This window comes from Jatropha curcas, chromosome 2 (assembly GCF_041381405.1).
Source record: "Jatropha curcas cultivar XTBG-Jc1 chromosome 2, XTBG_Jcur_1.0, whole genome shotgun sequence".
NCBI lineage: Eukaryota > Viridiplantae > Streptophyta > Magnoliopsida > Malpighiales > Euphorbiaceae > Jatropha > Jatropha curcas.
The window spans coordinates 25084627-25210593 of record NC_143152.1 but is presented as its reverse complement, the minus strand read 5'-3'; the positions used below and the strand labels follow the sequence as shown (position 1 = coordinate 25210593).

Below are 125967 nucleotides of genomic sequence, written 5' to 3'. Positions count from 1 at the left end.
AACATTAGCGATAATAAAGCTCGAAAACAACAAACTAATCATCGTTGAAGATTAAGATTAGGAATTAGCGTACGGTAATGGTCAACGAAAGTCTCTGTGCTGTTTATTAAAAAAACAAAAAGAGAGAAGGCCAAAATTCCGGCGCACAGTAGCAAAAGAAAGCGCCATCGTGAAAAGGGAAGGAGGACCAAGTTTTTTCGTAATCTGAGGCGAAATTATTTTCCAGTTTTCATTTTTAATTATTTTGATTAGAATTAATATTTGAATTTCTTTTTCGGTTCACAATCTGGGTGCCTCTGGTCACTGTTTGTTCTTTTTTCGCTTTGATGCAAAACTGTGCGGACGTGACTAGAGATCAACTGATTAGAGACATAGTAAAGAGTTACAGTGTAATAATGACACACCATCCCACTTAACATCTAACCGTCCATCGAAAAGATGATGAACTAGTGATGCTAGACGAGCCCATTCGATGAGTCCCAAGAAAATTCTGATTCGGATTACGTCACGGGATGGATGATAGTGGAATGGGACAGTGTTTTGTGCTCTGAGGAAAGGGTACACGGAAATAGGATGGGGAAGAGGGTAGGAGATAGAAGAGGATCTTTTGGTATGATTAGGAAAGGGAATGGGGATGCCACGTGGAAGAGAGGTGGGACCGAAGGGTGAGGCGGAGGGGACTGTAGTCCGGGTTTCGCGGCACAAGGAGACGAGAGTGATAGAGACGGGACGTTCTGGTACAGTCAGAGGGCGCGAGCAGGCTGTCAGTGATACGTTACGTCGGTTTTTTCCCCTCAGCTCTCTCTTTCTTCCTTGCGTCTGGTTGTACATTCGGTGAAGGAGGGTGGGCCATTTTTCTCTGTCTTTTTTGGAAAAAAAAAAAAAAATTCTGGGTTTTAACAGTACCAAAATACTACAATTCACACCAATCAGACCAGCCAGTTGGCTACAACCATTCTCCTGTTTTGGGTTTTACCCCTGCAACTGCAAGACTTAATTTTGTTATCGCTCCGCCTTTCTAGTTATATTTCTCTGGTCATAGGCCTTTAAACGAGTTAAAAGAGTCTGAGAAGAGTTCAATTCGAGTTTTTCTTTAAATAAACTTACAATTTTTTTTTTTTTAAAAAAAGGTTGAATTTACACCCTCAATTTAGATTAAATATACAAAAAATCTATAAACGCTTTTTGGATCAAAAAATTCATAAACTTGGCATTTTATTATCACTTAGCTTAATTTTTCACCAAGAGTTAATGCATGCCATGAACAAAAAAGAAATAAATCAATTAAATTTTTTTTTTCTCTAGTAAATAGCAACAGTTACTATTTCACTTAGCCCAATCTCCTTGGCCAAAATTCCCAACTTTAAACTAATATCCCTAAATCTATCATCTGTTAAACGAAATTTACCAAGTTGGAGAAGGAAAGCCACAAGAGAAAGAAAATGAGTTATGGTACTGCGATGATGTACCTTGACAAAAAAAAAACGAAAATACTATTAATAACCAAAAAATACTTTCTTCAATCAATGCACAAAATCATATATTAATTTTTAAAATAAAAAAGTCCAATTTTAGTAGACAAAATCAATCCAACAGTAGTGATTATGCAATATTTAAAATAAAAAAAAAATCCAATTTTACTGGTGACTTACCTTGATTACTATAATCCTGCATTGAACCAGTCTTTAAATTTTTTCCAGTATCGTACAAACTTGCAATTAACTGCTAGTTATAGATGGTTAAACTAGACTTTTAGGTGGAAAATTTATTATATTTTTCCTCTCAAAATCAAGCAAAGAGACTATGTATATTCTCTAAACTCGTAAGCACCTTCTTTCAAGTCATAAAATTAGCTTTTAATGGCTTAAGTTTAAATTTGCTTTCCACGGGCATTGACCTGGGAAAATTGAGCTAAGTGAAAATAAAATACCGCTCGTGAATTTTTTGACCTAAAAGTTCATTTATAAGTTTTTTGTTCTTTTAGTTAAGTTGAGAGTACAAATCGAACCTTTTTCCTTTTTTTTTTTTTAATATATATAAATTGTAATCCAATGAAACTCAAGCTAATTAACAATTTAAATAAGTTAAATCTGAATCAAGCTTAATCTTAAATATACTTTTAATAAGCAACTTGCTCAACTCATTTATAATTTTATAAATTTTTTGCATATATATTTATAAAAAATTATCCTTTCTAATTACGATGTAATAGAAAATAAAAATATATATAAAAATAAACTTCTAAATGATTTTTGAACTGAAATTTTTAAAAAATAAGAAAGTCTTCGTTAAAAAAAAAAGAAGAAAAAAAGCAGAGTGCAAAAATAAATACTCCATTTGTCTCATTTTGTTTGCTTGTCATTTTCTTTTTGATGTCCTAAAATGTTTGCAAGATTTTTAAATTTAGACATGTAAATAATTATTTTTTCTATAATAACATTTATAATTGCTCATTGAATAAATAACTTTTTGTATCTTAATGAGTTATTAGGAGTAAAAAATAGCAAAATAATTTTTATTGACTAAATTTTTAATATGCGTATTTTGTCAAACTATGCAAATAAAACTCGGAGCGAGTATAATTTAAAAAATGTAAAATCTGTTATCCTAATAAACTAAATTAAGATAAATGAATTTGGTTGGCAAGTGAGTTTCTCAACTTCATTAAATCTTGTAGTCAATTCCTAAATGATTTTTTTATTTTTTTCAATCTAGACCGGAGATGGTTCACTTTTACACCCACATTATCAACTTACCACTAATTGTTTTTAAAGAAAAACAAAATCTTTACAAGTTTTTTTCTTTACGTTCCAATTTGCATCTATCTTTTATGCTATAATTACATTAGCAAAGATATGTATGTTTTAATTTCATTTCCGGTTATACCGATTTGATTTCTTTTTTGGTAAAACCTATTTGATTTCTTTATCAAATAGAAGATCATACTACCTACCTATGTTCTATTGCTTTTTTTTTTTAAAAGGCTAATAATAAAAGTGGAGATAAAAGGTTTTCCGCCGAATATATAAATTTAACTCTGAACTTTATTAATTTAACCTCTTGACACCCTAAACTTTTATTTTAATCTATCAAACACTTCAATTTTCAAGTTTATTTTATTGAACACTTCAATTTGCAAAATTAGATCAATTAAACATTTATTAAAAAGTTAAAATTTATGAAAATTATTGTTCTAAAAGCTAAAAATCATAAAAATTATTAATATTAATATCGAAAAGTGTGTAATATTACAAAAATTTACAAATTCAAATATACGATAGGTTATTCGCAAAGTTTAGGATGTCACAAAGTTAAAGTTACAAAATTCAAAGATGAATTTATATATTCAGCCAAAGGTTTTCGGTTCACATCTTTCATATTATAATTAATTTATCATTATTTTGGTGAATGTTAGAATAGATAGCTACGTAAACAACTATGTCATCCACTGTGTTCTTATATTTAACAGCCTCTCTAAAAAAATAAAAATAAAAATATTATTAGAAACACTTTCGAACAAAAAAACCAAGCATATAACAATTAAAAATAAAAAATAAAAGGATATTATTATGAAAACTATCAATTTCTCAAAAAATTCGTCGGTTTTAACGTAAAAGACAATATAATCCATCTTATTATGTTTAAGTTAATTGGATTTAAAAAATTCTTTTAATTTTCTTACTCATTATTATCAATAATTTAGCACAAAAAGAAAAAGGATCCACGTATGTGTTCATTGACCTAAAGAAAGCTTAGGATAGAATGCTGATGAAAGCACTTTACTAGATATTAGAGAATAAGGGAATTCATAACAAGTACACAAACACCATAAGAGATATGTATGAAAATGCAGTCACCAGCATGAGAATAGCTGGAGGAGGAATAGAGGAGTTCATCGTAACAGAGTTGGGTTACATCAAAGCATTTGCTTTGAATCACGTGGGGGTGTGAGTCCAGCATCCCTACCTATGGTGCCACACCATGGCAACTCTATAGATGAAGTAAGACTATTGGAGGCAAGAATAGCATATTGGATGGTATATGGACCGAGAATATGAGAGGGAAGACCCAGCGTAATGCTCTCCGTCGTCCCGGGGCCAGTATGCGGGACCAAGCCCTAGTGAGCTAGGATGTGGATATCATGTTCTATCAAGAGGAACTGATGTCTCCATAGAGAAGGAGCTCTATGGACACTGTAGAACTGATGGCCTATAGTGCGCATCTCTCCTGTAGTGAAGGTTTCGGTATAAGCAGGACTATGCTGTCCGAGATGCCCGAAGACATTGAGCCCATATACAGTTGTGCGAGATCCTTATATATGCATTACAAGATGAGTCCTACAGTCGAATAGGATGCAAAGATCCTTCGAATATGCATGGCTGGCCTAGGTTATGAGCTAAATCTAAGCGCCACACGCGTGCTAAAAGCTCCAACGTTCTGGCACTGTGACAAATCCATACTTAAAGAGGATGTTCTTTTTGCATGTTATTTGTGATGACATTGTCATAATCGATGAAACTAGTGAGGGATTAAACTAAAAGTTAAAACCATGGAGGAGAACTCTTAAAGATGAAAGTTCTAAGCTAAGCAAGAGTAAGACGGAATACATGCACTGCGAATTTGGTTTAAGGAAGAAGTAGGAAGGTGATGCTAGATTAGATGGTACGACGGTGTCCAAATACAATCAATTTAAATATCTAGGCTCTATGTTTGAAGTAGGAAAGTGATGCTTTACAATGGTGTCCAAATACAACCAATTTAAATATCTAGGCTCTATGTTTCAAAAGCTGTCTCATAGATCAAGATGTCTAATGACGTGAAAGGTAAATTCTATAGGGTATTGATGAGACAAACAATGCCATATAGCTCCTCACCACTCCGTGTAGATGGATTTAGCAGAAATCAAATCTGAAAGCTCTTTCCACATGTTCAGCCTGCATTGTCAACTGAGTCACAACCCGTATGTGAAGAGTTTATGTTCTTCAAATATTAACGAGGATATAACTATGAATAGAATAGAATGAAGATAAAAGATCCATATAGCAGACTTAGTCAGTTGGTATTTAGTTAGTTGATATATCTTATGCTTTATTCTATGTGTGAATATATCATGTGATTTTAAAACTATTCTTTCAAAAATCATTTGCTACAAAAAGTATTTCAAGATTTTTTTTCATCTTATACTTTACTGTATATTACAATTAATTTGATTAAAACAGATATTAAAAATAAATTATTTATATAGCCGACCCCAGTTAATTTGGGACTAAATTTTAGTTGTGGTTGTTGTTATTATGAACGATTTAAAGAGTATTATTATTAGAAGAAATAAATTTAAACATTCTGAGGTATTTCTTAATAAAATTTTTGTTTATATCAATTTCAAATACAATTACTTTTTATTTATATATATCTCAGAGAGTGATATAATATATAACACAAGTGAGTGCACTTATTATAATTTCTTCTTGTTAATTTAATTCTGATTGAGATTCAAATTTGCAACCTCATAATCTTTAAGTATAGTTCTAATATTATTATACAAAACTCATTTTTTAGTGCATTCTTTAAACTCAACACCCTTTAGAAGAATACATCTTCTTAAGATTGTTGAAAGTTGAAATTTAATTTAGTTCGAGAGTATCTTCGAATGTAAGTACGCAAAAAATTACTATAAAAAATAATTTGTGAAGTTTAAATTGATTTAGGTGTCAACATTGCTAAAATTGATTTGTGAAGTTTAAATTTGAATCAAGTATCATAACTAATAGCTGACTTGTAAAAAAATCAATTGAATTATTAAAAAAAAATTAATGAAGTGATTTTCCAATAAACCAAAATAAAATGATGTGTTAGTTAATTATATTTTGGTTGGTGTCCTTAGTTTTTGTAGGATCGTAATTAATAAGAGAATCCAAATTTAAATCTCTCAAATTAGAGAATTTTTTATCAATTTGGTGATAGTTATTATAAGAAAAGAGTTTTCCTCTTAGTTATATAATCTACGACGTGCTCATGCCCTTTGTTTGGAAAGGAGAGGAAGGAAAATATTACTGGAAGGAAAACAATACCTTAACATGTTAGAATACTCCAAACTTTACGAGTTTTTGCAATTTCACCATATTTTAACTTTTCCATCAATTTTAATCTAATTTCCACATTTTGTAACAATGGCACTTTTAATTGAGATTAAGGGTGGAAGTGCAAATAAAAAATTATTGATATAAATTTTTAGACATCATGTCACATTGAAAAAATTTAAAAATTAAAATTAGAAAAAAAAATTACTCTACCCAATTGATACTACACAATTAATAATTTTTGAAATAAAAAGTTGCTAATTAATAATTTAATATTTTGTAACTTATTAAAAAAAATCCCAAAGCATTAGATAAATATTAAAGTAATAAAATCTCATTTTTTTAATTATGTATTTAGTTTTCATATTATGTATATGTTAAGAATAAAAACTCCTAATTGCTGTAATTTTTTGGATTGATAATATAGCCAAATTATATTTCATTGATTCTCTGTTTGTTTCCGTAAAATAATTTACATGAAAATATCTTACCGAAAAATATTTTCCATGAAAAATATTTCTTTAAAAAATATTTTTCAAATGACTTATTTTCAATTATTTGGTGATAATATTGAAACTTAGTTAAAAATATTAAAGTCTTTATCTATTAAGACTATAAAAATATTAATAATAGAAATTTTATAATTTAAAATTTTATTATTAAATATGAGAATAATGCAAAAAAAAATGTTAATTATGAAAAAGCTGCCCGTGGCCGATGGTGGTGGCAGATAGTGGTAGCCGGTAGTGGTGATTGGTGATAACTGGTGACTGGTAGTAGTGACTATGATGATTAATAAATTAAAAAAATATCAATTTATAAGGTTTGTCAATGTCCGAAAAATTTTTATTCTCTCAAAAATGAGAAGTTATTTTTCTTAAAAAATGACTTAATTTTCCTTTGGTCAGGCGTTGACTTATTTTCCTAAGCGCCCTAAACAACAGAAAATTATGGAAAATATTTTCCTGTAAATTATTTTACAAAAACAAGCATTAACAATAAATAACTTCTTAATTATTTTAATTGATCATTTCAAATATCATATTTCTAATTCAATAAACGTGTCACTTACTATATGTGAATATAATTTGATATTCGAAGTACATTTAAAATTTTATTTTCATTATTAATTTTTTTGCTTGTTCAAATAACAAGGTAATATACTTGAAAAAAGGATGAAGTTACTTTTTCATTTGCAATATTCATTGTTGATTGTAATCGAGTGCGATATTGCTAAAAAATGTCATAATTGAGGTAAAATTGGCAGAAATATCAGAATAAAGTGAAATTATAACAATTTACAAAATTTGGAGTATTTTGATACATTAGGTTGAAATAATAGAGCAAAATAATGAGAAATGATCAATTTTTTACCATAATTATTTTCCATCATTGTGTCCGGATAATGAGAGAAAATAAATTTATTTTCCTTCATTTGAAAGGACAAATTTTAGAGGAAAGAAAATATTATTATTAAAAATTAACAATTATATCATCACTTAAATAATAAGTTATTTAAGAAAGTGTCAAAGTTTTTTAACTAATTTGTAGTTGGATAATTTAATAAAAATGAGTAAAATTCACATTTTCTTCCGTTATTTTCTATTCAAATTAGAGAAGTTCAAAACATATAGGCTTAATCAAACATAAATGAAATATTATTTCTTTCAATATTGTATTCTTTTTTTCAAACAAGAAAAAATAATTTTCTTTGGATATTTTCCATAGTTATTTTCATTTCTTAAAAAAAACACTTTCATCCAAGCAAATGGTTATCGAGTGAAAAACTGAAAATAACATGAATTATCACAAAATAAAAGTGCAATAGCATAAATTTTATATTTTTTATTAAAATAGAAATAAAAAGAATAATTTAACACCCTATTTAGATTTCATATTTCATAAAAAAATTTTATAGAATTTATTTGCAACCCAAAATCTGTGAATTGATTGGAGTATTCCAATCCTAAGTAATCTTGGTATTAAAAAACATTACTTGTATAACTTCGATAAAGCATGATGTAATAAATTGATCATAGAGCCGAGACAAAGTGACCTTGTCTTTTTCTTTTTTCTTTTTTTTAACAAGACAAAAAAAGAATACCAGATATATTGGTCATTGTTTTGTGGATTTGGATTGACAATCAGGTATTGATATTCCGATTTCAAATATCATATAGTGTGCATCAATCTTCAAGCACTGATCGGAGATATTATCCCTTTTCTGCGGGATCGTAGCATAAAAGTAACTCCTCAACAGGAGAATCAAAATTTAAATATCATGCACATAAAATGCTATCGCGGAGGATCAAATTTAGAGAAAGCAGGAAGATAGTAAACGCCTTTATCACCGGGTGACCACCGCGGGCTGTAAAGTGAACTTGTTTGGATGGTTAATTAATACAACGATTATATTGTTTTTATTTTTCCCCTAAAGAAAATCAACTTTCCCTTTGGTTAGGTCACAAGAAGCAAATTGCTATCTGGAAAGGACGAATGGTGGGTAATATTGGAATAAAGAAAAAGATGATTTGACATGTCAAGCCTATTGTAAAATTGAGGGAGATCCTCCCATCCTCCCTAATATCTAGTCTCTAAGTGGCTTTGTGTGAGCCCCACCACACTCTGTAAAAGCCAAAACCTTTATTTATTTAAAAATTTTCTTTCTACTGAGGACAATTCAACTGCGGACAATTCAACTGCGGCTGCACAATAATCAACAGTCTAGGAAGTACATCCTGCTTCTATAATTCACCGTTCGTTCCCATCACAACCATTCAAAAGAATTGTTTTTATATATGCCTACGGACTACGGTAAATCACGGTTGTAGCACAGTAAATCATGGTTCACCTAAGTACACCGTAGTTTCGTTGGGTAATGGAATATGGAGAGAGAAAGTGAAATATATATATATAAATAAATATATAATATAAAAAATAAAAGGAAAGCCTGCAGATCGTATAGGGATCGGCGACGGTGGTTGGGTTAAAAATAGTTCCCGAGTTTTTAACCTCGCTGGTCTGTCCACCTGTAAGTCTCTCGCTCAACAAAGGGAAACACAACATCCCTCTTGAGTAATTATCATTATTATTATTATTATTATCATCGCTCTTTCCGCTCAATTTAGATAGAAAAAATTTATATTTAATTACCTTGTTCAGTAATTTTGAGAATAATGACAACTTGAAAAGACTATTTTACCTATTTAGTTTCTAAAAAAGCTTCAATAGAGGAGAATAACAAGATATTAGTAAATAAAAAATTGAAAGTGCATTTAACGAGATTATTTTACTAAAAATCATCTCTTGATGAATAAATGCTGACGTTTTTAAAAAACGAGCACTGAAATGAATGGGATAACAATTGTGAGCAAAAAATAATAAATTTGCTCCCGGCGTACAAGAAGCTCATAGTGACAAGAAAAGAATTAACCCAAGGCTGAATTTACGAACACATTTTCATTTTTTTTTTCTCATTTATTTTTTATGCACGTTTGTTTTTTTGAAACCATTAACCTAAAAAAAAAAGCAAACAAATATACATAAATGGAGGTCAAATTTAAATCAATTGATTACTTTCACAAAATTTGGAAATATCTTTATATCAACGGTGGATAAATGGGACTATAATCATAAAAATATAGACATATATTAATAGGAAGCACAGAATAATAAAATATGTGAACATTTGTACAATGAAGCACATAAATGTATTCATAATGTATGGAACAATCAACCAAAGTGTTAATATATTCTAAGAAAACTGAGGCATTAAACATCAATTTGTGAATGAATTTACAATTTGATGCTACAATATTACTGCTCCTTTAACAATTTCAGAGTTTACTTCAATTACTATAAGCAAATTCTCTCGTCTGATTAATATTATTGGACATGTCAGAATCACTCCTCGAATGATGTAATCTGAAATTAATATATCAATTTTCTCCCTCATCTATGTATGGCGTTACATAGAAATATGGGTAGGAGTTAATATTATGGTGGAAGAAAAAAGCCAAAAATTATAGCCACATTAATCCTTGTGCAAATTCAACTTTTTTCTATCTAAGTAGATCAGAGAAAGTATTGTAGAATTGTACATATATAGTTATAATGAATTTTAGATAAATGATGATATAAATTGAACTGAAGTGTGTGTATGTTGTTTTATTAATTAACCGTTATATTCAAATTGATCTCATATGAAATTTTGTTTTGATATAACAAAAATTATAATCAATATTTAGTATTAAAAAATAAAAAATGAGTATAAATAACAAGCAAAAGTAAGTAATGACATACTCTTTAAACGAATACGAATAATGAGTATAGTTAACGTGCAAAGCACTCATAAAAATACTAATATATGTAAAGTACGAATGTAGAATATTGGATTCCTAAAATGTCTCTTTTAAGTTTATGGATTGACAAAAATATCATTGTTGACTTTCATTTTATTAGTTGAATAGTTTAATTTTGATTGGTTATGTTAATTTCCTATTTAAATCTAAATTCTATTAGAAAGTTTAATCTAATTTTAAGTAGAAAATCTTTAACATATGTCTTCACATCTTGATTTTAGTTCCATATAAAAGACAATTAAATACAATGACTAAGAAAATAAACTATAAAAAAAATTGATAACAAGATATAATATTTACCTTAAAATTAACTAATATTTTCTTTCAAAAATATTTATTCTTTTCTTGGTTTTAGATAGCTCCATTGAAAGACAATCAAATATAAGTATTCTCCTATAGAAAATTGTATATTGTTCATAAAACTGAAATTGAGAATTTAAATTAATTGAAAAATACGAGCAATAATCAAATAAAAAAATTATGATTTGAATAAGAGAATATAAAACCAATTATACAGTATAAACTTGTTTATTCATTGAAATAAATTTATAATTCATCTAAACGTCCTCCCTCAAAATTCTCAAATCCATTTTACACAATTTTTTAAGTAGCCAAATTAACAAAGAAAAATTTTATATTCACATTTCACTCAAAAGCAATGTTAATACTGTTGATTAGCCAAGTAAAAAAAAAAAAAAAAAATTGATTAAAAGAAAATTTACCTAGTGAATATGGGGCTATTTTTTCTTTAGTTATAAAAGATTTTGTAGTGGTAATATGCAAGTTCTTCTCCACCAAATAATCATATATGTATACATAGATTTCAATAAAAAAAATTCCTAATTAGAGTGAGATTAAACTGAGCAATTATCTATTTAGAATTATATTAAATTTTCTAGTAGAATTTAAATTCAAAAAGAAAATTAACATAACTAATTAAAATTAAGCTGTTTTTATTTTTCAATCAATAGAATTAAAGTTTTCAATGATATTTTTGTCAATCCATAAATTTAATAGGAATGTTTTTATTTAGTATAGAAATATTTATTTTTTCAACCAATAAAATAAAATCTTAAATTTTATTTTTGTTGATCCATAATTTAGCAGAGGCATTTTAGGAATCCAATAGTCTCTATTCGTATTTTATTTTAGTGGATAATTTATTGTCTAATCAATTTAATTTATTCTCGACATACTTTTCATGTTTTCCATGTTGAGGATCCAATAGTATACAAGCAACTATGCTAATCATTGCTATTTTTTCATCTTATTCACAAAAAAAAAAAAAAAAAAAAAAGAGCTTTACTAATCAAAGCCACATTTAATTTATATGTCGTTTATGATTGATATTTATGTTATTTTAAATTTAAAATCACATTAACCAATTTAATTACAATATTGTGTAGCTACTCTAATTTTATGTTATTTTAAGTTTAAAATCAAATTAACCAATTTAATTGCATATTCCGTAGGTACTGTAATTAGGAAATTTAATATAAGTAGAAATTTTATTAGATTTACTTCTTCATTATAGTAGTGTTTGCAAATTTTTATAAACTGAAAAAATAGTATATTAGAAAATTTAATTAGTATAAAAATATTTAATTGTCCAACCAATAACTTTAAGGCCTTAAAATTGATAATTTTCTATTTAAAATTAGATTAAACTTAATAGAAAATTAATATAGCCAATCAAAATTAAACTATCTTCATTTTTCAACCAATGAAATTAAAGGTCTTAATAATATTTTTGTAAATTCATAAACCTAGCAGGAGCATCATAGGAATCCAATGTTCCCCAATTTGTATTTCAGATATATTATAGATTTTCATCCTAGATATTCATTAATTAACTTTATATTAATTTATGTAATATGTACTACTGTTAATTAATATATCGCATGAAAATAGTAGAAATTATTATATAAAATAAAAAATAAAATAAAATGAAAATTTATATTTAAGAAAAAAAACATAATGAGAAATAGCTAAATTTAAACTAAATGCAAAAGAATCAATTAATAATGATTAAATCAAATTAATGACTAAATCAGATTTAGGTTTTACGAAATTGGATCCAACTCGACCTGCTAATTAATAATTGTATTTTATTGCACATGATTTTGAGGGTTGATTAATTGATTGTTTGTTATTTTAGATACTCTCTCATACACAAATATGCAAAAGCTGAAGACTTCAAAAAACCTCCCAAACAGTAATCGAATCTATAAATCTAAACATAAACAAGGAGATTGAAGGGATTACTAAATTATAAAAAATATAAATAAAAATTATTCTATTAATTTGTAAACAGAAAGAGTTAATATTATACTTACTGCAAGAAGAAGACATGATTGGAAACTCAATAATACCAAATTAGTAAAAACTTGATGTAATAATTCTAGATAGTCAAAGGCAATAAATTTTTGATAGCAAAAAGGAATTAAAACTAAACATATATATAGTTATATGATAAGACAAATTTCTAATTAGAATGGTATTAAAGGACAAATTCCTAATTAGAACGAGATTAAATTTATAATATTAATATCATAAAAATAATAAATTGATATCCAAATTAGAATAGGATTAGATTAAAACTGTAATAATAATTATCATACTATAATTAATAAGGTAATTAAATTGAATAATTATCATATTAAATTCAAATTGTATATTATAATTTATGGAATCCCAACGTTAGCTAGGGTTCAACAAATTTAACTGCATAATTCAATATTTATTAAATTATATATTAAAACTTTCTCAATTAGAATAGAATTAAATTATTCTTATTGATTGTTTTAATCAACCAATAAAATATCAATAAAATTAAAAGTTTACTAATTATAATAGGATTAAATTATATTTATTGTCAATAAAATATCAATAAATTTAAAATTTTTCTAATTACAACAAGACTAAATTATTCTTAATAATATTTTTAATCAATTGGAGTATGTAGGGACATTTTAGAAACCCAATGTCCCCCGTTTGTACTTTCATATATACTAGTTTTCTTATGACGTGCATTGCACATTGACTTTACTCATTATATACTCGTTTAATTTTATTATTTATATAGTATTAAAGTATAAATTCTTATTTAGATTAAAATAAATACAATGATTAATTAATATTGCACTTATATATACAGTGAATTTTTTTAACATGTCTTGTATTGTAACATCTAATTGAAAAAAAAAAATGATGTTTCTGCTTCTCCATTTAATAAAAAAATAATTTTATTTTTAATTAATTACATAAAATCACTAGAAATTTGCATTTACCATACTACAAAATATTCTAAAATTTGACGATGCTAATAAGTTAAGCTTTACTTTGTATAGTCACAATATAAGATATGACTTTGATTTCCACATCAATTATTTTTGTCAGATGAAGTTAAGCTGAAATTTTATCAATTGCATATAATATTTGGACCATGTCCTTGTACAAAATCAAAAAATAAATTGCTCCACATAGGAATCAATATATAAAATTGTAAATAACAATATTGATAATGAAATATACTCGAGTTTAAAGAAAATATAAATGAGATTAACAAAAATTACAAAGTCATATATAAAAAATATTTGAAAAAACATTAAAATTTGAAAGGTCTAATTTTCTTTATATCTATTTAAAAATAGTTTAAAAAACATATCCAATTAATTCATAGAAAAATTAAATAAAATTTCAACAAGAAAAGAATAAAATATTGAATAAAAAAGAGCTCTTGAGTTTTCTCTTTATTGCATTTTTAATGTAGAAAAGCTAAAAGTAAAAATGATAACAAATTCAAACGTTGATAGCCTATTTTTTCAAAAAGATTTCATTAGACTAAAAAAGAAAAAACTCTCTTTTTTTATATTAGTCAAATACTATAATTTCATACTTCTGTTGCTTTTGTTAAATTTAAAAAATTTTAAAATATAATAATATGTAAATGATTCAAATAAGTATACACCATCCTCTTTAAAAAACAATCAAAGAGAAATAATATATTTAAAAAATTATTTTACTTTCATTGAAATTAACTAATAAAGTCTAATAATAAAGTGTTCAATCATATTTTAAAAAATTCAGAACATAATAAATTAAAAGAATTTAAATCTTATTTTTAATAGTTGAATTAAGGTTTTTTATTTACCTTCTAAAAAATAATATAACATGAGAACATATGATTAAAAAATTATTAATTACAAAAATTGATGGACAATAATATTATAAGTCATACAACTTGCGTTACCTTCACGGCTTCACCTACAGCATATTCATAAATTAGAAGAAAAATAATAAGAGGAAAAAGCATGGAAGAGAGAACCACTAACATTATCATATTGTCGCTGAAACTCATGAAAAGCTTGGATTCAAAAACAATAATGCGATGCCGCTACAGATGATCAAAGAGGGGAACATCCATCGAGGTCGGCCAGATAAGAAATTAAGGAAGTGCGTGATAAGATGTTTATTGAGGAGTAGGCTTCCCGTCGAGGATCTCCTCCGAAGAAAAATGAAAGATCAAATAGAGAACATATATATATATATATATATATATATATATATATATATTCGAATTAAAATGCATAAAAAATCTAATTAAAAGGATATTCAAAATGATAATTAGAATATTTTTTTCGATTAAAATGCATTAAAAATACAACTAAAAAGGATCTTCAAAGGATAAATAGACTTATTTTCTCCAATTAAAATGCATAAAAAATAATTAAAATGATATATTAGGAATTTCAAATTAAACTAAGGTTATTTTAAGAAATCGCATAATTCCCTCATCTATTTCTACATTTATGTAGATTATAGATTATAAATTTATTTTATTATCTTCTACATATATATAAAAAAACAGCAGTTTGCGTTATATGGAAATTAAGTGTAAGCCTCTGAAATTGCTAAGTATGAGGAGGACAACAATTATTTAGCACAGTTATAAGAAAATAAGGTATAATGACAGCAATTGTAAGAAGATAAATTATTTTATATTTTTTAATAATGTCTTATCATGATAATATTTATTAGTTACATCTCATCAAGATAATGCATTATATTAAATTAAAATTTAATTAAAATATAAATAACCCAAGCCATAAAATAAGAAATATTTAATTTCTTATTTTAATGATTACTTTGGTGTATGAGATTGTATTATATACCAGGAGTTAGGTTGCACAGATACGGGACACGAAATACAAAACATACGGAATATATAATAATAAATAAATAATCATTTATAATAAATAAAAAATATAAAATAAAATATGCTTAATTTTTTTATTTTAATATAATTAGTTTAAATTAAAATTAAATTAATTTACATATAACCCAAACTATAAAATAAAAAAATATTTAATTTCTTATTTTAATGATTACCTTAACGTATATGGTAGTCTTATATACCAGAAACTAGTTTGCATGGATACTGAAGACAAGATACAGAAACGTACAGGATATGATAATAACTAAACAAGCATTTATAATAAATAATAAACATAAAATAAAAAAATACTTAATTTCTTATTTCAATATAATTAGTTAAATTCTCAAAATTATTATCACTATTGAAAAATATATATCTCTATATATAACATATAAAAGCAAGGTAGTTTGCTTTATATGGAAGCCAAGTGTAAATAATACAATTTGCCACTTGACATTATTTTGGATTATAGAATGACGGACGTTATAATTCACGCAATTTAGCATAATTGTAAAAATTGTAAAAAGATTGGTTGTTTTATATTTTCAGATAATCCCTCTATCAAGATAATATCTATAAAAAATTATCTCTAGCAGTTAATATATTAATATAAATTTTTTTTCTTATTAAAAAATAATTAATAAGTAATCCACACACTTAAAAAGAGTGTGAATAAACAATACATTATTATTAAATAAACAATATATAAGCAATTTAAAAAATATAAATTGAAACGTACAATATACGATAATTTTGAAAAAAGGTAAGACATTTATTCGCTTAAAACACACCACACTAAATAAGTAATACATTAATATTTCAAATAAATAAACAATCATTTATAATAAATATAAAATATAAAATATTAAATTTCTTATTTTAATGACACAAAAGCAAATTAAAAAAACACTTCATTTTTATTCGTTATTAAAAAAATCTTAGTTGATTAGCTTGGTGTATGGAGTTGTCTCATATACTAGGAACTAGGTTGTACAAACACAGGACACGAGATACAAGAACATACGTGATGCGATAATTTTTAAAAAATGTAAGACATCCACACGCTTAGAATACAGTACATTAAATAAGTAATACATTAATATTTCAAATAAATAAACAATCATTTATAATAAATTATAAAGATAGAAAAAAAAACTTAATTTCTTATTTCCATGACACAAAAACAAATTAAGAAAAAACACTTCATTTTTTATTGGCAATAAAAAACCTTGGTTGATTAACTTGGTGTATAGAGTAGTCTTATGTACCATGAGCTATGTTGTATGGAAACGTGATACGACAATTTTTAAAAAAGGTAAGATATCCACACGCTTAATAAACATTACACTAAATAAGTAATACATTAATATTTCAAATAAATAAACAATCATTTATAATAAATCATAAACATTAAATAAAAAAATTAATTTCTTATTTCAATACACAAAAGCAAATTAAAAAAAAACACTTCTTTTTTATTGGTAATAAAAAAAAAAGGCTGATCAGCTTGGTGTAAGGAGTAGTCTCATATACCAGGAGCTAGATTGCATAGACACGGGACATGAGATACGAAAATGTACGGATATGATAATTTTTAAGAAGTAGAACATCCATATGCTTAGGGCACACTACATTAAATAAGTAATACATTAATATTTCAAATAAATAAACAATCATTTATAATAAATAATAAACATAAAATAAAAAATACTTAATTTCTTATTTCAATATAATTAGTTAAATTCTCAAAATTATTATCACTATTGAAAAATATATTAATAGTGTGTATGCATTTTTTTTATATAAGTCATACCATGCATGACTTTTATTATTGCATACCTTATGAAAAGTTTCGCATGATACTTAAGAAAACATATCTTAGCATCGCAACTTTTCAGCATATCTCAATAGGATGCAATTTATCATTTTATTATATAATTTTACTATTTTTGAATTATGTTATAAAGTATTATTTCATCTTTTAATATTACCCTGCGCATTGTGCGTATTATAAGGAAAAATAAGCAATTATATTTTCAGATAATATTACATAGGAGAAAAAAAAACTAAATTAATATTAATAAGCAAAAACTATTCTATTTGAAAATAAGAAAGGAATATAAGGGAAAAGAATTCCGATAATTTTCTCTTCAAATTAAAAGAAAAATAAAAAACTATAAAAATAAATTTGTGAGAAAAATTAATTTTGATTTTTCTTTTATATCCAAAAAAAAAAATTAACAAAAGTTTTTCCGAATAAAAATTTAGTCCCCTTTTATTTTTTCTAACTATTCATTAATAGAAAAAGATACAAAAATAAATTTAAAAAATACTTCATCACGCGATATGACAATTTTTAAAAAAGTAGGAGATCCACATGTTTATGACACACTAAACTAAATAATTATAATACATTAATATTTTAAATAAATAAACAATCATTTATAATAAATTATAAACATAAAATAAAAAATACATAATTTCTTATTTCAATACAATTACTTAAATTCTCAAAATTATTATAACTATTAAAAAATATATTAATAGTGCGTATGCATTTTTTGATGCAGGTCATATTAGGGGTGTCAAAATATGTCATAACACGTGAGCACGATTCGCCTAACACTCGAAATAAATGGGTTAGGAGGGTTAGGATTGAGGTTAAACGAGTTCATGCCATAAACGAGTCACCCATTTATGTTACGAATATAAACATGATGTGTCGCGGGTTGACATACGAGTTAGGCAAGTGTTCCGTTTATTTAAGAGTACAAAGGTAATTTTAGTGTTAGATATAAATACTCTAACTAAAACCTATTTAAGTTTTATTGCTGCATTATTTTTTTATTTTAATTATGAACCTTGAAGAATTTATGCATTTTACGTGTGAAAATTTATTTTTAAATTTGATTGAGTTAAAGAGGCTAAAAGTTAAAAATACTGTAAGCAGATTAAGCGGGTCGTATATAAGTCAACGCATCTACTTAACTTATTTATGATATTAAGCATGTTACACGAGTTAATTATATATAGGTCAACACGACTCATTTAACCTGCTTATGATATTAAACGGGTTAAATGTGTCGTGTTCGTGTCAACTGTCTAATTTTCATGTTATGTTTGTGTCGAAGTTATAAAAAATTATTTTATCTTTTAATATTGCTCCGCGCATCGTGTGGGTTCTAAGGCTAGTTAAGTTAAAGAGAGAAAAATAATTATAATAAATATATGAAATACGTAATATGTGTTTATGTCACGACCCATTTCCATGGACCGGACCGGCACTAGGACCTGGGTGGGCTTAAGGCCCCCGAAGCCCGTAGTAAGCCTATATTATGCAATTCTCATTTACTATTCATAACTGTGGATACAGGCCCAATAATCTATTTCAATTATGTATCACTAGTACAGTTCATCTACAACCCACTAGAATACAATTGCGGAACTCTACCTGTATATTTACATCATCATTTATTTATTGTTTACAGTCTTCTATACTTATGTCTCAACTCCATAGGATTTTTCTTTCTTCTATTACCTGGAAAAAAAATAGGCAGGCAGGAGTGAGCGCCAAACTCAATGAGTAGGGTTAGATAACCCTCTCACCCCACACAATCATACAAATGCTAAAATATTTTTATTTGTTTATCGATTAAATTTATGATCATGCAGTGTCACACAAATGACAATACAACAGCAACCACAATTATTATCACCTTCATATAATCACATCACGTGGAAATTAGTCAGTGGAGTCACCGAACCCCCGATGAGCCGTCCTCCCACATGGCCCATCCTCTCACGTGTGCACCAGGGAGCCGATCCCCCATACTGGCCGACCGGTCTAATCCTCACTTGACCAGCCCTCTCATTGTTTTTCCATTCTCTCTTTTCTTTTTCATACCAACAGGAGGTAACCCGGGCGTCTCCATCAAATCTAGATCATCAGGCGCTCACAACAGGAGGCCACCCTGCGGGCTGCGATCAGATCTAGATTATCAGGTGCGCCCAATAAAGAAACCAACCTGTGGTTTTCCATATCACACAGATCATAGCAGCAGGTGCACACGGGGGCGCCGATCTCCCATTTACCCGGCCAAATTTCATATCATATTCAGGATCCATATCACATATACCATTCTCACAAACCCATGGTGACCCACTTCATCCCAATTCCACATAAACAAAGCACAGCAATATCACATCACAGCGAATCAAGCAATACAAATAGTGCAGCACGATATGGCAATTCAACAAAATAATGCATGATAACATTTAGCCGTGAATGCATGAATGCAGGTGGATGATACTAGTTATCTAACACTACTCACAGTTCTTTATTGTCCTTTAAAGGACTGTCTTTATAGCCACATGCTTCCAGCTTTTGTTCTCGCATTTTGGTATTCCATAAACCTTTAAAATAAACAAGAAAATTCTAAATAAGAATTTTAATCCAAAAACTTATATTTCACATTCATTTATTTATTTCGGTTACCGGTCATTTAATTCACTTGTTATATATGCATATATATATCTGGGTCTTCTCCTAAATTTTTTTTTTTTTACGTAATCTACTCTCGATATTAATTTCAATTTTTATTTTTCTACCGAACTCTATTTTACTTTCTACCGAAATTTATTTTATTTTTCTACCGAAATTTCGGCGGCATCTCCCCTAAAAATTGGACTATCCACCTGTTAAGATATCAACAGTTCATCAAATATTTCAAACCACACAGCCCATCCATCGGGCAATCAAACAAGTCAATTTCTCCCATCCTCCATATTTTCCATATCAACATAAATTTATAAATGTTTCTTTAATTCTATATATCATCATTCCTAACAATTTATTTATTACACGAATTTAATTTTAATTATTCAAGTAATTTTTATTAATCAATGGATCAACACTAAATTAAATTAATTTAGTAGATCTAACCAAATTAAATTCATTTAACTAATCAAAATTGCTAAATCAAATTAATTAATCAAGATTACTAAAATCGATTTAATTCACTAAAATTACTAAAATCAAATTAATCAACTAAATTATTAAAATTAAACTAACTAACATGACTAAATTTAATTAACTACCATGAATAAAATTAAATTAATTAACGAAAATGCATTTAAATTAATTTATACCCCAAATATAATTTTTTTGTAGAATTTCTGCTAGATCGGAAATTTCCACGCGTGCCGGATCGGAGAGCAGTGGCTGTTGGTGGTCGGAGGCGCGCTGGAGCAGCGACTAGGCGGTGGCGATGGCGCGACGTTTTCTCGAACGAAGACAGAGGGAGGTTGGGTCTGCTCGTGCCGCGCGATCTGACCCAGGAAGCTGGTGGAGGCGCTGCGACGTGGAGCGGCTGGACGTGGCGCCGGAGCTGCGTGCGGTGGCGCTCGGTGGTCGATCGCCTCTGCTGGAGCGGCTGGAACACAACGCCGACGCAGATCCAAGGAAGAAGAAAGGAAAAGGAAAGAAAGAAGAGAAAGAAGAAGAAGAAAAAGAAGAAGAAGAAGGAGGAGGAGGAGGAGGAGGAGGAGCGGCGCTGCTCCTTGCATGTGCGAAGAAGAAGAGAGAAAAAAAATAAAAAGAAAGGGAGTGTTTCTAGAGGTTTCAAGGCCATTCCGGTTCGATTCGAACCGGTTTGGTCCAACTCAATGATTTAGCTCGATTTTTATTTGATTTGTAGGTTTTTCACTTGGTTTTCAGATTATCCGTGTGGTTTTCAAAAAAATCGCTTTGATTCCCGAGTTTGGTTTGATTTAATTTTTATTATTCAGTTAGGTTAGAAAACATTCCCTTCATTTACTCAATAAAAATAGTAACAGTAATAATATTTGATTTTAGTTTATATACCAATTACATACATAATCATATATTTAAAATCAATTAATAACTTGTATCCTATTTTACTTCATCAACATTTTAAGCATTGTCCAATCGAAAATCCCGAATAATCCGTTTTGGGCTTGGGCCCAATTCAAATTTGGACTCAAAGTTAGAATTGCTCGATCGTAACAACCCATATTATCAAAAATTCAGATTTTTGATTTAATAAAAATTCCAAAGTTTAGAAAATAAAAATTCGGGGTATTTCAGTTTAGCTCTAACATTTAATTCTAAATCGAATAAAACTAAAAACAGATATAATAAAGAAAGAAATTTTTAATTTTCATGTATAGCCTTATTATATAACATTTAAATAATTAAAAATAAAATATATTTATTAATATATAGTTAACAGTAATTATCTATTAAGTATAATATTTAAAATAAAATTTTAATTGGTATATAGTTAACATTAATTATCAATTAAGAATAATATTTAAAATAAAATTTAATTGGTCATTAATAATATTATTTTAGAATATTTTAAATTTCACTAAGATATTATTGTAACGTTAATTATCTATTAAGTATAATATTTAAAATAAAATTTAATTGGTCATTAATAAGGTTATTTTAGAACATTTAAAATTTTATTAAGGATATTATAGGTAATCTCATTATTTCTCTTCATTCTCACTTTTATATATCGTATAGATATGAATATAGATATAGACAGATAAAAGTATAGATAGATTATAGATTATAGATTTTAAATACAAAATTAAGATTTTATAATTTTAAATATAAATTTAATATTTTATATATTGATTCATTTGTTATGGTACATCAGAAAATGATTCATCTGCTAAAAAAATATAAAGCCAAGTTATATACTTTGGTTTTATAATGTTGATTCGTTTGTTATAGTACATCGGAAAATACAGTTTCTAGCTAATACTATTATTACTTATTTAAATACTAGCTCATACCCCTTATAATGTATATTAAAAGACAATATTAGTTAATATTTATTAATTAATCAAAAGAATTATTAATAAAAAGTAAAAGATACTTGCCCGCATTGTGAGTTATAATCAGTAGTTATATATTTATTAATTAATCATTTTAATATTAATCAAAATATTTATATATTAAAAATAAAGAATATTTATACAATTAGTTATATAAATATAATAATATCAAGTATATATAATGATTATCTATATATATTTAATCTTTTAATTACAATCCATTAGATTGAATTATGAGCATGAAACGTGTTAACGGTTAGACAAGTTAATTATTTAATATTTTTTATTTTATTTTATAAATCTAGAGTTTTTTTTTTTTTACAAACCCGAATAGATTGCTAACTAGAAACTTCTCCATTATTATGAAATCAAAATTGGAGAATGGCATCAGTAGGAAATGTCTTGACAGAGAGAACTGTCCAAAACATAAATGCTGATAGATTTTCAGCGTTTGATTTTCATGTCTATTCATTTTAGTTTGCCTATCTTCTGAGATTGGAGTTTTGATATCTCATCAACTGTTACTGGATTACTTAAAATCTAGCCCAAAAAGGCAGCGTAAATGTCATGATAAACCTTGTTGATTGTAGAATCCTATTTACTATCAACAACGACAAACTAAGGAGGATTGTTATTTCACAAGGTGGAATCAAAAATCTTTTGGCATATCTTAATAATCCATTGCTTCAAGAATTTGGAATTGGAACATTGAGAAATTTGGTTAACTCAGTTTCTATGGAAATATGGTGTCACACTTAGTTTTCTTCCTGGTTTGGCTTATGTCCTTAAATTTGGATCACTGGGTGCACAAAAAGCTTCAACTGAATCGATCGTCATTGCATACAGGACCTTCCAAATTAGGCAGTCAATTTCTTAGCTCACAATTGCCATGGGCAAATATGCATTCGTTTCCATAACTACATCCCGACTTAAAACTTTTCACATCTAATCATAGAATTGTTTATTGTCATAGGCATGCTTGTACTTGGAACGATGATTTTACAAATTTTTTGAATTTCTTGCAAATTGGGTTTCTATTTTTAGGAACTCGGCTGCACGTTCTACTCCTGCATGTTCAGAGTAAAATCAACACAATTTGCTTGGAAGTTAATGAGGCAAGTAAGCAAAGACGTTATTACACAAAGGAAAACAACAGATGTTAAATAAAAATAAGGAAAAAAATAAAAACACATCCCTGTATTAGACTGAAAATAACACATACCTCCTTTTACGTTTAGACACTAACTGAAGTCTTCTAAATTAATATTCTGCTAATGGCCTTCCTCCATCCAAAATGATCGTTATTTCCGTTAAATGGCTAAGGAAATGACTATACTAGTCCTTTGTCATAAATAAAATTACTATTAGTTTCTGGGCAGTTGATTAATAATAATTAAAAAACTAAAATAAATAAAAAGTGAAAAAAAGGAGCCTGCCATGGCTCTTTCAGCTTCACACAAGACACACACATGGAAACAATAGAAAACAAAAGTCCCAACACAGCAACCCATCAAATAGAAAAAAATAATCCATCCTTCCTCTCATCTGCATTCTCTTTAACTGGGTTTGTATATTAACTTGACCGGTCTCTCAAATGGACATATTCTCTCTCACAGTTCGGATGGGAAGCTAACTGGTGTTTTTTCCCTGACAGATATGGAAACCCCTTTTTTTTTTCGATCAATCGCTTAAAGTCTATTCCCAAACAAATTCAGCTTCAAAGTTCCTTTTTTTTTTTTTTTTTTTTGAGCAAACTTTGTATTTTGTTTGCTGCTCCCATTGCTACGTGAGTGCACTTCAAAAATAAAGTGGACATTTATTGAGGAAGGCAATTCATGGTAATATGATTTTAAGTGGTTTAAAGCCAGATTGCCATTTATTGGTCTCTTTAATTAGTTTTTATGTAAAATCTGGGAGCTTTGTGTATGCACGTTAGGTGTTTGATAATATGTCTGAACAAGAGGTTGTGGCATGCTCTACTCTAATTGCAGGATGTGTGAGTGAAAGGTATGGAATTGATGGCACTAGTCTTCTCTGTGAAATGAGAAATGAAAATATAATGACCAATGAGTTTGCCTTGGCTAAGTTACTTCATCTGATGCAATCATGAGATGTGCAAGAGTTAAATCTAATCAATTTAGCCTTGGCAGTATTGTTAGTGCTGCTACAAATATGGGTGTTGCGCTTTGGTCGAAGTATTCATCTGGTATTTGCAAGTATGGGCTGGAATCTTAGAACTCAGTTGGCAATGGACCGAGTATGATGTACATGAAAGCGGACGTGTGCAAGATGGTGCCCAAGTGTTTTAGAGAATGACCAATTAGGATTCAGTTTCATGGAATGTCCTTTTATCTTAAGTTCTCAGCTCAATTCATAAGTTATCAACAAGGGAATTTTTGTCTTTTACATATGTATATCTCTCCTCTCACCTCAATTTAGTATAAAACTTAACGGTAATTTTGATTATTTTTGACGGCACGAGGTACTTATATAACAGAATATTAATTTAGGATGTTTAAGTTAGTGTCTCAACCGTAGGAGTCACGTGTTATTTTGACTAAAATTTAGAGATTTATTTTTATTTTTCCCTAAAACTAATCTATATATCTATATATGAGTGGACCGGTTGTGTCGAGATCGTCGAAAACAAGTAGAGGCGCTGCTGCGTCAATCGCTAAGGAGAGATTGTAGCTCGTCCGCCTGCTGCATTCATCGGAGAAGGAGACAGAGAGATATCGATGGCGCGACGACGAAGAGGAGGCGGCACAAAGAAACTTCGTCGAACTTATCTCTGGTGATCGGTAAAAACAAGAGAAAGAGAGAGAAGGAGGGCGGCGACGAGTCTGTCGCTTGACCAGGAAAGAAGAAAGAAAAAGAAGAGAAGAGAAAAAGAAAGTTTCTAGCACATCCTAGGGTAGTCCTGCTCGATTTCAACCGAAATGGTCCAACTTAATAGTTTAATTTGGTTTTCAACTGATTTACAGGTTTTTTAATTGAGTTTGACAACTTAAATTTGGTTTTCGGATTGGCATCAGCAATAATAAAATATTTTATTGCACAATCTCATTGGTTGATTTTAAATATTTTATTGCACAATCTCATTGGTTGATTTTAAAATTTAATGTTTAAATAAGAAATCTATGAAAACTAATTTTTGGGTTATTTTAATATTTTATTCGAATTTTTTCTTTATTTTTTTGTATTTCACGGTTGGATTATATTTATATAGATGATAATATTATAGACGTGTTATTATTATTTTTTTCTATTGCTTTTATTCTCAGCTTGTTCTATTATTAATTTAATTGCTTACTTTTTATTTTTCAGTAAATGCATTGCACTAATTTATTATTTCTCGTTCCTATTTTTTAAAATTTTTTTTTAAAAGTTTGCATATATACATACCGCCTGGGAAGCGCAAAATAACGACTAGTATATATTTAATCTGAAGCAAAAAATAAGTTCAAGATACACTCTACATCCAGCATTCCTATTTATCTTTTTTCACAAAATTTAGAATTTTCTTTCAAATTTTACCTCATTTTACTATAATTTGATTGGATATTAATATTAAATAATTATAAAATCATCTTTACACATTTATCTACAACAAAACAATGTATTCAATTTTACAATTAAGAGATTATCTTTAGATGCAGAAATCTACCTGATCTTTTTCTTCTCTATATCGATAGACTCTCTTTTTCCTTGAAGTATCTCTCTTTATGATCTCCCGTTTTACTGCTACTATTGTTATGCTTATCACTATCATTTTTTATCTAATTGAATGTTTATATTTTTATTATATTTTGATTTATAACGTATATTTATATTTTCATGGAAATATGTATATTGGTAATCTCAAATTGACTTTGAAAATGGTTATTGAATTATATTATTTTGTTTTTTGAAAAGGAATTGAATAATATTATTTGATTCGATATTACATTACATAATATATTATATATAAAGCTTTGGCATTTGTGTATAGATTCTAATGAACAAGAAAAATGTTCAAACAGTTATGATTTTTTTCTAAACTGAAAAAATATTGCTGGAAATGTGTCATATTCACTAGCATTCTTATGTATATTATTGATTATGGCGTGGTTTTAAAAATTTATGATGTGGTTTGAGAGTTAAATAGAGTTATTTCAAGAGAAAAGGTGGAATACAGTGGCAATAAAATGAAGCATTTTCATTAAATAGGCGATTTTCGTCAGGAAAAACTAAATTCTATTTTCTAGGCAACCAAACAACTTGTATTATTGCCTTTCTAAGTCACATATTGTATTTGAATATGAAACCCCACTTCTCATTTGAAGCTCCTTAAGAAATTGCTTTGATTTTACTAACTCATAAAGGTATGTTTTAGCTTATTCCCATATATATGGCTGCACTTGAATTTGTCTATGAATTAGTAAAACATAATTTATATGCTTCTCATCTCTTTATTTTTAAGTTTTCTATGACTATATTTTATTATTTAATTTAAATTTCTCACCCCTTATTGCTAATTAAAGAGAAAAAAAAGTTTTGTTCTCAATTTCAGTTTTTGGCTTATTTTCTATGGTTTAACTTAATTTGATTTTTGTTTTGTTTATCGTTAAATTAACATATTAAAGCTAAAAAATTTCATGAACATATGCCAAACTAAAGTTTTTTTTCTGATTTTTAAAAAATTTTTAATTCTTTTATTTTGTTGTGTTTTGTCTCAGGTTTAATAAGTAGATGAATGATTTAATAACCAAATCAATATTCACAAGCTATATTGATCTAAAGAGAGAAGTAATGAAAGATCTTGAAGATAGACCTCACCCATGGATAACGCATCAAACATACAAACATCATAATGCCTCGAACATACAAACATCACGTATGTGGATCTTGGTTTATTCCTTGAAAAAACTAAGTTTATCAAAAAAGAAACAAGACTAATCTGTAAATATCTAGAAAATCTTAAAAAGACAACGACTATCAAATCTTAACTAGAAGAAATGAACAAGGGCTAATAAAACTAATAAGCGCTTATCCGGATTTATAAAAATAATCTCAAATTATAGGAGTAGAATTGTAATTACCAATATAATTTATTGTTTAATAATAATAATTATTACTCCAATTCGTGCAATGTGCGAGCTTTTCTGTACCTAAACAAAAAAGGAGTAGAATTGTAATTACCAATATAATTTATTGTTTAATAATAATAATTATTACTCCAATTCGTGCAATGTGCGAGCTTTTCTGTACCTAAACAAAAAAAATGATAAATTATTTTTAAAAACTGGAAATTCAGGGAATCGATCCTCGTACCTCTCGCGTACTAAGCGAGCGCTCTACCATCTGAGCTACATCCCATTCCATGTTTTTTTCACTTGAAATACATATTAAAGGAAATAAAATTCTGGTAAATAACCAATACAAAACAAAACTATTTATAATTGAAAACTAGAGATGCAAGGTATCAATACCCGTGCCTGTGCCTGTGAAAGCTCTACCATCTAAGGTACAACCCTTTTGTATGATAATATAAAGTAATAAATTATTGTCATTATAAATTGAAGGTTTTTTTTATTAAACTTTTTATCCTTTTTCATAAATGCTTATTATTTTTATTTATATTACAAAATAATGTTGTTTGATTTTAATTTTAAATCAAAAAGAAAATGGAATTGAAAGTTTTAAAATTACTTTCAAGATTAAAAACAACGACGATTGTGAAACTATAGTCATACCTAACAATATGAGCATAAATTAATTTAACTCTAAATTTTTATCAAGTGGAATTTGCATTTTATCAAGTAGAAAGAAGGAAAAGAGTGTATCCAAAAATGGTATACAATTCAACCTCCTCATAGTGTGTAGCTAAGTTAAGGCTGCGCTCTTAAATTTGGCACATTTAAAAGAAACTTATCTTCTCCATAAAAATCTAGGCAGTAAACAACATTCCAACATTTTAGGAACATTTCTAGATGCTATATATATATAAATCGAAGGAATGATCATTGGGAAATATCCTCCAACCAAACTATTTGGGTGTCTAATTGAGTTGATACTAATTTTATGTTCCATTTTATTTGGTTTGCAGGACACATAGTCGTAAGGTACGAAATTAAAACTAGACAATATAGACAAAAATGTCTACGACCACAGAAACAATCTAAGACCTCTTCTCCACTCTCTTTTTCTAAGCCCACCAATAACTTTCAAGCAATCACTTTCATCCACAAGATGTTTAGTTTAGATATAGAAAAAATATCAAAAAATAAGAAATTTGATTGCTTAGTTTGAAAATTTATGAAAAGGAAAGGAAAAAGAAAAGAATTGAAATGAATTTGACTTTGAATTTGATGAATTTTTCTTTCATTGTTTGCAAAAATCTCCTGTTTATTTTATTTTATTTTTGGTTTTAAATCATAGGTGTCAGTTTTCTCCATCCACAAGGATAAAACTCCAGTTTTGTTAGTTAGTGTTATATGTGCGAATTCAAAAGATTTAAGTTGAGAAGTTATGTTTTCTTTCATCTCCATGCATTTTGAAGGGAAATGCTATTTTTCCCTCAAAACAAATTAAGCAGAAGGGATGGAAGGAGCTCAAAATAGCTATTGCAGGCAAAGGGGTACTTCTGAAAGCTGTAGCCCAAAATTGATACTTCCATTCCAGCAATAGTGAAATTATTTCATGTTCCTGGTGATTCTGCTTTGTGCATCTATGGTGGGAAGCTTGGAAGACAGGAAGAACACAGAGGAAATGTATCTCAGCCGATTAGTCAGTCCAGTGACTGGAGAGGTTGATAAAGGCATGGTAAGATATCACCCATTATTCTTTTTTTTTGCTTTTATTTAACGCTCGATATATATACAAATCGCAGTATCATCAAACACATATAAAGTTTGAAATAATTTTATTATTGCATATGCTTCCAGATAAATTTAATTGAGCAAACTGCAGGTGTCAATTTAAGATTATTCTATATCTGTTTAAAGTTTAAATTGGACTAATGGCTTGGTGAAATTATTTAATTACAGGCAGAGCTATTATGGATCACTTGCAGGCTAGATTTGATTTGTTTGAAGGAAGCTAATGAAGATGTCAACTTCTGTTTTCCTATGGCTGGAAAAAGTGATTCACAGGCTATGTCAATAGTAAGAGAACAAATCTGGAGTATAATTATTAAAGTCCAACATCCCAAATTGAAGCAAAATCTTGTAGATTGTATCAGAAAGAATAGTATTTTGTTCCAAGTTTCTGGAAAAGGCCACTCTAATATTCAACATACCAAGCATCATGATTCCTTTATCTTTAAACCTGCTATTCCAAAAAGGAATTTGCTTCAACCCAATGTACATTCACCACCTCCTCATTTGGCTACTCCTTCAAGTCCTCAAATTTCTACTCAACAAGATTCTCTGCGAAAGAAAGGAGGTGATAGATCACCGCGTCTAATTTTAGAAGAAGAATCTGAATATGAAGAAATGGAGGAAAGTCACAAGAAAATAATTCTTATCGCAGTAGTTTCGACTGCTACATTGACATTTGTCTTTGCAGGGGCGATATTTTTCATTTGGTTCAAGTTTTTTAGAAAGAGGTCTGGAAACGCTGATGAAAGTCCCGAAATTAGTGCGAGCTTGAGAGATTATTGTAGTTCTGGTACGTACTCCTTCAAATGTTGTTATGTCAGTCTACTTTTTGTTTGATACAGTTCTAATATTGTTTCCAAATTGGATCTTTTAGGTTCTTCTTATAAATCTTATAGTATAGGAAATTCTATTAAGGAAGCTGAGAAGCCGAGTGGCCCAACAAGGGAAATAAAGAAAAGATTTGATAAGAAAGGTTCAACATTGCAAAGCATCACAACTAGTATTGTCCATTCACCAATGCAAGAAATTGTATCCTATGGAACTGCTGTTGAAACTGATAAAGTCTCTGTTGAACCGAATGAAAAATCTAGCAATGATACTGGAGTACTGTTACCTCCTCCTCCTGGAAAGATGAATACAATGCCTTCTTTGAAGCCTCCTCCTCCTCTACCGCCTCCTTCTGTTAACCCACAACCTCCTCCTCCTCCCACAAACGCTGGTCCCCCTCCTCCTAAAGCACCACCACCTCCTCCTCCTCCTGGAAAAGCTTCTGGTAATGTGGCTCCTCGGCCACCTGGACCACCTCCTCCTGGACCACCTACTCCTGGACCCCCACCTCCTCCAGGACCACCTCCTATGGCTAGTGGTTCCAAACCTGGTCCTGCTCCACCACCACCTCCACCTGGAAAAGGTGGTGCAGGCCCTCGACCACCGCCGCCATTGCCTGGAGGGGGTCCAAAGGCTCCTCGTGCTCCTATGGGACCAAAGCCTCCATCTAAATCTAGCCAAGCAGAGGGCGCTGAGAGTTATGCCACTAATCAAGCCAAATTGAAGCCTTTTTTCTGGGATAAAGTTAATGCCAATACTGATAACGCAATGGTTTGGAGTCAAATTAAAGCAGGATCGTTTCAGTACGTCTCAAATTAAAATTTTCTTCTTGTGGTAGTTTTTTTTTTGTTGGGGTTATACACAAACTATTAATTAACAATTATTGAATTAAAATTATAGGTTCAATGAGGAGATGATAGAATCGTTGTTCGGGTATTCAGCTCCAGACAAAAGACTTGATAAAAGGAAAGATTCTTCGTCCAAAGATACGATCCAACATATCCAAATCATCGACGGCAAAAAGTCGCAAAATTTATCTATTCTTCTGCGAGCACTGAATGTTACTATAGAAGAGGTCTCTGATGCACTTCGTGAAGGTGATTCCTTTTGCTTCATCTCAACTTTTACTTGCACAAAATGAGTTTTAAATTTTTGTATTGAACCTTCCCAAAGCTTGCAAAAGGCGGGATGCTTCTAAGTCAGCCTTTTAGGCGTAGTCTAATCTGTCATAATTAAAAATCAGGAAATGAACTTCCTATAGAGCTCCTTCAAACTTTGTTGAAGATGGCACCTACAGCAGATGAAGAGTTGAAGCTTAGGCTATTTACTGGTGAACTTTCTCAACTCGGCTCTGCCGAACGGTTCCTGAAAGTACTGGTTGACATTCCATTTGCTTATAAACGACTTGAAGCACTGCTTTTCATGTGCACTATGCAGGAAGACGTCACCACAACTAAGGAGTCCTTTCAAACTTTAGAGGTATATATGATTTTTGTGTTAGATGGTTTCAATTTTCATCAAGAAAGACAAATTTTATCATAACCCTGAAAAGAAAATTTGGAATTGCAGGTGGCTTGTAATGAACTAAAAAGCAGTCGATTGTTCCTCAAGCTTCTAGAAGCTGTTCTAAAAACTGGGAATCGCATGAATGATGGAACATTTCGTGGGGGTGCACAAGCATTCAAACTCGACACACTTTTGAAATTATCTGATGTGAAAGGAGTAGATGGTAAAACGACACTGTTACACTTTGTCGTACAGGAAATAATCCGTTACGAAGGAGTGAGAGCTGTCCGTGTAGCGAGAGAGAGCCGAACATTTTCCAACTTGAGTATATCAAGTGAAGATCTCCTTGAGGATATTTCTCCTGATACAGACGATGATTATCGCAGCATTGGTCTTCGAGTAGTTTCTAACCTAAGCAATGAACTAGAACATGTTAAAAAAGCAGCAGTTGTAGATGCTGATAGCTTAACAGGAACTGTTGCCAGACTTGGGTATTCATTATTAAAAGCCCAAGATTTAGTAACAAAGGACTTGAAGAGTTTAGAGGAAGAGAGTCAATTCCATGAAACATTGAAAAATTTTGTGAAAAATGCAGAGGTGGATATAATGTCATTATTAGCAGAAGAGAAGAAAATTATGGCTTTAGTGAAAACCACCTGTGATTACTTCCATGGAAGTGCAGCGAAAGATGAAGGGTTACGGTTGTTTGTAATAGTGCGAGACTTTTTGGTTATTCTAGATAAGGTATGTAAACAGGTTGCAGATGCTCAGAAAGCGTTAGAAAAAACATTGAAAAAAGAGTCATCTACTGCATCATCAGCTAACAACTCTTCCCGCCGCTCTTCGATAAAAGTTCAAGAACCAAAAAAGAATGACTCTAGTTCTAGTTCGGATGATGACAGTGACTAAGTTTCATTGATTTCTTAATGGACTTCTCGTTTTATTGCCTAACATACATGTGCATTATTAGTTAGATACACTTGTACTACTGTTTTCCAAATTGTTTACTGTAAATTGGAGAAATTAGCAAATAGCTCTCAAAATTCTTTGAATTTATCTTTTCTTTTTTTGAGATTTTTTGTATAGTTTCTGTCCTACGAAAAGCGATGAAAGATGGATAATTAAGAACATATTTTTATCATTTTATATTTTTGTTTCTTATTTTTTTAAAAAAATAAAAACAGCCTTTGCAATTGCAAGTGCAGAGGTTGGATATGTGGAAAAATAATTCTCATGAGAGAGAGAGAGAGAGAGAGAGAGAGAGTCATGAAAAAAATCTAATACTGAGAAAAAAGCTACTTGCAGGATTGAACAATTTTTGTAGTGATAATAATTTTTGAAGGCAAAATTAGAGACAAATATGAGCTAAATAATAAGATATATTATTATCAACCAAATATAGTAATATTTGAAATAATATTTACACGTTAGGCGCGAAACAAAAAAAAAAAATCAAGCTAGATAAATATTTTTATTATTTTTATTTTACTTATTGGCATAAAGAAATATTTTAAATATAAATACAAAATTGAAAGATTGTAAATCAATATAAGTTTAGAGATTTCATTTGTCATTGACATGCATACAAAAATATGAAAATTGTTCTATTAAATTATTAATAATCGTTATATAATTCGTTTATTTTAGTTTTGTAACTTCTTATTATCATAAATATTAATAGGAAGAAAAGTTAAAAGATAAATTAATTAAATTTATATTTCAAATCAGATTATCCAACCTATTTAATATTGTAGTATTTTGACTTTCAAATATTCATATATTTAAATAATCGACTTAATAGATTTTAAATATTATGTAATTCTTGGCTTTTCTATAAAGGGGTTATAACTGAACAGGTCCATTTATCCATATTATATTATTATATTATATTACCACAGCCTAGCTGATAGCCAACTCTTATCCCTCTCGCTAGTGGTGGGGCAAACCTCACGTGAGTCGGGGGTGGATGTGAAGCACATAAGAATGCGAGTTTTAGAATACCAAAATGCTTTTTGGGCCATTGGGTTGGTTCTAGTCTAAGAATAAACCTGCATATGCTTGAGTGATTAAATGATTGAAGTTTTAAATTAGAAGTGTTTTGTATTCACAAGTTTTAGTTAAGTCCAGTATTTAGGGGAAAACTCTTACAGTTTTTCTATAGAATTTCTCAAAATAATTTTCTAAGTTAAAATTTAGGATTTACTAGACTTATGAATTATTAATCACTTTTAATTCATATATTAGTTTTAGGTTTGATCTGTTAGTTAGAATGGTGTCTTCGGCATCAAATGTAGCGTCCGTCTTCTAAATCCTCCGGGATCAAGTGGCGAGTTTCATAGCTCAAATCTCAAATAATCGATGGAAAGATAATTTTATTTAGCAAAGACAAACTAAAAAAATAAAATAATATAATTTTTGAAATATAAAGACAATGGCAGAACCAGGATTTAAACTTAAAAGGGAGGCGAAGATATATTCAATGAGAGATGAAACTACGATCATAAAAAAATAAATAACATGCTTTAATCTTTTAACTATAAGTTATTTTTAAATGCATTTCTAAGGAAATAAAACTTAAAATTTTCTAAATGAATCATGACAATTGTTTTATGAAGAAAATAAACTCCAATAAATTTTTTACAAATTGGGCTTACTATAGTTAAAGGTTAAATCATTGAATTAAATGAGACTTTTAATTTGTCTTAAATTAAATACTACTGATGAGTAATAAAAAGTTTGATCAATATATGATTAATCTAAACAATAATAACAAAATAAAGAAATTCAAATATTAATAATAGACATTGACTTATTTAAATAACAGATTATGTGTCAATTTTTATTTTTATAGCAACAATAAATAGAAAGTATCTATACATAAATTTATTAATCATCACACTTTAAACTTATTTTGATTTTGGTATTTCTATAAATAATTATATTAATACAATTTTTAGAATTTATTTTTGTATTTTTTATTAAATAAACAAATAAGTAAATAACTAATTTTGAATTATAAAACAATTATTAATTTATTTTTTATATTGTTTGATTAAATAAACAAATAAGTAAATAACTAATTTTGAATTATAAAATAATTATTTTGTAAGTATGTGATTTTATGTTTCTAGTTATTGTAAGTTTAAAAATATTAAAAGAAAAAAATATTAATTATGTTTTACCAAGATTCAAGCCTTGGGATACAAAACAATCAATAAGTTTTATATTTAAGGTTTTTGTAAAAGTATTAAGGAAACAATTAATTCTCTTAAATTTTAACTAATTTAAAAATAATTTGACCAAATTATTTTTAATCTCAAAATCAAAGGCTGCTTATGAAAATATTCACAGTATCTAATACAAATAAAAATAATAATGAAAAACATCATCTTATCACGTACTCTTTAAAACACCGGAAACAATTTATTTTCACTGTTGGCCACGGTACACGGTAGTGAATTATATCAAAGCATCGGAATAAAATCATATTTTTCCCTTAAAAAAATGAATTGCAATTTTGCCACCCGGCCCGCCCCTTTCTTGTTGACCTCGGGCGACAAAGTTGTCAGTTGTCACCGTGAAACAACAAATTCACCTCCAATGAATTGCTCAAAGTGATTCTTTTTTTTTTTTCTTTCTTTTTCTTCTTGTAATATTTTCTTCCAATTTTTAAGCAAGAAAAAGAATTTCTTGGAACTAGGTCGCTCCTTTCTTTGTTTGATTTTTTTTTTTTTTCGAAATTGCTAGAGAGGAAGTGAGGTGTCTGTTCGGATGGGACTTTCCGTTAGCAGCGGAATCAGTGCATATACTCCTAATACAGGTACCCAGTTCTTCTTTTATGTTGGTATGTACTTATGATCGTGTTTTTTCACAATTAGCTGTTATTGGTTTTTGCTTGATTGAGATTGAAATCAGTCACCTTCTTAATTCTTACTATATGGATGCTTGAGCTGTTACTAGTCACTCTAAATGTTTGCTGTCACTGCGGCTTTCATGAATATATTTAAGGCTTTCCAGTTCTTGACAGGAAATGTAAATTTTTCAGACACTTTCACTTGGTGCAAATTTCAAGATAAAATTTTTATGGAATGTATTTCTTTCGTTGGTTATTTGATAACTTCCATTGGATTCAATCTGTAGTTTTAATAATTTGTTGGCCTCTAGGGATGTTTTAGAGTTTTGTGTTTGAGATTCTTTGAGTATATCATATTGATATTGTGCTTTTAAGGACTAATTTGACAGCAATTTATCATTCCAGGATAAGGATTAGTAATTGGGCATGATAAAGAATAATATTTTTGAGTTTTTCAGCGAATAATTTTTATTTCATTAATGTATTTATCATGTAGGCATCGGCGGCATGAGAGGGCTGGCAGGGGCCATTACCCCTAGCCCAGTCAGCCTGTCCAAATATTGTTAATATGATAACTCAGGTGGTGGTTATAACTAATTGATAGTAAAATAGCAGCTATATAAGATGGTGAACAGGTATTCATCCATAATATGCAATCAGATTGTCTCTCTAGAATTCTCTTTTCCTCATCTTTTGCATGCTTAATATCTTTGTGTCCTCAATTTCTCTCTCTAAGAATTCTTTTCAGTTGCCGAGCAAGAGTTAAAAACTGAATATCCAATGTATGAACTATTATTGAATAGAATGATATTTCTTATTAAGTAGGTATTGCACAACTAAAGCAACGCAAATTTTTAGGGATAAATAACACTCATCTTGTAAAATCAATTCTATCGGTGAAGGCGCTTATCGTTGATATACTTGATGGGGTGAATATTCCATTCAGCGGTGGTGGCACAAGAGAAATTTTATTTATGATATTGTACTATTCCTTCCCCAATTCTTCCTCCTGCAAATAATGATTCATTTCACATCATTGATATGCAAGGGCTACAGTCATTCTAGAATTGTAACAAAAAACATTAACATAATATTTGGATTAAATCCATGTGGAATTCATCTCATTTGCGAGTGAATTTCAGTGAAAACATTTATTTGTAAAATGAGTTTTCATGTTTGGGTTAATTAAAGAATTCGTTTGAAATATCGTCTTACTAGCTTGTATTCTCAATTGAGTAGCTTTTTTTGATTTGTACTCTTGCTATGTTGAGTGTCCATTTACAAATTCTTTTGTTAACACCGATGGCTGTTCCCCTCTTTTTGTTATGTAGTTTTGTCTTGCAACTCTTACCAAGTTTTTTCACTTCACATGCCACAACTAGGATGGGAATTACATCCTGCTTGTTGGGTTTAGTTTTGGTGTGTCCATTTTAAGTTTTTCCTGGTTTAATTATCAATGAGGAAAAGAATACAAGATCTTCACCCCCCTTCCCACCCCACTTTTATTCTGGTTCTGCCACTGTAGGAGTGAATTCAAGAAGTGTCAGCAGAAATGGGAAAAATCCTAGTACTTCGAGTGAGGGTGAGATATTGCAGTCGCGGGATTTAAAGAAGTTTGATTTCAATGAGCTCAAGATTGCCACCAGAAACTTCCGACAGGATAGTGTTATTGGACAAGGTGCCTTTGGGAAAGTTTTCAAAGGGTGGATTGATGAGCATTTGCTTACACCTATCAAGTCCAGTTCTGGAGTGGCGATTGCTGTGAAGAGGCTTGAGCAAGAAAGTGCTCGGGGTCACAAGGAATGGCTGGTCAGTTATATGATTTCGATTCTTAATTGTTTTTGCCATTTATTGATGATCAATTTTTTGACTTTTCAATTTAGGGACCTATTTTATTTGGTTGAGGTCCTTAATTAGAGGGAGTTTGCATAATTTTCTCTCAATAAGGAGAAGCTTGGGAATGCAAGATATATATGAAATGTGAATCCAATTCTTCTTGTGTACTTTAAAAGCATTATTATGTTTACACTGATATGAGTGCTTAATCCATGGAAACAGACATTCAGAATTTAGGATGTCCAAGAAGTTTATAATATTTAATATTAATGAAATGATTACATTTTAGATTCCTTTTCAGAGTGTTTAAAAGATTGAAATGAGCTAAATAGCTGATTTTTTGTTGTTATTTGGACATACAGACAGAGGTCATATATCTAGGAAAATTGCGGCATCCTAATCTTGTTAAGTTGATTGGTTACTGCTGTGAGGATGACCATCGGCTTTTGGTTTATGAGTTTATGTCTCGTGGCAGCCTGAACAATCATTTATTTAGGAGTGAGTTCCATGTTATTTGTATTAACTCAAGTGCTGCTTTCGGCTTTGCCTCTACATATATATATATATATATATATATATATATATATATATATATAATTATAAATTTAATGTCTCAAATTTTGTTAATTTTTCTATTAAATTTCTCAACTTTATTTTTTATTTGGCCGGAATTCCCTGCTGGAATATTAAATGAACTATTTTACCCAATTCATTTACTTTATTTGTTTATCTAGATTGTTAGGTTTTTTTTTTTCTCTTTTTTTTTTTTTTTTTTTTTTTTTTGAGTTTTTTGAATGGAAAAAGTTATGAAGAAATATGATAAAAACTAAAAAATAAATGAATAAAAAAAGAGATGAATTGGATTAATGTTCGTGTTTGCTATTATTCATTGAATAAAGTTATCTATTTTAATTATTCGGCAAAATAATCCAGCCAAAATGCACTTCATCAGAAAAATTTGTCCCTTCAAACAGTTAATTGTTAAAAATAAAATTTAAACACTAAAGTAGAAAAACTGGAACAATTTAAATACCAATTATATAATTGTCATATATGTGTTTGTGTGTGTGCATGCACCTTCATGTGCGTGCACTTTTTGATCAAAAACAGGAGGGTTTGAGCCACTTTCCTGGGACATTCGCATGAAGGTTGCCCTTGGCGCTGCAAAGGGGCTTGCATTTCTTCATAGTGTTGATGTGAATGTCATATATCGGAACTTTAATACTTCTGATGTATTACTTGATTCGGTATGCAACTTATCTAACATTACTTAATCACTTCTTTCAAATTTATCTTAATTTGGAAGTAACAATTAATTGAGTATATTTTTTAGTATATCCGTATTTGTTAACCTGCCCTGCTCCGTTTTGCTCCATTTTTTCCAGAACTACAATCCAAAGCTTTCTGATTTTGGTTTAGTCAGAGGCGGGCCAACTGATGATAAGAGTCATGTCTCTACTGCGGTTAGGGGGACTTCCGGATGGCATCTTGCACCAGAGTATGTAGTGACAGGTACCATTTTTACATGTTTCTTGTAGCTCTAAACTGTTTTGATTGAATGTTTTTATTGTTATCATTTTCTTTATGCACTCCAAGGGCTATGTTTAAGCAATTTAGTCTTCACTTGTTTGATCATTAGAAGTACTAAACAGATCCCTAATCCTTGCAAATATCGCATGAAATTGTGTCTAGGGAGGGGTATTGGGGAGAATGAGAGTGAGTGGAAGCTACCATTGATAGAGAGAAATTGTGAGTAAAAACTGCCATATCGTTGATTCTTTTTACAATTGAAATATTTGCAAGGTTGGGAGGTCGAAATTGGTCTAAACATTTGTAGGTTATACTTATAGTGCAAAGGATAGTCCTCCCTATCTTGTAACTCTCACCACATTAGCAAAATTGCCACCGCTCTCGCTTGTTAAGGAAAACCAACATTTAATAATATATTTCTATTACTCAATCTGTAAGTCTCATTAGAGAGAGTTCAAAATGTTATCTCCATAATAGTTTGGTTGTTGTTAACCCAATCTACTGGGTTACTTTATTGTGGATTATGATTGACTAATCGAATGTTGATATTGAACAGGCCACTTGAGTGTAAAGAGCGATGTATACAGCTTTGGTGTTGTACTTCTGGAAATGGTATCTGGCCGACGAGCTATGGACAATAACCGGCCACCTGGGCAAGAGAATCTAGTGGAGTGGGCAAAGCTTTACCTAACAAACAAACGTAGATTTTTAAGCTTTTTGGATCCTCGTCTTGATGGCCAGCACTTCCTTAGAACAGCCCAAAAGTTGGTTAACCTTGCACTTCATTGCTTAAATAGTGAACCGAAGTTCAGACCGGACATGGACGATGTGGTAATGATATTAGAAAGGCTTCAAGAATCAAATTAGAAAGAGACAACCTACATGTAGAAGAATGTGTTTATTGGAGCAATGTGCAGTTTCTGTTTTGTATCCTGCATGTTGTATTATGCATCTATGCTAGAATCTCCAGTGGAATTGTAAATAATTCTTTTTTCTTTCATTTATTTATACTAGGCAAGCTTTTAATCTCAATTTTGTATTTCTTCGAGCGCAATCATGGAATAAAGAGAAGGTGTTAGACATTAGTTAGGTTGGAGTGTTTGATAATTGGTACATTAAAACTTAAAAGAAAATAAATAATAAAATAATTACATTAAATTCAACAATATCAAATGCAAATGCAATGAAACAGATAGGAGTCATTAAAAATATTTTTTAAATTTGAAAGTAACATATAAAAATGCAAAGAACAAATTAACAGAATTTTCACTAAAAAAACGTTCCTTTACTATGGCTGAATTTCATACAAACACATAAAAATATTAATTTAATTACTTTTCATTTTGGAAAGAACAATAATTAATTCTTTTTTTAAAGAATTAATTCTTTATTTAGTAGCAATTTTAGCATTTAGTTTTTTAATTAAAAATTAATTTCACAACCTAAAAAGCTCTTTTTTTTCACGGATAGCCACCGATGAGCTTGATCACTCCTTTTCCTTTTTTGTTTATATTTTTTTTAAAATAATCACCATATTTGTATCATTTAATACAATTTTGAGTTATTGTTGTTATCATTATGATAATTTTATTTAAAATATCTTGTTATTTGGATAATTATGCAGAAAAAAGTAAAGAAGTACATATGTTCTCTCTAACAGAAGGAAATAATTTACAGATAATCAAATCAGACTTATAGAAGACTATATAGTCGAATAATGGCCATAAATAATTAATAAGTGAAGCAATATATCGTCTATAGTACAAATATTATACTATATCAACTCAATTAGATACTTAAAATTCAAGATTGATTTTTTTTATTCTTTGTAATAATTTACTATTAGAATTTATATAACAAAAATATATTGCTCTAATGAAATTTTTAATTTAATTTAAAAAAAAGGAAAAAAAAAAAAAAAAAAAAAAAAAAAACAAGAGAGAAGTAAGCAATTTTTGTTTAATAATTCATTCAGTTGTTTCAAGGAAATCAAACACAGCGTAGACTGAAATGATTACATATTATACTACAATATCCCTAAAAGCATATTATAATATATAATTATTATTACTGTATAATATGTGACTAATCATTGACTGCAGGAATATAATCATGACATTGAATATTAAATTAAACATAGATAAATCCAAAATGGTTTAACATCAGATTACGTGTTTTGTACTAAAACAAGACAAACAATAAAATAACAATATAAGTATTACGTGTTTGTATTTGCATATCTAAATACATACTGTCCAGATAATCTGTAAGTGTTGTCTTCACATTTATATAAAGAAATAACATATTTCTGATTTTCCTTCCTTCTTGCTTCTTCCGTTCAAAAAAACAGTTTATTTTTAAAGAAATTAAAAAATAATAATTATCGTGATTAAAAAGTTAATCAAACAGTTAACAGTTAAATTCTAAACGGAGCTCGATAAATCAGTACCTAAATAAATTTTCAAAGGAAGCCATGAAAGAATTATCCAAGAGCTCTGTTAAACCCATAGGTTAATAGCGAAAAAAGCAACCTGAATGTGTTGCAGAACAGATTCCATAAAAATTAAGCAACAAAATGGTTACGAGAAAATAAAATATGTTGTAAAATAATGAATTATTTTATTATTTCAGAGTGAAAATTTATACATATTAGCAGAAATTAAATTGTAAAAAAAGAGATTAAAAAAAAAAAAACATATTGCACTCATGGCAAATGAATATCTTGTAGTGTCACTTGAGGGACTTAATCATGAACTTCTAGAATGTTACTTGAGCAACTCAATCATGAACTTTACATATGTTAAAATAATTCACTTTTTACTAATGGGGTTGTCTGAGTTTAAACAACTCAAATCCTTTAGTTAGATGGATTAAGGATGGCTGTGGTACAAACCTTAAAAAGTTCTTTTTTTCTTTTCAATTATTTTAAATTATAATTTTATTTCTTATTATAGAAGAGAATAATCTTTTACAATTTCCTATTTTAATATTATTTAATATATATCTGTCTATTTAATTGTACAAAAATTAAGGCACAAAAGCTTATGCGGCACAATTCTAAAGTATTAAAATATTTATATGGCAAATGTTAATCTATTGAGTTGAAAATAATTTTTATATTTTTAAAAATTATTTTAAATATAATTAATAGAGAACTTAATTAGTATCATTAATAATATTTTCAGCTTTTAAATAATTAATTAAACTAATAATGTCATTAGTATTTTAAAAATTTTTCACTTTTTTTCTAAAATAATTAACAATATCATTAATATTTATTCTATTCATTTTCTTTTTTCCATTGTTACGGAATTTATATAGACATCTATTTCAATATAAATGAAATCTTAAAAAAAATCAATCATACTTTCAATAAAAAGAAATGAGTTCTTTGTAAACAACATAAGAGTATTTTCATGGCATTTTATTGAGGTGAGCTTGATCAATGTGGTGATGTTGATGGAATTACATATTGTATTCAGTTTCCAATTATCAACTAAGATATATTTTTGTGATTTGTAATAAATTATTCCATAACTATTAGAGTATCTAATACATATAAAAAGATTTTATTTATTATTTTTATAACTAAGTGTTTATTTTTATTCAGCACAATGCCACCTAAATCATAGAATTTATTTTTCACAGTGTTTTTTTTATGAAATTAAAATTAAAATTCATTTTCTAATTCATTATCTAGGAAAATAGAGAAATATTTAATGATAAAATTAATGTTTATGTTTTATTTTGTAAAGGGAGATGACAATACTTCTCAACCTATTCTAAATCAGGGCAAACTTCGATGAATTTTTTTAAAATTTTTTAATATTTATTGGATTTATGCCCGAATTCTAAATTATTTATTCAAAATGAATTTAATAATTGGTATTTAAAAATATTATTTTAAATGTATTACAACATTTATAAACATTGAAAATTTTAAGCTTAATTATAAACTTTGATTTATGTGTGCATGTGTCAATATATTGATCATTTTGCAAGAATTTGGGAAAAAAATTATTTTAATTTTATTTTTTTGTATATTAGTAAGTATAATATATTGGATATTTGGATTCTTCAAAACAATTATTAATTATAATAAAAAGAACATTTTTATTTTTAAACATTATATAACATTCGCACACGAATTGTGAGAATAGGACTGGTTTTTATTAATAAATTAGTCTTTTTTATAACGTGTCTTGCACATTAACTATATTTATTCTTTTTCACATAATATTAAAGCATAAGTTTTTGTTTAGATTAAAATTCATACAATTGTTTAATTTGTATTGGACTTTATCGTGCAAGCTACTTTATTTCATATGTACTTAATTCTTTTTTTTTTTTTTATAATAAAGCCTAGAACTAATCTTTCGGTTCCTAATTTATAAATGCATATTCTTAAAATCTTGATAAGTGGCCAAAAAGAGAATTAAGTCATCATTCAATCTTTGACCTTCTGCCCTCAACTTCAAATCAATATTTATATACAATTATAATGAAAAATAATAACAAATTATTTTTTACTGTTGGAAAAAAATGAGCCGGTAATTTGAATTGTTAATAGTAATTACTTTTACTATAATAACAGTATTACTTACTTAGTGCATTAAAGAAATAAATATATAAAAAAGAAACATATTAAGAAAATATCATTAATGAATAATAAAATAAAAAATGACTATAATAATGAAAAAGAAATGAATATAATAACAGTAATGAAAAAGAAAATAAAAAATTATTATTAAGAATAGAATTTTTTTTTTCGGAACTCAATATATAATAAGAAACAAATTATATTAAAAAATTTACCAATTTGAATTTCAAAAATCAGTCCATTCTTTAATTAGAAATGTTATAATTTAATGAAATTTGATATTGATAGACAAATATATATATATATATATATATATATATATATATATATCCAAGTCAATAAATTAAAATCACAAAAGCAAATAATGCTAGATCTAATTTTGTTTTTATATTTTTCTGAGTTGTAAATTTAAAATAAATAAATAAGTTAATTAATTAATAAAAAAGATTACATAAAATAAATGTTAACTATATATATAAAGAATAGTATACTTTTTTTCTTTTTATTATCTATATATATTTATTTTAAAAAATAATATCTAGAAATTATATTCAATCAAATAATAAACTGTAATAAGTAAAGTGTTTCCAGCGAGTATTTACTCCATTCATGAGAATTGAATTCTCAACCTTACTTAAGGAAAAAGAGTGTCAAACCGCTCATCCAAATATTCATTAGTATAAGATGTAATTTTCAAATTGGCTACAACTAAAGCTATTCTAAGATATTCCAAATTTCATTAAGATAATATTGAAAATCTCGTTATTCCCTCCCTTCTTATTTCCCCATTTATATATAGGATAAATATACTACTACAATTAATCTAATCTTCAATATAAATTTCTCTAAAAAATCTTGAATTTAAATAATTAATTAAAATATGAATTTTTTGTATTCATACGTAATGAAAAAATTAAGGATAAGTAGTATAAAATTTTTTTTGTGCCATTTTTAAGGGAAAAGCATTCTCAATAGTTCCATCCATAAAAGATAGAAAGAATGCTGAAATTCTTATTTAAAAAACCTGTGTTATTTCCGCTCTATATTAATTCCCATCTTGTGGAATATTTTATCCGTTAGTTGATGTTTGTTTGTTTTGTTGTTGGAAGAAAGAAAGAAAGAGCGGAAACGAAAAAAAAAAAAAAAGGGCAAAGCGAGTCAACCATCTACGGTTGGCGAAGGTCCAAAAAGGCCACTCGAAAAGAGGACCTAATTGGCAAAGACTTCTTTTTTCTTTCTTCCTTGCGATCTTCTCATCTCTCAAATCCAAAAGCAAAAAGAACCCACAAAAAGAAAAAGAAAAAGAAAAAGAAAAAAAATCTTCCATGGTTTCTGTAACTATATAAATTAGCTAATAAGTTGCTCAAAGTGATTTTCTTTTTTTCTTTTCCTCTTTTTCTTTGTGGTAATATTTGCTTCCCATTTTTAAGTAAAAGGATTTCTTGGAACAAGATCTACTCTGGGTTTTTGTTTGGTTTTAATTTTTTGGTTTTGGAGTTGCTATAGTGAGGAGCTCAGGTGTCTGATCCGATGGGACTTTGTCTTAGCAATCGAATCAAGGCTTATACTCCTTCTAATACAGGTAGGTATCCATTTCTTATTTTAGGTTGGCGGGTGTTGAGATTTTGTATGTTTTCACAATTAGCTGAGTTGATTTCACTCACTTTCTGCTTAATTTTTCATCTATGGAGTCTATAGCTGTTCTTTTTGTCCTTTCATCTTTATGGTCATTGTAGATGTTTGTTATTGATATGGCTTCTGCAAAAACATTTTAGGTTCTTGGCAGTTGGCAGGAACTTTAAAGTTTTAGCTATAAGGTTACTTTTTGCAATTCTCAAGATAAATTCTCATTGCATGTGTTTCTTTAGTTGATTATTTGATAAATTTCCTTGGTTTCTATCAGTTTGTAACTATTTTTCCGTCTTTGAAGATGTGTTGAGTCTTGGAGTTTTGGTTTGTGAAAAAGTAAGGTATATCATAGTTGTTCTCTTGAGGACTTATTTGACAACGATCTATCATTCTAGATAAGAGAAAAACATCGTTAGAGTTTTTTTGCGAATAATTTGATTTCATTAATTTATGTGTTGTGCAGGATTGAATTCAAAAAGTGCCAGCAGAGATGGGAAGAATCTTAGTAGTGTGAGTAGCAAGGTCTCTTCGGCTTCCATACCCCAAACTCCACGGAGCGAGGGTGAGATCTTACAGTCGCCGAATTTAAAGAACTTTAGCTTCAGTGAGCTGAGGACTTCCACTAGAAACTTCAGACCAGATAGTGTACTGGGAGAAGGTGGTTTTGGATCAGTTTTCAAAGGGTGGATTGATGAGCATTCTCTTTCAGCTACCAAGCCTGATTCTGGCATGGTGATTGCTGTGAAGAGGCTTAATCAAGAAGGGTTCCAGGGTCACAAGGAATGGCTGGTCAGTTATATGATTTACAACTTTTGTTATTGCTTTTGCTAGTCATTCCTGATTAATTTTGAACTTTTCAATTGAGGGTCATGTCTCTTTATGCCTTTATTATTACCCGTTTTGTTTTGTTGGAATGCTTAATCAGAGAGAATTTGTTTACTTCTCTCAATTAGAGGAACTTGGCAATACAGTCTATCTATTAAGTGTGAAACATGTTTTTCTTGTTTTGGAATGCTTTAATGTGGCTACACAAGTTTGAGTGGTTGATCCCATGGAAATAGCCTTTAGGATATGCAAAATATTTACAGTACTAGTTAAGTATCTGTGAAATTTCATTGTAGATGCCTTTTTCATTGCCAGATTATTTGATAGATTATTACGAGTTACGTAGTTGATTTTGTGTTGTTCTTTTGGACTTACAGGCAGAGATCAACTATCTTGGGCAATTGGAGCATCCTAATCTTGTTAAGTTGATTGGTTACTGCTTTGAGGATGACCATCGCCTTTTGGTCTATGAGTTTATGCCCCGTGGCAGCATGGAGAATCATTTATTTAGGAGTGAGTTGCTCCTGTTATTTCTGTTAACTGCTACTTCAGCTTTCGCCTGTATGGAGAGTTGCATACCATATTGAGTGCACCTGATTTATATTTTTAACTCAAACATTAAACAAATTCTGGAACAGGAGGCTCTCATTTCCAGCCACTTTCTTGGAACATTCGTATGAAAGTTGCTCTTGGTGCTGCAAAAGGGCTTGCATTTCTTCATAGTGCTGATGCAAAAGTCATATATCGGGACTTCAAGACTTCTAATATACTGCTTGATACAGTATGTAATTTATCTGTCATTACTTGATCACTCTTTTTCACAATATGCATCTGAATAGTAGATTAAAAGGCTTGAGTTGACTTTGAGTATATCTGCATTTGTTGACATACCCTACTGCTCTACATATTTGCAGAACTACAATGCAAAGCTTTCTGATTTTGGTTTAGCCAGGGATGGGCCAACTGGTGATAAGAGCCATGTGTCCACAAGGGTCATGGGAACTTATGGATATGCTGCACCAGAGTATTTAGCCACAGGTACAATTTTTATGTTGTTTCTCATAACTGGACAGATATTAACCTGTTTGGCATGCTTCAGTTTTCTTATTCAATGTACTTGTTTTGCCGTTTTCTCTATGCACTAGGGTCATGGTTCAGTAATTTAGTTTTCACTTGTTTTGACCATTAGAAATGTGAAACAGCTGCCTAGTCTTAGGAAATTGTGTGCAAACATATCCATTTTGACATGAGATTGCGGGGAGAACAAGATTGAATAAAACCGGTAGAGATTGTGAAATAAAAATCACGATACCAGTAATGCCATTAAAAGGCGTGCAACGGGTGCCTTCTTTTTTAGGTTTATAAGGAGACCAAATAGGCATAAAATTGTGGGTTAAACAATGGACTTCCTCTCATAACTCAACAATATTAATGCAGCACCCCACTGTAATGATGGATATGAGACTTGAGTCCAGGATTTCCCACTTTCCATATTATTAAAGAGCATGAGGACACCAACAAAGCATAACTAGCCTGATTGGCAAAGGAAGCCAATCTCCAAGTCTCATAGCATAATTCAAAAATTAAATCTCCTTACTAATTTGGTGGTTGTTAATGCAACCTATTAGATTCCTGCTGTACTTTGTCCATGAGTTTGTATACAGCAATAAAGTTGCAAGTTATCATGGGTTCTGATAATTAATTTGAATTTGGTTTTGAGCAGGCCATTTGACTGCTAAGAGCGATGTATACAGCTTTGGAGTTGTACTTCTAGAAATTTTATCTGGTCGACGAGCTGTAGACAAAAATCGACCATCTGGGCAACATAACCTGGTGGAGTGGGCAAAGCCTTACCTGACAAACAAAAAAAGAGTTTTCCGCATTTTGGACACACGTCTTGATGGTCAGTACTCCCTTACCCGGGCTCAAAAGGTGGCTAACCTTGCACTTAATTGCTTAGATGTAGAACCAAAGTTCAGACCAAACATGGAGGAAGTGGTAAAGGCATTAGAGGAAGTTCAAGAATCAAATAAAAAGGAGGAGAATCTAACTACTCATGGAAACACCAAAACCGGAAAAATTGCTTATCCACGGCCATCTGCATCCCTTCTTTCTGCCTAGGCAAGGCTCAAGTAAGATTTTTTGTGGTGTGTTAATATAATGGAGTCCTGGGATGTGTAACTGTGTTCCAGGAGTTTGAGCATGTTGTAGAAGCATGTCTTTATTGGAGCAGTGTACAGTTTTTTGTTTGCTCTTTGCATGTAGTATTTATGCCTCCATTTTTGTATGTTTTCTGTTCCTCATCAGAATGAGGGAGGACAGATGTGTATGGGGATGATGTTGATGCTGTAATGTTTTGTACTTGAAAACAGCCACAGATATGCAAAGGTTTCTATTTTAATGTATAATTGAGCTTTTTTCTTCACTTCCTTTTGAGCATATGCCTTTCTTCTAGAATTTGATGTTACCACGCTTGTAGAGATTGGACGGATAAACATTTCTTCCTTGCTATTTTAGGTTTGATAAACCATCTCCGTTGATATTAGCTTATTGTATTAGGGAAAAAAAAATCCAAAAACATACTCGTAACTTTACGCTTTTTATTTTGTTTTTATTTATATTTTTTGGAGATCAAAACCTGGATTTTATTGATGAACAAGAAGCAGGAACTACATTAGCTGACAAAAATCCTTCAAGCTCAGGAGGAACTTCATCCATCTAATTAGTTCACCACCAGAATCGAATAATTAAATGGTCATTTAACTCTGTTAGTAAGGTACTGCCGTTCATCTGGACAACTTTTAAATGCAGAAACTGTAACTTAAGTAAAATATCTCCATCTATCCTACACAAATCAACCAAATTGCATAAGATTCAACTCTATCCTTCAAACATGTTCTATCAATTCAATTCTTCAACTAAAAATATGAAGTATAACTACAGACACACCCCTCATCCATTGCATTGGTTTAACAGTAAATATAACAAAAGAAGGTTACATAAACTACAAGATCCCATGGAAAATGCAAAAATGAGAATGAGAAAAAACAATTGCTGAACAAAAAATCCTCAGGTGACTCATCGCCCAAACAAAGCAACGCGATCCTTTTGTATTACTTGTGTTAAGTTGATGTCAAAGAGCTCACATCGTATGGGCATCTCCATTTCATAAAATGGGTTCTTTAAGACATAATCTGTGTATAATTCATATATAACTTTCAAGAGACCCTCCATGTTCGGTGTTCCAGGTTCACATACTACAAAGAACTTTGTCCCTGAAAGGGGGAAAAACATGGAACCAATCTGATTTAGAACAATGTGTAGAATCTGCAATTAATTAGATTTCAGTTTGCTGTTGCTGATTGAGTATTAAACCCATTAATATAATTTCTCTATTGAAAGTAAATTTATGATTAGAATGCTTTCATGCATTGAACTCATAGACAATTTCAGTTTTCTAATTAGAAGTACAGGCTTCATACTTTCATTCATTTCCCAAAATAATTAGAGGTCTCACATTAAAGTGCTAAAAGGAGTATGCTGAAACGGGACAGCTTGGGAAAACTTGAAGTTTTAGGAGATTAGGGATAGGGTTTATAGAAATCAAGAAGTAAGACTTGAATATCAGTGTTGCAGATGTTAATTTCTTTAGAAAATAAGAAAAATTAAGCAAAGGAAAAAAAAAACTACTAGCATCACACTAATAGGATCTAGGACTCACTCCTACCAAGAGAGAATCAGACTTGCTAGGGTTAGAATTGCATCATACAAACTCAAAGATAAAAGCATAATCTGCTGTAATTTTATTGACCGAAGAACTTTTACTTCTACAAGCATAGGTATCCATAGACCCAAATCACTCCTGAACTTTTACTTCGTAGAACTTCAAAACTAGTCCTCATCCTTCAATTATTTGAACTCCCAAAATAAACTAAAAAGGAATACCATTATCCTAAACCAATGAAGACTAAAATATTCCAAAATCGATAAGGACAGGTTTCCAGCAAAGATGAAATTACAGAATTGCTCCATTAGACTTAAAGTTCTTGATAAGCAACTTATATATTAATATAGACATATAAATATAACTCCAAAAGAACTAGAAATATAATGTAACATCTAATATAAATCCTGGATAAAATCTAGACCATATTTCTAAAGTTCTTGGACCTTTGCGGTTTGCTTGTCTGCACCACATGCACTTCTGACCAAAACATTAATTCGATATATCACTCAGAGAAACTGGAAAGTCTCCCATGCTAAGTCAAGGTTTGACCATGCAACCAGCATGAGTGATGGCAACTTAGCAGCAAAAATATGCAGTATTCCCCACACAGATGAAAGCATACAAGACCAATGAGAATTGCATGTAAACTTTCACAAAATCAGTTTGAAGAACATAACTTAGTATCTGCTATTATAAAGTCAAAACTCACACTTAAAACATTTACTCTCTATATAATCATTTAGTGATATAAATTGGCTGCCGATAAAACTCTTTTGTTTCTTGGTCTACTTTCAAATGATTGAGGCTTTTTTACCAAATTATAAATATTTGAGTTTTTCTTGACTAAGCTGCTGTATCAAATTTAAAATAAAAGCTACATTAGAAAGCAGAAATCAAAGATGTGAATATATTGCATTAACTGCATTTTATGTATCAAAATCTCTGATTAGCACTTACAGCCATAAAAATTAGTAAAATTGAGAGCGTCCAGGTATGGAATCCAGAGCAATAAAGAAAATTTGATTCTTATCATTTACTGCATAGTATTTTCATTCAATTTATATAGTAACCAAACTATGAGAGCACAAGTAAAATTTAAGTTTTTGCATACCAGTAAGGGATTGGAAACAATGGAGATCAAATTTATCAGCTTCAAGGAGTTCAATGCCCGAACAACCAACAGTCGGTGATAATTGCTGAGATATTGCATGCATTGAATGCCATAAACTAGCCACACGTAAGCTATCATTTGTATCCATACGTCCAGCAGATCCATAATCCTAATTTTCTCATAATAAAATAAACAAGAAGATCATCAAAAAGCCTGATATGCTGCAGCAGACAACAAGAACTGCAACAGTTCCCATCAAATATTAATAATTTGGTGAAATTACATAAAGAGTAAGTTTACGCTACACTAAATGTTTTTCCCATTAAAAAAAAGTTCCATCTACCCCATTCTAGAAAATAAAACTTCATATATTTTCCCACATTTTCTCTTTTGCTCTTTTATGCTTGGTGTAATTTTAACACGTTCCCAGTCTCTCCCTGTTTTTTGGTTAAAAGAAAGAAAAAGAAAAGAAAAGAAAGAAAACTCCTTTAGCTTTCATTGCATAAAAGAAAAGTCCTAATACCTGTAGGGAGAATAAAAGTTCATTTACAAGTACATTTGGCCTTATTTTTTATCATTTTTTCACCTCTTCCATCTTTCAATGATCAAAAACACAAAGGGAGTCTGTATATTCTATTAATTTCCCCTTTTTTTCCTTCGAATTACTTCATTATTGCCAAGAGACTATGTAACATTAGAAGTCAATTTCTGTATTAGACCATATGTTTGCAGAACGCATCCCCAGTTGATTGGGGAGAAAATAAGAAAACTGTTGAAACTGCTCTTATCAGTACATAAGCTTTCAAAAGGTGAGGATTTCAACAATTTGTTTGTTCAGTCAATGGTTCCGCCTTACTTCTTATCTTAGATTTACAGCTCAGATGACAATTTTAAATAATTCCCAATAAAACATTAGCCTTTCTGTTCCTTAAAAAGAATTCCAGATTTTCCCAGGAACCAAACAACCCTAATAGTTAAATTCACATTTATTGAGGTTTTATGATTGCTTTATTCAAATATCATATTCTGGCTCACTCACCAAATGCCAGTAAAATCTGTAGCTTCTAATATTTGCTTACCCATCTATCTATTAAAATTTACAAGTAAACTAAATTTTTTTTTTTAAAAAAAATTGTAAGTCTCCAAAAAACTAAGTGATCAAATCTGCAGAATAAATAAAAAATTGAAAAAGAAAAACTATCGGAAAGCAGTTCCGGAGGAAACGAAGGCATAAAAACTGAAGCAGCAAGCATACCTTGTAGAAGATCAAACCACCTGATTTGTTTATAATGTATAGACTGTAAATCGCTGCCATTTTCCAAACTCTTTCTCTGAATCCAAACAAGGAGAGGAAAATGAAAGAAAAAAGATAGAAAAATCTAACAACGAGATCACCAAAGCAGTACAAATACAATCAACTCAAATTGCCGATCTTTACCGTAGGTTTTGTGGGATCCACACTGTCAATATAATGGACGGATATTATTGTGCCACGTTTAACTAATATTCCCGTCAACCCCAAGCGGGCCACGTAGCAAGTATTTTCCAAATTTCTATTTTCTTTTTCCTGTATTTGAAGTGTTAGGTGAGAGAGGGAGAGTACTTAGAAGCTGAGAAATTAAACTCTTGAACAGAGTTTCTCAATCTTGAACATTGTTAGAAATGGCAGTCGTGGAGCTTCAAGGACCAACAATAGAGATCAGCGGTCTCAAGTTCACGTATCCAGGAATCGACGGATATCCACCGCCTGGATCCAAACCTTTGATCGATGATTTCTCTCTCACACTCAAGTCTGGTGATCGCTGCCTTCTCGTTGGATCCAATGGCGCCGGTCCGTATAATCTTTCTTATACTTGCTTATACATAGTGAAGAAGATGTTAGCTTTGGTTATAAGAATTGAGTTCAATTTGATTTTTTTTTTTTATATGAAAAATCGATTAGGGAAAACAACGATATTGAAGATATTGGGAGGGAAGCATATGGTAGAACCGCAGATGGTTCGTGTTTTGGGAGGGTCTGCTTTTCACGACACTGCTTTGACGACGTCTGGTGATCTCTGTTATCTTGGAGGAGAGGTTTGTTTTTTTCTTCATTACACGGGCATATGTGTAGGTGTAGCTATTGCAGTTAAGATTTGGTTATTTTGAATCTTCGGAAAAGGCAGGGTTTTAATTATAGTTCACTTCATGAGTAAAGCAGGAAAGATATTGACGAAAAGGAACTCCATTAGTATGTTTAGTGAATTAACTTATCTGTTTTGGGGAGAGAAAGTATTTTACAATTTATATTTGAATAAACAGATATGGAAATTTTTTTTCATTTCCGTAGGGATTTTATTAGATATGTAGTAAGTAATGAATTTATTTGCAAATTCTACCAAGTTTAGCCAAGTCATATTTTTAGGCTTACTAGATTACACTTCATCTGTAAATTCTGATGATCTTGGATATCACATTGTAGGATTCCAATTGAATTTTCTATGCACACCAAATGTGTTAAGTGTCGTTTGTAAATGAATTACACAAGCTGTTTGAGTAGCTTTTTATAAAACTCTAAAAGCTAAATGTTATATGAGTGAACTTTTCACAAAACGCCGTCATAATCTCTAAAAGCTAGTCCAAATACTATGTTACCGAACAGTTTTTTAAGCAGCATTTAAAAAGTTGTAGCCGAAGACAGCCTAAAATATCAAGTCATGGAGTGTTCCACTTGTTTCAACCAAAATTTTCCTCCAATTATATGAATTTCAGAATTTTCCTAATTAAAAATTTATTCCATAATATCTGTAAATCAAACTTTGCTTCTGCAGTGGAGGCGAGAAGTTGCTTTTGCTGGCTTTGATATTCCCATACAAATGGATGTTTCTGCAGAGAAAATGATATTTGGTGTGGCAGGTAGCGATCCTCAAAGAAGAGCAGAACTAATCAGGGTAAGATTTCAATCTAGTAAACTCATCACAAAAAAAATACCATGTTGCCTCACTCTAGTAGTGACCAACTGCCTTCACTACACTAGTCAATCTTCATATTTGGGCTTCATACGTCATCTATACCCTTCAGGTCTGAAAATTTTTCATATAACCTGCCTTGTGAATTAAAAGTGGCTCAGTTCTTTTCTTGGGATTTTTTTTTTTTTTTAACAGCACAGACTATTTTAGGTGATTATCAGATTTATTCTTTATTTTTCTGGCCTTAGTTGGCAAGTGTTTTATGAAGATCAAAGTAGCCATTTTCCTCAAGGATCTAATTTGTTAAATAATTTAACCAAAAAGGAACAGCTCTTATGGATCTTCATTCAGCATGGGGAACTTTTTATCTAAATGCTGGAAGAAGTTAATGCATTATACTATTCATTAATAATTAATTTTACTAAAGGTGATTAATAGAAGTTACATATATTTCCTTAGATACATTTAATTCACATGTTATGTAGTATTTTTACGTTATTTTTATTTTGCTGCCTATGCCACATGCCACACTATGAACATGCAACTTGCTTTCTTGGTAGGATAGGTATTAGATATTGATCTCTCATGGAGGATGCACAAGGTTTCTGATGGTCAAAGAAGAAGAGTGCAAATTTGCATGGGTCTCCTAAAGCCATTCAAGGTATCTTCTTTTTGCATTTTTGTCTTATTTGAATAGTTTTTATTGCTATGTAATTAACCTTCTCATTTTCTTTGAGTAAGCCAATGAGGTTCTATATATCCTAGTTAGTGTTTGTCCAAATGTCTCATCTACCTTGCTGTTTATCTAGGTTCTTCTTCTTGATGAGATAACAGTTGACCTTGATGTGCTGGCAAGGGCTGACCTTCTGAAGTTCTTGACAAAAGAATGTGAAGAAAGAGGTGCTACAATTATTTACGCAACCCATATATTTGATGGATTAGAGGAGTGGCCAACCCATATTGTATGTCTTTTTTCCTTTCATTAGCTCTTCGATAAACATATTATAGTGTGCTGCATGTCCTTAATGTCTAAATCATTTCTGCGCAGGCGTATGTGGCTCATGGGAAGTTACAATTAGCAATGCCAATGGCAAAAGTGAAGGAGATCAGCAATTTGTCACTTATGGTTAGTTGTTGGTGCCTAATTCTTGAATTATTAGTTTTGATTCTCCTAGACATCATAAAATATTTGTTTTTATTACACTGTTTGTATCCTTTTCAAATGGTTAATGCCCTGATGACATGGCTTGTAGAGAACAGTGGAGAGCTGGCTGAGGAAAGAAAGAGATGAGGAGAGGAAGAGAAGAAAAGAAAGAAAGGCAAGTGGTCTTCCAGAATATGAAAAACAAATAGACGGAAGTCGAGTTACTGGTGATCCAGCTCAGGCTGCTGTTCGTGCTATGAACAATGGTTGGGCTGCAGGAAGACTGCATTCAACCATTGCAGGTGAAGAGAATTTTTTCCTAAGCTCAAATAGAGTTTTGAGACAATAGAAAAAAGGCCAATTCAAAGTATTTTGAGTCCAACAATTGGTTTGAAGATACCCGTTTGTGCACATTTCACTCACTGTACCACCAACCTGCTTATCCTTTTTTAAGTATTATTACCAATTTAGTTCAGTTCAATTCTTGCTAGAGCAAACATAAAAAATATAAATTTCAATACGTTAGCCTGTATCAGTGTATATCAAGTTGTTAACTTGTACCGCTGTATTCATCAGCTGAAAATCCATAAATGATGTACCACTGTATCATTTAAAAATAAAATAAAATATATTTATTTTAGAAGTTTTTCATTTTTTCATTTTTTTTTTTTCATGTCCCTGCATTTACTCAAACCACATTCTGCAACATAAAAATACCAAATAGCTCAATAGTAATATTTAGTGATCATAGTATATTTGTCTTATTCCATCTCAGTATTTGTATTCATAAAATTTATCTCACCGCTTGGAAAAGAAAATACTATAATACTTCTGAGGTCACATAATCCAATTAAGACTTAGATCCTTCTATATGGAGGTACTATAATAACTATGATATTCCTAAATTATAAGTCCATCAGAAATTGGGTCCTCCATTCATTTTCACTGTTTAAATTCAAAAAAAAAAAAAAAAAAAAAAAAAAAAAAAAAAAAAAGGATGTGCAAGAGAGAGAATATTATTGAAACCCCGTTCGCCCTTAGTTGACGCTTATGCAATATAATAGAAGGAAATCCCAAATTATTTTTCAAAATCTCTAAATTTCACCTTAAGCTAACAAACCCTAACAGTGAAATGGTTCCAGCAACAAGTCCAGTAGATTTTGAAAGGCAACAAGCAAAAGTCTTGATCAGCTTTTCATTTGGATCCGTTTCAAAAATATGCTTAAACAAAGACTCAAATCCTCCCTCTGTTATTGCTTTTGCTTTTGCATTTTTGTTTTTCAGATGTTGAATTAATACTTAAACTAAAAAAAATAAAAAGAACATGTTATGTTGGAAACTAACGATTATGCCAGATGTTACAAATCACTTCACCGAACCATTGTTTCGCTCTTAAATAAAATAGATGAAACTAAAAATTTTTTACAAAATATTTCGATTTTATCATTTTTCTTCTAAATATATGTTCAAAAATACCATCATTTTAATAAAAATTTTTAATTTTATTGGTTAAGTCTATAAATAGATCATTGATAGATCCGGTCTAGGTAAATTTTTGAGATGGAAAAACTTGACCTATGATTTAAATTGTTTAGATTTTAATTTTATAATATAATTTTACTTTGAAATTAAAATAATTCTTAATAATTTGAAAATTATTTTTTAAATTTAGTAATTTCTTGAATTATTGTTAATCTTACTCAAAAATAAAATCATGACTAGAAGTATGAAAAGTAACAAAGGCAAAGCCTAAGGCCCACAATGGTATCAAAATAAAGCTGAGATAGACCCATAAATTTTTAGAGGCTCAAATCAGGAAAGGGCCGTAGGCTCTTCCTCTTGACGAGACCTTAGACTAGCACCCTTCTTAAGTGCAATGAAAATCACTGATCTAGGCCATGGACCTTGTTGATCTCCATTAACTCCGTCAAACTATGTTTCATTGAAGGTTTTAGCCTATATTTGTACAAGTCAGCTATATTATTCAACAACATATTTATATAGAAATAAATAATGAAAAACTCACAAACAACATATTTCATTAGTCTCGAGTTCGAATCTTTTTTATTATAGTTGTTTTCACTAATTTGATGAGCTAAGGGGAGAATTGCTCTTATTGTATTATTCCGCAATGATATTTTGAACCATTAAGCCTCCAATGAATTAAAAAATATATATATAACTGAATTAATGTCTAAGTTTAAAAAATTGAAAATTATTTTTATTATTTATTATTTTATTTAATTTATACATGGATATTTTTTAAATAAAAATTTTTTATTAGGGTGCTTGAGCATAAACAAATTTCTGTATATTAAATTCATCTTTTAGAAAATAAAAATTATTTTAATTTTTAAATTATAAAAAATATTTGGAAATTCATTAGGGTGCTTGAGCATAAACAAATGTCTAAGTTTACTATTGTTCTGGCTAATGAGTAAATAATTATCTTCGCGGTAAACCTTGAAGCTTTTTCAATTTCTAATGTTTGGTCACTGTTAACCAATCAAGCCGTCTTAGCTCAGAGGTAGAGCGCGTGGCTTTTAACCACGTGGTCGTGGGTTCGATCCCCACAGACGGCGTTTTTACTGTGCAAGTAGCTGCCTAGCTTGGCACCCATTTTATTATTCCTACATTCATCCATTTTATTTATCCATAATAACTAAAGTTGTAAAAAAATAAATAAATAAATAAGAAATCTTTACGCAGATTATTGTTTTGATCCTTTTTTTTTTTGTCCTTTATAAATTTTAGTTTTTTAGTTTTGCCCCTCTTCTTGTAAAAGACAAATATAAATTTTTATTTTTATTTTTTAATTGGGAAAAGTGTAAAAAAATAATTCTCCCCTATCCCAAGAGATAATTAGAAAAACTAGTTAATATAATTTATAGAGTAAATTTTATTTACGTTTTTTTAATATATGTCTATATCAATATCAATCTCATGCTATTTGATGCAATTTTCAATAAAAAAAATTCAATGAAAAATTATAAACTTATAAATTGAGACAAATAAAAGAAAAGCAAGCTAATTTATACAAACCATGAATAATGCGGAATGGAATATGGCTGGAAATTGCTGGGGAAGAAAGAGTCAAGTTTCGATCAACTCTGTAATCATGGATCATCTCTGTAATCATGGATCATCAACAAATCCCTAAATGCTTCTTTAGACTCTTGCAATGTAAAAGATTATTAAAGTCAGAATTGAATTAAATCGAATGATCTATTGACAATTCCCAGTTCTAGGAATAATTTTTTTCCAAAAATATTGAGCAATAGATCCGCCAAACGACTTAAAAAATACACTACTCATAACAAATTCGAAGTACCATTTGTATAAGTAAGAATATTCTTCGTTCCCTGTGACATTTTATACACAAATTAGTTCTCTTACATCTATTCTCTTAAACTTAAAATGAAATTAAAGAAAAAAATAGTTAACAAAGAAAATTTATTTAGTTTCCTTGTTCTCCCTTTTATTCAAATGACACTTTACCCTAAAATATAAGTTATTTAAGGTTATTATACGTGGATTAAATGAATCACTTAATTCTCTTAAATTATAATAAAATAATTATAATAAAATTAAAAGTAATTTGATCGAATTATCTTTTATTTCACATTATTACTCATTTCTCACATAATTATATTATATCTAATAGTATAAAATTAAAAAAAAATATATCATTTATTACTTTTTAAAATATTCAAAAAGACTTTTATTTTAGGATAAAAGAATTACCCTAAAATGAATTACGTACATTTTAGAGTGAAGGGAGTACATTTTAAATTTTTCTTTCTTGTTTATTTTTCTTTCTTTTTTTCTCATCTAAACACAGTGTTACGAATCCACTACGGCCACTCACCTATTGCAATTTCGCGGTTGACAAAATCAATTTGCCAAAGTTTAAACTAGAATATTTGTGTATTTTTTGTGGTATAAGTGCATCCATGCACCAAGAAATTGTAGGAAAATTAAGAAAAATGAAATTATTGAATTAATGGACTGTAAGACCAAAAGCTAATCTCAAATAGAGGTTTTTTTTTTTGTATTTCTTTTTTTTTCATTATATTTTACTATATAACATTTTATTTTTGAGGAAACTGTAAAAAAAAAAAAAAAAAAAAAAGAGAGAGAGAGAGAGAGAGAGAGAGAGAGAGAGAGAGAGAGAGAGAGAAATGATTGAATCAATGAATTATTAATAATATGCCAAGACAAAACACTAATCATAAAACTAGCCTCATATGCCTTCTTCACGAGAATAATTGAAGATTTATGCTAAATTGTATTATTGGTAACATTAATTAGAACAGTTTTTTTTCTCAAATAGTCTTGAAGAAGTTAAGACAAGAAGCCGTCTTAGCTCAGAGGTAGAGCGCGTGGCTTTTAACCACGTGGTCGTGGGTTCGATCCCCACAGACGGCGTTTTTTTGGTATTTTTTGTCAAACTGAAAAAATTATAAGAAAAAAAAACTTATGTATTTATTCACATACGAAAGAGATATTAGTAAATTTTAGATTCCTTTCTGTCTTTAATATCCATATGAGCATCCCAATAACTAGAATGTTTGTTCTCCAGAAGATTCATCTTTCTGCAATTTAGATCTATTTTCCTGCTGCTCCTAATTGAAAAGTCATAATCCCATGAAAGAATGAGAAGATGTTATAATTATAAGATATTGAAGCTATAAACCACAAGTATCTGGACCAATTATTTAGGACTGTCTAATACTGCTCGGGGTTTAGTCATAATTAAAACTCTTCACTCCTTTATATGGGTGTATTTAGCAGGAATGGAACTCGAAAACTTTTTCTACGTGCCTAATCTGCATTGCAACTTCATGCCAAAAAAAAAACATTTTAATTAAAGCTAATTTCATACGAAATATCTCTGGCGTTTAAAGAATAATAGTAAAAAAGCGAGTCCACATGCATTGCATAGCGAGCCATATTTTCTATAAATAGGCTATTGCTTCCTTCCAGCCTAATCAAGATGGGAAGATGCAGTTTTTGGGCAAAAGGCGAAGCTTTAAAAGTTTGATGGCGTGAGCCGCCGGCTAGAAAAATATTATCAGTGGCGGTGCTGCCTACAAACAAGGCACCTAATAAGAGTAGTAGCAGTAGTTATACATACTTATAGATAGAAAAGGGAGACAAGGCACATGGACTTCTGACTATCCACCGACAAGGAGGAGAGGAGGGTCTACTTGCTCTCCTTTCCTTTATTTTGCCAACTTTGAGAAGTGTTCTTTTTCCTATTAATACCCTCATCTTATATGACATCAAGTCTTTTTGTTATTAATTGTGTAAGAAAAAAAAAACTTCACCTCCAATGTAGTTTTCTTGCATGATGATAGTGAATCCATTTTTGCTCATTATTTTCCAATTCACTGTAACATACTCAAAGATGGTTAAAATTTTGGCCATGAAGCTTAGCTAATTTGCAGTTGGTTCTGAAATCCGAAGGTTTTTCCATATTAACAGTCCTCAAAAGCCCACTCGGGTGATTATTCTCAATTCTTAAAAGCCCTTGAAAGTCTGAAGTTCCATCTTTGCTCTGTGCTCTTCCATCCCAAAATATAAATTATCTTATTTCAAAATAAAAGTCATTTTAAAAAATAATAAATGATATCTCTTTGAAGTAATCTTTATTTACATTAGATTTAATAAGTGCCTTCACTAGATAATTTTAATTTTGAAATAAAAATTAATTTGATTAAGAATTTTTTTTATAATTTAAGAAAATTAATTATATTTTTGAATTTGTTTTTGGGACACGAAGAGTACTATTTTAGCATATCTCTTTTACAAGAAAACTTTAAAATTGTAGTTTATTATCCTCTTAAAAAGGCACATTCACACGAAATAATCCATATAACACAGGCAACAAGTAATAACCATTAAAAAGTAGTAACCGAAGTTACCTACCACTAACTATTTAAAGCATTACAGCGACAGTGACAGACAATAAAAGACATTTAATCAAAGCTGCGGGCTACATGGTTTCCTTACTGCAGCCGCTTCAGCCTCAATTATGAACCCCTTACTAACCATTCATCAATGGTTTTTTTAACACATAAAAGAAAAAAAAAAAAAAAAAAAAAAACAACTCACAAAAAGTCCATAGTATAAAAAAGTTTTACCATAGACACATTCACTTTTTACTAATTTCTCCCTACTCAAATTAAACCCTAACCAAGAATCCCCAAATTATCTATTTTCTTTACCTTTTCCCGCGCCCAACTTCAAATTTTCCCGAGAAAATTAAGGAAAATTGAAGGCGGGAAAAGCACTTGCAATAATTATATATTATATATTAATTATAAAACTTGCAAATCTTTTTTGAAAAAAAAAAATATTTTGGAAGGGTAAAAATCAGACGCGGAAATTCTTTCCCGTGAAGGTCTGACCAAACTGCCAATTTGCGGGTGCGATGTTCCATGAGGTTGATGTACGCCTGTCACTGCCCGTGACTCTAAACGAGAGAGCCTGGCCCACAAGTACTGCATTGGATTGCCAATTTTGGCCCCAGTTTCTGCTCATGCTTAACCAGTCTGTCTTTGACCCTTTGATGCTAACCTTCACGATATCCCCTGCACCTGCGACGTTGGAGACTAAAACCAGGTTGAAGTAACGGAAACCGTTGATCGTGAATCTGATCCCGCCTTGCTTCCTGCAAGGTATCCTGTGAAACAAAATAATAAAATGAAATTAATTAATTATTAAACACTAACTCGAATCACACGTGTGGGACTACGTGTGAATTTTTGTCCTTTTTACCGTTCTCCAGATTTTCCGGAATTGAACAATGGATTGTTGTAATAGTGATGAAAAAGCAAGGTTATTTGTGTCTTTTAGTGATGCGCTGCGAGCAAGTGAAGCATTTCCGGAAGTGACCAAAAAGCCAAAAAGGAGAAGCAGATTGCGTTTGTTTTCTATGGGTAAAAGCGTCGGATATGATTCTTTGCCAGCAATTAGCCACTACGCTTGTTCTTTTGAGAAATTCGTTTGTTTCCCCAGAAAAGCACAGAGCAGGAAAAGTGAATGCAATGTTTGTTCTCTAGGAAAATATAGCTCTCACCAATTTTTAACGACAGATTTTGAAGCAAGATCATAATCCATATTTAGAATGGTACCATTTAGCACATAATCAAACAGAATATAAAAAAGAAAGAGACGTTCAGGCTACTCACCGGCGAAAATTAACCGGGACTATTCCTGCACGGTACTCAGCGATCTTGAGGAACATGGGCATGGCGAGATCAAAGTGGGGGCGAGGTGGGTTGCACCAGCCACCATTGTCGCTAGGCAAAGCGAAATTAGGAGGACAGAAGTTAGTGGCGGTTATGAAAATGGAAGGGCTACCGGGATTGCACCATTTAGGATCATCTGCGCATTTGATCTCGAAACAAGCGCCGCAACTCAAGCCATTGTTAAAAAGTGCTGTGCTTAATGCTGCTGTGTTCACTCCATACCCTTGACTGTACAGATTACCGTACCCACAAGCACCACCTACAAAATAACACTTCAAAGATCAAAATAAATGGGAAAAGGAAAACAGAGAAATAGAGTTTGATTTCAAGTTCGCATGCAAAGTAGAGATCCATCTCTACAATACAAGTTTATGGAGATTTTGCACATATAGTAAAAAATGTGGCTAAAAAATCAAATCACCAAAAGAATTGGAGTTAAAAAGAAGAGATATAGAGACAGATGTGATAGATCTCCAAAAAAAGAGAATCTACGTACCCATAGTACCAGAGGCATCGCTACCGCCATAAAAAGTAGCATGAGCACTCTCCCATGACCCACCGGTGTAAACGCCGGGGATTCTTGCGTTAACTACCCAGAACAGAGAAAACAGAGATATAATGCAGAGCACATCCAGATTTGCCATTTTGAGTTGTTGGTTAGAAAGAGAGGAGGAGAGAGAGTAGAGAAGTGTGTGTGAGTATGGAGATGGGAGCGAATGAGGAAAGCGGGAAGAAGGTGGGGGTATTTATGGAGAGGGGGGACGAGGTGGGGAGGAATCATAGAGAAGACAGCGGGTCTAAAAATTTATTATTACAGTCTAATTAATGCTATTTGCTATGTCTGTACTCTCTCTCGCTGAAGTCAACATCCATGTTGAGTGATTTTTACTTTTACTTTTTAACTTTTATCACCAAGCAACAGGTTTTACAAATTTTTTCTTTTTTTATTTATGTTTAACATTTATTCTATTTTCTTCCAAAATAAATCCCCACTTAATCTAAAACAAAATTAAATTAAAGTTCTCTTTCTTATGCTCAAATACTCTATAAATAAATAAAACTAAGAATCCGCACACAAATTATTGGTGTATGATATTATGTTGTTACAAAATCTAATAAAATTGAAATGAATTATTCTGTCCATTCCAAAATATAAATCGTTTTAGAGTGTTGTTTTGTCTTCAAATATAAATTATTTTAAGTATTTTACAGAGTAATAAATAATATTTTTTCAACATTAACTTTATTTATATTACTACCCATAATACGTGTCAAGTTTGAAAAAATAATTTATTCCAAAATACTTATCACATTCGTGATTTGAAGGGGTAATGTACATTTTTTTTCCATGTTTACTCTTTATATATAACCAATAATTATTACTTCACTTTAATGATTTTTTAAAAAAATAATATTAAATTAAGGATATTATAGTCAATTTACTCAATAATTTATTGTAACTTAGACAAATTTAATGGTTTTCTTAAGAGACATGAAATTTTAAATGTGACAAATATTATAGAATTGAAATAATATATACAATAACTATTTTTACAAATTACCCTGGTATTAAAATAAACAATAATTTAGTCAAATTACCCTCAGTTTTATTTTTAACAAAATTAATTACCTTCTTAATTTGGTAAAAAAATCTTAAATTACTTATATTTTAAATAGAGTGAATGATAATATATACTAATTATGAATCTCTTTTTCTTTAAAGGAATTATGAATCTCATTTAAAATCATGCATTTAATAATAAAAAATAAATGTCAATCAAACGTAATCTGATTAGTACTGTCAATCTGTCATGTTAAATACGATTATGATTTAACGTCTTCTCCATTATAAAATTATCGTAAATTTATAATATTTAAAAAGGCTATACAATAGTAAAAAAATTTTTTGGTTTATTGAGTCTATATGAATAAAATAATAATAAAAACAACTTAATAGTGGAGTAAATTACAAAGGAATAATCCTTCTATGTGAATAAACCGTCTTATTTCCTAACAGATTTAAATATGACACCCTTTCAAATTTTTAGCAGTAAACGAGAACTTCAATTTCAGGTATGGATAAGAATCGAATAATTCAATTGAATTGGGAGAATATCAAAAAATAGGAATGAATAAGACCCACACACATGTATTCATATTGTTTGGTTAGGCTGTGTTTGCCCACTTGAATTCCAATTCGATAAAGCAAAAAGGGCATATTGGAAATGAAATTACTTCATTGGTTTTCAATTCCAGAGTTTTCCCTATCATTTCTTATTATGCTTTCTGCTCTTTACCTATCCTTAAGTTGTTGTTAGGACATGATAATAACTGAAACGGTTAATAGAGATACGCTTGCCCCCAATCAAAATCCCCCTTTTAAAGTATTATATATAAATAAAAGAAATTCATAATTATATAGATTTTTTCAACCAATGTCACTTTTTAAAATTATCAATAATACTTGTAAACTTATAAATTCACCTATTTTTATCTTGTGTCAGACTGAATACATAAATTCACTCTTGAATTTTACAATTATAATCTTATGATATCTTAAATTTTTTAGTGAATTTTACAATTCTAATCTTATGACATTTTAAAATTTTTGCAGAAGACCATCGTGCATTGAAACTTGTAAATTTTAACAATATTACACAATTTTCGACATTAATATCAATATTTTTTTTAGAATTTTTAGCTTTTATCTGTAAAATATCAACTTGATACGTAATTAGCATGACTTCTGAAATAATAATTTTCATAAATTTTAAATTTTTAATGAGCATTTAATTAATCTAATTTACAAGTTGAGGTGTTCAATAAAATAATTTTAAAAATTGAGGTATTTAATAAATATAATATTATAAATTAAAATATTTGATAAATCAAAATAAAATTTAAAAATGTCATAAAATTAAAATAAAAAAATTTAAAGGTAAATTTATATATTAGGCATCTTATGGTTGTACCGTTAGAAGAGAGTTTCAAACCGGTGAGGATTCAAACTCGAACTAAAATCACTCTTTTAGGTTTTAGCTAATTGGGAGGAGGTTTTAGGTCCGCTAGCTCCTATTTCAACGTGGTTTCAATGAGACTATTTCAGTGAGCTTTTTTTTTTTTTTTTTCTCTCTCTCTCTCATTACTCATAATCAATTGCAATCGTCAATTCAACTAGCGGTCTATTTCAATCTGAATGGTAAGAGGATGTGAACTAAAATTAGGCTCGTGAATGACATTTTTGGTCAGGTTCAAAATCAGCATTATAAAGCTTATTTAGCTCAATCTTTCAGTTCAATTTCAATTCGATTTTAGTTTAAATTCAGAGCTGTCAACTATCATTCGATCATTTTGTTTATGTATATTAACTTAATAATTTTAAAATTAACTAAATCAAATTAAAAGTTCATTAACAATAACTTTTGACTTAAATGATATTGAAATAGATTTAGAAGTACGAGGCCCCAATTAAAATTCTAAATAAAATCAAATTAACTAAAAATTTTGGGTTGATATTTTTTTCGAAGAAAATAATTTTCATACAAATCTTGGTAATTTTAAGTTGATGCTGACTTATTTTTCTTATTTTTATTGTTTCAATCATTTTAAAAGTCATAATGAGGGGTGTGCTGCATTTGGGTGTAACTCAAAAACTGAATTCAACTAATTCATTTCAATTTGGTTTCATCAATTTTTTTTAAAACCAATTACCTTTCAGTTTGGACATAACTATTTGGGTTTCTGTTTTAGTTCGGTCTTATACATAGCTAACCGAATTTATTCTTTAGTTCAAAATAGGTGGTTTGGCTCAAAAGAATTAAATCAAATCCGAACCGATCTGATTCCGTTTGATACTGAATTGATTTCTATATTATTCTGTCATATTAAATTAAATACTCACTCTAGAAAGAGGTATAGAATTTTGAATTTTAAAATTATATGTGTGTCTGTTTTTGGGGATGAGGGAGAATATTATAGTTGACAAAAATATTTTTAAGGCTTTTAATTTTATTGGTTGGAAAAAGTAAGATAATTTAATTTGATTGTAAAGCTAAATAATATTGAATAAATAAGTTAATAAAATATCATCACAAAAGATTATAATAATAAATTTTAATTTAGAAAAGCAATTGTATAGTAAAAAATTAATTTAATTAAAATTTAAATAAAGTAGTATTATATATAATAATATTAATATTAACATAAAGGTATGGACAAATATAAAGACTTTTATATTAGATTTTAACAAACCTAAAGGAATTATAAATCAAATAAAATTTCAATAATTAAAATTGATAATATACATATTATAAAATTAATAAATTTGATAAAAAATTAAATAATATCATCAATATTACATAAATTATATATTATCAACTTTAATTGAGAAGTTTCTTTCAATCTGATTTAAGAATAAGAATCGTATTGCCAAAGTTTTATTCTATCATATACCACTATATATATGTTTACTATCTCTAAAGAAAAAATCAATATAAATTTTATTTATTTTATCTGCTAAATTTTATTTTCTTCGACTATCAAGAATTTGTTTGAATTTTGCTATAAAATATTTTTGGCTTCCCTATATAAAGGATACATTGAAAACTTGTTGCTTTAGTATTCATGATCAATTTTTTAAATTGCTGTTTAATTATATATTTATGTTAACTAAATTTGGTACTTTTGATTAGTTTTATATGGATTGTTTTTTTTTTTTTTAAATATTTGGATACGGAAAAGATATGGTTAGAACATAAAATTTAGAACCACTTTTTTCATTTAAAGATTCTTTTGAGTTAAGAAAAACATTTCCCATAATCAGACATGACCACGATTTTAAAACTGTTGGTTTCGATTTTAGAATTGTCAGTTCTGGTCATAAGAAGAGTGGAACCATAATTGTAACATCTGCACTGATTGAGATGCTAGCTTGAGGTGTTAGGTTATCATTATATAAATTTAATATCGATTAAGCATAAGGTAAAAGTTATATATATAAGGATGAACAAACCTTAGACTAGTAAGATGCATTTAAAGCTGTGAGGGTCTAGAGTAAGGATGCTCGGCCAAACCGGACAATATGTTGTTAAGTTTGGGATGATACAAACTTGGTATCATAGCCAAGCCTTATCCTTATAGCTAGTAGTAGTCGAAGTGTAACATTCGCGTCAAATAAGGTCCTGACTGGAAATGTTAGGTTACCTTTAGGCGAATCCAATATCAGCTAAGCATAAGGTATAGTAGCGGACTTAGCCCAAATAATTAGGGGCCAAAAATTAAATTTACTTAATTATGGGTGACATAACTAAAATTTATTTTTTTTCAAAAATTTTTTACATTGAAAATTGATATTTTTTATTTTTGGGAAGGGGCACAGCCCTCTTGGCCCTGGCCTACGTCCGCCCCTGACAAGGTATAAGTTATGTACATAAAGATGGGCAATCCTTAGACTAGTAAGACGCATTTAAAGCCGTAAGTGCTTGGAGTAGTTGAGCCACTTTTGGACGGTTTCTAAGCTGGTTTTGAAACCGGCCAATTATGATTTCATTTTAATTTGAAACCGAAATTAGATAATTTTTTCATATATTTATTTATATATTTTTATTTTGTAATTTGAATAAACAATAATAATAAATAGTATTATTGGAAAAAGACAAACAATTTAATAAAAGGACTTAAAAATTTTTTAAAAAATTATTATAAAATAAAAAAATTAGGAATTTCTTTTAAAATAATTTTTTTATATAGTTTCAAACCAAAATCCCCCATTTTAAATCAAAAGAGCTAGTTTTAATTTCAAAAAATTAAGAACTAAAATCAAACCGTAAATGCACAATGTCAATTACAGTTTGAAACTGAAATTGTCAACTACAATTTGATGTCAGTTTTGACAGGTCAGGTTTCAGTTTGATTCCGGCTTAAAACTAAACCACATTAATGTCTACTTATAATTAACGGCCTAATATTTGAACTTACTAACTCAATTAGAAATCCTAAGGATTAATATTTTATAATGAATATTAAAAGAACTAATATTTGAACTTACCAACTCAATTAGAAATTTTAAGGATTAATATATTTTAGTTGATATTAAAAGAATTAATATTTGAACTTAATTATAATCTTAATACTATAATTAAATTATGGTATTAAATGACTAATATTTGAACTCAATTATTATGATGATTAATATATGCACGTAATATTAAAAATTAAAAAAAATATCCATGTCGAATTTTTGTAATAATTAATATTTAAATTAAATTAGTAACATTTGTAGTTAAATTTAAATTCATTCTTAAAAATATAAATCATGAGACGAACAAAGGAGTATAAATAACTTACAAAACATGTTGTCAAAAACTAATATTTCATAAATATATGAAAATAAAATTATAATATTACTCATAACTAGCATTGTCATTGGACCTAAATCCATTTCAAACTTGTTTAATATTTGGTTTTAATATCTGAATTCATTGTAAATTCAATTATAATTTGTCCATTTAATACCCAAAAATGTTTAAACACCCGCTTAACACTAAAAATATAATTTTTATTTTTTGAATATAAAAATATGTAATAAAATTATATATTCACATAATAAAGATTTAGTACCTATAGTAAATAATATAGTTAGAATTAATAATATTATCAAAATATTAATTGAACATTCTTAAGCCTCAAATTTATTCCTTTTCCAAACTCAATTTAGCAACAATCCAAATCTGTCCCATTAAAATGGAGACAAGTCAAGTGCTGAAACAACCTGACCTATTGATATTCCATCGTCACAATAAAGAATATGATATAGTATATCTACATAACTAAGAATAAAGTGAAATTATTATTCCTGTTTATGTATTCCCCATTTTAACTCGCCAAATATATAAAATCACTCATAACTTCAACAATTGAAAATTTTTTTAATTCGTTAATTTTGACACAAATAATATACTCGTCTGATGAAATATGTACGAAAACGAGTATAATTGATGATTAATGATAATTAGTTATGATTAAGGGTATATTTGAAATACTAGCTGTTGTAGTAGCTGTCAGCTATTCTAGTAGCTTTTAACTGTTTTAGTAGTTTTTAGCGGTTAGATGTTAGTTTTTAGCTGTTAGGTGTTTATGTAGTGGTTTAAAACAAAAATGCTCAGTAAAAATAGATGTTTGATTAGTTGTTAAAATTAAAATTACAAAAAAGGACATTAGAATGTTGACTTAAATTTTTAAATTTTAGCCATAGAACTAAAATTGACTAATTGATAAAAAATAAGATATATATATAAAACAAGTGTTTTTTTCCTAAATTATTATCATATTTTTTATTTTTTATTTCAATTTTTTCTATAACAAAAGATTATTTCTTATAAAATTAAAATGAAAAGACGAGAAATTTTTTTTTCTAATCTTATTTAATTTTGACAACTTTTTATCCTTGTTTTAAGACAATAGAAATAAAATAATAAATACTTAAAATGACATATATTTCTTTGAGATTTGAGAAAGAAAAATTAAATAAATAATAAGAGTAATAAACTTAAAGAAGTATTATTGCAAGTAGAATTGTAAGCCTTAAGAATAGGGAAAACCAAAACAAAAATGAATAAGAGTGTCAAAAAAATAAAATTTAAAACACTAAACGTGAAGGGATTTAACGTTTGATGAAACGCTCCCTAATCTCTAACAGCTGTTTATATAGCATTTTGAATTAGAAATGTTCAGTGATTCAGTCCACATTTAAAAAAAAAAAAGATTAAAAATGTTAAGTAAAAATACTGTTTATTGGTTGTTTAACTTAAAATAACAAAAAAGATAATTAAATTTTTGATTAACTGAATTTGGAGAAAAAAAAACAATGGGTATGATTATCAAAAAATTTAATTAATCTATGTGAAACGTTAAATGTTTCATTTAAAGCTTCTCCAACGTTTAAAAACTATTATAAAAACTATGTTACTGTACAATACAATTAATAGAAATAAAGTTCACAACATTAGAAAATAGTGCAAAAACTATTATCGAACAAAGTTTTAAACATTTTAAAAAACACAAGCTGCCTATTTAAAAAAAAAAAAAGAAAAAATTTTGCAAGATAAATTGTCTTCTGAAAACCAATGGGGGAACATGGTCTATAAATTGATTCCTCTTACTGCAATGTATGGTGGAGAATTGAGTAACAAAGTAGGGAGTTAGGTTATTGATTCCCTCTCTCTCACTTAACATTGTAACGTAGCCTCTTAACCATCAAATTGTAGATAGTTGCATATTTTATCTTATTAATCAAACCCAAGTTGAACTCACTTTGCTTATGTTTCAAGCAGTACATGTGCCCAGTCCTTTTCTTTTATTTCATTATTATTATTACAAAATAAAAATAATATATTCTAATTTTTTTATGATCTTTGATTTTTCTATTCATATTTACTATAATTTACAGAGAAAGCATATCTAATTTTGACTTTGATTTTGATTTTGATTTTGATTTGAAATAGAAAGTTATTGGCCGCAATTTAATTCTCTAATTTTAACCGATTCGAATTCCAATATGTTTGTGATTTAGAATCAACGGTGAGGATGAGTTAGTTATAATGTGTTTGCTGTTATTGGCTGAGAAGAAGAAAACAAATAAACGCGTAAAAATGGTGGGGACCATCGCCGTATAAGTAATGCATGGATCGTATGGCCTGCACCTGGCCAGGAAGGGGCCTATAACCTTAAAGTGGGACCAATCTCGAGCCTAACGCTCGCTCGTCGTGGCCACTGACTGCCCTAAAATGTGTTGTTGGTTTCCTTAGCCAAACCACTCTCTCACTCCTCAATCCCAACTGCTTGCTCCCCTTTCTATGAATCTCATTTATTTCCCCCTTCATTTATCACCAACTTGCACTTAATATTTATTTTATATTATTTTCTTCTTTAAACTAAACTATTTTCTTAGAAATTTTAAAAAATTAAAACTTATACGACAATTTATATAATTAAGGAATATTAAAAAATTATTTAGATCAATTATAAAATGCATGTATCTGACTGTATGAACCTTAGTTATCTGCATCTTTCTTACTTGAATTTGTACTAATATCGAAGGACATAGATTTTTTATGACAATTTCCTTCCATATGGTTTTAGTCTTTTTTTTTTTTTTTCTCGTCAAGGTCAAATACTATCAATTTATCACATTTACAGAATTAAGGTATGTAGAGATTTACGTACGATATGATCAAAGTATTTCAGACGGATTATTCTTTCATTTTATTTAAAAAAAATGTAAAATTCATAAAATATCAAGAAATTCCTATAAATTTTCGGGTTATTATGCTAATGATAATTAGTTATTTTATTGTATATATAGAAATATACTTGTGCTATGGCACTGTAATAGTTATTAATGTAAAATTGTATTTATGCTCATACTCTTCAATTTTATTTAAAAAAAAAAAAAAAAGTACACTGATGATGCAAAACCTATAAATACTCGATTCTATTAGGTCAGTTTCTGAGTTTGCAATAACGGTGTAAACTGTAAATATAATGATTTGAAGGAACGGATACCATTAAGCCACCACAACAAGGCTTGAAAATCTTACATTTAAGAGAATTAAATTGGAGTCAGAAGGATGTTTAGGTTTATGGTAGCTGAGTGTAACAATGGTTTTTCATCTCCTGGTAACGAAAATAAAAGCTCAAATGAACTAAAGTAATATGAATGTTATATAATCTAATCCATTAGAAAGATCTATTTATTACCGAAATCTTTTTTTCGGTGATTATTTTATCTTAAAATATAATCGTTTTGAAAATTTCAAGAAATAATAAATAATATATTTTCTATATATGTGATTTACATTAGATACAATAAATACTTTCAAAATTATTTTTGATTTTAAGATAAAAGGTAATTTGATCAAATTACTCTCGATTTTTGTTATAATTTACAAAAAAATTAAGTATTTTCATAATTGACGTGCAAAAACGATTTATATTTTCGGACAAAAAAGAGTAATAATAAGATATATGTTTCAAAATTCTAATTCGGTACAAATCGTATGAGTATCAGGAAATTCGTGTCCGAACCCAATCCTAATTATATATATTTATATAATTATTTTTTATCCAAATATTTTTCAATAAAATTAACTTTGTTTTAGTTTATATGATATGTATGTATTAATATATCACTTCAAAATCGTAGAAATCATAATTAAAAAAATTATAAAATAATTATTTTAAAAGAAAAAGGTAATTAATATATAAAAAACAAAAAAAGGTAATGAAAAATATAAGAAATAAAAATCAGATAAAACTTCACCTGCCGTGGGTCGGATAGTGAAATGTGTAAAAGATTGTAATTTTGATAAGCAAAAATTATTGTCTTTAACCATAATAACTTAACCCAAAATGATGAGCCAAAAAAAAAAAAATTATAAAGTGAAAAAAATGTAAAACATCACTTGTACAATTGCCTATTTATAGCAATGTTTAAATGTTGGTTTCCATGTAATGTTATACGTGTATATATATATATATTTTTTGTACTATTATTTTAGTAAGAGAAAAAGGTATATTATGTTATATTAAATAATATCATAATTACTTCTTTTGTTCTAAAATATAAGTCATTTTTACTATTTTAAGGAATGATAAATAATATTTTTTTTTAATGTTATTCTTATTTATATTAATTCTTTTATCTCGTTATATACTCATTAATTTTGTTATTTATATAATATTAAAGTATATAATATTATTTAGAATAAAATAAATATAATGATTAATTAACGTTGCACTTTATATATACAATGAAATTTTGTAACATGTCCTATACTGTAATAACTAATTGGAAAGAACATGATGTTTTTGTTTCTCCCTTTAATAAAAAAAAATAATTTTATTATTAATTAATTATATAAAATCACTACAATTTGCATTTACTATACTGTAAAATATTCTATAATTTGGTGATACTATAACATTAATCTAATAAATCAAGACTTATTATGCATAGCCACAATATAAGTTATGACTTTGATCTCCACATTAATTATTTTTATTGGATGAAATTAAGCTGAAATTTTATCAATAGCATGTAATATTTTCGACCATATTTTGCACATAATCCAAAAATAAATTGTTTATAAGTTCTTAACTCCACATGGGCATCAATATGTAAAGTTGTAACAACAATATTGGTAATGGAATGTACCATATCAAGTTTAAAGAGATATAAATGAGATTAAATTCAAAAATTACAAAGTCATATATAAAAATATTTGAAAAAATATTAAAATTTTAAAGATCTAATTATCTTTATATCTATTTTAAAAAATATTAAAAAAACATATCCTATGAAAATTATAGAAAAATTAAATAAAATTCTATAAATTTCAAAAATAAAAGAATAAAATATGGAATAAAAATAGAGCTATTGAATTTTCTCTTTACTTCATTTTTAATATACAAAAGTTTGGAAATAAAAATGATAGCAAATTCAAACTTTTATGGCCTATTTTTTTGAAAAAAACTAAAAAAAAAAAAACTTTCTTTTTTGATATTAGTCAAATACTATAATTTGACACTTCCATTACTTTTGTTAAATTTAAAAAATTTTAAACTACAATAATATATAAATGATTCAAATAAGTGTATACCATCCTTCCAAAAAAATCAAAGAGAAATACTCCCTTCATCTCAAAATGTTTGTCTATATTTCTATTTTTGAATGTCTCAAAATATTTGCCTACTTGACTCAAGAAATATTTACTTTTCTTTATACCCCAAATTATAAATGGCTTTAAATTCTGGGAATAACTTTTTTTTTTTTTTTGTTTGAGAGCAAGACAATTTTGGAAAAGTATGAATATTCTGTATGATATGATACTACAATTAATGTGTTTCTTAAACTTTGTGCAAAAGTCAACAAGACAAATATTTTGGGACAGAGGAGTAATATATTTAAAAAAATTTATTTTAATTTCATTGCAATTAACTAATATAGTCTAATAATAAAGTGTTTAATCATATTTTTAAAAATTTAGAACATAATAAATTGATAGAATTTAAGTTTCATTTTCAATAGTTGAATTAAAGTTTTCTATTTATCTACTAAAAAGCAATATAACATGAGAATATATGATTAAGAACATCAAAAACTATTAATTATAAAAATCATTGGACGATAATATTATGAGATCAAATAGAGAATATATATATATATTTTCTTTTTTTAATTAAAATACATAAAAAATCCAATTAAAAGGATATTTAAAAGTATAAATGGAATTTATTTTTTTCCGATTAAAAAGGTATTAAAAATATAACTAAAAATGATCTTCAAAAGGATAAATAGACTTATTTTCTCCAATTAAAATGTATAAAAAATTAATTCAAATGACATATTAGGAATTTCAAAATAAACTAAGGCTACTTTAGGAAATCTCATAATTCCTTTCTCTATTCCCACATATATGTAGATTATAGGTTATAAATTTATTTTATTATCTAATAAAGTTAAAGAAAGCAAAATAATGTGTATAATAAATTTATGAAGTATGTAATATGTATTTAGCTCTAACATTTAATTTAAATCCTAAATTGAATAAAATTAAAAAACACATATAGTAAATAAAAGAATTTTTAATTTTCATGTATAGCCTTATTATATAACATTAAAATAATTAAAAATAAAATATATTTATTCATAATTAGTTAACATTAATTATCTATTAATCATAATATTTAAAATAAAATTTAATTGGTCATCAATAAAGTTATTTTAAAACATTTTAAATTTCATTAAAGGCATTATTGGGAATCCTATTATTCCCCTCTTCATTCCCACTTTTATATATAGCATAGAAGTATAGATTTAGATACAATAAATATTTTCATAAGTAACTATTGGTTTTAAGACAAGGATAATTTAGCAAATTTATTATTGATTTTATTATAATCTAGAAAAATTAATTATTTCCTTAATCATTGTGTAAATATTTTAAACGATTTATATTTTAGGATAACGATAGTATGTATTAGACTTGCCTAAACCTACTTGTTTGTTCATGAACTAAACTAATAAAAATAGAGATTTTTTAAATATTATTTCCATTTTATCTTTTTTTTGCATATATTCAGAATATTTTTATTTCAATAAAAATATATTTTCCATTAGAATTAGAAGTTGATGTGAATAAACAAAAATATAGACAAATTTAAGAGAATAAGTTTTTCGAAAAAAAAAGATGTACCAATAAAAATATAAAGAGCACTTGGCTTGCCGCCAAGAGTCACATCATATGCACATATATTACAACCATTTCCCTGGTTTTGAGTCAAAAGGACTCAAACCTGGGGTTTCCTACTTGCCTGGAGGTGCAATGGTACTCACAAAATGATAAATAGGAAAAGAAAAAGAAAGGAGTTTTTGCAAATGATTTGAAGGTCAAAAAAACACACCCAGATGACCCAACTCGCATGTGACCATCCAAATTATTTCTTCTTCCCAAATCTTCTCATCTACCCCATTCAAAACCCACCACCATGTGCTTCCACTAATTGCGTCTCTTTCTTTTATTTCTCACCTTCACTTCACCATTTCTTTTCCAATTTTCTTATTTTTATGCATGTCTTTCTCACTCTTATTTGCACAGTAGTCACTCCCATTTTGTCTTATATATTATAATTTCAATAAGCAAACGTTAGCTTAGGTGGTTTTTTATTGGAGGTTTTAGTGCTTGTTTATACAATATTAGTTGTTATAGCAACTATTAAGTGTTTATATAACAGTTTAAATTAGAGATATTTAATAAAAATAATATTTAATTAATTATTTAGTTTAAAATGATAAAGAATAATAAAAAATGATATTAATTGTTTAATTAACTGAATGCGGAGAAAAAAAAGAATGGATATAGTTCAAAAAATTAATTAATCTATTTGAAATGCTAAAAGCCATCGTGTTTAACGTTTTATAAAAAATTCGTTCAATCTCTAAAAATTATTATAAAAATTATGTTATCGAACAACATAATTAATAGAGATAAAAATTTTTAATCGATCAAAATGCTAAAAGCTAGTATAAGAGTCTATGTCAAAGAGAGTCTTAATCTTGGAATATTATTTAAGGGAGGATATATTCTTTTCTTCTAATTTCATATATTTTTCTACTTCCCTCTCTTATATATGGTATTCGGGATCTGTCCCCGAGAATTAGACCTTAATGCAATTCAATGCCTGAAAAATTAAAACGCAACAAGCAACTGAGTTGGCATGACTTACTATAATTAATACGTGTATATGTGAAACCTGTTGGCTGTGGCTGATATCCTTGAACACCATTATTAACTTGTTTCAACGGCTGAACAACCGGCTGTTTTCAGTAGTTTTTTTTTTTTTTTTTAAATTATCCGGTATTTGAAAATTTTTTTCCTCAATTTTCCGTTATTCGGAGCGTTCAGAAAAATAAGTCAATGGAAAATATTTTTCTGGTTAAAAGAAAATTAAGTCATTTTTTAAGGAAAATAATTTCCTATTTTCGAGAGAGTAAAATATTTTTTAAATATTGACAAACTTCATAAATTCATATTTTATAATTTATTAATCATTATAGTCACTACTACCAGTTGCTATTTACCACCGACTATCACCACCAGCCACTACTACCGGCTACCGACGGCTTTTATAAATTACATTTTTTTCATTCTTTTCATATTTAACAATAAAATTTTTAAATTATAAAATTTTAATTATTATTAATATTTTTATGGTCAATCGTTTCATGAAAATATTTTTCAACAAGTTATTTTACAGAAACGAGCCTTAATTAATCTAAATTTACATTAGAGAGTTTCCCGTGAAAAAGCATAAATTACTCCCTTTTGAATATATAAAGAAACTCTTTATTTACATTCGAACACGAGACCTGAAACCTCTGCCTATTAATATTTAGTAGTAGAAGTTGGCTGCTTGCTTTCTCGTTGAGGCATAATTTTTAGTTTTCCATTTTTCGAGCCTTCTCTCTTTTTTTTAATCTTCTTGTACACGTCATGGTCATATTACCTAGAGACATAAGAATAGGACCCAACTCACCGACCAGCCAGATTTAGAGAATCAGTCACGTCAGCAAGAGAATTCAAAGTGTCCTTCACCAACACAGCAACACACTATGAAACATGCATCTCCATACACGTGAACGTGCCTTTCGGACCAAACTCAAAACCGTACATTCAATTCACATATGCTTTCATATATTCAAAATAGTTGCCTGATGATACGACCTCGTTTGGTTGAAAATACTCTGGGTTCAAGGTTTATACTTGTATAATGGTAAAAAACATACAATATTCATTCTAACACAAAGTAGTTAACTATTTACCACCCTAAATTTGAGATTCTACAATTAATACAACTAGTCCATTTATTAAATTCCTCTAATCCATCTCACTTTTCACGAAAAAAAAAAAAATGCAATCCATCTCAAAACTAAGAAATTAACATACTTTCAGATATAATAACAAAAAATGGAGATGGCGTCATCAGGTAATGTTTTATTGTTTTTTCTTTTTTTAGCATTGAAAAATGATCTAAATCTGGATCTATTATTAGGTCGTCTAGATTATAATTTCAACTTAAACGTATTAATGTAATACATATAGAATATAATAAAATATCTTAGAATTAATAAACACTCCCTCGTTTCATAATAAATATTCACATTACCATTCTGAAATTTCCCAAAATGATGTCCATTTTTCATTTTTCAGAATTTTATGTCATTTTTTCATTAAAACAACTATAGCCTAAATGACAGACTAAGCCAAAAAAAAAAAAAAAAGAAAGAAAAAATTTGAGAACTTCTAATGTTTACAAAAGATATGGTCGATAGAAGGTGATAACATGGAAAAAAATGTTGTACTATATGCATAAGTATAAATAGGAAAAAAAAAAAAGTCGTAGTCTGTTTGATCTTTTTACATCCTGCATTTTGATCTGGTACATAATTATTATTTAATTTAAAATATTATACTAATTTAAAATTCACATTTTAATTAAAAAATTCATTTAAAAAATAGATTAACTATAAAATTCATGAAGGTTTGCCTCAAAACATAGTTGATATGAACCAATTATATATATATATATATATATATATATATATATATATATATATATATATAATGTAAAAATATTTTAAGTATGGGATATTTATGAAAAATTTTGTTTGGTCAATAATCAATACAATGGACAAAAGTTTATAGTTTAACAATCCTTGTCCTCTTATGAATTACTTTAAGTTGATGGTTTGGTTCTCTTGGGTTAGGAGAGTTGGATTAGTTTTTATATTTTCTTGAGGAGCAGAGTTGGATATTTTGTTCTCTTAGGTTTTAAATGCTAAATCTTTATATATATATATATATATATATATATATATATATATATATATATATATATATATATAATGAAGAGGTGTAATTTTTCTCAGGCTGTAAGGGTTTTTTGGTCTTTCCAGCAAAGTTTGTTTTATAGGAATTAAACTTGTATTCTCACTCGTGTATGGATTAAAATCGCTTACCCCTCCAACTAATATCATGTTGGTTTTAAATGTTAAAACAAAGAAAAGTTTTACAGCAAAGAAAAAAATGGAAGAAAGAAATTTGTAATATTAAAAGCTTTTTGGAGATGATTATAAACTGCTGATTACATGAATTATTTATAGCAGAAGACTTTAACTAATCTTCCACAAAACTCTCCACTATGAACTATACTCACCAAAATAATAGAAACAAACTGATAGTGCTAAGAACAAGTCTTCACAAAAATTAGTAAACTTATTGACTCAGTAAAAAAAGAAAAATTAAAAAATTAATTAAATCTTGCAGTAAGTTGCACTAATTTTTTTAATACTCCCCCTTAGTGCAAGCTTACTATCAACAACTCCAAGAGCATCTCGGAAAAGCTGAAACTTAGGCTTCACCAAAGCCTTCGTAAAAATATCGGCAACTTGCTCACTTGTACGAACACCTATCAATTCAATCTCTTCATTCAAGACTTTCTCCCGAATAAAGTGATGTCGCACTTCAATATGCTTTGTCCGAGCATGAAATATTGGATTTGAAGCTAATTTTACTGCACTTTCGTTATCACACTTGATTTTTACAGCATAATTAACTTGATGTAACATGTCCTTAATCAACCTCTTTAACCAAATGCACTCTTGAGCAGCTATGGTTGCTGCTACATACTCTGATTCTGTACTAGAAAGACCCACAACATCTTGCTTCTTGCTACTCCAAGAAATTACTGCTGAACTTGTATTAAAGCAATAGCCAGAGGTTGAGTGACGATCATTGCATTACCCGCCCAATCTGCATCTGTAAATCCAGCCAACAAAAATTTTTCACATCTCTTATACCAAAGTCCATGGCTAAGAGACCCTTTCACATAACGCAATATTCTTTTTGCAGCATCTAAATGGGAAGTTCTTGGATTCTGCATAAATTGAGAAACAACAGAAACCAAGAAAGAAATCTCAGGTCTTGTGATGGTTAGATAAATCAAACAACCAACAAGCTGTCGAAATTTCTTGGCATCTTTCAACAATTTTCCTTCATCTTTTGTTAACTTCAGATTGGGTTCCATTGGAGTAGCCATTTCTTTCGACTCCCCCATGCCAAAACGCTCCAAGAGACTTTTTGCGTATCCTTTTTGAGAAACAAAATAACCCAAATCTGATTTCTCCACTTCTAAACCAAGAAAACATCCAATTTCCCCCGGATTTTTCATCTCAAAACGAATGGACAAGTCTTTTCTTAAGTTAGAAATTTCTGACTCATTTTCTCCACTTATGATCATATCATCAACGTACAATAGAACTAGAAGATGTATATTTAATTCTGATTTTATGAATAAACCAGAATCTGAATCAGAAACTCTAAAACCACAAAAGATGAGATATTGAGAGATTTTACCATACCATGCTCTTGGCGCTTGCTTTAAGCCATAGAGCGCTTTCTTCAAACGACACACATGGTTTGGAAATTGTTCAGAGACAAAACCAGGAGGCTGCTCCATAAACACTTCTCGATCCAGATTACCGTAAAGAAATGCATTCTTTACGTCAAGTTGCCATAATTTCCATCCTTTAAATGCAGCAAGTGAGATAAGTGTTCTCACAGACACCATCTTTGCTACCGGGCTGAACGTTTCTTCATAATCTAACCCATAATTTTGAGAAAATCCACGAGCAACAAGACGAGCTTTAAATTTGTTAATGGTACCATCCGATTTTTTCTTTAACCGAAATACCCATTTGCAAGTGACTGGAACACACTTTTCTGGTTTAGGCACCAGCTCCCAAGTCTCATTTTTGTGTAGAGCTTCAATCTCTTCTTGCGTTGCTCTTTGCCAATTGGGACAGCTTTTTGCCTCATAAAAACTCGTTGGTTCTTCTGAAGTTAAACCCCCTATAAAAAAACATGAAGTGACAGAGCAATTATTAAGTTCCACCTCATAATCTTGAAGATAATTTGGATGGCGTTTCTCCCTCGTCGATCTTCTAACCACTTGCTGCTCAGAAACATTTTCTTCAATACCATTCTGAATTAGTGATTCAGATTCCATTTCTCCATTTAAAGGTGCCTGAATATTTTCTTCAGGAAAAAGATGATCTAAATTAACATGACCATCATCCAGAACAACTTTTTGAACAGAGAATAACGATGAGATTTCATCAAATACCACATCTCTTGAAGTAGTAAATTTCTTCGTTTCTGGATCCATACACCTCCAACCTTTCCTGTGAGAATCATAGCCAACAAACACGCATTTTCTTGCTTTCGGGTCAAGTTTGGTTCTGTGAGCTTTGGGAACATGAACATAACAAATGGAACCAAATACCCGAAAGTAATTCACATTTGGCTTCTCACCATATACAATCTCAAAGGAAGATTTTTGTGTACCTGGCCAAGACGGCAGTCGGTTTGCTACATGACATGCACACTGAAAAGCTTCTGCCCAAAGCTCATGGGGAAGGTTTTTGTCATGCAACCATGAAAGACAGATTGAAGTGAGAAAGGCAAGCTTTCTTTCGGCAACTCCATTCTGTTGAGGAGTGTCTGGACAAGTCATTTGCCGAAGAATACCGTTGTCGTGACAATATTGAAAGAAATCACCCAACAAGAACTCTCCGCCATTGTCACTCCGAAGACATTTTATTTGCTTCCCAAATTCTTTTTCAACGGCTTCTATGAACTCTATAAACTTAGATAGAGCTTCACTTTTGTCTCACCCACGTGAATCTCGAGTGATCATCCACCAACACCATAACATAACGATGTCCACTATAACTCGATGTTCTCATTGGTCCCATCAAATCTGTATGAACCAGCTCAAACAACGAAGATTTCTGATTTGACATCCTCTTGAAAGGAAGACGATGAGATTTGCCAAATTGACAACCTTGACAAATTACATCTTCACGAACATCTTTTAGAATCGGCAAACCATCTACTAGCTTGTGTGAAGAGATCTGTTGTAGTAGCTGATAGCCTACATGACCCAACCGAGCATGCCAGATTGCAGCATTATCGGTTTGGCTTGTTTTCTTCACATAAGCTTCTCCTGCCGACAAAACAAACAAACGCCCTTTCTTTTCTCCAGAAAAAATAACATCAGCTGATATTTCTTTTAAATTATCAAGAACTTTTACATCTTTTGGGCCAAATAAGACATATTTTCCGGATTCTGTATTTTGAGGAACAGAAACCAAATTTCTAGTCAAACCTGGAACATGATAAACATCATCCAACTTCACACCTTCTGTACCTGCAACATCAATTATAACAGCTCCTTCATTTGCTACTGGATGAGTAGAGTCATCAGCTGTTACAATGACCCGATCTCCATGGTGTTCATGCATTTCTGAGAATAAGGAGTCATCCCCTGTAACATGGTTTGAACAACCAGAATCCACGATCCACTTCTCCTTCTTTTGAGCTGGCTGTTGTTCAACTGCTTTAACAGAAAAGCAATGTTCCCATTTGAGTTGGTCATCTTCTCCACTAGCAGATGCAGCATTGGCCTTGACAAGTTTCACCCTGCAATACTTCCTAATATGCCCAGGTTTACCGCATCTGTAGCCTGTGACAGATTTCTTCTCTTGTGGTTTGGCACCTTTTTCTTCAGTTGAATCTCCTTTTGCTGCAGGATCATCTTTGGCATTTTTGTTCCCATATGAATTCCTCTTATTCGGCTTTCCTTTTGAGAAAAGAACAGCATCTGAATCAAAACTTTTTGCCATTTGTTTTGCAAGAGCTTCTTGATTAGAGAGTAAATTCTCTAATTCTTCAACAGAAGGTTGTTTCGACCATCCTTGAATAGAAGTAATAAAGGGACCATACTCCTTCTTCAAGCCACGAATAAGGAAGCGACGTAGTCGGGATTCACTAATTTTCTCTTCCTCATCTATTTCTGAAATTTCAGAACAGATATTTTTAATTCGCAAAAAATATTCTGAAACTGACATACCTCCCTGTTTTAAGTCTGCCAATTCATTTTCCAAGAGTTGCAGCCTTGCTGTATTCTTTTTGGTAAACACCTTTTCAAGTGTTTTCCAAACTTCACTTGGAGAATCCATATCACGAACATGATCAATGTGCTCTTTGCTTATTGACGTTCTTAAAGCATAGAGAGCCTTTCCACATTTGATCTTCCACTTTCGTCGTAAATCGACATTCTTAGGAGTCTCTGCAGGCGTGGTATCACTACCAGCCACCAATTCCCATAGATCCTGACCTTGAAGGTATGCCTCCATACACATTCTCCAGTACTTATAATTGCTACCTACAAGTTTCTCCATCCCATTCTGCATAATTCCGTTGTTTGCCATCTCCATTAATGCAAACAAAAAAAAACTTTTCTTTTAACACTCAAACTAAGTTGAATGACAGGCTCTGATACCATAAAACAAAGAAAAGTTTTACAGCAAAGAAAAAATGGAAGAAAGAAATTTGTAATATTAAAAGCTTTTTGGAGATGATTATAGACTGCTGATTACATGAATTATTTATAGCAGAAGGCTTTAACTAATCTTCCACAAAACTCTCCACTATGAACTATACTCACCAAAATAATAGAAACAAACTGATAGTGCTAAGAACAAGTCTTCACAAAAATTAGTAAACTTATTGACTCAGTAAAAAAAGAAAAATTAAAAAATTAATTAAATCTTGCAGTAAGTTGCACTAATTTTTTTAATAAATGTTACATATTAATATACATAGAAATAAATCTATCCATTTAACATATAATATAGTAAATGTGAACTCATAAAGTATATATATTAAATTATTAAAATCTAAGTATTCTTTTTAAGTAATTAGACAATAATAAATGAGTCTAGTTGGTTAGATCGAGAAATAATATCGAATTCGAGATATGTATTAAGTTAGAGCTTGACTTATAAAAAATATACTCTAATTCATTAAAATTATACTTAAACTTGGCTCATTAACTCTATCGAGAGAGATCTAATGAGCCAATGTATAAGTGATTATTGGTTTGACTTATTAACAATGTAAAAAATCAGTTAATTAGGATTTGACTTAAGCAAACTTAACGGTTCAAAATCGTTAGCCTGCATTATATTTGGTTACCAACATATAACGCTAAATTCATAAAACAATATTAATAAATTAATACTCCCATACTAATTAATTATGAATAGTCTTTTTTTTTTTTATGCATGGATTTAGGACTTGGAGTGTAGAATAATGCACCCTACTAAATAATTAAATACCTATACATAGATATTAATTTAATTTGGCTTATCTACCTGCCCAATCATTAGGGTTAACATGTTAATGTTTGTTTATTAATTAGTTCTTTAATTTGAAATATTCCTAGTTAATTTTATTATTATTCAAATGGTTTGTTTGTATTATTTGATAGTTTAAAAATCAAAGACAAGTTCGTACAACCAAAATAGATTAGATTGTTATATTGGCAATATTTAAATAGCTTTATTATAATTTATTTAAAGAATATTACAAATTCTTAATTACAAAAATAAGAGACTTTATATTATAAGTTGATGCATTTGTATTTGTTCCGTACCATCTCTCTTCTCATGTCAGCTGTACGGTACCGTTTTTATATTAGAATGTTAACTTTAACGTGAAGCTATATAACCGCCGTCGGTGGTTCACTTAGCTATTATTTATTATTAATTAATACAAGCTTACATAGAACTTATAATAATTAAATTTTTATTAATTATTATTGAACATGTAATACCGTTGTCAGTTGTTATAATCCGAATAGTACGGATCCAAAACATGTACTTAATTAATTTAATAATCCCATTTTAAGAAAAATAATAATAATAATAATCAAGAGAATAAAGTAACATGCATAGATTGTTAATTTACTTAATTAGCACTTGTTGGTGATCAATATATTTGGCTTTCTTCCGTTGACTTTAAATTAAATTGTTTGCATTAAGTTTTGACTTTTTATGTTTATTATAATAAGCAATTAAAAAGAAGAGATTGGGAATTGTTTACATGCGAGGAGCTTCACATAAGACATTACATGGAGTCCATAAACAAACGAAGAGGCATTCACGTTTCTTCAAAACCACCTAACTTTTCATTGTGTGCATATATTAATTATTAATAATTATTTTTCTTGCATTTCTTACATATAATTAATAAAATTTCATTATTAATTCACATTTCAACTATTCATTAGGAAGCATATAGTTGTGGGTTATATAATAGAAATTAATTAATCGAATCAAAACTCATAAAATTTGATTTGTTTGATATATTTTAATTTCTTATTTTTTTAATTTTTTAATTTCATTTATTGGTTTAGCAACTTTTTAAAATGGTAATGGAAATAATTGAAAGAATTGATTTTGAAATAATTAATATGTAAATTATCATTTTATGAAATTCATATACCCTAAATGAATTGAAGTAACTTGAAATCACATGGTACTTTATTGTAATTTTTTTTTCTAAAATTATAAGTTATTATTGTTCTATAATAATCGAAATAACAAAATAACCGATCAAAATAATTGAGTTTAGTTAAATTCAGTAATTTAAAGAGTGTTAAAAATTATTAATTAGTAGTGACATTTGTAGTTTGTTAGTCATTTGAGAATTAATATTATTAGATGTGAAATTAAGATGAGGTAATTAAGCTTCTCTCCCAATTGTAATTGAGAGAGAGATGTGATGGAAAGAAGAAGCAAGAATGAATGGGGGCTGACACAAAACATGAAGATGAACATGTGAATTAGACATTATCAAAGGGGACAAGAGACACACCAAACGACACTTAAATTCAGTGACCCCCACCAAATTTCTCCTCTTTGTACATACATGTCATCTCCTCTTTCTCCTCTTCCACTTTTTTTTTTTTTTTTTTTTTTCTAATTATTTGTTTTTGGTAAATTAGGAAGAAAAAAAATAAAACAGTAATATTTTTTTAAATTATTTTTTGTTTGTTGACTAAATGACTAATTATTTTCCATTCATATACTAAGCGTAGACAAGTCTTATCTAAAATGGATAAGATAGATAAAAAAAATTAAATCACACAAAACCTAACATAAGTTGCTCATGTAACATCAGGAGCAAGTGGCGGGAAAATATGACATGTTAATTATTAAAATCATGTCATTTTATCCGTATGCATGTAGTATAATACTACTCTCTCTGTTCCAAAATATAAATCGTTTTTCGGTGATTATTTTATTTTAAAATATAAGTCATTTTGAGTATTTTAAAAAATAATAAATGATGTTTTTTCAATGTTACCCTTATTTAGATGAAATACAATAAATACTTTCACAAGTAAGTATTGATTTTGAGATAATAGATAATTTGGTCAAATTGCCTTTGAATTTGTTATAATCTATAAGAACTAATTGTTTCCTTAATCTTTATACAAAAACCCTAAACGACTTATAATTTGATACAGAGGGAGTGCATTAACTTAATCACCTTCATTAATCCAAACCCATTAATCATTCTTGCTTAATTAGATCAGATTCCACTCTTAATAATTTTTTTTTAATTTTAGTAATGAGTCTAATTAATGAACATGTTAAACATATGTAACGGTGAAGCTAGGAATCATCTTCACCAATTAAGAAGTAATATTCCCTTCAAATTGAAGATAACACATAGAAAAAATTTAAATCTAACATGATTAAAAGAAAATGATCTGACAAGAAATATAATTGCTTTCAATAAGATTTACAATTAAGTTTTGTTTATATTATTATATATTTCGTTCATTATCAGTACAATTACTATCAAATACAAATATCTTTTATAAAATATTATTCTTGATTTTACAATTTATAATGCTGATTTCACAAGCAATTTATGATATTTTTTTCTCTCTCAAGCCAACTTAATTTCTTAAATCAAACATCTTGTAAAATACCGTCTTAATATTTAAAATCAATTTAAAAATAATAAGTCTTGAGTTATAATTTTTTCGATGGAATCCATCTATTATTCATGATGTACTTCTTTTTTTATGACAATAATAATTAAGGAATCTCCCTTCAAAAAAAATAAAAAAATAAAAAAATAAAAACGCATTATTGAATTTGATAATTCAGGCTTGTGTTTTTTGTTTTTCATATTTATATTGCAAATTATTGGAAAGATGGCAATATATAATTCTCAATCAGACAAAACAGAAGCCTGTAAAATGGACTGATGGGTCATAAGCTTATAGCCCACACTATCAATAGTACCATTTTCCATTTGATGAAATGTGGCCCAGGAATGAAGTCATTAGCCTCGCAGCTTTTGTAGTTGAGAACCGACTACCACTATAACCAACTCAACTGTTTTTTTTTTGAGTCCAAAATACCCAAGGATGTATCAAGTTTTTTTTTTTTTTTTTTTTTTCCGAAACATGTTTAATAAATAAATAAAAATTTGAGATATGATCATGAGTTATGTTGTTAGTAGTTTTAGAAGAGAACTTTGTATATAATTTAATTAATCATAAAATTATAATTATAAATATATGTATTTTGCTTATAGATATATATATAATTATTTATTCAATATAGAGACCTTTTTTTTTTTTTTTGGTAGAATATACTAATTAAGGTTTATAGCCAAAGAAATGTCATCCATCCAGCAAGTAGTTCGTTAATACAATAGATTAAGGGTATAAAAATTAAAAAAAAAAAAAAAACCAAATAACCAACTCAACCACCATTCATGAATTCGAAAATAGCCAAAAGTGCTTATGTCCTTGCATGAAATAATTTTGTAGTTCAATTGCTCTGAACAGGCAAGAAATGTCACATTATGCATGTGATCAATATAAGAAACGTAAATTTACCAAACCGATGCTCCACCTTCACGTGCATGCTCCAGTTTGAAGCTACATGAAATTTAGAGAGAATTATTGAAGGGGATTTGTTTCAGGCAAGATCTTGTAACGTGGATCTCCTGAACATTTCAATTTTGATTTGTCATTTCCTCTCCCATCGCCTACTTAATTCTCAGTCACCGCTACAATATTATAGATTTAATTGGTAAAATTAGCTATTTTATTAGCATTTAGTGCTATTTGAATAATTTTTCGTGAAATATAAAAAGTTAAATGTTAGATGCGTTAATTTTTCACAAAACGTTATCTTAATATTTAAAAGCTAATTCCATCACTATATTATCGAATACTATAAAAAGTAGCGTTTAGCGTTTTGACTCCATTTAAAAAATTATTGCCCAACAAAACCTACCTAATATAAGTGCCATATAGGAAAAAAAAAAAAAAAATTCAGTCGGTATCCAATCCCAGAATGGTGCTATATAATTCATTTTCAAATTAGCCTTTTTAGCAGGTAAGAAGCACCGACATATCATTTCTCATTTCAGCCAGTCTAATAATATTGATCGATAAATTAGCACACAACCAATGAAAATTTAACCACATACTTTATGTTGATGATAATATAGAAATTAACTCCTATCAAACCACAAATGACCAATGTGATTTTTAGAATAATAAATAATTAACACTTACCACTGAAATAGTATAGTTTAAATTTTAAAAATATTAAAATGAATTATCTAATATTATCCCCCACTCTCTTATTTCAATTGACCTATCAGTGCTGTATGTCTATATATATATATATATATATATCCAATTCTTAAATAAATGAAATTGAAACAAAATCAAAACAATATAAATTATAGACCGAAATCCAAATCTTTGAATTGCTTGCCTAATTTTCAATTTAATTTTTTTTATTTCAATTTTTGTTTTACTTTTTAGTTTTTTTTTTTAATCAACACTATGTTTTTGGTTTGTTCTTATCAAGTGTAATGAAGTTAATGAGTAGTGAGCATTTTTAACTTTCCATAGATTTTTTTTTGTATAACTCATATTTTATTAATGGATGTTCATAACTTAAATTTAATAAACTATTTAACTTAATAATCTTATAACTCTTATATTTATTATCTAGTTTAAGTTTTTGTAATGTATAGGCTTTGAGCACCTATAAATAGTGATGGTATATGTAAAGAAAGATAGTAGTGAAAATAAGAATTGATCTTATTTCTCCCAATTTTCTCTTGTTCTATTCTCATATTTTTAAATTTTATAACACGTTATCAGCACGACTTCGCTCTAGGTAAAAATCCAAGCTCGGATTGAATTTCTTCCTTTTCCTTACTTGTTTTAAGGTAATGCTTTAGTTGGTACTATCATTCTATTTGTTTATAGTTATTGATATTTTGACGTGCATGACAAGACAATATATATATTTTCTTTAGTTTTCTTAATATATAATCACCCATGCTAATTAATTGATTGTATATATTATTCAAACTGTTGGTTGAAAAGATATATTATTTGAATGATGTCTTTTAAAGTAATTGATTATAATTATATACGGAACGGTGAGGTATTATTCAATAAAATAGTGCATATAATTTTATCTATGTAATAGATTTTTTTTTTATGAAATTTGAATGTGTGTTACAAATATATTTTATTTATAATCAATAATTATATTATAAAAAGAACAATATATGTTGATCTATTTTCATTTTGCTAAATATCTAAAAGTTACTTAGATTTATTCTAATTATTATTGTTGTTCTATATTAGCTTGCAAAATGTCAAACATTACCAAACTTGAGTTTGTGACCCTTGATATGACAGGCAAGAACTATTTATCATGGATTCTTGATGCTGAAATTCATCTTGCAGCTATGGATCTTGGAAATACAATTATTGTAGGAAATGAAGAATCTATACAAAATAAGGCAAAAGCAATGATATTTCTTCGTCATCATCTACATGAAGGATTAAAAGCAGAATATTTAACTATAAAAGATCCATTTGAATTATGAATAATTTAAAAGAATGATATGACCATTAAAAAATAGTGATCTTACCTAAAGCTCGTTATGATTGGATACACTTACGGTTGCAAGATTTTAAAACTGTGAGTGAGTATAATTCAGCTGTTTCTAAAATAAATTCTCAATTAAAATTATATGGAGAAAATATTACAGATCAGGACTTATTAGAGAAAATTTTTCTACTTTTCATAGTTCAAATATGTTCCTGTAGCAGCAGTAATATCGTGAAAAAGGGATTAAAAAACTACTCAGAATTGAAAAAGGGATTAAAAAACATTCTGGGCCATTTCGCAAATTTCAGAACTTGTTTGGACTATTTTGCATAAAACAGAAACTATTGGGCCAAAATTGCAAAAATCGGAAACAGTCTAGGCAATTTTAATAATACCAGAAACAATCAGGGTCACTTTATAATTTAAATAACTCCAGGGGGCCAAAACGGAATAACTGATACTTTCTGGGTCAAAATATAAAACAATTAAAGTCCAGGGGTTAAAATATAATAAACAGAAGATACAGGGTCAAAAAATAAAAACTTAAAGATTAGGGGTCAAAATATAAAATTTAACAAATTGAGGGACCAGAAGGGAAATTTGGCAAGCAGCAGCTTCTTCTTCACGAAGAAGCCCTAGCCGCCGCCCCTGTTTCCCTTCAACCTGCATCAACGCTGCTGGCAACGCTGCTGGCCCTTTTTTTTTTTTTCTTGCCCCTCTACTGATCTTCAAAACAAAAACCAAATTTTGTCTTTTCTTGCCCCTCTCCTGTTCATCGAAACAACACCCAAAATATATATATATATATATGCTTTTTTTTATATATATTAATTGCCCATTAAAAACTACAGTTTCAAAAAAAAAAAGTTTGTATCAGGTACTGCACTTTTGTGTTGCAGTCCTTCAAAAACTCTTGAAGCTCTCTTAACCATGTACCAATCAAACAATCAAAACAGATAATAGATACACGATTGAAACATGACAAAATAGCCACCATCATACAGTTTCGTATGGCTCTGATACCAATTGATGAGAGCGGGTATAAAGCGGAAACAACCCTTATCGAAACCATATGAGGCAAACTAAAAACATTATCGAACAAATCAATAAACTGACCTCTTGAAGCGCAGAATCGCTCACCGGTCTTCTTTCCAGAGATCTTGGAGTCACCCACGATCTTCTGCAGTAATCCCTAACTATCTCTCTTTTGGAACTCTCTGAGTGGCAGAGAATAGAATAACGTGCGTCTCTTTTATTCTTAGGGTTTTCCAATCTTATATTAAAAAACCTCTCTTCGATAGGAAGATATTTTTTAATATAAAATAAATTAAATAAAAAATTATTTAATTAAAATAAAATCAATTATTTTAAAACTAAATAATTTATCTATTATTTAATACACCCTTAACTTTCCAAATAATTAGGGCACTACAGGGACCGCAGGAATAAAATAAATCAGGCTACTAATTATAATAAGAATCTATGTAGACCAACATATTCTTATTATAATTAATCATGAATTATTCCACTAAAAACTCATGACTGAACTCCTTATTTATTTTACTATTCCACAACATAATAAAATAATGTTCCCCATGTTAAGATTACAGATGCTGTCATTTAAATAACTTACTGACAATTTATTTAAATCACAATATAACTTTAAGATTGTCGCTCAACTTATTTCATGTGTCGGATTCAATATCCACCTGCAGGGTTTACACTATGAAACCTTATAAGCTTACTTAAAGTGCATCATCAATCTCTAAACCGAGACATGGATTCTATCATTAATTAATATTTCACAAACACAAAATATCTTTGCCCAATTCACCGAGAATATTATTCCAATAATGAAACTCACCCTTTAATGAATCAAAGCACAAGACAATCAATGTTTGCTCATATTAAAATAAATCAAGATTAAGAACAATAAACATTATTTCTAATGTCCTAGAGAATATGTTTAACAGTCAGTACTAAACATCCATTCTCTACTTGGTCCAATTAAATACATACAAAATGTACTAATCACAATTATTGTTCATATGCTAATAACATTTATTTAATGCAAATTTCCAATTAAATACAAAGAAATAATTGTCAATAGAAAATCATTCATAGCTATACTATTACATATGCATGGTTAATAGTGTATCTCTATCAATCTCCCACTTAGACTCATAACCATGCATCTATAACTTTAACTCCCATTCCTTCTACATGACTGTCAAAAGTCTTTGCTGGTAAGCTTTTTGTAAAAGGATCTGCCAGGTTGTTTTCCGATGCAATCTTTATCACTATCACATCTCCCCTTTGAACTATGTCTCGTATCAAATGATACTTCCTCTCAATGTGTTTTGCCCTTTTATGGCTTCGTGGCTCCTTCGAGTTTGCAACTGCCCCACTATTATCACAATAAAGTGTAATAGGCAATTGCACTGAAGAAACTACGCCTAGATCCATAAGGAAGTTCCTAAGCCATACAGCTTCCTTTGCAGCTTCAGAAGCTGCCACATATTCAGCTTCCATGGTGGAGTCAGCAACACAAGTTTGCTTAATACTCCTCCAACTTATGGCTCCACCTCCCAAGACAAAAACATTACCAGAGGTTGACTTCCGAGAGTCCTTATCAGTCTGAAAATCCGAATCTGTATACCCAATGGGTACAAGATCGTCAGATTGATAAACTAACATATGATCCCTAGTCCTTTTCAAGTACTTGATTATATGCTTGACTGCAGTCCAGTGTTCTCGCCCAGGATTAGATTGAAATCTGCTAACCATGCCAACAGCAAAACAGATATCAGGTCTGGTACACAACATTGCATACATAAGGCTTCCAACTGCAGAAGCATATGGAACTGCCTTCATGTTCTCTATCTCCTCAGGTGTCTTAGGACATTGGTCCTTAGATAGAGTGATTCCATGTCTAAAGGGAAGAAAACCCTTCTTGGAATCCTGCATGCTGAAACGAGCAAGAATGGTATCAATATAAAGTGCTTGAGATAAGCCAATCATCCTTTTCTTGCGATCTCGCATAAGCTTAATCCCAAGAATATGAGCAGCCTCTCCCAAATCCTTCATATCAAAACGTTGGGATAGCCAATCTTTGACAGAATTCAACATACCTACACAATTCCCTATAAGTAGAATATCATCCACATATAGTACCAGAAAAACAACCTTACTACCATTCCATTTCTTATACACACAAGACTCATCATGACACTGATTAAAGCCAAAACTTTTGATCGCCTGGTCAAAACAAGTATTCCATGACCTAGATGCTTGTTTAAGCCTATAAATGGACCTATTCAATTTGCAAAGCAAATTTTCTTGTCCATTGTTTATGAAACCTTCTGGTTGCTTCATATAGATGCATTCATCAAGACTTCCATTTAGGAAAGCTGTCTTGACATCCATTTGCCAAATCTCATAATCATAATGAGCTGCAATGGATAGAAGAGTTCTAATAGACTTTAGCATGGCTACCGGCGAAAAAGTTTCCTCATAATCGATCCCTTCTTTCTGAGTAAACCCTTTCGCAACAAGCCTTGCCTTATAAGTTTGCACTTTACCGTCTATACCCCTCTTTTTCTTATAGATCCACTTACATCCGATGGGTTTAACCCCTTCAGGTGGTTCTACAAGTTCCCAGACTTGATTAGAGTACATGGACTCCATCTCAGATTTCATAGCTACAAGCCACTTATCAGCATCTTTATCTTGTAGTGCTTCATCGTAACAGACATGTTCAATATTCACTTCTTCAGGGATTCTATCAAAAGCTTCTCCCAAAAGTGTATATCGAACCGGTGGTCATCTAATTCTCCCACTACGACGAAGTACTACAGGTTCTGCAATCACACCTTCATTTTGCTGTGGCTGTAAAGCCGGCAAGTCCATGACTGGTGGGACTACATCTTGATCATGTTCTGGAACTTCAACATGTCTGTCATCACCAGGAGGCAATGAAATGTTAGAAGCCCCAACATTGTGCTCCTGTATATTTGGATCAACAGCTGCCACTTCAGTTTCTACATAACTCCCACTACTTTCAGGTGGTAGTGAAATGTTAGGTACTGAATATTCAGGCTGATGTTGATTTACTGGTCGACTAACATTTCTTCCACTACGACTAGGCAATGGAATGTCAGCTCCAACCATTGATGGTTTAGGTTGTTGTTCTAATGGAAAGGTTCTAGTTGGTATATTTTCTCCTCTCAATTCATACAAGGCTAATCGACTTTTGGGAATATGGTTTTTAATATAGTCTTCCTCAAGATAATGTGCATTGGTGCTAACAATGACCGTTTTATCTTGAGAACTATAAAATAAACCACCTTTCGTTCCTCTAGGATATCCAATAAAGAAGCATAAGTCTGTTTTTGATTCCAACTTATCTGCTTTCCCTTTCAGCACATGGGCTGGACAACCCCACATCCGAACATGTCTTAGACTTGGCTTTCGCCCAGTCCACAGTTCTGTGGGAGTTTTAGGTACTGACTTAGATGGAACCAAATTCAGAATATATGCTGCCGTTTCTATGGCATACCCCCAAAACGAAATGGGCAAATCTGAATAACTCATCATTGATCTAACCATTTCCATAAGCGTCCTATTTCTTCTTTCTGCTACACCATTCTGTTGTGGCATACCAGGTGCAGACAACTGTGAAGTAATTCCTTGTTCTGATAAATAAGTAATGAATTCCCTAGAGAGGTATTCACCACCACGGTCAGACCGTAACGACTTGATATATTTTTCATGTCGTTTCTCCGTTTCTGCCTTGAACTCTTTGAATTTCTCAAAGCATTCAGACTTACGGCGCAACAGGTAAATGTATCCATATCTTGAGTAATCATCTGTGAAAGTCACAAAATACTCAAAACCACCCCTAGCTTGGACACTCATTGGACCACACAAATCAGAATGAATTAATTCAAGTACATCATTAGTTCTATTACCCTTTATAGGAAAAGGCCTCTTAGTCATTTTACCTTCTAAACAAGATTCACAGGTTGGTAGTGCCTCCACTTTCAATGAACTCAATGGTCCATCCTTGACCAACCTAGAAATCCTATCTAAATTAATATGATCAAGCCTTAAATGCCACAAATAAGTATGACTAAATTCAATAGGACGTTTTCTTTTCAATGGAACAATGACATCAAAGTTATTAACTTCAGAATTAGGAATTTGCAATTCAGGTGAAACTTTGAGAATAAAAAGATCATCAATCATTGAGCCAGAACATATCATTTGTTTTCTAAATTTAATAACGACAGAATCATCATAAAATTCATTAAAACAAACCGAATATCCATTCTTGCTCAAACTAGAAACTGAAATTAAATTCCTTCTAATTGAAGGTACATATAAAACATCCTTCAAAAACAAAGTTCTATTATTCTCAAAATTCAAAGAAACATTTCCTATAGCTAGAACTGCAACTTCTGTGCCATCTCCCAGAAAAATGCTTACATCTCCTTTATTTAGCTGACGAGTTACCTGAAACCCCTGCAATGAATTGCAGACATGATTAGTGGCTCCAGAATCTACACACCATTGGAGTGTAGTCAACACCGCTAAACAAGTTTCAACTATCAGCATATAAAACAGAGACATACCTTGCTTTTTCTTGGCTAACCGGGTTGGACATTGTGACTTCCAGTGCCCAGGTTGCTTGCAGTGAAAACACTTACCCTTAGGCTTTTTCACAGCAACACTTGCACTAGTAGATGCACCACTTGTTTTAGGCTTAGTCTTGTGAGCATTTTTCTTCTTCTTACCCTTGTTCTGGGCAGAAGAAGAACCTCGCTCAACATTAAGCACAACAGGTGTAGCTCCTTGCTTAATGATAGTCTCAGCAGCCACCAGCTCATTCAACAACTTAGACAGAGTGAAATCCATCTTATTCATGTTATAGTTCAAACGAAACTGCTGAAAACTGGCTGGCAAAGTGTTCAAGATCATTTCTATCTGTGTAGCATTGTCAACCTCAGCACCAAGAACCTCCATGTCATTCAGAAGACTCATCATCTTCAAGACATGAGTTCTAACTGGAGTTCCCTCCTCCATTTTGGAAGTAAGAATCTCCCTCAGTGCATTTTGCCTTGCTGCACTAGTTTGATCTCCAAACATCTCCTTGAGATTTTCGAGCATGTCAAAAGCTGTGTCCATCTTCTGATGCTGATGTTGCAAAACATTTGACACAGAAGCCAAAATGTAACATCGCGCCATCTCATCAGCTTTAACCCATTTCTGGTAAGCTCTGGTGACCTCCTCAGAGGCACCCTCACCGGGTTTTTCAGGACAAACTTCAGTAAGCACAAACTTATACTCCTCAGCAGTAAGCAAAATGTCCAAATTCCTCTTCCAGTCAACATAGTTTGGACCCTCAAGTTTGTTTTGGGTTAAGATGTTTGCAAGGGGACTGAATGATGCCATTTCTATTTCATGCATTAAACAAAATAGCATATCAATAATAAACATTGAATAAATCAAATTGCAAATATACAACTTTGATATCACAATTCAAAAAAAATACACATTCACAACATTCATGAATAGCAACCTCGATGGGAGAATTCAACCAATCACATGTTTTGCATATTATAATTAGATAAGACCGGCACATACTACTCGATGGGAGATAACATGCCTCTTAAATTAACATTAATGTGTGAGAAAATATTACATCTAATTCATGTCACTAATTAATTTACTCAGATGGAGAGTTAAATCAATACAGACAAATTAGACTAGCTCAGTAATTATATTAAAACATGACATCTTCCGATGGGGAAGAAATGCAAATAATTACAACTAGAAAGTAACAAAAAACCACTCACAAATTAATTCATATAATTAAAATAAATTAATTATAATCAAAATTGCAAAATAATATATTTTTAAGACAATTTTGCAAATAAAATTAACAATTTTGGTTGAAAATGTTAAAATTTAGTGTTCTGGTCTATTTATGCAAATAAATTAAAACATTCTGGGTTTATCTTGCAAAAACAGAAACATTCTGGGCCATTTCGCAAATTTCAGAACTTGTTTGGACTATTTTGCATAAAACAGAAACTATTGGGCCAAAATTGCAAAAATCGGAAACAGTCTAGGCAATTTTAATAATACCAGAAACAATCAGGGTCACTTTATAATTTAAATAACTCCAGGGGGCCAAAACGGAATAACTGATACTTTCTGGGTCAAAATATAAAACAATTAAAGTCCAGGGGTTAAAATATAATAAACAGAAGATACAGGGTCAAAAAATAAAAACTTAAAGATTAGGGGTCAAAATATAAAATTTAACAAATTGAGGGACCAGAAGGGAAATTTGGCAAGCAGCAGCTTCTTCTTCACGAAGAAGCCCTAGCCGCCGCCCCTGTTTCCCTTCAACCTGCATCAACGCTGCTGGCAACGCTGCTGGCCCTTTTTTTTTTTTTCTTGCCCCTCTACTGATCTTCAAAACAAAAACCAAATTTTGTCTTTTCTTGCCCCTCTCCTGTTCATCGAAACAACACCCAAAATATATATATATATATGCTTTTTTTTATATATATTAATTGCCCATTAAAAACTACAGTTTCAAAAAAAAAAAGTTTGTATCAGGTACTGCACTTTTGTGTTGCAGTCCTTCAAAAACTCTTGAAGCTCTCTTAACCATGTACCAATCAAACAATCAAAACAGATAATAGATACACGATTGAAACATGACAAAATAGCCACCATCATACAGTTTCGTATGGCTCTGATACCAATTGATGAGAGCGGGTATAAAGCGGAAACAACCCTTATCGAAACCATATGAGGCAAACTAAAAACATTATCGAACAAATCAATAAACTGACCTCTTGAAGCGCAGAATCGCTCACCGGTCTTCTTTCCAGAGATCTTGGAGTCACCCACGATCTTCTGCAGTAATCCCTAACTATCTCTCTTTTGGAACTCTCTGAGTGGCAGAGAATAGAATAACGTGCGTCTCTTTTATTCTTAGGGTTTTCCAATCTTATATTAAAAAACCTCTCTTCGATAGGAAGATATTTTTTAATATAAAATAAATTAAATAAAAAATTATTTAATTAAAATAAAATCAATTATTTTAAAACTAAATAATTTATCTATTATTTAATACACCCTTAACTTTCCAAATAATTAGGGCACTACAGGGACCGCAGGAATAAAATAAATCAGGCTACTAATTATAATAAGAATCTATGTAGACCAACATATTCTTATTATAATTAATCATGAATTATTCCACTAAAAACTCATGACTGAACTCCTTATTTATTTTACTATTCCACAACATAATAAAATAATGTTCCCCATGTTAAGATTACAGATGCTGTCATTTAAATAACTTACTGACAATTTATTTAAATCACAATATAACTTTAAGATTGTCGCTCAACTTATTTCATGTGTCGGATTCAATATCCACCTGCAGGGTTTACACTATGAAACCTTATAAGCTTACTTAAAGTGCATCATCAATCTCTAAACCGAGACATGGATTCTATCATTAATTAATATTTCACAAACACAAAATATCTTTGCCCAATTCACCGAGAATATTATTCCAATAATGAAACTCACCCTTTAATGAATCAAAGCACAAGACAATCAATGTTTGCTCATATTAAAATAAATCAAGATTAAGAACAATAAACATTATTTCTAATGTCCTAGAGAATATGTTTAACAGTCAGTACTAAACATCCATTCTCTACTTGGTCCAATTAAATACATACAAAATGTACTAATCACAATTATTGTTCATATGCTAATAACATTTATTTAATGCAAATTTCCAATTAAATACAAAGAAATAATTGTCAATAGAAAATCATTCATAGCTATACTATTACATATGCATGGTTAATAGTATATCTCTATCAATTACCACTATAATAATAATAATAACAGTAATAATAATAATTTTTACCATCAAAAGTGGAATAATTATGAAAAATAAAAATAAAAATAAAAGATAAGAGTGGCAAAACTAATCCTTCAGAAAGCATAGAAAATGTATGCTTCCTAGGTGGTATGAAAGGATATTGGTCACGTGCCTGTTGTACACCTGAGCATCTTGTTCAGCTTTATTAAGCCTCCATAAAAAGAAAGGGAAAAATATAGAGACAAATTTGATCTCTCAAAATGATGATGATGATGATATTACACATTTGGATGTAGTTGATTTTTTCGAGAATCAAGAAGGAAAAACTGGGGATATTCAGAATAATTGAAATAATTCCTTTGTTTTAAGTGTGCTTGTTATTTTTAATATTTCTAAGTGTGCTTATATTTCATTTTAGTATGCTTTGTCATATTTTATTATTTTGTCAAGGATGTTTTTATTGTAAGTGCATTTTTATTCAATAAAATAATTTCTATATTGCTATTCCTTTTGAATATTTTGGTATGTATTTTATTATATATTTTATTTTCTCTTTACTGAAGAATACAGATATTCCCCATTCTTTGGTTGAACCTATGATCGATAAGGAAGACATATGTCTGGTGGATAGTGCTACAACACATGCTATACTTAAAAATAAAAAGTATTTTTCTTATTTGATAATAAGAGATGCATATGTCCATACAATATCGGGTTGTACAAAATTAATTGAAGGCTCTGGAAGAGCAACTATTTTATTATCCGGAGGAACGAGATTTATAATGAACGATGCATTATTATCTACTAAGTTTCAAAAGAAATTTATTAAGCTTTAAAGATATTCGTTGTGATAGATATCATGTTGAGACCGCAAATGAGAAAAATATGGAATATTTGTATATCACAGCTTTTAAATTGGGTAAGAAATGTGTTTTGAAAAAGCCATCCATTTTTTCTTCTGGTTTATACTATATAAATATTAATGCAGTTGAGACTCATATTATAGTAAACCAGAAATTTACTGATACAAATAATTTTATTATTGGGCATGATCGGTTAGGCCATCTCAGCTCAAATATGATGCGAAAAATGATTGAGAATTCACATGGACATTCATTAAGGAATCACAAGATTCTTCAATTTAAGGAATTCTCATGGCCGCTTAGTCTCAAGGTAAATTAATTACAAAACCATCACTAGCTAAAATATGGACTGAATCCCTACATTTCTGGAACGTATTCAAGGTGATATATGTGGACCCATTCATCCTCCATGTGGACCATTTAGATATTTTATAGTTTTAATCGATGCATCTACAACATGGTCACATGTATGCTTATTATCAACTCACAATCTGGCATTTGCGAGATTACTTGCTCAAATTATTCGAGCATAATTTTTAGATTACGCGATTAAGGCAATTTATCTTGATAATGTCGATGAATTTATGTCTCAGACTTTTAATGATTATTGTATGGCAATTGGAATAAATATTGAAAAGCTTGTTGCACACGTTCATACACAAAATGGTTTAGCCAAAACATTTATTAAACGCCTCCAACTAATTGCTAGATCATTACTCATAAGAACAAAACTTCTCATCTCTACATGGGGACATGTTATTTTACATGCAGCAACAATCATACGCATTAGGCCAACAAGTTATCATAAATTCTTCCCATTGCAATTAGCTTTTGGTCAAGAACCAAATATTTCTCATTTAAGAATTTTTGAATATGCACGTATAGATCCCAATTGCTCCACCACAATGCATAAAAATGGGTCCTCAAAGAAGGTTGGAAATATATGTTGGATATGAGTCTCCTTCTATTATTAAATAACTTGAACCATTAACCGGAGATTTGTTCACAGCGCGGTTTGCCGATTGTCATTTTGATGAAACATTTTCCCCAACATTAGGGGAGAAAATAAACAATTGAAAAAAGAAATTACATGAAAAATATTATCATTATCTCATTTGGATCCTTGTACAAAGCAATGTGAATTGGAAGTTCAGAAAATAATTCATTTGCAAAATATTACAAATCAACTGCTAGATGCTTTTACTGATTTAAAGAGAGTTACCAAATCTCATATACCAACTGAAAATACTCCATAAGAATTGATATTCCAATAGGACAATTTGTTAGTGGAAATAATAGTAAGTCACGCTGAAGCGTGATAGACCTATCGGTTCTAAGAATAAAAACCACTCGGAAAAGGGAAGGAGAAAATAATCAAGATAGTCATATGGAGGCGGGTGCTCGTAAAGAGACCCAAGACATAACTACTGACAAAACCCCAAAAGAGGTTCAGGTACTTGAAAATAATGAAAAAAATAAAGAGATCTCAATAAGTTATGTCACTACTGGTAAAAGATGGAACTGAAAAGATATAATTGTCGATGATATTTTTCGCATAGAATGTTGCAATTAATATCTCAAAACAAAATGAGGATCTTGAACCTAAATCTGTTGAAGAATGTAGATATCGAAATGATTGGCCAAAATGGAAAGACGCAATTCAAGCAGAATTAAATTCACTTTCAAAGCGTGAAGTTTTTGGACTTATAGTCCAAACACCTAAAGGTGTAATGCCAGTGAGGTATAAGTGGGTATTTTTGTGAAAACGAAATGAAAAAAATAAAATTGTAAGATATAAAGCATGACTTATGGCACAAGATTTTTCGCAAAGACCTGACATTTATTAAGAGGAGACTTATTCTCTTGTGGTGGATGCAACTACTTTTAAGTATATTATTAGTTTGGCAATATATGAGAAACTTGATATGTGTCTAATGGATGTTGTTCCAGCATATTTATATGGATCACTAGATAGTGAAATTTATATGAAAATCCCTGAAGAATTCAAAATGCCTGAAGCATATCAAAATTCCCAGGAAGTTTGTTTAATAAGATTACAAAAATCTTTACATGGACTAATATGATCTGGACGAATATGGTATAATTGTCTTAGTGAATATTTATTGAGAGAAGGTTATAAAAATAACCCAATTTGTCCATATGTCTTTATAAAAAGATCTGGATTAGAGTTTGTTATAATTGATGTGTATGTTGATGATTTAAATATTATTGAAACATCTGAAGAGCTTTAAAATGTAACAAAATACTTGAAGAAAGAATTTGAAATGATAGATCTGGGACAAACAAAATTTTGTCTCGGCTTGCAAATCGAGCATTTAAAAAACGGAATTTTTGTTCACCAATCAACTTATACAGAAAAAGTTTTAAAGTGATTATATATAGATAAAGCACATCCATTAAATACCCCAATGGTTGTAAGATTGCTAAATGTGAGTAAAGATCCATTTCATCCTCAAGAAGATGATGAAGAAATTCTTGGTTTTGAAATACCATATTTAGTGCCATTGGAGTGTTAATGTATCTTGTTAATAATACGCGACCTGATATAACATTTGCTGTAAATTTATTAGCAAGATTTAGTTCGTCTCCAACAAGATATTGGAATGGAGTTAAGCATGTACTTCGATATCTTCAAGGGAACAATTGATATGGGATTATTTTATTCAAATAAATTTGGATCATAATTAATTGGTTATGCAGATGCAGGATATTTATCTGATCCACACAAAGCTCGATCTCAAACAGATTATTTGTTCACATGTGGAGGTACAACTATATCATGGTGTTCTACAAAACAAACCTTAACCGCTACCTCTTCAAACCATGCAGAAATAATAGCAATACATGAGGCTAGTCGAGAATGTGTTTGGTTAAGATTGTTGCTCCATCATATCAAGGAAACATATGGTTTGTCTTTAGAGAAAAATGTCCCAAGAATATTGTATGAAGATAATGCAGCATGCATAGCCTAACTAAAATAAGGGTATATCAAAGGAGATAGACGAAACATATATCAACCAAATTTTTCTTCACTCATTATCTTCAAAATAATGGTTATATAAATATTCAACAAATTCATTCAAGTATTAATCTAGCAAATTTATTTACCAAGTCATTACCAACTACAACATTTGAAAAATTGGTATATAGTATTGGTATGAGACGACTCAAAGATATTAAATAATGTCACTATGAGGGGGAGAACATATATTATAAATGATGTTGTACTCTTTTTCCTTCACTAAGTTTTTATCCCATAGGGTTTTTCCTAGTAAGGTTTTAATGAGGCACATTATTTATTAATGGACATCCAAGGGAGAGTATTATAAGTCACATTTTATTAATGGATGTCCATAACTTAAACTTAATAAACTACTTAACTTAATAATCTTATAACTCTTATATTTATTATCTAGTTTAAGTTTTTGTAACCTATAGGCTTTGAGCGCCTATAAGTAGTGATGTGTATATATACAGAAAGATAACAGTGAAAATAAGAATTCTCTCAATTCTCTTAATTCATATTGTAATCTTATAACTCTTACTTCTCCCAATTCTCTCTTGTTCTATTCTCATATTTTTAAGTTTTATAACAATTTTTACAATGATTGACTGATATATTCGTGATAACTTTAATGAAAATATGAACCAAATAAATATTATGTTAATCTTTTTTTTTTTTCACTTTTGTGTCTTTGATAATATTCTCCATTGAATGCTAATTGTTAGTGTTCATGCAATCAATGTTTTTTAAACTGGAAACAAAGATAAGTTTAGATTTTCGTTTCAAGTGATAAAAAATAAAATGTAATATAATGTAACTCTCTATATAAATATATATAAACAGAAACTAATTCGCTTCTTTCTCAAAAAAAAAAAAAAAAAAAAAAAAAAAAAAAAAAAAAATCGCTTATCTATAACAGTATCAAAATACTGAGGTAGGAATGATTTTTAAGGTGCTAAATAGGCAAAAAAAAGATAGTTCTTTAGTTTATATTTTAATTTTAATTTCGATATTAATTGAGTGAACATTAATATTGATATCATTCATAATATTTCATCATTTCAAAATTGGTCTCATTTACTATTTCAATAAAGCTTTTCAATTTTTTTCTAATAATTAATAAAATTAATAATATTACCATTAATAAAAATTTCAAAATCTCTATCCTTATATTATTAGAAATCTGCAATTTATTTATTATGCAAAGTTGAATTAGTAAATACTTTGACATGTCATCTCATTAATATATCTCATAATATGAAGTGGACATGACAAAAAAAGTATCAAAAAAATTTAAACCTAAAATTTATACAAGGTTATTAATAATTGAAAAAATGAAAGATTTGTTCAGTATTACAATAAGCTTATTATTTCAATCATTAATTATTGAAAATATATATCAAAGTTTTCATCAATACAATAAACTTATATGAGATTGTTAATTATTGAATTCCTTTTAAAAAAAAATTATTGAATTCAATTAGAATATACAAATAACTAAAATTTGTATTTGAAGACTTTGGTATGCAATGATAAGAATATATCTACTAAATCTGATACAATATTATTCAAGTTTCTGAAAGTAACATAATAAAACATACGAATTACTATCTAAATACACCGTATACAATTCAAACTTAACATGTAAAAAATTGAAAATCAATATGAATATCAAAATATTGTTCACTTTCTTGATTAACTAACCTTAATTTAATGGTTTCAATTATCTTGAGGCTTACTTTAACATTGAGAATATGAATGGTTCTCTCTACTAAAGAAAACGTACACCACAGTACCATTTTCAAATAGAGAGTAAAATTTTTCAATTTCGACCTTCTCCGCCACAATTAGCGAATTTCATTTAAAATGCAGCCCATAATATTCTTTGCTCCATTTAGGCTCCTATCAAAAAAAAAAAAAAAAAAAAAAAAAAAAACTCAACCATCAAAATTCAAGTCTTCAAAAATTTTTAATGCATCAAAAATATTTTGTGCATTCAAAGAATAAATATATATATATATATATATATATATAACAAATACAATCTGCTTTTGCACATTCTGACTTTAAAGTCAATGAATTTTGTTTTTAACAGGAGATATGACGTTAAGACCTTCAAACAAATAAGGATTTAACCCGGTAACACAATTAAAAGACCAGTGATCTAGTATTCAGTAAAAGACTCCAAATAATTGCCAAAATCATTAAAAAGGAAAATAAAATCTATGTTTTAATCTCTAAAACTCTAATTTAATGTCCTGGCCTATGCCAAATATTTCTTGCTGCTAACAAAATAAACAATTAAAAGCACATAACAAACAGTAATTTAAAGGATAAAATTGACATACATTAACAAAGACATTTACCATGAAAAATACACTTGAATTTAGTATAGCTTGATACTATAAATACCACTGCAAAACTGACTAGGGTGATCATGGATCGGTTCGGATCGGATTTATGCAAAATCCATATTCAATCTGCGAAGATTTTCATATATCCATATCCATTCCATAGATCGGATATTATCCGTTTTTTATTATATTTGAAAATAACAAAAACATTCAAATTAATTTAATAAAAATTCATATTATTTATCCTGCTCGAAAACACAAAAATTCCCAAGAATAATTGGAAATATTGTATGCTATGACAACTAAAAGAGGCTTTAATAATTGTTAAGCGCAAAACAATTCAGGCTATTGAATGTAATGTTCAACTTATATTCTTTTATTTGATATAGAAACTTAAAAAAAAAAAAATGGAAATGATGGAGTTAGATAATGGTTTAAAATATTAATGAAAAAGAAAGAAGAAAAGGATAACCGCAACTGCACATCTAAAATTTCAATCAACAATTTAGAAATACAAGAAAAAGGCAAAATTACCTTTTACAAATCGAATTTGAATAGGAGTATGTCATATTCATATCCGATACAAATATGCGTCATATCCAATCCACAACTAAATGGATCGGATTTTATTCGTTTCATTCAGATCGAATCGAATATCCACCAGATTGGATCATTTAATCATCCCTATTCTCGACCATAATAAGGAAACTAAGGAATCGTTTGTCTAGTTTAGTGACAGCTTATTAAACCTCCAACTTATCCATTTAGATAATGGATAATAATAAATAAGTTTGTTTGTCCGAGCTAAATCAATAAGTTACTTATCTAAATTTTCAAGTTAAATTTTGTCTCAATGAAAAAAACCTTTTTTTAGAGCTGATTCAATAAGTTACTTAACTTATATTAATGAAAAATAAAATTGCCCTTATAATTATAAAATAACCACCATATACCGCTTTTTAATCATTCAACAATCAGTTCTTGATACTATTTGTTTTTAATTACTCAGCTTAATAAGATAGTGAATCAAATTCAGTATTCAGAATTCTGAATCAAGTATGCAAGAAGCTGGCTCTAAGTACGCATTGCTCTTCCCCTAAACAAAAATTCGAAAAGATCTCAAATATGCAAACATTGTAAGCAGCGAGACAAGTATCAAGCCCTAGAAGCAATTCTGCCAGTTGGATTCAAGACCTTTTTAGACATGGAAGTTGATGAAATTATACTGCAGATAATTACTCCTTTTGAGTAAAAGAACTGAATTTTTCCAAAAATTTTTAATCTCTCTCATTTTGAAGGTCGCATGCCAAAACTTTTCATGCCAACCAACTTGCAGAACAATGAAAGCAGCAAGCTAGAAAGAGTCTAGTGATTACCATTTCAGCTCGTTTGGCATTTGTTCTCTTAGGTGAGCTCTTCCGCCAGAATTAACTTGTTATAACCTCCTTGAGGGAAAGAACATCATCACGTGGATGAGCCTCTTCTATTTGAACTTGTATTTCATCTCCTACATGTCTTCCAACAGACACCCATGCAGATGCTTGAAACCCAACCTGCAACATTAGGTGATTGGTCTCTTCAATCAAACTATGTGCTATACAAACAATATTCAAGCCTTCGTATGATGCATAATTAAGGCCTGTCCAGCTTATCATGTGAACAATAAATAATATTAAACCAAATAATAAAATTTTATTGATCACACATGCATACAAATAATGCCTTAAAAGGAAATCATTGCATTAAGTTGAATATATACTGGGCATCAAAGTTGCCCTAGAAGTTTTCATGTATAATTTGTCATATTTTACAATAATTCATTAGAACAAAAATGGCATATTTGTCAACTAAAAGAATTAATTATGCATGTGCATTGTGTACGTCATATTTATTTTATTTATGATCTAAATATTACAAAGATGAAATTTTATAACTAATTAATCTTGATCGTACTTGATCTGAATAAAATTAAAATCACATACACACAAAGTGCAAAAATTAAGATAGAGATCGCATAGAGCGCAAATATACATATATATACACACAGACACACTACAAATTTATGGAGAAACTATTTTCTAGATTCATTACCAATCAAATTTAACAATGTAAGAGGTACGTTTATGTGGGGAAAAAAAAGATCCTATTTATTAATTCTAAACTTAGAAAATCTTATAATTGCAAAGATTAAAAGTTAAAATAAAAAATCAAGATGCATTTTTAATGAACATGCTGGAAATGAGCATCCATTTGGGAAAATAAGTCCACTTCTGAAAACTGTTCTATTATTATTGCATTTCTAATATTTTTGGAATGGGTGAGAAAACTGCAAATCAAATTTTCAAACCCTTCTAAATATGATCGATTAACTAATCATGAAAGTTCTGAAAAGGCATAGCAACACAAAAAAAGGACAGATGAGAGCAAATTGAAATAAGAGGGAGGGAGGGGGAGGGGCAGAAAAGGAGAAATAGTTGATGACAGCATATTTTGTGTTTTTCATTATTCTTTCCCCTTAACAGTTCATGCTTGCAGCTTACCTCAACTAGCAGCAAGGCTGCAAACCGATCTTTGATGAATTTAAGGACGAGTGCACGAAATCTTCTCTCCTTTGGCTGCCTTCTCAAGAATTCTATTATCCAATAGCGAAGACTGCTGCTGCAAAGCCTCCTTATTAGTCTAGTTTGCATGTTAACTATTGATGCTATCCCTTCCAGCTGGCCAGCTGAGAAAGGAGGAGATTCACCTCTAAGCACAGCCTTGACCTATATCCAAGCAATACTCATTAATTGGTTTTCTTTCTTGGCAGAGATAGCACAACCTCAAGGTAGACTGGTTTAATGTCAGGTGTAGACTCATACAGATAGGTCTGTGGGGTGGATAAGGAAGATGGTGGTAAAGCAAAACTTAAAAAGAAAACTGCCAATAATTTACTTCAAGATTTACATATCATGACAGTTCATTGACATGAACAGAAGAAACACACCTGATAATGAGCAAGAAGATCCATATATCTACGAATAGGAGAAGTAAACTGAACATAACCAGGAAGACCCAAAATCCCATGGCGTAAAGGTGTCCGAAAATCAAATTCAGCAGCACGCATTATTTTAACAATTGCAGCACTTCTAACAGGTCCTTCAGGGAGGTGTGCAAATGCAGATACATCAATATTTGATTGGGGTTGTCCTCTATATGGTAAAGGAATGTTGTTGCAAGAGCCATATGTGGCTATAACTTCCCCACATAGTATCATCATTTCAGAGACAAGTCGCATTGCAGGGTCAGCTTGGTTTTCAACATATATGTTAATTGATCCCTCTGGATCTTCTGGATTAGCCACCTTGATGCGAGTTTCCAATGTGGCTGTGTCAACCGCACCCTGAAAAATGAAAAGTTCTTAGTTTTTCTTTCTTTATTTGGTGTTTGGGGTATGTGCTAAATGAATTTCATAAGAGAAAGATGAAATCACAAGCCATGAGCATGTCCACTAATATCAATTCAAGTCATCATAGAACTTTTGAGGATCCAAAATCATACACTTCCTATCTCAATAAAAGATTTAGGACATCTGCTATAAAATTTTTTGACCTGAATTATGCTTAATCAGAGTGTTCCAATGAAATGAAATGTGAAAATGATAATATTTTAATGAACTTCTCTTCGCATTTCAGAAGCAATAAAACAAAATCAAGTACAAAAACTGTTTTAGGGACTAGTTACATGGAGTTGGTTTATGAGATGTCAATTGTGGATAGGTTATAATTCTTACAAGACATTTTGGAAGTTTGTGGAGTTAATGCAAACCTCAATGCAGAAACACAATAAATGAGAAATTATTAGCTCAGATTAATGTATCAAATGCTCAAATTCACATGGGACCCATGCATAAATTCTGAGAATAATTTCTTCATAAACAGGGAAAATTTTCACATAAAGCCAGTATTCTTAGTAGCACATACATGTAGGTTATGTATTTGTTTTATCATTGTACTTTTTACAACTGTTATTTCCCTAATCTATATCTGCAGCTAAAGTGAAATCATCAATATTTAAAGACATATTTTGCAAGGAAACTGTGGTAGTGAAACCATATCACAAATTGCCAGTCATGTTAACAAAACTACAGAAACAAGAATCTATAAAAATGCAATTCATTCGTGAAGGCTGTCTAGTATAATAGAAGAAAAATAAATAGACAATTTAATTGTACTCTAAGCCACAAAATATTGTCCTCCACTTAATTTGATTTATGTATTAAGGCAATCAAGACCAACCTGTTGGCAACGCCATTGTAACCGAAGAGCAGCAGCCTCAGAAAGAATTCTTAATTCAGCCTCCTCTTCAAGGTTCAAATGAAGCAACTCGGAGGCACTCTCGTATGTCAGCATATAGGTTGGCTTAATAATAGAGTTATCCACAGAGTATTCTGCAATACTATTGCACCCATAAATTATGAAATAGTCTCAAGTAATAATAAACCCAATATTTTACAGGCTTTTAAATTTCATATCATGTGCATGGTAAGGGTAAATGCCGATGATTAATGCTGTGACAAACTACAGCAACTGATAACTATGAGAAATCCTCTTCACCAAAGTTCTAATAGCTGAATGATAGTAGCATACAATTATCACCAATTGTTTTTGGACCCCCAACATATCTATAAATCTAGAGAGCTCCTAAAACATTCTTAAATGGTTTTAAAAGATGAAAATGAAAAGCCTGGCGAAGATTCAAATATCCGAGTGTAAAAATGGCAAACCACATAATTTTTACAGAAAATCAACAAGATTCCAAGAAGTTTCTAATCATGACAAAAGTAACAAAGAGAAAAAAAAAAGGTGTAACACAACAAAAAAACCTGTTCAAGAAACAATCTTCACTGATAAAAAGAAAACAAACATATCATATTCTGAAATTTTAAATTCATTCCTAAAATGGCAACCAAGAAACTTCCCAATCTGAGACAAATGAAATCTTCAAATCTCTTCCAAAACCCAACATCACTTCAGAAAGGAAACTTCTGACAATCTTAACAACTGCCGAGCAAGCATCTCCTTCTGAAGAACAAAATTCGGGCATCGGTAATAAAATGAGGGTGGATTCTTTGTTACAACAAGGACAATAAATCTATAATCTAAAATATATATAGAAGAGGTAATGGAGAGAGGGAACATTTAGATGGACAAAACGCCCCTTATTAATTTTTATGACGGCAATAAAGGACTAATATTTACTTTAACACAATTTGAATTCCTAATATATATGTTTATAATTTTAAAAATTAGTAATAAACTAGAAATCTATCATTGGAAAGCATAGGGTTTTAAAATATTAGGATCATTTAATTTTTACGAAATAATTGTGTTCTCACAAGGATAAAGAAGTAGGTTTTGGATCATAATTAACTAAAAAACGGAGACTCAATTATTTGTATACTTTAACCATAAAAATTACTTTCATCAAGCAAATAGATTAAAGAACCCATACATCAAATCTTGAGTTTAATTTTATATTAAAATAAATATCATTGATGTAGTATATATTATGCTTAAAACAATAAATATATCATTCTATTTTAACTTTATGCAAAAAGTTTATTCAACAACATTCCTACATTTAGGGATATTATTATAGTTTAGACAATTAAAATAACATGTATGAATCCATTATGATTTAATATGTAATTATTATGACAAAAACATTCAATATTAAAATAAATAATAAAAAAAATCTAATCCATCCTATCACGGAAGAATTTTTATTATTCTATTTGATATGGAAGTGTCTTGGTCTATAATATTAGAAATTAATCATGACAATCCAACAAAATACCACCATAACTTTGTGAGAGGGGGAGCCTCCTCACTAAAAGGGGTTGCAGTGACCAAGCCCAAGCAACTTACTAAAAGCACAGGTCTCTACAAAGCCATAAGACCATGTATGGGGCTAACGCCTACTCAATGCCGAAAAGTCAATGAAGTATTAAACCCTAATCAATATGAGAATTTAATAAAATCTTGAAATTGAAGATTATCATTTTTTCTTATACCTCTACCTTCCTCTCTCATATCTTTTCCTCAAAAATCATATTATGGATCCTTACAAGGTACCCAAATCATAAGTTTGTGTATTTATTCTTAACCCAATTAAAATTGATGATGCTCAATTAGCCATTGTATTTTCTATAATTCAATATCTCATTATGTCCTTGGGTTTTAGTAACGTAAACGGTCTATAATGTTATATCTTACACACAATAAATAAATAGAAAATTAACATAAAAAATTCTCTTACCAGTACATACAAGTAAATATCAACAAGTACTAATAATGCAAAACACATGTTCAGAAAAACAAGCAATTAGAAATATGGGAAAGATATAATTACTTGAGAGCAATTTTGTTGATGCAACTCAAGCATTTGGAATACCTCAACATTTAACTAACATTGAAGTATTAAACCCTCTGGAACTGATGAAAAACCAGTAACTAGATAACATAATGATTTAAGTGACGCATAACACTTCTAATGAATACTACAAAGTAAAATTGCTAATTTTGAAACCAGGGCGAACTGCACGTTATGGCAAATCTCATGAATTTTTTCTTTAGTAATTTACTCTGAACAAAATCATAAGCCTTTTGACAATCCACTAGCAAGGATATATCCAACTTATGAGACATGGAAAATACCCATATTATGTCAATGTGGGATCCTGAATGCCAATATGCTGCCCACATTCCTGAAGTTCTACAGAAATAGATACAAACTAAAATGCATACAATGAACATCCTTAATAAATAACACATCCAGGAAATAGTGTTTACCATCCATCAGAATGTAGAACCACAGATATTGAAACAGCCTTGCAGAGCTCTCCTTGTTTCAAACTCATTCCCTCCATAGCAAGTTTCTCTGGAAACATTGGATAAGTAGCTGTAGGCAAGAAAACAGAAGTTCCTCTTTTCAGTGCCTCCCTGCATATTACAAAATATAGCTGAAATCATTTTAAAAACTGAGATAGAATGAAACATTATATCTGTGCGATGGAATCCTCAGTAAAACCTGTCTATTGGGCTTCCAGGTAGCACATATCGAGCTGGATCTGCAACGTGTATCCAAATTTTGATCCGACCATCCTGTAACCTTGTTGCACTCAGGGCATCATCAAGCTACATTAAATCAAGAGCAATAGCATTAACAGGCCAACAGACAACATAATCCAATAAATAGCATTGATATCAAATAAAACTCACTGGCATTTACCTCATCAGCCTCATCAACATCAATAGCATAGACCTTCAAGTGAGTGAGATCTTGTCTGTTGATCTGAATACCACAAATGAAAAATACGCAAGTAGCAACAAGAGTCTCAGACAAATAGTAAAAGTACTCATAAAATAAAATCACTGTGTTGTTTTCTTAAACTTAGTCTAGACAAATTTTACATTCCTTGCTTCAAAATCAACACATATAATATCTCAAACATGCCTTCCAACAAGAAGCATACCTTGTCCAGGTCATCTGATGCTGACAGAAGATTTTCAGCAGCTGTTATAATCTCATCTGAATGATCAGTACGAATGTTTAACTTCAACATATCAAGATTAAGATGGAAGGGAAAATATCCAATATCTATGAGGAGGTTTACAGCAGAGGATGCTGTTTTTGCCATTCCCATTGCCTTCAGGATCTGAAAAAGAATAAGCATATCATACAGAGTACAGAAAACAGCAGCAAATCCAGTTTGTATGCGACATATATTGGATCAATCACAAAAAATGCTACATGCATTCAAGAAATATTATCATATTTTCAGTCCTTTCTTAGACTAAAATCTTCTGGAAAACTTGGAGGAGATTTCACCTCAATCAGCATTGTTTATTTAGCAAAGCTGAAGCATAAGTCCCACAACAAGATTCAAAATAAATCAAGTTAAACAAGTTACCATTCCTGCAGTTTTCCTTTGATCATCATTTTTGCATGCATCAATAGCATATGCTTCAAGAGACTCAATTTTGCGCTGGATTTTCTCTTCAACCATCCATGAAGATTTGGAAGGTTTAGCATTTGAAGGCATTGTCCTAGCAGATGTTAGTAGTTTGACAAACTCCTGAAGATCTTTCTCAGAAGCCTCCTTTGCAAGCTTCCTGCGCATAAGTTCTTCTACCTAGTTTTTCAATTTCACATTATCACTGAACAAAGTGAAATAAAAATGTGATAATTATATAATTATTGTCTGAACTTTGTCAATTTTTCTACTTTGGTGTCTAAACTTTATTTTTCATCAACTGAATACATATACAAAGAAGTTGTTTTCAATTAAGTGCATTTGGCCGGATTATTGCCTGAAAATCGAAGTAAACAATTTTACTCAATAAATATCAAACATAAACATTCATTCAATCATTAACTTTTTATCGTCTTATGTCTCTTCTTTTCAAAAAAAATCAATATATATGTATATATATAGCAAAAAGATGCAAAACATTTACCTGTGTAGTAGGTCGAGGTCCATAAAGAGAACGAGAGCCTTTTGTCTCAAGAACTGTGAAATATATTTCATCTTTTGAAAGCAAAAGATGTGCACAATAACTCTCAAGAGGCTCCGCAATACCAAAGATCATCTGCAGAGTAAGTTAGAATCATTAAAGAAGCAAATAGACAAACAACTCAAAAAGTCTTAATCAGGTACCTCTGCTAATTCCTCGGGGGTCACTGACTTATTCTTTTCAAGAAGCTCAACCCAAGCAAACTCTAGTAGTGATGGGTCCTGAACCATTTTTATAGACATTGAATTTATCAAAAAAAAAAAAAAAGAACTCAATATGGCTTGATATAGCCCTCATTATGCAAGAAGAACCAACCAAGTTATCTTGTGCTTTTTGGATAAAGCTTGAGATCTCTGTGTGATCAAAGTTTTCAACGCCTGGAACAATATATGTAACTTGTTGCGGTTTAATAGAGGACATCCCCCCATTCTGCCATAAAAAATTAAAGAAAAACAACACTTAGACCAAATAAAACCAGATTGCTTTTTAAGCAGATAAGAAAAAGAAACACCAAGTTCCAACACCTAGCAACCTATTCAACATGCCGCATTAGTTGTTTCTACTAGAACCTGATCATACACCATCCAGTTCTTCTTTCCATCAGGTCTCTGAGCTACTGCCAGCAGTACCCTGTCAGCATCTTTCTTGAACTCCAGCAACAGTCCTTTCTCAAGTGGCTGGTTTACCAGCTTATCATGCAGAAGCTCTCCACTGCTGGTTAATCTGCATATTCACTTAGCTATAAATCTATCCCACTAAATTCAATTATAAGATGTATATAACCCATCATCCACCTCAGTGTAGGTCCAGTGGGTTCACAGAGATTCAATATTATGCTTCAGCATTGTCTTCAGACTTGAACAACAGTGTGGAACATAGATAAACTTTAACTAGATTGAGTGGCAGAAATGAGATTTTTCCTAAGAACAATAAGAAATCATTTTCTTCCATCAAAGATGCTTTGCAATAAAGAAGTAAAATATCGCTAAACTCGTTATTTCCTGCTTAACTAATACCAATTCGGATTTGAACAGTAAGGAACATTACAATGGGTTACCGAATAAAGAGTTAATCATCCAACATCCCATGACAACCTATATGCAATCTAGCAAACCTACTCTAATTGCACTCTGCCATCTCCCAAACAATGAAAAGCTGTTAATTAAAGCGGTTTCATTTTCCTACACCTAGTATGTAATCAGCTTGAGGAAACCATAACAGACAATCTTAGGCCTTAATGTCACTTCATCCCTCACTAATAATTAATAAGAATAAATTCACGTTTTCTCTACAGTAATGAAATTAACAATAATAACAAGATACCAATAATGAAAGATGGAAAAGCATGAAACTGAAACGTACTTAATAGCTGAGCGAATTCTCTTGCGTTTGCGAAGAGCTTCAAGCTCTTCCATGACACTATCGACGAGACTGTGAATCGAACGGCTTCTAAGAATGCCATGACTGCAAAACGGCAAGTCACATGGAAGTACCTGCGGCGGAAATCCAAAATTGGAGTGTCGGGCGAACTTTAAGGTCTTGAAATGGCTAAGGTGGCATCTAAGCAAAAAGAGAGGAGGCGAGGAAGCAGAACGAAGGATAGAACAAGTGTTAACAACTCGAACCGCCATCATCTTCTAGTGAAAGGAAGAGATAGGGTTTGAATTCATGTGGCAAGAGAGACGGAGATGGAGAAGAAGTAGAGAGACGATTTTGGTGTCTTAAGAGCTGAAAGTATGAGACATAAAAAATTTAACGGTGAAGAAAAACCGTCACCGGCCTAATTGACTATTGTAAAATAAAATGTGGAAATGATTGCGCCAGCAAAAAGAAAAAAAAAGAAACGCACTGGATAGGGTGAAAGAAAAGGTTTAATAAGGTAAGGTAAAATAAGTTGAAATAATCATTTCTTTTTATCCTCTGAGAAATATAAGATAAGGTATAGTATAGTGGGAAAGTTTAATATTACCTTTCAAAACACCAGCTATGGGAGGCAGCAATCTAGCATTAGAAATCACAGCAACATGTAAAAGAGCAGTAAAAGGGCTGGAAATGGAAGTAGTGTAAACAAAAGACACAGTAGTGTAAACAACGTCGAGCAAAAGACACAGTAGTGTAAACAAATCTATCCACATTATTTCAATCATATGCATTTCGAGCATTCCATATATTCCAAGCAAGCACACACACTTCTTCAAGAACCCCGGTATTCAAGCCCAGAAAAGATGAAAAAACATCATAAAAAGAGTTTAAATTCTGACCCATGGCTAGTTTCCCATCGTACTGCCAGCACAGCTTAGCATTAGAACTGTCAAAAATTACATGGCAAGGGGTCTCCACTTCATGACAGAAAGGACAAGAAGAAGAAATAGCCACACCTCTAGCACCAAGTCTTGCACTTGTAAGAAGGACATCACGACATGCTCGCCAGATAAATATTGCCATCTTGGCTGAAATTTTTAAGGGCCAAATGGGCTTCCAAAGAGAGCCTGAAGGGTAAGTAACTGGTGGGAGAGACTGTTGTACACATAAATGGTAACCTGATTGTATCGAGTAATGACCATTGGAGGTCCAATGCCAAACCCATCTGTCCAACCCTCTGTCAAAATATAAGGGGATTGAGAAAATAGTACGAGCCTTCTGGAAGAAAAAGCCGAGGACTAACATCTCATTCCATTCCCCTGTTTGATCTTTCAAATCGGCCATAGTCAAGTCTTCAAAGCCAGAAACAATCAAAGAAAAAACATAAAAAGAACTATCCATTGATAGCCAAGGATCATGCCAGACATTAACTGAAGAATCAGAAATCAATTGCCAACGAGCATATAACCGCAGAACTGCTTTAACCTCCATAAGACCCCTCCAAATAAAGCTTGGATTTCACCCCAAATGAACTTCCAGAAAGCCCACTCTAAGAAAGTATTTTGCTTTGAGAATAGAGAAAAGAAGAGTGTTATGGCAAGTTAGGAAGCGCCAACCTTGCTTAGCAATAAGAGCTAAATTAGAACTGCGAGATTTCTGAATCCAAGAACCCCGGCCTCTTTGCTCCAGCACATATTATCCCATGAAAGCCAATGGATACAACGATCACCATCTTTTTTTGAACCCCACCAGAAGGAGTTCGTCATCTTCTGAAGCTCATCACATGAAGATAATGGGAGGAGAAAAACACTCATACAATAAGCAGGGATAGCCTGTGCAACAGACTTAAGAAGAACCGCTTTCCCTCCCTTAGATAAAAGCTTTTGATGCCATTAATTCGTGAGCGCATACGATCACGCAAAAAGAAAAGACAGCCTTTTTATTTTTACCAATGAGAGACGGCAAGTCCAAATATCGTCCATGATTAAGCGAATGATGCACAATCAGGATATCAGAAATTCGAGCACATCTAGCATTTGAAACATTAGAACACGAAAAATATTAGAACAAACATTACTTATATCAAACTTACATTAGAGTTGAAAAAAATACCATATTTTTTATAATTTATAAATGTTTTTTTTATTACATTGTTATTCTAAAATATTTTGTTTTGCTCTAATATTTAGAAATACATTTTGTCAATAATCCTTCTTCTAATGATAGAAAGGATCCTCTGATCCTGAACCGATTTTACCTTGGATAAGAAAAAACCATCATTTACGAGCAATATATGATCAGCACTCGGACATTTATGACTCATTATGACTATCCAAATACCCTTTCGCTTCCGCATTTTTAAATAAAATTGATAGAGTCTCTGTACTGTTTCTGCACCATTAACATCAATAGTATCCACAATTGAAGTGACACATAGCATTATAATATCAACCCGAGAATAAAAGAAACCTAATATCAACATCTAGCGAGAACCTCAATCAACATTGTCATAACTTGATGAAGTGAGATAGTTGTACTAAAATCATTATTAATTTCAAGCCCTAAAGAGGGAGATGGGGGTGACGAAAATCATTTTCATTAACTATAGATTTTGAGTTCAAGCCCCAGATTTACAGTATCTTTAAACACTTGGAAAAGAGTATCTTGTCCATTTTTTGTAAACTTGCTCAACAAGAGTCCGAATTATTCGGCCTATAGACTTCAGGTACTGAACGATTTAATACTTAAAAAAAATATTGTTTCAATTGGTGGTTAAATTACAAGACAAAAAATTGCTCATTTTGTCCATTAGGAAGTAATTAGTAAGCAAAATAATAAACATTTTTTTTTTAAATTCTAGCAAATGAAGTAATTATTTCAATAAAAAAATTTAAGTAATCAAATGATTTTTTCACAAATATATTATGAGATTCCATTTGAGCAGCTTGTTCGCTCAACTCAAGGAATAACTCACAAAAAAAAAAGCGTATTTTAATTACTTTTTCTTTAAAAAATGTAGAGTTGCCGCCTTTGATTCAATTCTAAAGAAGGCTCCTTTTATTTCCGTAAAATAAATTGTAGAAAAATAATTTTCTGAAAAATATTTTTTATGAAAAACATTTTCCTTGAAAAATATTTTCTAAATGACTTATTTTCCGTTATTTGATTATAATATTGAAAATTAATTACAAATATTAAAAATTTTTTATTTCATAAGACCATAAAAAATATTAATAATAATAGAAATTTTATTGTTAAATATGAAAAGAATGCAAAAAATATATATAAATTATGAAAGCCACCGGTGATAAATAGTGACTGATAGTAGTGACTACGATGATTAATAAATTAAAAAATATAGATTTAAAATGTTTATCAATTTCTGAAAAATATTTTACTTTCTCTCGAGAATGTTGATCTTGACCGGAATTATTTGTCAAAAAAAGTGCACGGATCAATATATAAGGACAATAAACTGTTTCTTGTTAACTTGAAGGACAAATGAAAACTAACCTAAATCTCGTGCTTCTTTGGTTTTTTTTTTTTATTTTTTATTTTTTATTAGTAACCTTACATCGTCATCATTATTTTATTAGTTAACTTTTTCCCACTAATTTGATTACAAAATTTTGAGAAAATAAAATACCCATCGTTTTCTTTGTCTCTTTTTTTTTTTTTTTTTCCTAAACCGAATTCCTCTCCTATCTTTTATTTATTTTTCTTTCCTATCAAATTCTCTAAACTAAAGAAATGAAATATTTCTTATGTACCATAAAAAGCGAGAAAAAAAACACGACAATAATTTTTTTTTAAAAAGTCATTAGGTATCAAATGGCGTTTGAGAGCGCAGAGGGAAGAATAAATATTGTCAAAGTCTGCAATCGGCACTCAGAAAAGATGAAAATTGAAAGTTGGAAACAAAAAGCTCAATTGAATTAATTTCAATAATTTCATTCTCAAAAAAAAAAAAAAAAAAAAGGAATTATCAGAATCACTTGAGATCAAGAGCAGGAACAACTGGTGGACTTGGATGGCATCCTGAAGTCAGCCATGCATGTAGAAGAAATAAAAAGATCAAATACTCCAAAATTATGACGATGCTGTAATAATTACACAAGAAATCAAGGAACAGCACGTCCATCCACGTCATTATTTACAAAAATCAACGGCAGAGCTGAGTACACAGTCCCTGGATCTGAGAATTCGTGTCACCTGACAATATGTAGAAGCTGGATTTTCCATTGGTTGTGCATGTCAAATTTAGCTGATTGCCCATCTGAGAAGACTGCAATAACAACACATTTAAAACATCAAATTCACAGCATTAAACCCATATTGTAGTGTCAGGAGCTACTTCCAATCAGTATGAACATCATTGATATACTGTACAAACAAGTCTATGGGGTTCAAACTCGCAGCCTCATAGTTCTGAAAATGATGCCTCCAGTGCCGTTGAGCCAAAGCTCATTGGTCGAGTTCAGGCGAGTTACTTGTTCATGTTTGCGCCTCTTGTTAACTTTATATACTACTGATTGAACTAGTAGTAATCAGCTACTGAACCATTCATGATAAACACAAGAATATAAACTACGAGAGTTTCACAAAATAGGAATGTACCAATATGTTATAAAATATCCTTGATCAGACACATCAAACCCTTCTTGTTTTTCTTCTTCCATTATTAACTTACTAGACTGAAGTCAATCATTTCTTGTCAGAAGAAAATAGAAATGTGCATCTAACTAGCCTTCAGCAAGACACCACCACCAGAACTAAGCATCTTTGATAGCAGTGGTAACTAACCAGCTGTCATCAACACTTAAGGGTTTGACCCAATGAAGAAAGAATCCCCTTTGTGAAGAGAAGGATGTGGGGTGTAATTTCTCAGGATACCAACTTTATTAAGGTCTTACCCAAATCCATTTTTAAATAAAAATTTGGAATTTCATAACAATAAGTCTAGTTTGAAAAAATAAGTGCAAGTTAACTAGCACATTGTGCAGTTGCTTCTCTGAAAAAGAAGTTAGCAGCCTCGTACCCAATTTATATATAGCCTAGCAAACTCTCAGCATCCTCTGGAATGAATACTTTTGATACTTTATTTATCTTTTAGATGGAGGATCTTATTCCTCCATTATCAATAAATGAAACGTGGTATTGACTTGGTCAGTCACCACCTCAGCCTAGGTATCAAAAGTGGTTTACTTTTGACAAAGATGACTTGAACAACTAAACAAACAATGACTAATAGGTTTGACCTGGCCAATTTTGTACACAATGTAAGACTGCTAAAAAACTCGAGACAGTTGCTTCTGTCCAAATAAATTAGTACGAGTCTTTTGGGGTTTGCAGAATCAATATTGCCCCATAAGGATGCATTGGCTAAAGAATACCATAAAAACCCAATCCACTTTGAATTGTAACGTGCATATGGTTATATCATTCAGGCACTTAGTAATTAAACCAGCCTCTTTAATCCAATGAACAACTGGTACAGTTATGAAGAAGGAAATGATACAGCTCTAATGTAGGACTAAACTCACTGAAACGCAAGCACATGGTGTGGGTTGGGGAAAGGCAAGGAGCAGTTACACTCTAACAGAACTTACCAAGCAGGAAGCAGGCTCAGTGTTGCAGCTCCACCTTGCAGTAGGTATACAAGACAAATAATGACACCATGAACAATGGTCATTCGCATCAACTCCCCGGAGAAGCATTATCAGTCCAATAGTAAACCTGTCAAAGTTAGCTCAGTTTCTAAGGTTTGAAACAGAATTCAGATGCCACCATATGCATGCCAACACTGAAAAGTAGAACTAGTGAAAACAAGAATGGACAAAAGATATGGGAAGAATTATCAAATGAACCGTGAAATAGCAATTTTTCTGTATAAAGGAATTTACTTAATTTCATCAAATATTCGACCATTAACATTAGAATGTCCTTTTTCTTTTCCATTCCTTAAAAAAATTGTTCTAGGACTTATCTAAAAAGGGAACAAAATTGTCTGAACATAAAAGACGAACCAAAGATGCTTACCCAACAATGATGATGACAAGAGAAATTATCCACAATATGCACTGATATGTCTTGAATTTAGATTTAGCTGATGCTGGAGTATATCCATGAGGAGTGTATCTTTGGCTAACCCATCCAAACTGTGGGCGGATCAGAAATACAAACCCAAGAAAGAAACCAGAAAGAAATCCTCCAATATGGGCAAAGTTGTCAACATGTGGTAGAATCCCCACTGCTAAATTAATCACAATGATGACCAGGAGTGTAGTGAAAGCTGCTACCTGAACTTGCACATGGAATTGATAATTGAGATCGTGTAAGTCTCCAGTAAAAGACTACTATTTTTTGTTAAAAAAAAGGTCAGAAGTAACATAGAATGCACCTTATTAGAATATATTGACCAATTAGTGATGAGTTCTGATAGCATGCCCCCAAGCAGCCCAAAAAGGGCACCAGAAGCACCAACAGATATATTTAATTGGATGAAAAGGGCTGACAACAAACTCCCACCAAATCCAGATATGACATATAGCAATCCAATTTTAACTGTAAAGCACCAAACAAGAATGCACCAAAACTATTAATCTAAAATGGTGTCAAAATTTATCATAAGCATGCTTTTCTTTTTTTAATTCTGTAGCGGATTGAAATTTAGCAATAACCATGGTGATACACTGAAAGAGTTCCTACATAGTGTAGCTTGAAAGGTATCTCAGGCCACATAACATACCTACAGCTTATGGTTATGGGTCAACAGATTCGCCGTTTATGTGATGGGCAGCAAGAAAGAAAGTAATAGATTCAAAAGAAAACTATTTGGAACAAGCAGCCCAAAATAAGAACTAAAATCTCTTAACCAGAAAAATAAAAAGGAGGGAAAAAATTACCATTATACGATATAGATATGTCTAGGAAGACAACTAAAATAGAAAAATCAAGAAGGGACAAAATGAAAAGGAAATAACATGTGGCAACATTACAAACCACAATGTATAAGCCTAGGAGGTTAGTAGCGATAATGCAAAACCAGTGCAAATGATAATTTGGTGGTAGCCTATAGCTCAAAATAATTGAGGAATTAGACACACAGAAAACATAAACTGACATTGAATGAAGACATATAATATTGTGGTTTTAAATAGCAATACGCTTTAGATATTCAGAAGACAGCAAATCAAAAGATATGCTAAATCTGCATGAAGATTAAATTTATTTGTCCCCTTCTCATGCTTAAACTTCCACATTTGCATTTCCACTCAGTGAGGATGTATTTGACTCAAGTTAATACAAACCACTGTTTGAACTTAATTGAGCTTTTATTTTTCATAACTGAAGTCAACTAAATATGGCATTTGAGATTTTCAAGCTCAAATTGACTTGAGTCAGTTATCATTAAAAATTGATGTTGAGTCTCTAATTAATATCAAATTAAAGCTCAACAATAACTTCAGTAAACTTCACTTTGAGCTTGAATGGCATTCCCATTAGAGTTAAAAGGTAAACACCATAAGTTATTATTTAACTACTTAACGTAAAGTATATCTAAAATTATCTAAAAAATTAAATACTCATTTAGCACTGCGAGCATATCAAATTGAGTATGCTAACACTAGAACTCAACACTCAACTTGCTATTTGAGTATCAATTAGCTTAACTCAATTATTTAAGTATCTTGTGAGTCTAGTCCAAGTAGCTTGACTCATTCACACCCCTACCATTTAAAACTCAACCTCACTTCAGAAGACTCCTTAACAGCTTATTCCCTTTCATTATCCTCAAATTGTTCATGTTCTGTTCTTTCATATTGTTAGAGATGATCCAGGCCCAAGGCCCTTCAAGGTATACACCAGAAGAAACAAGGCTAAGATTGGCAAGTTGAGCAGTGGGGACCAGGAGAAATGACACGTAATAAATGTTAGTTACAAAAGAGCTGTACATTTATGGGAGCAAAGGGAATGAGGAGGCATCTTTGAGAATTTTGGTTTTGTGCAGCAGGGGTCTGCAACGGGCACAGCCTTGGGGCTGTTATAGCCATTTACTGTATTTCTTTCTTCTCCTTGTTTTATTTAGATCTTATTTATCTCTTTTTGAGTTCCATCGTTGAGGTTGTAAAGAATAATTCAATCAGATATCATCAGCACAATACAAGTCCCATTATTCCCATTTCCATTAAGTTGTCGGGTTAATTCCTCTGAATTTATAAGTTGTGTGATGCTTTATCTCTTCTCACGTTTCTGACTACACATATAAGTTCACTAATAATAATCTTTTTTTTTTTTTTTTTTGAAGAAAATATTCTGGAACTTGCAATAAAAATCAAAATAAACATCTAAATTTTCCCACTTGCAATGAATTTTTTAGCTAATTAACCATAGGCTGCTTGCTTTAATATTTACAAGATTATCATGATAGAATTTACCAGGTGATGGATCTACATTATGCATGAATCTGAAGGCAGCAAAACATGTTTGAAATACATACCAAATCCAAATTCCTGCTCAAGCCGAACGCCAATAACTAAGAGAGACAACATATTTGCCAGCAAATGAAAAACCCCTCCATGTAACCAATTGCAAGTGACAAGGCGCCATCCCTGGTGCCGATCAACCACTTTTTTCACATCTAAGGCCCCCATTTTCTGCAATCTAACCCAATAAACAACCGTTATATAACAATTTAAACTACAAAACAATATTATTTAAAAAAAAAAAAAAAAACTTACGTGGTCGAAGAAGGGCCAAGAAGCGGGTTCTCCTTGAAGGGCTGAAAGGAGAGCCTACCCAGAAAACGAGCAATACAAGAGACAGAATTTTTGGGACAATCATTAACATACATAGTAATAATGAACATAGCGATATTGGCAATTACAAAAGTAGGTATTATCCAAGGAACCCATTTCTTAAAATGCTTAACTTCAGTGTATATAACTGGACTTGGAGACGATAGCACTCGAGGTGTATCTACTTCTACTGGATGTACCACGTTGCTGTTTCCTCTCCTTGAATTGACCCCGATTTGGATCTCGGTTGATGGAGGAGGAGCAGGTTCATGCTTCCTCTCCATCGCTTAAGAAACAAAGGAGCTTTTCTTTAGGCTCAATCAGAAGAGAAAAATTTACAGAAGAAGAACAATGTGAATTGAGAGATGAAAATTTTGGTTGCAGTGACTTCAAATGATGGTGGTGGGTTAGGTTAGTCAACCGTTTTTCACCAACTGTACCGCTTGAATGACAGAGACACCGCAAGTTCAGACGGAAAATGCGTCACGGAACCATTTTTTTTCTTTCTTTTCCATGTCCTTTTATTTGTCAAACAATCGTAATTGGATTGCTTACCTACTCTTACTTCTTTTGGTTTTATAACGACCACGAAACCTTGAATCAGTATTGATTACCTTTGGGATAAATTATTATTTAATCCCATTTGTTTTACAAACATGTCAAAATGTCCCCTAAGTTTAGTTACATTAACAAAAAAAAATATGACTATAATTATTTGCTAAAAATCTGTAAACAGGATTATTAAATACATAAAAAAGACAACAATATCTCTTATAAATTTTATAATTATACAAAAAACTAGATTATATTAAAATTTTCTTTTATTACAATTTATACTATGTGTTATGTATTATCATTAAGATGGTGTTTTATTTCAAATTTTAATTCTAAACTTAATTTAATTTGGTCAAACAATAACAATTTTAAATGGAATAATGTTCAATTTTTTTTACAATTATTATCACATTAAACTTGCACCAAATGATCAAAAAGCTAAATCTTTGGCAGATATAAAATAAAATAATATTTTCCCGTTGCATGATTTGATAAAACACGCATATTAAGAATTTAGTCAATAAAAATTATTTTGCCTTTTTTACTCTTAATTAGTTAAGATATTAATAAAAGTTTTTCATTTAATGAAGGGTCATAAAAGTTATCACGAGAAAAATAATTGTTTATATATACAAATTTAGAAACCTTGTAAAATGATCAAAAAGCTCAATCTTTAGCATATATAAAATAAAATAATATTTTACTGTCTCATCTTGTTGCATGATTTGATAAAAACGCATATTAAGAATTTAGTCAATAAAAATTATTTTACCTTTTTTACCCTTAACTAGATATTAATAAAAGTCTTTCATTTAATAAATGATCATAAAGATTATCATGAGAAAAATAATCGTTTATACATATAAATTTAGAAACCTTATAAAATGACATTTTAAAACATCCAAAAAATGAGTAATAAGCAATCAAAATTGGACGGAAGAGTAATATTTAACATTTTTAATTAACAAAAACTAAGACAAAACATCTAAAAAAACTTTTAAAAATATTTAATATTTCTAAATAACAAATCTTATTATTTAACAATATTAAAATTTGTTTTTTTTTTTTTTTGGTAAAAAATTGAATCTTTTGGTCATTTGATGCAATTTCTCAACAGAGATAAATTTTGTTAGCTTTTAACCAGATTTATGATTTGTCCATACACAAGCATCATTGGTAATTTAATTATTCGTCAATGTCATTGTCTAACCATTGTTATCCCCGTCGCACTTGTGCATTATATATTTTGAACGCAGCGATCAGGTTAAAGGTTGGACAACTAATTGGAATTCAGCTTTTGTTTTGAGTATTTGGATGGTTAACGCTGGCAAACTACAACTAGGAATGTTTCAAGCCTGAGATTATATTTCTGTTCCTTCTTTCATTATTTTTTTTAATAATTTTAGAGTTTTGTTGATTTTGCTAACATGTGCAATTCTCTGTTATCATGGTTCGGTTTTAAATTGAAATTGAATCTAAATTAAATAGTTAAAATTGGCACTGAATTATGGTCAATGTTTCTTAGCTCCAAACTGTAACTGAAATGATGTACTTAAGGTTTGATTTATGTTTTTCATTTTTTTAAACCAAAATGGATGGTTCTAGGTTAAAATTGGAAATTCCCGTTGAAATCATGAAAAATATATTTTTAAAGAAATTTTCAATTTATTTTTTTATTATAATTTTTTAAAATAAATTTTAAGAATTAGTTTAGTGTTTTTCAGTAATTATTATTATTATTATTATTATTATTATTATTGTTATTATTATTATTATTATTATTATTATTCAAGCTATAAATCTAAAAAAAAATTTAAAATTTGAAATAAATTATCTAATTTTGATTCAAACTAGAATAAAATCAAAATCGACGGTTCTAAAACCATTTTAGAAACTGCCAAAAAGCGATTCAATTTCGATTCCACTTTTTTTATA

The 125967-nt window shown here is 30.0% G+C and overlaps 9 protein-coding genes, 1 long non-coding RNA gene and 2 other non-coding genes across 14 annotated transcripts; 6 read left to right on the top strand and 6 right to left on the bottom strand.

Annotated features, from left to right (window-relative positions):
* Positions 1–19021: 19021 nt before the first annotated feature.
* LOC149498461 (uncharacterized) lies at positions 19022–21216 on the bottom strand. The gene is made up of 3 exons (XR_016319711.1): positions 20808–21216; positions 19991–20072; positions 19022–19197 (listed from the first exon to the last, which is right to left on the bottom strand). It is a non-coding gene; the product is annotated as an uncharacterized LOC149498461 (long non-coding RNA).
* A 7479-nt stretch (positions 21217–28695) lies between these two features.
* LOC105636304 (uncharacterized) lies at positions 28696–32772 on the top strand. Its single transcript, XM_012219557.4, has 6 exons — positions 28696–29330; positions 29555–30176; positions 30261–31017; positions 31115–31311; positions 31458–31693; positions 31784–32772. The coding sequence occupies exons 1-6, from the start codon at positions 29208–29210 to the stop codon at positions 32627–32629; spliced, it is 2781 nt and encodes a 926-aa protein (XP_012074947.1). The 5' UTR covers positions 28696–29207; the 3' UTR covers positions 32630–32772.
* A 2461-nt stretch (positions 32773–35233) lies between these two features.
* On the top strand, positions 35234–40024 carry LOC105636303 (receptor-like cytoplasmic kinase 176). Its single transcript, XM_089717826.1, has 6 exons — positions 35234–35540; positions 37099–37382; positions 37772–37907; positions 38520–38656; positions 38795–38921; positions 39496–40024. The coding sequence occupies exons 1-6, from the start codon at positions 35492–35494 to the stop codon at positions 39804–39806; spliced, it is 1044 nt and encodes a 347-aa protein (XP_089573952.1). The 5' UTR covers positions 35234–35491; the 3' UTR covers positions 39807–40024.
* Positions 40025–44681: 4657 nt separating this feature from the next.
* On the top strand, positions 44682–48418 carry NAK (Protein kinase superfamily protein). The gene is made up of 6 exons (XM_012219555.4): positions 44682–45121; positions 45632–45957; positions 46371–46506; positions 46632–46774; positions 46908–47031; positions 47717–48418. The coding sequence occupies exons 1-6, from the start codon at positions 45070–45072 to the stop codon at positions 48112–48114; spliced, it is 1179 nt and encodes a 392-aa protein (XP_012074945.1). The 5' UTR covers positions 44682–45069; the 3' UTR covers positions 48115–48418.
* Positions 48419–48839: 421 nt separating this feature from the next.
* LOC105636301 (SNARE-like superfamily protein) lies at positions 48840–52245 on the bottom strand. Its single transcript, XM_012219554.4, has 3 exons — positions 52087–52245; positions 50832–51000; positions 48840–49268 (listed from the first exon to the last, which is right to left on the bottom strand). The coding sequence occupies exons 1-3, from the start codon at positions 52144–52146 to the stop codon at positions 49072–49074; spliced, it is 426 nt and encodes a 141-aa protein (XP_012074944.1). The 5' UTR covers positions 52147–52245; the 3' UTR covers positions 48840–49071.
* Positions 52246–52392: 147 nt separating this feature from the next.
* On the top strand, positions 52393–55566 carry ABCI20 (non-intrinsic ABC protein 9). Its single transcript, XM_012219553.4, has 7 exons — positions 52393–52662; positions 52774–52907; positions 53642–53761; positions 54345–54440; positions 54589–54741; positions 54828–54905; positions 55033–55566. The coding sequence occupies exons 1-7, from the start codon at positions 52494–52496 to the stop codon at positions 55270–55272; spliced, it is 990 nt and encodes a 329-aa protein (XP_012074943.1). The 5' UTR covers positions 52393–52493; the 3' UTR covers positions 55273–55566.
* Positions 55567–57433: 1867 nt separating this feature from the next.
* Positions 57434–57505, top strand: TRNAK-UUU (transfer RNA lysine (anticodon UUU)). The gene has a single exon. It is a non-coding gene; the product is annotated as a tRNA-Lys (tRNA).
* Positions 57506–59279: 1774 nt separating this feature from the next.
* On the top strand, positions 59280–59351 carry TRNAK-UUU (transfer RNA lysine (anticodon UUU)). Its single transcript has one exon. It is a non-coding gene; the product is annotated as a tRNA-Lys (tRNA).
* Positions 59352–60820: 1469 nt separating this feature from the next.
* EXPA9 (expansin A9) lies at positions 60821–62915 on the bottom strand. Its single transcript, XM_012219552.4, has 3 exons — positions 62676–62915; positions 62120–62438; positions 60821–61611 (listed from the first exon to the last, which is right to left on the bottom strand). Exons 1-3 carry the CDS (start codon positions 62821–62823, stop codon positions 61302–61304), a joined length of 777 nt encoding a protein of 258 aa, XP_012074942.1. The 5' UTR covers positions 62824–62915; the 3' UTR covers positions 60821–61301.
* A 41031-nt stretch (positions 62916–103946) lies between these two features.
* Positions 103947–116394, bottom strand: EMB2730 (Ribonuclease II/R family protein). 2 transcript variants are annotated; one of them, XM_012219550.4, is made up of 15 exons: positions 114680–116394; positions 113887–114040; positions 113633–113746; positions 113461–113538; positions 113261–113392; positions 112714–112935; positions 112276–112458; positions 112032–112094; positions 111831–111937; positions 111593–111742; positions 109037–109196; positions 107746–108141; positions 107300–107524; positions 106136–106312; positions 103947–104307 (listed from the first exon to the last, which is right to left on the bottom strand). In XM_012219550.4, the coding sequence occupies exons 1-14, from the start codon at positions 114949–114951 to the stop codon at positions 106187–106189; spliced, it is 2382 nt and encodes a 793-aa protein (XP_012074940.1). In that variant the 5' UTR covers positions 114952–116394; the 3' UTR covers positions 103947–104307; positions 106136–106186. The 2 variants fall into 2 exon arrangements, with proteins under 2 accessions (XP_012074940.1, XP_020535861.1); XM_020680202.2 differs by lacking the exon at positions 114680–116394 and having other exon boundaries at positions 113850–113991.
* On the bottom strand, positions 115457–116170 carry LOC105636375 (uncharacterized). Its single transcript, XM_012219634.4, has one exon. The coding sequence runs from the start codon at positions 116168–116170 to the stop codon at positions 115457–115459; it is 714 nt and encodes a 237-aa protein (XP_012075024.3).
* A 2267-nt stretch (positions 116395–118661) lies between the features above and the next one.
* LOC105636297 (RHOMBOID-like protein 1) lies at positions 118662–124024 on the bottom strand. 2 transcript variants are annotated; one of them, XM_012219547.4, is made up of 6 exons: positions 123421–124024; positions 123180–123343; positions 121080–121243; positions 120719–120978; positions 120289–120415; positions 118662–118964 (listed from the first exon to the last, which is right to left on the bottom strand). In XM_012219547.4, exons 1-6 carry the CDS (start codon positions 123759–123761, stop codon positions 118842–118844), a joined length of 1179 nt encoding a protein of 392 aa, XP_012074937.1. In that variant the 5' UTR covers positions 123762–124024; the 3' UTR covers positions 118662–118841. The 2 variants fall into 2 exon arrangements, with proteins under 2 accessions (XP_012074937.1, XP_012074939.1); XM_012219549.4 differs by having other exon boundaries at positions 123180–123336; positions 123421–123561.
* Positions 124025–125967: the final 1943 nt, after the last annotated feature.

Bases quoted from the DNA above. Each gene is read 5' to 3' on its own strand.
- NAK (XM_012219555.4), top strand. From the start codon at position 45,070: ATGGGACTTTGTCTTAGCAATCGAATCAAGGCTTATACTCCTTCTAAT. The intron at 46,775-46,907 runs GTATGTAATTTA...ACATATTTGCAG, and splicing joins CTAATATACTGCTTGATACA to AACTACAATGCAAAGCTTTC. The intron at 47,032-47,716 runs GTACAATTTTTA...GGTTTTGAGCAG, and splicing joins ACCAGAGTATTTAGCCACAG to GCCATTTGACTGCTAAGAGC.
- EXPA9 (XM_012219552.4), bottom strand. From the start codon at position 62,823: ATGGCAAATCTGGATGTGCTCTGCATTATATCTCTGTTTTCTCTGTTC. The intron at 62,439-62,675 runs GTACGTAGATTC...GTTATTTTGTAG, and splicing joins CGATGCCTCTGGTACTATGG to GTGGTGCTTGTGGGTACGGT. The intron at 61,612-62,119 runs GTGAGTAGCCTG...TTTGTTTCACAG, and splicing joins GTCCCGGTTAATTTTCGCCG to GATACCTTGCAGGAAGCAAG.
- LOC105636375 (XM_012219634.4), bottom strand. From the start codon at position 116,170: ATGGAGGTTAAAGCAGTTCTGCGGTTATATGCTCGTTGGCAATTGATT.
- LOC105636304 (XM_012219557.4), top strand. From the start codon at position 29,208: ATGTTCCTGGTGATTCTGCTTTGTGCATCTATGGTGGGAAGCTTGGAA. The intron at 30,177-30,260 runs GTACGTACTCCT...TGGATCTTTTAG, and splicing joins GAGAGATTATTGTAGTTCTG to GTTCTTCTTATAAATCTTAT. The intron at 31,694-31,783 runs GTATATATGATT...TTGGAATTGCAG, and splicing joins AGTCCTTTCAAACTTTAGAG to GTGGCTTGTAATGAACTAAA.
- EMB2730 (XM_012219550.4), bottom strand. From the start codon at position 114,951: ATGATGGCGGTTCGAGTTGTTAACACTTGTTCTATCCTTCGTTCTGCT. The intron at 114,041-114,679 runs GTACGTTTCAGT...GTGAATATGCAG, and splicing joins AGAATTCGCTCAGCTATTAA to ATTAACCAGCAGTGGAGAGC. The intron at 108,142-109,036 runs GTTGGTCTTGAT...TTCATTTTTCAG, and splicing joins TACAATGGCGTTGCCAACAG to GGTGCGGTTGACACAGCCAC.
- LOC105636297 (XM_012219547.4), bottom strand. From the start codon at position 123,761: ATGGAGAGGAAGCATGAACCTGCTCCTCCTCCATCAACCGAGATCCAA. The intron at 123,344-123,420 runs GTAAGTTTTTTT...TTATTGGGTTAG, and splicing joins CTTGGCCCTTCTTCGACCAC to ATTGCAGAAAATGGGGGCCT. The intron at 121,244-123,179 runs GTATGTATTTCA...GGTGCTTTACAG, and splicing joins TGAGCAGGAATTTGGATTTG to TTAAAATTGGATTGCTATAT.
- LOC105636303 (XM_089717826.1), top strand. From the start codon at position 35,492: ATGGGACTTTCCGTTAGCAGCGGAATCAGTGCATATACTCCTAATACA. The intron at 37,383-37,771 runs GTCAGTTATATG...TTGGACATACAG, and splicing joins GGGGTCACAAGGAATGGCTG to ACAGAGGTCATATATCTAGG. The intron at 38,657-38,794 runs GTATGCAACTTA...CATTTTTTCCAG, and splicing joins CTGATGTATTACTTGATTCG to AACTACAATCCAAAGCTTTC.
- LOC105636301 (XM_012219554.4), bottom strand. From the start codon at position 52,146: ATGGCAGCGATTTACAGTCTATACATTATAAACAAATCAGGTGGTTTG. The intron at 51,001-52,086 runs GTATGCTTGCTG...TGAGAAAATTAG, and splicing joins GTGGTTTGATCTTCTACAAG to GATTATGGATCTGCTGGACG. The intron at 49,269-50,831 runs GTATGCAAAAAC...TCCCCCTTTCAG, and splicing joins TTGTTTCCAATCCCTTACTG to GGACAAAGTTCTTTGTAGTA.
- ABCI20 (XM_012219553.4), top strand. From the start codon at position 52,494: ATGGCAGTCGTGGAGCTTCAAGGACCAACAATAGAGATCAGCGGTCTC. The intron at 54,441-54,588 runs GTATCTTCTTTT...CTGTTTATCTAG, and splicing joins GTCTCCTAAAGCCATTCAAG to GTTCTTCTTCTTGATGAGAT. The intron at 54,742-54,827 runs GTATGTCTTTTT...ATTTCTGCGCAG, and splicing joins AGGAGTGGCCAACCCATATT to GCGTATGTGGCTCATGGGAA.